This window comes from Vidua chalybeata, chromosome 17 (genome assembly GCF_026979565.1).
Source record: "Vidua chalybeata isolate OUT-0048 chromosome 17, bVidCha1 merged haplotype, whole genome shotgun sequence".
Lineage (NCBI taxonomy): Eukaryota > Metazoa > Chordata > Aves > Passeriformes > Viduidae > Vidua > Vidua chalybeata.
Window position 1 is genome coordinate 6,845,052 of NC_071546.1, and position 108,763 is coordinate 6,953,814.

The following is a 108,763-nucleotide window of genomic DNA, read 5'->3' on the forward strand; positions in this document are numbered from 1 at the left end:
CCCTGGGGGAGGCTCCGGGGCCAGCCCGGGGCGCGGACCCGGCGCTGCATTCTCAGAGTCTCCAGCAGAGGCTGGGCTGGGCCGGGCCGGGCTGGGCTGGGCTGGGCTGGGCTGGCGGGGAAGGAGGGGAGGCAGGCAGGGAGCGAGGGGGAGGAAGGCGGCTCTCGCCGCACATGCAGCCCCCGCCGCGCACCCGCCGCCCGCGCCCCGCCTCGCGCCCTGCCCGCCCGGTGCCCGCAGCCGGCTCCGCTCGCCGCCGCCGCCGCTCGGGGCTCCGCGCTGCTGCCGGGGCTGCGATCCGCTCCGTGCCGGGGCGCAGGGGCTCCGCTCCGCTCCGTGCCCGACTGCCCGGGCTGCGATCCGCTCCGTGCCCGGCTGCCGAGGCTGAGATCCGCTCCGTGCCCGGCTGCCGAGGCTGAGATCCGCTCCGTGCCCGACTGCCGGGGGTTCCGCTCCGCTCCGTGCCCGGCTGCGGCTGCAGGGGCTGCGCTCCGCTCCGTGCCCGGCTGCGGGGCTGCGCTCCGCTCCGCGCCGGCGGGTGCCGCGCAGGATGCCGCGGGAGGCCGAGCGCCCGGCGCGGGGGAGCCGCCGCGGCCGCCGCCCCAGGTAAGAGCGGGCGGGGGCTCGGGGGGCGGCGGGGCGGGCGCGGCGGGGGAGCCCAACTTCTCCGTCCCTCGCCGCGCCGCAAACTTTGCCGCCGCTCGGGGGGGCTGCGGCGGGCGCTCCCCGCGGGTGAGCGCGGGCTCGGCCCGGCCCCGGGGTCGCCGCCGCCTCGGGCCGGGCAGTCCCGCGCCCCGGCGTGCCCCGGGGTGCCCCGGTCTCCTTGGTGTCGCCGGGCGAAGCCAGAGGTTTGATGCCTCCGGCGCGGCCGCGGCAGCGGCGGGTCCGAGCACACCCTCCAGTTAAAACAGTCCGGTGCTTGAAGAGCTGCAGCTCCTTTTTTAACCGGTGGTATCTTAAAACGTCCTCTTCGGGCTCCTTCCTACCCAAGATCGATCTCCCCGTTTCTCTCGCTGAGACCGGAGCCTTCGCACTCATTCCGTGCCCATTCCGCACGGAATTTGCTCTGGGCGTGTGTGGATGTGTGGCTGCTGTGCCCGAGGAGCCCAGCGGGAGCCCTTTAGAGCCGGCCGGGTAACATCTCTCTTCACAGAGCCACATTTTTTTCTAACAACAAACTAAAAATAACTGTTCTAAAACTAGCACTTTCCTCATTTAAAATGTGGTTCCCAACTGGCTGTGCACAGGCCTTCTGGGAGCGAGATCTGCAGCCGCATCTGCTCCCCGGCGTGCCCTGTTCAGTGCTGCCACGCCAGGTGCCTCTCCCCGGGGAGCCCACCCTGTGGCATCTGGGCTCCTGCGGGCACTGCCGGTGGGTCTGGGTGTGGAGGGATGCAGTTGATGCCTCTTCATTTTTATTTGGTTTCTGACAGTTTTAACATCCTGCACAGTCTGGGGACATCTGCCCTGTCTTCTCATCTAACCTGGTTTTATGCATGAGCAGGACCAGTTACAGGGGTGATGGTGTAGACAGCGGCGAGGAGGGGCAGGCTCAGGAGTTCAGACATAACTTCATAAGGCAGTGCAGTGCACCTCAGGGAAGCCTCTGGACCTGAGAGGGCTGCAAAGGAAGGATGGGTGGCTCCGCCAGAGCTCTGATACTCCAGAGCTTGTTTGCATGGCCTGAGGAAATAAATGAGGGAATGTGCCTCTCTGTCCCTGCTCCTGGGTTGGTACTTATGCTATTAAAATGCCGTGTGTTGCAACACAGTCTTGCATACCACTGAGGAAATCTCAGCTCACGACTGTTTCTTTGGGACCTGCTTCTGTCTCTTCAGAGTACCCAATGCACAGAGCATGGCTGAAGCCTGCAGTCTCTGTACTCACAGATTGCATGCCCAGCTCAGAACCTGGGCTTTGCCAGGTTTTCCCTATGAGGGCTGATGGATGCTCTCCACTTCTTTCAAGAGCACTGGGTAATGAGTATTTGCAGCAAACAATTATCAGGGCTGGAGATCATTGTCCTGGTACATGAGTTTTTAAATGCTGAAAATAAATTGTTTCTCTGGCTTTAAGTCTGAAACGTTTTCTCTGTGCTGGTGCTGTGTTTGTTTGTGTTCGAGGCCAAAAGGTGGTTCTGCTGCTCATTGATGAATTCCCTGAAATGTTGACAGTACCCTGAGAGTAGCACAGGGTAAGAGCCCGCTGAAATCTAAATAAGGTGGCCCAGATTCTGTGCTGACTTTTGTCTCACATACGCCTCTGCTCCAGTGAGGTGAGGGTCAGATCAAGTGAGGTGTGGTCTCTGTATGAAATGCCGAATAATACAGTGCTGAAATTGGTGGGCTTATGAAAGAAAAAGTATATGCTGTTTCACAGGTAAAAAAGCCCAGTTTTGTTCCTTCTGAAAAAAAAAATGCCCTTTGCTTTTTGGTGCATTGACACTTTATAATATGATATAGTGATTTCATACCTATGACAGAGAAGTGGCTACTGGAACAAGGTCAGTTTTAAAACTCTTTTTCAAAAGAAGCTAGCAGGCGTCTGGGAAAAAAAAAGGAAAGAAAAGGTTGTCTTTGGGTTAAAAATAACAGTTAAAATCCTATTCTTCCTAGCTCCATCCCAAAAAATATTATATTTTCATGATTTAAATGCAATGTCATGTTTTAAAAATTCATAGTTCTTTCTTGTGTGTAAGGATTATGAGAAAAGGATCACAATTTACTGTTTGTTGTTTATATTATCTGTTCAGCTTTTGTTTTTTTTTTTTTTTTTGCATTAAAAATAATATTGAGTTAGCAAGGCTTTTTTTGTAGCAAATTTTACTTTTGTGCTCATAGTCACTATCCCATAGCAGTAAAATTTGGCTGGAAATATTGCAGAGAGAATGTTTGTTTATGTGAAGCCCCTTTTTCAACCCACGGACTTTATTTCATTAGAAGGATTAGATTATTTGTGAAAGCTTTGAAACAAAACTGGACTTCAGTTATTCCTTTAAAGTACAATTACTTATTTTTTCAAATAATTAGTTTTTATATTTTAAAAGCCCACATTTTGAAAGTAAAGGAAAACAGTTGGAAAAAGAAACAGTGTGGTGACACTTGGGTTCTTCTGACATCATGTCACTAAAGAGTATTCGTGCATAAGGATACAGCCATGTATGAATTTCTGTTATCTTTTAACCATGTGGTTATGCAACTGTGTTTGGGTTTACGAGCAGTGACACTTCTCTGCAGATAAGTCCATGCATATCCCGAGGCACAGGCCATTTTGAGTGATCTGCTTTCTTGAAAAATTACATGTAAAGATGAGGTGGGTGTGAATCCCAGCCAGATTGCTTGCCCGAGGCTGTAGGTGGACACGGTGTACAGCTCCTTGCTGTTCTCGGGATCTCTTTTGTCTCTAGCACCAGTTTATCCCATGGTGTTTCTTTGTGGAAGAGGTGCCCGGTGGGGAGGGATGTCACCGGCTCAGCCTCAGACTGTTTGTTGCTCTGGGAATGTCCTGCCCGTGCCCTCAGCACCCGTGTGCTCTTTGCTCTGCGGGGAGCAGGGTCCCCTGTGTCACCTTGCTCTCAGGTGTGTGGCTGCCCTGGGCTGTAGGCGAGGGCACAGGGCTCTGTCCTTTGGCTTGGCTACTGCAGCATTCACAGGGCTCATGCCTGCATGTCCCTGTGAGCTGTGTTACTTGTGAAGTCCCCGCTCTACCCCAGCAGAAAAGCCAAGTCTTCGTGGCTGGATTTCAACAGCAATTGCTGTAGACTTGGAGCATGGGGTTGGACTTGGACTCAGCTGTTCACCCAACATGAGCTGAGTGTCCACTGCCTGCTCAGCTCTGTGGGACATCTGTCTCTGCAGTTGTGTCCCGTTTGTGGGTTATTTTCTGCTCTGGAGAGCTGTGGAGGGCTCAGGCATGGGGCTCTCTGCTCCTGCTGGCAGCCACTGCAGAGACCCATCCTCCCAGTTAGTTCACAGTTTCTTTTTCATTTAGTCATCACTTTCTATTATTTGCAAAGTCCATAAAAGGAGTACAGCACATTACAGTAATTTTCAATTTTATCCTTTGCAACAACTCTGCTTTCAGAGACTAGGCCAGTCTTTACTTTAGCCTGACTCTGTATCTCTTGCATTTTTCTTTCTTTTTACTGTCCTTTGTGCTATGGCAGGAAGAAGGGAGTTCTGGTTTATCCTGTTGGGGAATGGTTGTTGGATGACATTTTTGTACTGGTTGTGCAGGATAATGTCTGGGTAGTAAAAGTGGATCTTTTTCCAGCAGTGTCTGCCTTTTGTTACCCCACAGGGCTGGCTGGGATGCCCGCAGAAGGTCTAGATCTAGCTCTGGGTCTTCTTGGTGATGCTCTTCCTCAGATCCTCTTGCAGTGTGGTTGGAATTCTTCTTGCAAATGGATGTCTCATCTCTTTGACAGCATTACAGCACCTTCTTCTGAGGGTCTGTGGGACACTGTGGGCCTGAGCAAGTGGTAGCTGGCAGCTGGGTGTGGGGCCCAGGGCAGCCCCAGAGCTCCCTCAGCTATTGAAGTTTCCTGGTGCATGTACAGCAAACGGGGGTACAGGACTCTGCTGGGAGGTGGGAGCTCAAGGAGGGACTGTTCACAGCATGTGGTTTGTCTGGGGGTGCCTGTGCCTCAGTGGCTGGGCATGGCTTTTGTCTTCAGATGGGTTTCCAAGTGCTGTCTCAGCTGCTTCCACACTGCTGACCCAGCCTCGGTGGTGGTGAGGACACACACCAGTGTCAGCTGGGCGTAGCTCTCCCCAGACCTCCTAGGAGGCATCTTTGCCTAAAAGGTGGGGGGCAGACCCTGCTAAGCTGAGGCCCCTGCATTTTTCTTCTTGAAAACAGGTGTAGTTGTGCCCTTGGGCATAGGAGAGGCAGCCAGCCCAAAGCTGGTCCATCTGTGCTCCAGCCCAGAGCTGGTCCATCTCCTCCAGCCCAAGGCCCAGGTTTGACTGGATCATTCATTGCTGCCACACCTACAAGCTGAAAATCAAGGTGCTTGTCAGAAAGTGCCTCCTTTCTGCTGGGTGCCCCATCTCAGGATAGCTCACTAAACACAAGGCAAGGTTGCAATACCCATTGCAGGAAGGGCAGCACTTCTGTGTTCCCAGTCCTGCCCTCCTGCTCTTGTCCGAGAAATCTGCACTTGCCTCCTCTCTGCCTGCTGTGCCCTGTTCTGCTGTCCTGCTTTTACTCACTGCCTTGCTCTGGCAGTGCCATCCATGAGCCTGGAGAAAATAAACCCAACAGAACTCATTCAGTTTTGACTCTACTCAGCTCTGCACTTCCTGATTTCGGATCTCTTGTGGGAGAGCCGTGCCTTAGCTCGCACTCCTCAGGGCTGAGGCCGTGGGCTATGTGCCTGTTAGCACTGCTGTCACAGTGTTGTGGGCAGGCTCTGCTCCCCAGACAAAGCCACCTTGCTTGTCTCACGCTGTCACTGCTGTCACGTGTGCTGAATTTGGCCCTGCCCGGCTCATGATGGAAGCTGTGGCTGTGGTGGAGGTGATGCTGGGCCTGGTGCTTCTCAGAAGCACCTAGAGATTTGTGGCTGCCCTGCAGGAACACTTAGTGAGGTGCCCAGTAGGAGCAGAGCTGGGAGCTCTGCCAGGGCGCTGGTGTGTCAGGGCCCGTCACTGCATGGACTGAAGTGGTCCTGTGCTTTGGTTATGGCAGTTCTGTGAGCTTTGCTGATTGGGAAATCCTTCAGGGAATATGAAAGCAGAATTGTTTGTCCAATACCCTTCTGCAGACACACCCTGCCCCCCTCTGTTGCTCCTCCCTGCTACAGAGAACCCCAAGGGGAAGGAGACAGGCCCACTCCTCTTTGACACCGCCGTGCTCACCATTCAGTGAGGGTTTTGTTAAGCTCTTCCCAATTGGCTGTAGCCAGTGGCATTAACAACTGCAGGTGACTTGAAGCTTGAGGCCCTCAACTCACCTGAAGCTGCTGATGGCCAGAAGCTTTCCACAGCCAATGATGGGATGTGAAGGTAGTCGCCATAGAAACATCTTGGACAATAAGTGGAGCCTTGAAAGCTCTGAATGCCTTTTGGCAGGAGCCCACGTGTGAATGTGGGTACAGGTAGTGGTGTTCACCCTGCATGCCAAGGCTGTGAGTGAGACATTTGGAAACAGCAGCTGTGGGAGCAAGCACAGGATCTGAGCACTGCTTTGGTAAGCTGGCACTTCCCTGAGGTTTGATGGCAAAGCAGAGTCAGAGCAGGAGGGTGTGATGTGGTCACAATAGTGGCCTGGCAGGAGGGAGTTCATTCCCACAGATGAGCTGTCCAGTTCTGTGCAGCAAACAGCCCCTCCTGGGTGCTGCAGCCACAGGCTTGGGGCAGCTTCATCCCCAGTGCTGTGCCCGGCAGCTCCTGGGAACTCAGCACAGCCTCTGCAGGTGACACCTCTCTGTCTCTGGACTCCTTCTTGAGCACTGCTGCCCTTCCCCGTGCTCTGGCGAGCTGTGTGCAGGCAGACACCAGACTAGGAAGGGCCCCAGGCCCACCTGAGAGGTGTTGGAGCTGGGTACCCTGGGCTGTGTCCCCTTTGTGCCCCTCTGCTGCCTTCAGGGCAGAGCCTGGGTGCCCCTGGCTGGCTGTTTGCTCACAGGTCACAGGCTGCCCAGGGAGCCTGTAGAGCAGATGGAGCCTCTGGCTCTGAGGCCCCACTGTTGTCCAGAGTCAGTGAAAACAGATAAAAGTTTGGCTGGTCCAGAGAAACCATACTGGTCTGGCCATCCCAGGAGGGAAGAGAGCTGGAAGCTGTGGGCCAGGCCCTTGTTCTGGCAGCCTCCTGCTCTGGAATGGATGTTCCTTTGAGCCAGATAGTAACTTCTGTGTGTGCCTGGGGATGCTGCACTCCCTTCTCCAGTCCTGCTTCCTTGCATCTCTGTCTGTCACACTGGGATTATCTCCCTCTGCTCCTACTGCAGCTTCTTCCCGGAATCCCAAATCCCCAAAATGCTGTTTCTCCAATAATCCTTGTCATTAAAAGTGGCTCCTAAGCTCCAAGCACCTCCTCCTGTCCTCATCACCCTCTCTGGAGAGAATCAGTTTGAGATGTGCACATACTAACAGTGAGCAAATCATCTTGTTAACCTGGGACAGGACACTGTTTTGTTCCCCCCCCTGCCACCACTACCAGACTGCAGAGTTACCCTTGGATAGCTCTGTATTTTCACTATTCACTTCTTTTAGCTGTGTGAAAATGTGCTTTCTTTGCTATTGTTATGCCCCAACTAGGCATGTGGCTGTTGCTGACGGTGTTGTGCCTGTGTGGGAGAGGGAATTGTTTCCCCTGCCACTGGAGTCTGGAAGGTCGAGGACAGACAGGTGAGGGATAGGGTTGTTTGGAGAGCTGGACTTCACCAGCTTTCTGAGCTTGGCTGCCTTCCCACTTATGAAATACAGCTAAACCTTTTAATGGCAGGTAGGAATAGCTGAGCATCAGCAGAGTCCTTAAGAAATTACATCCCTGCTTAAACTTTTAAAAGTCAGCTGAACACCCGTTTGCTACAGCCCTCCCGGGCTGTTTCCCAGTGGCATGGTATTTTTTCCCAAAATAACTCCTGCTGCAGCAATACTGTCCCGAGGCAGGGCACCCCTTCCCTGGACATCCTCAGCTGTGCCCGGGAGATGGGAATTCTCGCCGCGGCGGCTCTCGGATGCTGTGGCGGTGCGAGGTCAGCCGTGCCCCGGGCCGGGCTGCGGCTGCTCCCGGTGCTGGGGGAACGGGCACGGGCGGGGGGCTCCTCCTCGGGCCGGTGCCGGCAGAGGGAGCCATCCTTCCTCCTTTCCCGTGCACAGCCCGCCGTGCCAATTAACCAATTAATCTGAAAGGTGCTGCGGGAGGTGAGCTGAGAGCTGGGCTCCTCCGCTGGGCAGTGGCTCTGCTCGTCTCGCTGAGGCTGGGAAGTGACCGTGTCTTTCCCAAATCCCTCTTTTCTGCTTTGTTGCCCAGATTCATCTCTCAGGTGAGCCCTTGGGTGGGTTAGATCTGGCCCAGCTTCATGCAAGGCAGGGGCGGCCTCCGTGGCAGGTATGGCAGAGGCTGATGCCAGGGCCTCGGCCAGCTGGGTGTGTGAGCAGGGGACGAGCCCCAGGTGTGCAAAGGACTGGGGCTGCCACTGTGAGTCCCCATGGCATGAGTGGCCAGGGGCTGTGGCTGACCCTGCAGATGAAGACATGGCCTTGCCCAGGAGTTGGCAGTGGATTAGTGAAGGCAGACAAGGGCTTTTGAGCTGGAGCGCTGAAGTCCTGCCTAGAGGAGTGACTGTTGTGCTGACAGATGATGCTGCTCCTGTCCTTGGCACCGCAAAGTGATGGACGTAAGGAGTGAGTGCAGGCACTGAACCCTCCCCAGCTCGAGTAGTCACCACAGGTGAGCATTTATGGGTTTTTCTCTGAAAAAGCGGTTTACATTTTTGTGTAATGGGAGACTCGTGTCTGGCTGGGAGGATGCTGGAACCATCAGTTGAGGCTTTAATTGGTTTTGCACCTAGAGTGCTAATGTATTTCAGTGGATTAGATGGGAAGTGGGGTGGTGCTTGGCTGCTCCAGAACTGGAGATGTGAGCTCTCGTCACAGGACTGAGAGGCTCAAAGCGTTGTGCAAGGAGAATGGCAGTTTCTCACTCTGCCACGGCTGCTGCTTTCTGGTTAATGCATTTGGAAGGGTTCAGTCTGCTTTCCTCTGCTCTGGCTGTGAACGTGGCCTGCACTGGCGCAGCCAAGTGTTTTGGGCTGTTATGGGATAGCCATGGTAAGCTGCTAAGCCCCACACAGCCAATTACTCACTCCCTCATTCCCAAGTGGGTCATGGGAAGAGGAAAGGAAGAGTAAAAGCAAGAAAATGTGTGGGTTGAGATAAAAATGGTTTAATAAGGGAAAGTGGAAGAAGAGAGAAAGAAAACAAGGGATGCAAAGGCAAACACTCATTGCCTTCTGTGTGTGGACTGATGTCCAGGAGTTCCTGAGCTAAGGGTGGCACCCCCCCCAGGATCTCTCCTCTCCCTTTTTGTTGCTGAGCATGATGTTAGATGGGACAGGGTAGCTTTGTTGTTGATCTGGGTAATCCACTCCCAAACTCTTGTGCACCCCCAGTCTCTTTACTGGGGGACATGGTGAGAAGCAGAGAAGGCTTTAACACTATAAACACCATTTAGCAGTAGCTAAAATATCAGTGTGTTACCAGTTTTGTTTTGGTCACAGACCTAAAACTCAGCACCAAGCAAAGCTAATTAACTCCCTCCCAGCCATACCCAGTAGAGGACAGTTAAACACCTCTTAGTGCTCACACCGAGGGAGTGCTGGAAAGCAAGCCTTGGTAAGCAGGGCTGTGTGTCAGTGGTGAGCTGCTCACTCAGCTGGTGTAAATTATCCTCAGTCCTTCAGAGTGCTGGAGCTGGCAGGACAGGGTCTGACCTGGGACTGCTCAGGGCTGCTGCTCAGCATCTCCCTTCAGTTCCTGGCCACAGGCTCCAGTCACGTTTGGTGCTTCTAGGGAGGCATTTTCCAAACCTTAGGCTGTCCCAGAAGGAGAAAATCCTGCAGCTGAGCTTGTATTGCTTATAGTAAGCAGTGTCAGGGTTGTGAAAAGCTGCTGTGAAATAGAATTGAGAGGGAGGGACTGTGAAGCACCAGGCTGGAAGGCCTTTTCTTTAAACTGCAGCTGAGCTGGGCTTAGGCAGAGGTAGGACACAATGTCTGGTCCTGGTTTCCAGAAGGCAGCACATGCATTTCCCTGGTGAGCGATCAAAGGCTGGGACTGAGACTCATCTGTATCTTTTTTATATCTAGTCCATCGCTATGCTATCTGGTGCTTCCCAAGTATATATAGAAATAGCTTTTTTTTTTTCTTCTTTGTCCTCTTCTAGACAATGCCTGGAGTCTTTGATAACTTTTTATGTTTTATATGTTTTTGTGTGTGAGGTCTGTCTGTGCCTCTGTGTACCAAGATGTAGAAAGCTGTTTCATGAGTGAAATCTCTTGGTGTCCTCCACCATGGGGGCCCCAAAGAGTGCTCAGATGCAGTGCTTGTGTCTGGCTGGGTCCTGAACCTCTCAAAGGTTTGTAATCAGCCCTGCTCGGGGCAGCTGTGTCTTGTTTTTCTGTTTTGGAATCACAATGACTGCATGTCCAAGGTGTGAGTTTTGGCATCACACCACTGTGAGGTGTGAGGGGCAAGACATGCACAACTCAGAGGCCCAGGGGGCTAGAACGGCTTCTTGGCTGGACACTGCTTGGCTTTGGTTGCCCAAACTCTGCCCGAGGTTGCTGCCAGCCCAGCAGCCTGAGTTAGGTGGTGGGTTGGAGAGGAGGACACGAAGGAACACGTTTTGCTTGCGCTGCAGTCCAGGTTGACACAATCCAGTGTCCAACTGGAGCAGTGGGGGCCTGGAGGGCGGTGTGGCAGCACACAGGGGGTGATGTGCAGTTTGGGTTTCAGCACTTGTGCAAGTGACTGCATGGATTGGGTGTGGTGGGCTCTGGGCTGGGCACTTGGGGCTGTCTGAATGGGCTCTGAGGTGACTGCCATCAAGGGAGCTAGAAAGGCTGTGAAGGGAGAAGTGAGGCAGCCCAGAGGACAAAGGCAGTGCAAGCCAGGGTCTGCAGTGTAGTGACAGAGCAGGATGCAAAGGGTCAATGTGTGTGAGGGTGACAAAGCTGGAGAAAACCATCCAGGGAAGTGGCTGTGTCTGTACGTGTGTCCTGCCACTTCTCCCTCTCCCAGGCACAGAAGTTCCAGTTCCAAGCACGGAACTGCTTTGGGGAGAGGTGGGGTGCTCAGAGCCAGGGTCTGTCAGTGTCTCTGGTTGTGAGGATCTTTCTCTGTCAGAGTGGCTGCTGTACTGAATGGAGAGGGTTGGGTCAGGGGAGTCCTGCATGTGCCCTGGCTGCTCTCAGGGAGATCCCGTGCTGAAGCAGTGCCAGGCTGCCAGCCTGGGGTGGGGCAGGAGGACTGGGGGCTGCAAATGGCTGCACCTGCCTGTGTGAGTGTCTGTGCCCTCTCCTGCACGCCCACACTCCCACACGTTCCAGCACAATCCTGCTTGCTCACGTGTATGTATATCTCCTTCATTCTATTCTTTCCCATGCACTTTGTCCATTTGCTTTTCTGTCCTCCCTGTTGCTACTGTAATCTCTCTCTTTCTTTCTCCCTTTGTTGCCTGGGCTGCTTTGCTGCCTCTTACTTCACCATGTCCCTCTTTATTCCTTTTGATAATAATAACATTAGAACCTACATACAAGGCCCCAAGGTCCCAGCTCTGTGCAGATACATGAGGAAAGACCCTTCAAAGCCTGTGTGCTGGATTGAGAAGATTCTCTCAGTCTCACTATTTCCAGGAGTGTCAGAGGCAAAGGGCTGGACTGTGAAATAAGGCCTGTGCAAAACCTCACGCTGCGTCCTCTGTCCATCAGGAATGTCAGAAGTGAAGATGCCAGTCTTGTTTGATGGAGTTTTACACCAAAGCCCTGAACCCCTGTGCCTGATGGAGGAACTGAATGATTAATCCCGCTTTATCAGTTGTGCTGAGCAGAGTGGTTGTTCCCAGGGCTCCCAGTCTGTCCCTTCCTCTTTGTGCTGTTGGTTTGGTAGTGACATTAAAGTGAAGCTACTTGCAGATTCTGTTCCAGTCTGCTGTGTTCACGTGCTTCGAGCTTTCAGAAATGTTCTCCCTTTCAACTGCAATTTGCACATTTGGCCTCTGCTGAGAGGTGATGCTTCAATGGGATGCTGAAGTCTGGTGGTTGGAAAGCAGTGTTTCTAGTGATGCACTGAGCTTTGCATATGTGATACCCACTGTATTTCCCGTGCTTGAAGGCCCTGTGTGGCTGCTAGATGCTGGCTCACAGTCTGCAAATACAGCAACATTTAGCCTGTTGCTGTTGTCTGCAAGTTGGGGGAGGAATCAAATCCAACTTTGTGGAGGAGGAATCAAATCTTTTTTGTCACTCAACAAAGTGGTCAGAGTTTCTTGCGGAAGGAAGGCTGGTGCTGTATCTGGCTTGCAGAATCATACCCAGAGACCCACAGACTTGTCATAAGGATGTATCTCTGCTGTGCTAGTCCATCACAACTCAGACCATAGCTAGCAAAGGACTCTGAAATCAGGAGACACATTTAACAGTTTTTGTCCCACTTAAAGTCCTCCAAGGAATGTACTTCCTATGTGTCGTGGTCTCTTTCAGCCTTGTTCAGCCACGTTCCAGTTTTTTGATGCTTCCACTTCAGCTCTCTCATAGGTGAACCTTCTGTTATTTATGCCCGTGTCCCAAATCTCCTTGCTGAGAGCTGGATTTGGGAAAAGAGCAAGCAGTAAAATCAAAAGCCATCACCTGTTCCTGGGGTTTGCTGCTCTTTGCAGCCCTTTGAGTTTATGTACAGCAAATGTCTGTTGCAAACTTTGTCTCTGCAAACAGCAGCAGGCTGTTTTGGGATATTTGCTTCCCCTGTGATTTCTCTTTGAGCAGCATGACCTGTAGGCAGGTCATGACTCAAGAGCAGTAGAAGGAGATGGGGGTGGGCTGTGGCAGCAGGACCCTCTGTTTTTGTCTCTGCAGTAAAGAGGCTGTAACACCTGTGCCAGCCTTTTCCTGGGCACCGTGGAGCACTGTGGAGTGTTTTTGCCAGCGCTTACATTGGTCCCTTTGTTGGAGCTGGCTGTCAGCAGGGTCATTTCCTTCTTTCTTTGGGCAAAGTGCCTCAGAGAGCCTGAGCACACTTTCTGAGGAGAAACTTGGTCTCTCCACAGACCTGGGAGAAGATGTCATTTGTGGATGCAGCAGAGTTGGCAGCTCTGGGTCCTCCACATGAAGATTTTGGGAATTCCACCTGGGAGCACCTATGTGTCAGTGCTGGCAGCAGAGAGCAAGGCCAGGGGCTCCCAGAGCAGGTGGCCAAGATCCTTCTTGATGAGATGTCTAGTCCTGTCCCAGGCTCACCACCCTGGGAAAGGGAAGTGGGTGGTGTAAGCTGTTGCTGCCCTTAGGTCTGCCCCTTGTTGCTCTGCACCTTCCTGCAGTGTTCAGGAGAGTCCCTGATAGGTGAAGGTGGAGGAGGAGAATGATTTCTCCCTTGGAAGTCATGTTGGAGAAAAATGAACTGGATCTGGCCAGGTGAGATTTTTGAACAGTACCTAAGTTCTATTGGGGCTGCTCTGTGGTGGCTGCTTCTCCAAGGGTGTATATTGCTTTGAACTCATCCTGAAGCTGTTTGGAATGTGGAGAGTGGCATCATTCTGCTTACAGGGGGTTTGTGAGAGGTGTAATATTGCTGGCAGAGCAGAGAAAATTGGTGTCTGTCCAGTACAAGGCACTTTAGACAGGACAGAAATTGAATAGAACCTCGTCACCTGTTGTAGCATTTACTGGTGCGTGTTGGAAGATTTGCCCTTCCTCGAGGCAAGGAGGAAGGACCAGCCCTGGAAAAGGCAGTGGGACTGGTGTGTCTCTTTCTAAACTGTCCCATCACTCCTGCTCTGCAAACTCTTCTCCTCTTGCTAGTTAATATTAGTATTCCGTTTGTGGAACGGGCGATGCAATTAACACAAAGGTACAGTCATTCATTCTGGCTGGAGGACTCATGGGATCAGATGTACTGGGGATAGGAAGCGGAGGCTTTCTGCTGGGAAAGAATGTCACAGCACAGCGGACACAGAAATGAAAAGCTATTAATAATGATCCCGGAACTTCACTTCCATCAGCTGTTTATTTAAAGGTGCTCCATATTCAAAGCCTCCTGATTTATGTGGGCAATAACACTCACAGTCCTGGGATCACTTTTTTAAGCAAGGCTAATGGGGTGAAAACATCATACTGCGACAGTAGAGATCAAGCTGGGAAAATGATACTGGAGAGAAAAATAAACTATTGCCTAGATAATCCCTGAGCTACGCTGGGCTGGGAGCTGGTGTGAGCTCCCTGCTCTTCCAGCATTTATTAAGGCTTTTACTTCCTTTTTTTTTTTTCTTGGTCTTTGTGAACAGAATTTAGTGGCCATGAAAGGATATCAAAATTTGATTTCTACAAGACTGGATGCTAAAATGCTTCTTCATTTGCGTGCAAGTGACCTGGGACATGTGGTCTCTCTGTCCCTGTCTCCAGAGCCCCCATCCAGACTTGGTCCATTCCCAAAGGACTGGTTCCTCTGGAGAAAGGTGTCTGTGCCCTCTGCTGTGTGGGTTTTGCCTGCAAAGTGGTTGCACAGGAGTGCCTGGGGGGACACAACTGGGGAGTTCTGAGCTGTGGCACTTAGGGGACAAAGGGCTGCTCTGCTCTGGGGGTGTCTGGTTTCCATGTGGGTTCTCTTTGTGGGGCTGTTTGCCCTTGCAGGAAGGGCTTCTTGGTGGGGCCCAAGTTGGGCCATTGACATGTGAATTTTGCAGAAACTCACTGTAGCTACTTTGTTCTGCAGTTAAACCACGGCAGTGGGCTGGGCTCAAAGTGCAAGAAGGACTCGGGGCAGGAGAAGAGTGAGTGTGGTGCTGGTTTCTTCTGACTGCTCACTGAGCCCTTGGTGGACAGGAGCTGCTTTCAGCAGCTCCCTCTGCACATGGGGCAGTGTGCAGCCGTGCCAGAGGCTGGCCATCAGAGGGTAAGTGGCTCCTGGTGTCTGCAGGGCAGTGAGCAGGATGTTTTCCTGGGGAGGTGAAATAGCCCTGAGGCCACTGAGCTTCGGGTTGAGTTGCTCTGGGCAGGGAGTGACTCCTGGGACATGACTGTAAGCACTGTTCATTGTCAGGAGCTGGTAGTGGTGATGTGATTAGTAGAATGAAGCAAATGATTCCAGATAAATAATGCATCAATCATTAATGGTTGAATGCAAAATTTAGCCTGTTGCTGTTGTCTGCAAGTTGCTTACAAGGAGGTCAGTCCTTTATTGTGCAGGAAGCTGTTATCTGCAGCTCATGGGCAGACGCTGTGCTCTGAGTATTCCTGGCACATGTGCTCCAGTGTGTAGGTCCCTGGCCCAGCAAGAGGCTCTGGTCGCTCCTGTTTGTTCTTTGTGAGGGAGAGATGGGCTTTGCTTCCAGTGAGTGTCTACCAGGGTGACCATCCAGAGGCTCCTGTGGGGCTGCGATGCTCTGGGGCTTGTTCTCAAGAACGCTGCTCACTGCTGAGCTGTTTATGCTCAAGGTGCAGCCTCAGGGACCCAGGAAGGGACTAGGAGAGCTCTGATCATCTGGGCAGCCCCTCTCCTTGCTGTGCTCCTCGTGGAGACGTTGGCTTTCAAACAGACTTGGCCAAAATGCACTGTGTTGGAGACTCAGCTGCTAGGGATTTCTGCCAGCTGTGGTGGAATATTCTGCACAGTGCTGTGTCTTAGCAAAGCATGTTTGCCTCCTCTTTTGGGGATGAAGCTGTGCACCATTCTGCCTCAGGTTCCTAAATTCCTGTGGTACCCAGATTCCTTCTTTTCTTCCTGGTGCTTAGGATTTCCTGGGGAGCAGGAAGGTTTGGAGCATCTTCTTCCAAACCAGAAAAGCCTGTCTTTAGGCAGGACAGTGTTGGATTTTAGCAGGATGTTGCAGAAACAATTTTCTTACCCATTATACTATCTTCTTTCTAATTTTTATTTAATGAGCTCCTCTGAAAAAAAGAAAATCGTTGTAACAGTTTTCTTAAGTGTGAGAGATCATGCTGAAATTGGCATTAAGGAGACTAATTACACTCATTCTTCCACCTTCCTAACAGCTGTTTATTGCTGCAGGCTTGTCTTGAGGTGCTGAGGAAGCCACTTAGCTTGGACCAAAGGCACCCAAAGAGGTATCTGCAGTAGAAAGCTGGTATGGACTTCTAATCTGGGCTGTGCTCAACCAGATGATCTTGTTACACTGCAGAAAAGTACTGTGAAAACTGCAGGTGCAGCCCCCCAGGTCTTGTCATGGCTTTTTGCTGCTCTCCTGTCCTTCCTCACAGCCTTTCAGCTTCATTGTGGAGGATTCTGTGGGGGCCTGGTCTTAGTCTCAAAATGACAGTGTGCTGTCAGGGGAAGGGACTTCCTCAGGCTCGTGCGTTCTGTGAAGAGAGGTTGCAGATCTCCTGTCATGAAGACTGAGGGATTTCCAAGGACAAAATTGCTAAGAGGATTAAGATGTATAGGGAAGAAGAGTGAGCAGCAGCAAGAGACCTTCCTGAAAGTGATGTGTGCCTGCCATAGTATTTATTTCACCAGAGGACTGAGTCTGAACGTGACCTTGAACCTTGAGAAGCAAATTGAAGGAGGTTTCTTTGAACCTTTCAGACTCAGTATAATACCCACTTGTTATTCTGTGTAGGAATTTGAGAAGTCTTTCACAAGAGGTAGAAAGTTGCAGACAAAGCTATGAACACCTTCAGTTTTCCATTTAATCACACAATATTGAATGATAAATAATTCATGCATCTGCCAAACATTGGCTTAAAAGAACCCAATTCCCTCCACATTTGTCAAAGCGGGAGAATTCCATTTTGTGCTTCTTTATTTTACTTTGTCCTTTAATTCCTATCCAAATGGCCCGTTGTCTGGGCCATCAGCTTTGATTCCACCTGTCCTGTTCTGGGCTCATGCCTTTCCTTTCTTGTCACTTTTGCTGGTGTTCAGGGCCCCAAGAAGTGGCAGCAGGAGGCAAGGAGGGGGGTGATGGAGGTCCCTGTGTGTCCTAGGGCTGTGCCGCAGGTGCAGCTCTGGCAGGGGAGGCTGGTGAGGGTTCTCTGCCCCACTGCACAAGAGCACTCTCAGGAGCTGCTGGGGCATTAAAAATGTGGCTCTTCTAGGAATGCAACTTCTGACTTTATGCAGGGTGCTTGTAAGGGAACGACTTTCAGATACAGGTCTCTGTCCAGATCCTAAAATGAAAGGCTTGGTCTGAGCTCTAGAGCTCTCTCACCACAGCAAGAGGAGCTCTGTCCATCTCAGAAGTTGTGACAGAGGTGCTGTGATGGCTGCTTCCACCTCCTCTCAGAGACTGTTTTTAAAGAAAAATTAAAAGTATTGTATTCACGTAGACAAGGCATGAAAATTCCATATTTGGAAAAGAATTGCTGCAGAGCGAGACCGTTATGGCTGTGAAAACCTCTTCCCTAGGGCAAATGTTGAGATTTTCTTTGCAATTAAAATTTCTTTGAAACTTGGACTAGAGAAGATTTGGAGGAAAAAAACCCTTCCAAACTTTGAAAATACTTCTTTCCAAACAATGCTTGTGTGAGAGCTTTAACAAATACTGTTCCTCACAGTGTGTCTGATAGCAGAAAGTGACTGAACATGAGAAGTCAAAAGGTTGTGAATAGCTCCTGCTCTGGCAGTTGCCTCATTTTTCTATTATAATTTCTTAAGGCAGCATCAAAGGGGACAATAATTAAACTTAAAGCAACTTAAAAAGAAGGGAGAAAGAGGCATATTTATTCATAGAGAGCTGAACGTTGTGTAGGTACACATTCCTCTGCCAAAACAACTTTTCTTAACTGTGTGCAAGTTGATCTGAGAAGAAAGGCAGATGAAGGAGTTCCTTGCTGAGAGAATAGTTCCAACGAAGCAGAAAGAGGAAATCCAGAGATTTACTTCAAAAATAAGCATGACTAAACTTTTACTACGGATAATGGGTTTTCTGCCCTGTTGTTAAAGCTGAAGCTATGGTGACATCAGAGAGAGAACTTGATTTTTATCATTGTCTGCCTGTCTTCTGTGCTCTCTATCAAGGCTGAAGACTTGCTGAAAGGCAGATTGCTGCCAAATGTTGCCTTGCATGGTCTAGACCTGAATTTGGGATATGCTTATCCAGTAACTGGTTACATGACTCTTTCACTGTGTAAGTAAAGACAAAAGTAATTTAAATATCTTAATTCAAAAGCCTCTGCAGTTTTGAATCCTTTTGCCACTGATCTCCAGCATTTGTACACAGTGTGATGCTATGTGCTATCCAGGTTAATATCTCTTGCCATCTCTCGCTTGGTTGGCAAAATTTGGTGATATTCTGGAAAGGACACTGGGTTAGAGTCTGCCTTCTGCAGGATCCATTTCAACAGAGGGTGCAATGGGAGTTCCAGAACTTGCAATGGCAAAAACCTGTCTAGCTTCCAGATGCTCTCTGTGGCACCAGTATTCTGGTATTTTGTCCGGCTTTATCTGAACATTGAGACTGAAGTGGCACTGATGGGATCTGCTGTGGAATGGGAGCTTGCAGTGCAGTGGTTGTGACCATCACCTGTGTTGATGTGAGTGGGCATCCCACACCTTTTCTCTCAGCAGTGCTGCCATCCCTTACAGAATTAGTGATATGTGTTCGTGTTTTCCAGTCAAGGACACTGGTTTGTGAGGGCTGCAGCCAGGTTGTGTTGTTGGTCCCTGGTGTTCTGAAACTGCAGAGTATTCCCTGTGGGGCAGGAAGCTCGGTGCCCTGAGCATTCCATTGTCCAGCCCAAAGGAGTAATCCTGAGGTGCCTCTTGAATGCTGGAGAGGAGCTGTGGGGGGCTGTGGGGATATGGGTGGGTGCTTGGCCCAGGTGCTTGGTGTGGTACGGACATCTCTTGTCAAGAGACAGCGTGTGGGATGCTGGAAGCTTGATTGTGATACACCTGCCTGGCCTGGAGTTGACAGTATTTTATATCTGGCAAGATTGCCTCATCTCTCATCTCTATATTTCGAGGAGAAGTTTATAAAAGAGAAAAACGTCTCATCTTTGCCTCATCTTGTCTTACAATATCCAGTAGAGAAAGTGAGCTCCAGAGAGCCTGAGTTCATGTCTTAGCCCTAGGCTTGGAGATTATGAACCATCTTAAAGCTTTGCAGCAGCCTAGCCATGCTTGTATTACCTCCATACAACAGATCTGGGGAGTGTGCTCTAGCCAGCCTGTTCCTTTTCCCAGGAAGGGGAGCTTTAAGCGGATTTGAATCCTGTTTAACAGGAGGAGACGTGGTCACAGCCCGTGCTGCACTGTAGGCAGTGCTGGAAAAGAATTGCTGTTGGAGTAATTGCTGCTTTTTCCTGCCCCATCTCCCAGCAAGGGCTGTCTGAGGCTGGCCTGTTGTGCTGCCCACGCTCTCACATGTGAGGCAGGTGGGCTCCCTGTGGGGTGCAGACTGAGCTGGCACTAATTTGACCCGCAGAGCTGCTCTTGTGCCTGCTATGGCTTCAGCTGTTCCCTTGAGGTGACACAGCTGACACGTGTGGATGGTGCTGGAGCCAGTGCACACCCTCTGAGCTCTCAGGTAAAGGCACAGTGGGGTCAGAAGGAGCTGGGCAGAGAATGGAGGGGGCTGGTTGGTGCTGAGGTTGGCCCCACTCTTTAGAAAGGGTTTCCAGATAGGTTTGCATGTTCTGGGAACAAGCTGGTGTGAAACTTGTGCTCTTCTTGCTGCTCTAACAGTGGGGCACTTATGGCTGCTTGCTGGGAGTCAAGTAGGAGCTTTTGTCCATCTGACTTTCTATCCTGGGTTGTCTCCAAAGGTGCTGTAGTCCTTCCTGTTGGAAGCAGAGCTGCAAACCACTGACAAAGCTGTGACTGTGCTCTGTCTGCATCTCCAACCTGCCTCTTACATGTCCCCATGCTCTTCTCTGCAGCCTCCCTGTGAGGTAGCTGTGGTCAGTGCCCAAGCTGGCAGAACAGTGCTGGACCTGTGTGGCTTCCTCATGACAGGTGAGAGATACCTGCTCCAGACCTTGGGCACACCACAGCTCTTCTCATGCCCCCTTTGTCCCTGCATGATCTGCCCTTGGGAGAGCACATTGTAAGGAGCAGCTCTCTGGCAGCATGGGAGTCCACAAGCTCCCAGTTTTCAGCCATGGGGTTGGGATTCTGCGTGCAGGTGCTGGCAGCCACTGCTGTCCCCACCCTGAGGACTGTCCCTGCTGTGCTGCTGCTGTCTGCTCCTTCCTTGGCTTTGCTGGGTAGTGGGGCTGGAGCTGTGTAAGGGGTGCTCCTAGCTCGGGGTCTCAATGCTGGGCTGACCCCAAGATTGTAAAAGTCCTTGTTTCCCAGCCCATGCCGCCAAAGAAGAAGTGTGAAAATGTGTAGGATCGAGTTCTCAAGGTTGTTTGTTTTTCTTTATCTATAGCATTCTTTCTCTGACCTGCTGAGATCCGTCTAGTAAAGCAGCCATGGCAATCTGCCTGCCCTGTCGGGCAGCATCTACATTTTATATCAGAAATTACGTGTATTATATTTACAATAATGTGCCAATAGTTATCACCTATGTTATACAGTGTGTCTCTACATTTAAACCAATAGAAAAGTGTCACCATCACACCAAGACATGGAGGACAAGAAGAAGGCCAGGACACGCCCAAATTCCTCCACCTTGTATCCCTGAATCACATTCTAAAAACCCCAAAATTCTACTTTTCTACCCTGTGTCAATTCACCTATTACACTAATCAAACCCTTGTGGCTTGTAATTCCTCATATAGAGTTGGCAGCCTCTCCCACGGGCTAAAATCAAAGCCACAGGTGTTTTTGACTTCCTGCCAAGGTCTCCCAGCCCCCTGCCAGGGTCTCAAGACAGCCAGGGCAGCCAGAGGGATGTCCTGGACTCCGACACTCCTAGTTTGAACTCATTCTGCAGGCAGCTAATCCAGCAGCAAGAGGACCATGGGTGTCAGGACTGAGGTATTGCCTCTGTCCAGCAGCCCTCCTACTGCAGCCTTCATTTCCTTGTGTCCTCTGGGGTGTGGAAGGGCTGTGGTAAAGCAGAATAAAGCCCAAGCTTTAAGGAGCTCCTCTCATGTGCTTGGTATTCATGCTGTGGCTCTGCATTCTAGAGGGTGGCACAAGCAGTGCCTTGCTCCTGCCTTCCTCCTCAGCAGCCTCTGTAGCATCCTCATGGCTGCTCTGAACAGCTGGAGCAGTCCTGATGCTTGTGCTGGTGGTTGGTGCCACTCTGCTGGGAGGAGTGGGGAGCCAAAGAGGACATCCCAGTTCATGTTTGGTGAGGCTGCAGACTGGGGGTGAGGAGGGAAGGCTCTCTTTCCCTGCCTTTGCATCTTCTGGTACCTGGTGGGCAGTTCTGCGTTTTTTACCAATTATTAGGGCTTGTCAGAGGAGTAGTACTGGTGTGCCAACCCTTCCAGTAGAGCTGTGTGCATGGGAGCACTGCGTGAGGTCCCAGGGATGCTCCCTGGCCTCTGGGTGGGACAGTCCTCCCTGGGCTCCTGGGCAGTAATGCAGGACTGTGGTGTACTGGGCACTGCTATCCTGGTGTGCTATTGCCTGCCCATGTCTTCCCCCTCCCCCTGCCTACTTTCTCCTGCATCAGCCTGCATTTATAAAATGAAATAAATATTGACATGGACGGGATGCTATTCAATTTGTCCTGATCACTGGGCTGCGGTGAGTTCTGACAGAGCACAGTGTAAAACATAAGCTCAGGATGTAATTTCTACTGTCAACATGATGTACAGTATAGCTGTGCCAAATGCACACCAACAAACTGCACGAGCTCCTGTGGGGAGGGGAGGGGGGACTGGTGCTGATAATTGGAAGCAGGATGGCAGAGCAGCAGGAGAGGGGACATCCCCCTGGGCCTGGGGCAGTGTGAGGGTCTGGTGCTTCACACTGCATGGAAACCTGCTTGGTGTGGTGAGTGCTGCCATGCACGCTGCCATGTGGGAGCACGTGTGCTGCTGTGGGCTGGGCTGGCTGCAGCAGCAGCTCCCACTGGTTATTTACAGCCCCACTGCTCTCGTGTGGCAGAGAGAAGGGGCACTTCCAGCTGTTGGTGAAAGGTTTTCAATAACATAGGGAAATAAATATTGTGCTAGTCCTAGTTCCTCTGGATGGGACCTTCTGGGGTGTCTTGACTCCTGCTGCTGCCAGGGCATGAGTAGGACTTGGGGCTCTTGGCTTTGCAGCCTCTGCAAGAGGTCTGTGATGTGACAGCTGGAAAGAAGGTTCTGCACACTGAGGAGAAACATGACCCTGAAGCTGTCACAGAAGAGACACAGGCTGAAGATTTGTCACTGGAGAAGAAGGATCTGGTTTGCAGCAATGAGCCTGGCTACATGTGTATGTCTGGGCCCGCATTTTGTGGTGCAGGAGACTGGAAGTTGCCACAGGTTTCTGTAGTTGGGCTTTGATGTCTGGCACCTGGATGAGGCAACTCAATCCTGCATTGCTGCCCAGAGGAAGAGCATGCAGACAGCTCAGCTGAGAATAGCTGAACTTTGGACATGTGACACTATCACCGGCAAACCACATTGGCTCAGATGAGAAATCTGTTAAATATAAAAAACAGCACAATAGCTGAGACTATACATAAGGTTGTGTTTCCCACAGCAACGCAGCCCAGCCCCAGGGGTGCTCAGCAGGACTCTCCTTTCCATGGCAGAATCTGCTCTGGGGAGTGCTCAGATGCAACAGGGCTGAACAAGTTGCCTTGGGAACTGTGGGCCAGCTTGTCTGCCAGCCAGGGAGCAGCTCTGCTCAAGTGGAGCTCGCCCACTGCAGCATCTTCTGCCCTCACTTCCTCTTTCCTGCCTTGCCTTAGTGTGTGCATTTAAGCTGTTCTTGTTACTGGTTTATTGATACTGTTTGGGACTGTGCTGCTTCCATTGGTGTGCTGTAACTCTGGTCAGGCTGACAGAGTGGCCCAGTGTCCATTTCTGAACAAGGAGCAGTTCCATTTGTGTGTGCACTGGGCTGTCTGCAGTGTGTGCCTGGGGTAGCTGTGTCGTGCAGGAAATCAGATGCCGCTGAGGTGTGAAATGATGTGATGAGGGGAGTGAAGGTGGCTCCTACTGCTGTGACAGAGCCAGTTGCTGGTGCTTTCTGCCAGCTGTGTGCCCTCAGTGCTGGGTTCTGGAGGCCGTGAGAATGTGCTGCCTTCGTGTGCCAGCTCGGTTGGAGACCCTGGATGCTGATGTTAGTTGTGGTGCCAGGATTTGCTCCATTGGACTGGCTTCCTTGCAGCCTCCCCGTGTGTTCAGAAGGCCTTCAGTGTTGCAGAACTGCACCCTGGCACTGGCATTGCTGCCTTGTCAGGCTTCTGGCAGGGCTTTATAAATCAGTGTGGATAGATTTGCTCCTGGATGGCAAGGACAAATGCTGGGTGGGCAGAATGGGAGATTTCAGCAGGTGGTGGCTGCTTCTCCCCAAGGCTCTGGCGGACACAGTTGTCCTGAGACCACTTGCAGATGGATTATTTTTTAAATTCTCTTTCTGGCAGTTGAGTTTACCAGCTACAACTCATTTGTACTCAGATTTTGGATGCAACCTGAGGTGTTGCCTGCAAAAGTGCTGCAGAGTGACAGGCAGAGGTGCTGGGTAGGGTGTTCTTCCCACACTTACTGTTTACCCTTGCTGCTGACCTGAAACTCTTGCTCTGGCACAGCTTATGCTGCTCAGTTTATTGACATGTCTCACTATCTGGGTAACCTACTCCAAAATAACCAGAGATCTCCTAGGTGTGAGAATTTGGAGAGGTGCTGTTTGTGACAGTGATGCGCTATGTCTTGTTGTATTTATCTTCTGTATACCCAGGTAAATGTGACAAAGCACACTTGCACTGGTGCTGTTTTTGTGAGTGTCTTGCTCTGGAGCCTGCTGTGGGTCAGGCAGCCTCGGCTCCGTTGCTCCAGGGCAGGGACCCCAATCTCTGCATTTGATCTGTGAAGTTTCTTTACCTTCTGCGTGGGAAGAGATGGCTCAGTCCCCCACCTACAGGTAGTCTTGCTCCCCTAAGAGTGCAGTGTTAAATACTCTGGCGTTTGATAGGGATCCTCGCCAGCTGCCCTTTGGGAGCAGGGACAGGAAGCACTTCTGCGTGGGGAGGCCTGCCTGCAAGACAGTCATGGCATTGCCAACAACCTCACCTGGCTGCTGTGGAAATACCTTTATAATAAATGGGCTGGCAAGGAGGAGGAGTGGGGAGCAATGTTACTGCTTCTGTACCATGATTGCTAACTTAAAAATACACTGGAGGCCCTGTCTTCCTTGGAGCATGAAGTGCACAGGGCTGGCCCATGTGACAGCTGATGTGCATGTGTGAGTGGAATATAGCGTGTGTACATGGGGAGGAAATGTGTGTGCACACTAGTGAGACACAAATAGACAAAAGAAGCCAGTGTGTATGAGTGATCTTAGCTGTGCATGGGGATGGGATGTGTGTGAGACCTTTTGGTGAACAGATTTGTGCACATTGTGTGACACACAACTTGTGAGCCATGAACAGGCAGTGTAGAATGATGCATCGTGGTTCTCAGGGAAGTGTTTGTCCAGACAAGTGAATGCAGACAGCAAAGAGTGCAGCAGACATTCCCTGTTTGGGAGGCAGTCCCATTGGTGGAGTCACATTGGGGAATGGCAAGTGAGGGAAAGGGCTGGATAAATATGTGGGAGCTGTCCCTCCTCTGAACTGTTCAGATTCATGCAGGGGTCTGTGCAAAGCACAGTCCAGTTCCCTTTCTATGGGGAGTAGATGGACATCTAGTCCAGGATCATTTGCATTTCCATTCACCCTTTTTCTGCCTTCTATTAAGAGTAACAGCTGACAGATGAATTCTGCAGACTGGTGCATGTTTCATGAGTAGATCAGGCTGTGGCTGGTATTGCAGAGCTCTGGTGGAACCTCAGGGCGTTGGTGCAGGGAGAGATGGATGCTGCATCCCCATCTCCTGATGAGGCTTCTTCTCTCCATGTGCTCACTGGATGCAATGTACCCTTGGCTAAAGGTCTCATGTCTCAGCCCTTAGTGCCTTGAGGATGGCTTGAAGCTTACCCCAGAGCCCTTTTTCAAACCGTTACCTTTAAAGTCAGCCAGGTGGCAAATTCTTGAACAGATGCTTTTCTCTTGCCTGTGGCTGCAGAGGTGAGATGACAGAAAGGTTCTGCAGGAAGGGCTTCAGGAGTGTCTGCACAGGCTGTACCAGGGGCTGGTACCCCTCAGTGTGAGCCTTGTCTGCCTGTGCAGGACTGCTGTGGTCTGGTCCTGCACAGGCACCAGCAGCTGTGCTGTGCCAGGAGTGCTGCTACACATCTCCTAACAGTGTGGGTGGGCACCAGTGACTCCCTCCAGGCACAGACCTCACTCCTCACAACAGCCAGGACCATGTGGTGAGGGGATGCCCTTGTCAGCAGGGTCCTTGGTCTCTGAGTCCCTGCTGGAGCAGATGTCTGCAGTGCTGAGAGCTCTGCAGCCCTCCCTGTTGTGTTCCTGCTCTGGCAGGACCTGTGGGATTTGGCCCTGCTGTGGAGCACCTGGGGCAGGGCAGGGCAGGAGATGCTGAGCAAGGCTGCAGGAGCAGCATGGGGGGACATTGGGCTGTGTTTTCATACCAGCTCTGACACCTTGGCTTTTTCCAGGCTCTTGGAGATGCTGCTGACTGCCCTGCACCTCCCTGCATGAACCAGCAGAGAATGGAAGTGACCGGAATCATCTGGGCAAAGGACCCTTCAGCAGGCACTGGGATGGTGATCCCCTGGAGACAGGAGTTACAAATGGCCTTGTGAACCTCACGGACACCTGCACCGCCACACCCCTTGCACAGTAGTGCCAGGCTGCCACAGGGCAGGCAGACGTTGGCCACAGCAGCTCATCCTGTTAACTCCTCTGTGAAAACCTTTGTGGAAGAGCTTTCCTTCTCCTCCTGTGAATGCCAGCAGTGGGTGTCCGTGCCCCGTGTGCCCGCCGGCGGGGTGGGCAGCAGGCTGTGTGTCACCCCCTTCCCCAGCGAGACCGGCAGCAGCTGAGCACAGAGCCCTGCAGCTCTGTCCCGGGGGACAGATGCCAGCTGCCAGACTCTGCTCTGGAGACCCAGGAGCAGCCTGCGAGGCACCAGCACTGACTGCTCCCGTGGCAGCAGCGGGCAGTCCGGGACACCTCTTGTCACAGGTGTGACTCACACAGGACAGGAGTGCTCCAGCTGCAGGGCACAGCATGCAGCAGGGACGGGGATGCTCTGCGTTGACCGGGCAGCCTCACGCTGCTAGTGTGGACTTTCCTCCTACTTTTCCCTAAAGGATGCTGGCTGCACATCCAGAAGCTCCTGCTCATGCAGCCTCCTAGAGTGCCATGGCGAAGGGTCTGCAGGGCTTCTCGTGGACCATGCTGCTGCTGTTCTGCGCCATCCAGGAGCTGGGGTCCTGGGCCATGCACACGGCGGTGGAGGGCCCTGGCCTAGGGGAGCCCGGGGATCCTGCACTGCTGGCCAGCGGGCGAGTGAAGCGCGGCTGGGTCTGGAATCAGTTCTTTGTGGTGGAGGAGTACACGGGCACGGAGCCGCTGTATGTGGGGAAGGTAAGCTGACCTGACATCTCCATGGGGCAGGGTGGACATGCTGGCAGTGCTGAGCAGAGAGAGGGCTCATGTGAAGGTTGTTCACGGGAGCCTGGCTAGAGAAATACTCTGTGGACTGCAATGGCAGGAGCCTGGTCCCTGCTGGGGGTGGTGAGGTCAGTGTGCTCCCAGGGACGATAACAGGACACACCAAGATTTACATCTGCGTTCTTACAGTCGTATACTGGCTTCTTGTGGTGTCTGGGGGTGGGTGCAAGAAGCCCTGTCTCTGTGGGAGCTGCTGGCAGGTGACAGTGCCTTGCTGAGCAGGACTGGGTCTGCAGGTGGGAGCTCACCACACTTCCCTGGTGTGTGACCTCCTGGGTAGGCTGGACATGGACCTCTGCTCCCTCCACTCCTGGTGTCCTGAGGCTGAAGGAGCATTTCACCTTGGGGTTGCTGGGCTTTATCCTTTTCTGGGAGCTTTGGAGAAACAGCTGCCCCACGTGTCAGGCAGACGTGGTGTTTGTATTTGGGTGAAGGCAGTGCTAGCTGTTGGGACCAGTCAGAGGAACACGCTACAATCCAGCTAGAGCTGGAGGCATGGGCTCACCCCGAAGGAAAGTGCCCAAGAGCTTGTACAGTAGGGCTGCCTGATGGCCTCAGCCGTCTGGGCATGAGTCTGGAGGAGCTTGAAAATGGGTTTCTTGGCTGGGGGCCAGCAGGGATTTCAGTGGTGATTTGTGTCCGTTTCAGCAGACACTCAAAGCCGCGCTCCTCCGCCGCCCTCGGAGCAGGCACAGCTAATTCATGGCTCCCCTGGGAGCAGCGGAGGCACCGGGCCCTGTCACAGGCCTGGCAATGCCTCGGCTCCAACTGAACCGAAACCTACAACTCACCCGTTTTACAGCCCCTTTCCACATCAGCCACCGCATCGCCCGCCCGGCTCACAGCAGCAGCACTGACATCACTGCCTGTGGTCCCCAGGGCTGAAAGCCAGCAGGGCCAGGCTTTTCCTGGTGCTGGGAGAGGATGGAGTGCTCGCCTGGGACACTCTTCGTCCCCAGCAGTGTGCCAGCCCTCTTAGCAGAGTCTGTGGGTCCAGAGCCTTCCTGCACTGGGGGACCCTGCAGAGTAGTGGGGCTTGCCCTCTGTGGATGCCTCTCACACACCTACACGTGCTTTCTGCAGGGCCAATACCATTTCCATAAAATCTGGGTTCTCTAGCTAATCCTTCTTCTGAACTGTAATTTCCCCTGAGGCTGCTGTCAGTTTGATGTGGATTTCTTTGGGTTTTTTAAATAGAATTATGGGGTCAGCACTAGTTACAAACTTCTGCATGTGGACAGATCTATTTTAGATAGAGGAGAGGATTAAAGGGAAAAAAGCAGATTTAATTAAGTTGCTAATATTTAAAGAAAATTGATGAACTCGGGCTTTATGAGTTGGAGCAAACAGAGTGCGCCTTTATTACGGGCTAGTTTTTATTTGATTTTCTTTCTTTTCTAGCCCCAGAGTCATTTTTTATTTGTGTATCTGTGCTTTCTGTTTAATTGCTTTTAATAAGGAATGTGCACCTCTGTTCATATTTAATTTTGATTTAATTATTAGTATGTAATTAATGGCTTCGTAAGAATTCTGGTTGTAGTCTTTTAGGACAAGGAAACAATTTTTCTGTTTGACAAATGGGACAGATCAGCCCATTGTCCGCCCGCTGGATGTCCCAGTTCTGCAGACACTGCTGTCCTTGCTTGGGGCTGAGCTGCAGGCAGGGCTGGGTGGTCCCTCTGCTCGTGGGGCCCAGCGTGTGCCAGAGCTGTGAGACTTCAGTCTCCTGCCGTGCCCAGGGGTGGAGGGAGCCCTGAGGCTGTGCCAAGCCTGCCTGCTGTAACAGGGAGGAGAGAACATCCCTGGGATGTGGTCGGGTCTGTGGCATCTCCCCTCGCGTTTCTGTAGTCTGCGATCTGGCCCTCCCCCATTAGTTGTTGTTTAGCCAAGCAGCACAGATTTAGCTCTTTTAATCTTCCCCTGTAAATCAATCTCTGCAGCCCCTTGAGCCCAGGCTCCATTTTTCTTCCTAGCATTCCGGTTTGCAGGGATGCTGGTGTCTGCTCCGAGCAGTCAGTGATGAGCAAATATGTGAAGAGGACGTGCTGAGAGCTCAATGTGGTGCTGGATGCTTTATCTCTAGCCTAATTATTAATCATGAGCCCAGTGTTCAGCAGAAAATGCAGGTTTCTGCTGCCTGCGCTGTACAGACCTGGTGCTCCTTCTTCGTTCTGAAAAGCTCACGGAGTAGCAGTGAGAACTGGGAGAGGATGATAAAGTGAAGAGAGCAGCAAGCTCTCCACCAGCCAGCAGGGAGGGTTGGGACTGGATGGCCAGGATGGGATGACCATCCCCACAGACCAGGGCAGGATGCTCCAGGTGGCCAGGGGGGGTGACCACCCCATAGGCACGTTTGCAGCCAAAGCCATCACGGTGGTCCCACACTCTGCTGGGCTCACAGCCCTATTAGTGAGCTGAGTGAAGGTCTCCTTCCAGGCAAGCCTTGAGAGATGTGTCACCATGGGCAGTAATTTGTGAATGTTGTGCAAAATGCATTGAACTGCCTAACATGTGGGTCCCTCACTTGTGAAATAAATACATAAACTGTATCTAACAAGACAAATATAATGAAGGCATCGTAAAAAAAGAGGCAGCTCTGGTATAAATTCTTGCTGGTAGAGCTGTATGTCTGAAAGGTGGATTATAGAACTGCAGTTTGGAAGATTGAATGGCCCATAAACATTTTCATATTTCATTAGCCGATTAATGGACGGCTTTTTTCTTTTTGTGGAGGGGGGACATGACTTTGCTGATTCTAAGCAAAAATTGTAGGAAACAAATGAAAGCAGCTGATGAAACCTTTCCGGGGGCCTGTCCCATTATGGATTGTCCCAATTAATGCCCATGCTGCTCTCTGTCAAGATGCATTCTGCCTGTCCAGTTACTGTTAATAGATTTCTCATAAGTGGCTGGATTGTAAAAACCTCATAACTCAGTTTAATGCCACCAATAAAATTATCTCTGGACGTCTGGCCTGGATTCCAGTCAGCTCTTGGTCCATGGGAAACTGCTGTTTACCCTTTCTTTTCCTAATTCTAAACATTGTCTTAATTAAAAACATGAAACAGCAGAGATTGCCTGCAAAGGCATCTTCCTCAGGGTCTGTTTTTAGTCCTGAACATGAGCTAATTTGTCACAATCAAGATGTTGTCAAAATCTTTTGCAGATTTTGTCCGGGTGGGGCTCTGGGCATGATGATAGGACGTTGTGACCCCTGTTACCCTGCAACATAAACCCAGCACAGGGGTGCAGCAAGTGTGTGAGCTCTTCAGCAGGGAGACTTTGTCAGCTCCAGCTGCCCAGATCATGGAAGGTAGCTGTGGCTGAGGCAAAGCAGGTGGATGAGGATGGACTTTGGGCAATTGGTTGCATAGAAGGGGAGGGATGCTGATGGTGAGGTACCTGTGCAGCTTGGGAGAGGTGATCCCATGCTGCCAGAGTCCTGGGTCCTTGCCCATAGGGAAGCCTCTTTCTTTGGAGTGCAGTTGAGTTGTCCTTTGCTTTTCCATCATCTCGTAACCCCTTATTAAAGGGATTTTTCCCTTGGTTTGTAGTGGGGGTAGGCACTGGCAGAATCTGTAATCTGCAGAGCTGTAACGACAGGCCTGAAGTTCCAATTTATTGGGCCTTCCTTTATGCACTGGAGTTGTCTGGTGATGCTCTCTGTCACCGTCCAGTCCAACAAGCGCAGAGTGAGCAGAGGGGCATCACACAGGGGCCATGGGCATCTTGTGCAGGTGGCTAGGGTTGGGTACAAGCACAGCCCCAGCCTGCTCCCACCCTCTCCCTCTTTCCCTGGCAGATCCACTCGGACTCGGATGAGGGAGACGGCTCCATCAAGTACACCATCTCCGGGGAGGGCGCAGGGACCATCTTCCTCATCGACGAGATCACAGGTGACATCCACGCCACTGAGCGCCTGGACCGGGAGCAGAAAACCTTCTACACGCTGCGGGCGCAGGCCCGGGACCGGCAGACGGACCAGCTGCTGGAGCCCGAGTCAGAGTTCATCATCAAGGTGCAGGACATCAACGACAGCGAGCCGCGCTTCCTGGAGGGGCCCTACATCGGCAGCGTGGCGGAGCTGTCCCCTGTCGGTAGGTCTGCTGCGGGGGCAGTGCGGGCTGGGAAAGCTGCACCTCTCTCTTGTCAAACCTTAAGCCTGCTGTACCCCACAAAAACCACTTGCAAATCCCAGGGATTCCAGAGCTAGGGAGCCAAAAGGGAGAAATAAATAAGGTGGCTTAAGAAAAACAAGTGGATAAATCCTCTGAGCTGATTGCCAGCCTTTGGCTGAGCGCTCAGTCTCAGCCCTAAGCTGTGCTCCGGGGATGGGTCGTGGTGGTGGCAGCTGCCTGCTGTGCATTGACTGTGGCTTTGCACAGCCCCCTCCCTCCTAAATGCTGGGTGGTTGGACTAAACCCTCACAAATCAAGGGGCTCATGTCTGCCTGTGGTTCAGATTGGTCTGGGTGGTGCTTCTCCCCCAGCTCAGGCAGTCCTCTGTGTGCTGCTTTGCTGCTCCTCTGAGCCCAGACATCATCCCCTTGTGTGCCCCCATGCAGAACTGCCAGTCCCTTCTCAGCTGGATCTGCTCTTCTCTGAGGGGCCAGGCATTTTTGGCTGAGACTGGGGAATTCATGTCCCTGTGACAAAAGTGTGGCTTCCCTGTGTTCACCTTAACTGCCCATCCCCTTGGCACCAGGCCCCTCTTAAGTGTGTTGGTGATCAGCCTCACTGAAGCTCTGAGGGCCGGGCTGGGATGATGAGGCTGGGATGGCAGAGCAGGACAGTCGGCTTTGTGCTCACCCAAGCTTCAGGAGGGGTGCAGGGAGGTGATGTGTGAGCTGCAGCACTGTTGCCCTCACTTCTGCTGGGCTCCCATGCTGGTGAGCACAGCTGGAGCCCAGGAGGATGGCTGGTGCTGCACTGCCTGAAGCCACACCGTCCCCTGTGCACGCTGGGCTCTCTGCTACCCCTGTAGCAGGCTCTGTGTGTCAGCATGTGCTGCAAGCAGGAACTGTAAATCATGTTCCCAAAGGCTGTGTCCAAGTAGCAGACAGCTTGTGAAAGGCTGATGTTGAAGATCAGGCGGGACCCCAACACTGTCAGCAGGAGAGGAGTGAGCACAGGGGGCAGTAACAGTGCCAGCACTGCAGAGAGCCCCCAGGGCAGGGGCAGCAGCTGAGCTGCACCAGGGGCGTGAGAGGCCAGCTCAGGGCAGCCACCAGGTCCTGCTGTGCTGCTGCAGGAAGGTCTGGCTGCAGAGGCATCTTGGCAGCAGAGTGCAGGGAATGGTGCTCAGGTCTGCACTGCCTCAGGACAGAGCTCCAGCTCTCCATGGTTCGTGTGCAGCATATTGCAAGGCTGGTGCGTGGCCTCCAGCAGGTACAGATGTACAGGAATTGCCTGCACCAGAGGAGCTGCTGCTGCCTAGATTCTCTTCATGTATGGAGAACAAGTTCTGAGGCATCCCAAGCTCTTCTTCTGCTTCCAGTTAGCTGTGCAAATCCTTCCCTCAGTCAGAGAGTGACCCCTTGAACTATAGCTGGGTGCTCCTGGAGAAATGAAAGACAGCATGTGGGCACCAAAGCAAGAGGCATCCTGTTCCCAAAGGGAAGAAAGAAATTAAATTAATCTGATTTGCTTGAACAACATTTTAAAAAGCAAGGAATTCTCAACTCTGGGTATTAGACAAGGATCCCAGTTCTTTGAAAATCACTAACAATTATGGAGCTGCCTGATCAGACTGATGTGAACAAGACATATCAAAGGAGACAGTTTCTATGCGAAATTGGAGATCAGAGGGAGAAAGAAACACGGTTTCACAACATGAAAGAAGGCGATTCCTGCAAATTAAAATACTCGGAAGTTAAAAGTGAAGAGGAGTGCTGTGAACGGCGTGGGCTGCATTTCCCAGCTGTGTGCTTGGAGAGGGGAGCTGGAGCCAAGAGCCTGTTCTGCTTTCCAGGCTACCTGCCTGCCACAGCCTCGGAGCCTTCTGCAGTCTCGCCATCCTGGGGAGTGTACGGGCTCCTCCAGAGCAGCCTTGCCCTGGAGATGGCCCAGGGAAGGCTTGACACATCATCTTCCCGTGCTGCTGCTGCCTGGGCCTCAGCAGTGTGAGTGCAGAGCTGGCTTACCCTGCTTTGCCCAGGAACAGGCAGCACAAAGGACAAGATGGACACATCCTGTGAAAGCATAAACAGGCAAGGCTGGCAAGGAGCTTTCTGCTCAACCCTCTGAGGTTCAGCAGCTGGGAGATAGATACGGCTGGTCGTGGACCTGGTGTGAGAAGTTCAGCTCCAGATGCTGTAGGAAGGGCTGAGGGTGCAGGATATGGGAAGCTGCTGGGCCAGGGAGGTGAAGTTCAGGATATTCTTGTGGGAAGAGACCTGCCAGGCCCTTTTTGTGTGGGAGTGCTCTTTTTGTGACATCAAGGCTGGGTGCAGCTGTGCTCATGGCTTTGTTGTGGTTGGTATTGATAGTGACATTTGCTGTCTCTGAGCTGGACAGAGCATCTCCCCTAGAGCTGTGGGGTATTGTCATGAGGCTGAATGGGGAGTGTGCCTTGCTGCCTTCCTGAGTGGGTAGAGGTGATCCCAGCTTGGTGTTGGCCAAGCAGGAGAACGAAGGCTGGAGAACTTAGGTTGGCTATTAGTGTATCAAGATCAAAGCCTGGGGACCTGCTGGTGGCCATGCCTGCTCTCAGCACCACTTGGATTCAGCTGTGCTCTGCTGGGGAAGGGGCTGGGGCCACTCCAAGGACAGGGCTGCTCTCCAGCTTGGAGCTATAGTGAGCTGCTAATTCCCTGTCTCTGCTGCTCTGAAGCCTTTGCTCTGCATCCCAGCCTGAAAAGTTAAGGGTGATCCCTTCTTCCTTCTCTCATGGTCTTGGCTTCCCAGACCTCACTGGGGTTTGTGCTTGGGTGGTTTTTGTTCTCACTCAAGGCAGCTCTCAGCTGCACTCTCCATTCCCTGCCAAAAGCAGAGTCCCAGCTCCCAGAGGTGGGTGCCTTCCTGGGGCATGAAGAGGAATAAACCAAATACAGTCAGATCCGCTCTGTGACAGCAGGAGCAGATCAAAGGACATTATTTGCATAATGAAGGAGTACTAATTGGGAGGGAAAGTCATTTGATTTCCTAGTGTCTAAGAGGGAATAACAAATGAGAGAAGTGCAGAAACTCTCAGAGTAACTGGGAGTGCTTTGCAGCACAGCTGCCCCTTGCTCTGCGCTGGGGCCAGGGCAGTGTGTTTGTACGTGCTGCCTGAGACTCTGAGACTGAGGGTGGACTGAAGGCCTCTTTGTTCCAGGATCTTGCCTTGGCAGTGGCCAAAGTGCATTCTTAGGAAGGAGGAACAGCACACACAGGACATGTGATGCTCCTTTTAATATTCTCCCAGCCAGCATCTGTTTTCAGCTTGGAAATTTCTTTGGCTGTGGGTGGTTTCTGGGGGTTTAGTCAGCTTTGGTATCTGTCTTCCATGAACTCATCCAGACTCACTGTAAACCTCTGCAAAGGGAAAAGGAAAGGGATTGCTGTTATCTGATGGATCAAAAGTGGCAGATGCAGGATGGTCAGGAGGATAGGGGATTTGTAAAGGGCAGAGGTGGTACCTGGAGCTTGCCCCAGCCTATGAGCCAGGCTGGAGAAGTCATTGTTTTCTACACAGGGATATCCTACACTTGGAAGAAGCACATCCAAAGGGGAAGCTGACCCAATAGCTTTATCTGGCCTGCCTTGCACAGCAGAACCAGCTGCAAAACCAGCAATTGGCTTTTCTGGAGAAAACTGATCTGGCCTGGGGCATCAGGAGCAGTAGTGCAGCTGCTGTGGGAGGTTTGCAGCCTGGCAGGGAGGGCAGATGGGTCTGTAGAGGGATGGAGAGGTCCCTGCTCAGCCCCCAGGGGAGCTGGGCTGGAGGCCATGCCCTGGAGTCATCCAGGCTGAGGAAGGCAGGGGCTTTTGGGGAGTATTTTCACTGACTCCCCTGTGCCCACAGCACGCATACCAAGGAGCAGTGTGTGTGCAGGATGGGGGCTGAGCTGCAAATCCTGTTTACAGCTTCACTGCTGTCCTGTCACCTCAGGGAGAGGCTGCTGGTCAAGAGCTCGCAGGCTGCTCTGTGCTGGCACCCCAGGCTCAGCCTCTGTGGATACCCCTGGGTGGATCTCTCCAAAATATCAGAGTTGAGCAGAATCCAGCACCAAAGGGAGAGACCTGCAGCTGCAGAAGAATGTAGGATGAGACCCAGCCAACTGCCTTAGAACTGCAGGAGCTTCACCTTGTTACAGGAGGTGCTAAAATTAGCTGTATTTTGGGTTCCTTTCCTGACCTCCCTGGGGTCTGCTTAACAGCTGTCTGCTGCACTGAGGCGTGAGCCCAAATCCAGCACACGGTGCCTCCTGTTAGACAACTCTGTTGGTTGCACAGGGTGGGTGTTGCAGCCCAGAGCTCACCTGTGGGGTCCTTGGGGAGCAGGCACAGCGTGGAGTGAGGAGCATGCCAGGAAAGGCATGGAAATTATTCCATCAGAGCATCACTCCTCCCTTGGTGCATTTCACTCTCATTTCTCTGTGTACCACCATGTCCAGATTAGAGGCGATTTGGCTCTACAGACAGAAACTTGGGGTCAAGCCCTGACTCCAGCACAAAGCTGGCTGAATGCAGAAGTGATTATTGTGAAGAGAAATTGTTTAATCTCTGTGCTGGGAGCAGAGAAAAACACTTTGTTTATCATGCAGTCAGAACACTTGCAGGCAATCGGATTTTCCCCCACTTGCTAGAAAGTACTAAAGTCACTTGTGTGTATCTGGAAGCTGCTGGGACAGCAAGTGGCTGGGAGCTGGGGCTTGCCCTGTCTGTCTTTGGTGAGGTGAGTCCCCCCACTTCTGCACTGTGCTCTAGGTCACGGGACAGGCTCCAAACACTGCCCTGCCCAAGTGAGGACCTCATCCAGGCTGCCTTTGGCAGCCCCTCAGGGAACCTGAGCCTCTCCATGGGATGCTTTGGTTTGCTCCCCATGGCACCACGTTTACCTGCTCCATGCCAGGGGCTGGGGTGCTTTGTGCAGTGCCTTTCTCTGGCCAGACACCCCAAAAGAAGTTTCACAGGAGCACATTGGAGCAATTGCACCCTGCCAGGTTACTGCCTTGGGGCTTGTCCTGCAGGGTGAGAGGGCTGTGCAGTGAATCTCCTCTGGGCCTGGCTTTCTACCAAGTCAGGATGTTCACAAGATTGCAAGAAACTCACTTCTGCTCCAGTAATTTTTAAGCTACTCTAGTTCATTTTTTCCCTGATGTCCTGCCTGAATGTGTCTGGGGTGCATCAGCCACTGCAGGTGTTTGGGGCCAGACAAAAGCTGTAAATTGCATTGTTTATAAAATCCCACCTGCCTCCTGCCCCATGGCACCCAGGCACCTGGGGTGAGAGTGCTGCACACTGGCATCAGGCCAGGGAATGTGGCTTTGAATGACACAGCACTCCTTGCAGGGTCCCTGATGTTCTGCAGGGCTGAAGTGCCCGAGTGCTGTCCTGGAGCTGGCCAGATCCACACAGACAGGGCTCTCAGCATGGTCAGAAAGTATCCCTGGTCTCTGCCTGAGATGAAGGTGCTACCTGAGTCCCAGAGCTCGTCTGGAGAGCATCTGGAGGCTCCTGGTTTCACTGCAGAAGAGTATTGCTGCCATGAGGAGGGACAGTCAAGTTTAGCAAGTGCTGCTCATTTGCTTCTTTGCCTGCCCAGAGCCTGGCTGTACTTCTGTCCCTGGGGAAGTGACAGGTCCCAGCCACTTGCTTGTGCATTCAGTGCAGGGCCCCTCTGCTCGTGGGTGTGTTTGGAGTTTGCCTGTCAACATTTCTTTCAGCTGAACGTGTTTGGAGTGAGTGGCATAGCAAGTGGTCTGGAGCTCTCAGCCTTCATGCAGGGTCGCTGGGACTGGCCCCAGAGCTCTGGGTCCTGTGGGAAGGCAGATGCCAGGACAGGCCTGCATTGCTATTCCAAAGGTGCCCTGCAGAGCCCCATCCATCCCCTCCAGGGCACTGGGCAGAGCTGCTGTGCCCTGCCAGCCCTGGGGACACTCAGCGTGGCAGGGCTGAGTGGGGCTGAGCTCTGCCCTCACGGGAAGGGACCCTGCAGAGACACAGCTCCTGCATCCCACAGCTCCTGGGGCATGGCGGGCACCTCTGGGTGTGGGCAGCCCCTCCCTGCCCCGCTGACCCTGCTCACAGCAGAGGAGGGATGCTGCTGGCAGAGCTCAGGGCTGGCTGCTGGCCCTGGCAGGTCTCCAGGATGGCTCAGGGTGTGGAATGGGGACAGCCCCAGCAGGGCCCATGGGGACAGAGGATGGCTGGGAGCCACAGTCAGCTAGGCTGAGGGAAGTATTGCTCTGGAAGTGAGGGTCTTGCTCCCCCTTCCTTCTGGAGGAAATCAGGGTTTGTTTGATCTGCTGTGCCAGATCTCACCTTTGCAGAGGGAGAATAAGAGATCGATTCTGACCTGTTAATTTTTATGTAAAATTGTTGGTTTCCTCTGATCTGTGGAGTGAGTTTGTCGGGGGAGGAACCAAGGTCTTATCTCATTTTACACATCTAATTATCTCTGTGGATTTGGGCTCAGGCTTCTTGGTTATGGGAGGCGGGTGATACAGTACATGATGGATGTTTAGATTTTATTTAGTGTATCTTTTATGGCTAAGGCATGTGCCAGAAAACTAAATAAAAGCTGTACATTCTGTACTTGCTGTGGGCAGTGCTGTGCTTGGAGAGCAGGGACTAATATTGGAGCAGGGAAAGCTTGTCTCTTCAGGAAGGAGGGGACCAGGTTAAGCTGAAATTGAGTACCATTGCTCTTCACATGGAAAGAGAGAAGGGTGGGAAAGGGATAAGTGGAGGTTAGGGGAGGATGCTGGAAAGTTAAACTAGTAAATTCCTGATGCCCTTTAGGTGACCTTGAGCGGGCACCTTTGCAGACAAGAAGTCAAGGCACAAAGTGGGGTCAGTGTTCCCTACTTGGCTGATGTTGCTCTTTTGTTAATGAGATGCTGTGAGGGCAGGTGTGGAAGGGCAGAGCCTTCATCACCTCTGGCATTGCTGGCTGCAGCCCAAGGGCACTGTGGCCCATCTCTGCCTCTGAGTGAAGGTATCTTGCTGCTTGGTTTCCCTTGCCCTAGAGCAGAAAACTCTGGTCCCAAACATGGGGCTCACCCCTGGGACCTGGAGATGGATCTCCTGCCCTGTTGCTCCAGTTCTTGGGAGTGCCCAGCAGCTGTGGGCCAGGAAGCCTGAGAGCAGCAGCCTACCTCACCTGTGCAAGCACAAACCGTGCTCTGGGTGGGCACAGATCCTGCTTCCTCTTCAGACTCTGCAGTTTGGCAGCATCCAGGTAAATACTGGAACACAGGGAGTACAGCTGTGTCTGATAGGGATGGATTAGGAGGTGAGTTATGTAATTGAATGAATGCATCGTGGGGGAAGCAGCATGAGATGCAGAGTCTGGTGCAAATGTTTAGTGGCCAGCCTGCCTCTCATGATCCCTGGTTTGGGATGACTGCACGAACAGGGCTGGAACGGGAGGCTGTGGTGTGCTCCTTGGGGCACCTGCTCTGTCTGCAAATGTGCAGTCCTGACACAGGGTGTACAGGACAAAGGCAGGGAAATAAACTGATGGGCTTGGGTTCCTGTAGGTGAGTTTTGAATCTCCTAACCCTCGGCAGGAACAAGTGGTTCTTGGAGCGTGGGATGTTTGTGCAAAGTCAGCAGGCCCTGCCTGTGCTGCAGGTGCAGGAGTGGGTGCTGCTGTGGACACTGGGCTCTCAGCTGATCGCTGCCAGGCTCTGCAGAGGGAACCCTCTCTTGTTCCCAGGGGCAGGTACTGCTTTCTGTGATTCTCAGACTTTGGCACCTCCAGCATCCCTAGCAGGCTTCTCTACTGCAGCTGGGAGAAAGATGCTTGGCGACCCTGGTGTCATTTCCCTTCTCTGGTCCCTTTTTTTTTTTTTGCTTTCTGATCAGAAACTTCCAAAGGGAACATGCCAGGCTGCCCGAGGGAATGTGCAGTGCTGGTGTGGGAGTGATCTGCCTTGGCTCATACCTGCTTGAAGGAGTTGTGTTATGGCAGGCAGAGGAGGAGGAAATGCAGCAATAGTATTTCTTAAACAGTTGTTTGCGAGGCAGAGAGCCAGTGTTGCCGTGGTGTAAAATCTGGACGTGCCTGGCAGGGATGCACCATAACTTCACTGGAGACAGCAAAGCATAAATAAGTTGACTCAAACTAGCTTGTTGCTGAAGACCGATGAGGGGGATTCTCCTGTTATCAGCAGAGCTGCAGCTCTGAGAAGGCTGCCAGGGAGAATGAAAAGCAACCATGGTAACTGCTCGTTTCCCTCAGTGAACACCCTTTCCAGGAGATCAGAGTGAACTGGACTGGGGGGAGCATGTGCATCCCAGCTGCTCACAGCAGCACTGCTGTCTGTGCTGCCTCATCTCCTGCCTGAGTCCAGGCAGGGCTGGTGCAGGAAATCCCTGGTTTGCCTGCAGGCTCTGGGCTTGTGGTCTCCTGACAAAGGAGGAGGAAGGCACCAGGGACTGAATTCCTCATCCTCCTCTGGATGGTTTCAGCTCCATATCTGCCTCCTGTGACATAAGAACAGAGGCTGCTTCTGACTGACTGGTGCCAGTGTTTGACCTCTGGACAGGGATGCACTGAGTCTGGTGCTGGAGATGAAACAGGGTAGCCTGTCCTCACAGTGCTTTGGTCACACCACCTCCTTTCTCAAGGTGTCTGTAGGTAGGGGTAGGCTTCCCTTCCTTTCTCCCTTCTGTTATCTCTAGATCTCAGCCCCTTTGCTCCTGCCCCCACCCTCATGTCCTGGGTCCTGCTTTTGTTAAATTGAACATGATGTCAAATTAAAGCCATCACAGGGACAGTTGGAGTGAAGTACCCAGTTTAATGAGGCAGCCTTGAAAATCAATAACTTAATTGCAGACATTTGATGGACTTTTATCCAATTTATAGTCCTCCTGCCCTGCTACGTGTAGAGCATGAGGACCTGGTGCTGTCTGGCTCTGGGCAAGGGAAAGCCTTTCCTCTCCTCGGGCTGCTGTCCCTGTGCAGGTCTGCCTGCTGCAGTGGTGCTGCAGTGTGGATCAGCTGGCTGCTCCCTCTGTGGTCTGGAGGTGACCATGTCACTGTGCTGACAGGAAGGGCAGGTGTGAGTATGACATCCCCAGCTCCTTCCCAGATGGTCCAGTAGAAGGCTACTGGGAGAAAAGCTCCCAGCTGTTCAGACCAATGATCTCCTGGAGAGCAGGTCCTGCTCCAGGATGGCCCAGGATCCTGTCCCTGCTGCCACTCTGCAGCACACCAGAGGCATTTGCAGCAGTGTCTGGAGTCCTGGCTTTCAGGCATTTGGCAGGGAGGTGATGCTGCATTTGCACCCAGCTGTTCTCTTTTCCCTCATCATTTGCAAGCAATCAGTTTTGGGCCCTGCTCTGAGGTCTGTGCTGCTCTTCTAAACTCCTGCCTTTGTTTTCCTCCTTGTCCCTGCTGCAGGCACCTCTGTGATGCAGGTGATGGCCTCTGATGCTGACGACCCCACCTATGGGAGCAGTGCCCGGGTAGTCTACAGTGTGCTGGAGGGGGAGCAGCACTTCACTGTGGACAGCAAAACAGGTGAGCAGTGCCCATCTGGGCTGGGCCAGGAGACCCCACAGTGGCTGTGGGTCCTGGGCATGACTGTGAGCCAGCAGATCTGTGCTGGCCACTGGTGCTGGATACTCCTGGCAGGGGTGGTGGAGAGGAAGCTCAGCAGCCCTGCTCAGGCTGCTGCCCAGCTCCACGCCCTACCTGCAGCAGGCAGGATCTGCAGCTGCCTGCCCAGAGTGCCTGGTCTGCACCTGCACTGGCCAGAGATCCTCTCTGCCTGGAGCAGGAATGCCCCCGCAGGCGCATAAAACTTCTGTGTAAAAGGTTTAAATACTACCAAAGGGGCCTTACCAAAGGCTGCATCATTATCACCAGGGCTTTGATTAAAGGTAACACTTTAAATTAAGGATAGGTTTATAAATGTTCTATTAATATTTAATGAAAGAACAGTAGAAGCTGCTCCATTCCTTAATAACTTATAATAGAGCCTGTTGTAAAATGCCTCTGTAATAAATCCCTGGCAGATGATGCTCTGACATACTGGTTAGAGTAGACCATAACCAGGAGATGTTGGGGTATATATTCTCCTTGCCTCCCAGGAGTTTGACTCTCATTACCCTTAATGGGAGCCTCACAAGCTTGCTAAGAAGGGAAGACACTCAAATGCTAATAAGGGATATTTAAGGCACAAAGCATGCAGTAAAGTGCCCATAGTTTAATGAAAAATTGTCAAAGGATGAGCAGACCAAGGAGCTGCAGCTTGTGCTGAAAACTGGACAGCAAAGTCCTCCCCACCCTATTGCTGAACCACAGTGGCATGAGCTGAGATCACCCCCTGGGCTGAAGTACCAAGTCTCTGTCAAGCTGATAGATATTTTCTAAGGCTGGAATTTGTTCGGAGATGCTGGTGTAAGGAGAGTGTAAAGGAGGTCTGTGTGCCTGAGCCTCTGTACCTGCAAGAAACCCTCCACCTCTGACAGTGCACGTGGGGAAGCTGGGCCCAGCCCTGGCTCTGCCACCAGCCTGGCTGCTGCTGGAGGAATGCTCAGGTTTGGGAGTTTGGGAGCTCCTACACACACCTGACAGCAGCACTGTGGCATGTGCTGGGAAATGCCTCTGTCTGGGCTGGGGCTGGTGCAGTGGGGAGAGGGCACAAGCAGCAGGTTGGGGCTGTACCCACCCACAGCTCAGGAGCTGTTGCACCTGGGCTCTCTTCTCTCCCAGATTTGCTTTGTTTTATATTGTGTGTGTAGGAACAATAGGCTAAACACTGAAAATTCAGGTGCACGTGAGATCCTGTTAATCTGAGACAGCTTTGTGTGAGTGGAAGTCTGGCTGCCGGAATGGAGAGGGACCACTGGGAGCAAACTGCACAAGCCAGGACGTGCAGAGGCTCAGCTTCCTGCCACATTAATGCTCCGTATTAAGGCATAAACTAAAATGTGCCCTGTGAGACTGTGGTGAGAATTAATGTCACTCTGGGAATCCAAGCTTCTTGATTCCTTGACTTTTTGTGTCTTAATTCTCAAGCTGGCTGTTTCATACACTGGGGGGTTGATTTACTGTTTTACTTGCTTTTGTTTCACAAAGGCAAAATTGCTGACAGTCTGCAGAAGACTCCAGCCCCTCTTGAGCACATCTGTTTGCAGGATAGCTGGCTGCTAACACAGGTGTTGGGGCTGACTCTGGGGGGTCTCTGAGCTGCAAATGGTCTGTGGCAGCTGCCTCACCAGCACTGCAGGAGCTGCAGGGCTGCAGCTCTGCCCATCAGCCACTCAAGTTGTGGCTGCAGCCTGTCCTGTGCCCCTCTGTCAGCGCTGGTCCATGTGGGTGCAGCTGTGCTGCAGGGGCACAAGGTGTCATCATAGCCACCCAAGCACACCCCAACCTGCTGCACTCTTATTCTGTTAGAATAAGACTTTATGCTGCACAAGAGAATCCAAGTCTGATTGCCTGAGGTGGCCCAGCTTCTGCCCTGAGCATAAGATTTAATTATCCATAGCAGCAGCGTCGCTCTCAGAGCCACCATTGTTATTAATGGCCATAAAAAGAACCATAAAAACTTGGCATGTTACATTTCTTATAATATATGATAATGAAGAACGATTTGATTTCCATTTTTGGTTTTGACCTCCTTCTCTGCCGTTTCTTGTAGGTCCATGCATGCATGTGCTGCCTTGCACACCACCTCAGCCCCTGACTCCTTCCAGCACAGGTTCTTTCTTCCCGCTTTGTCTTGTGCTCTTTTCACACCCTCCTTCATAGCACAGGTGTGGCATGTACAAAAGTGGTTTCCGTGCTTGAGTACAGAACATGGACCACGTGTAGCTGACTTTGTCTCCTGTTCTTGGATGTTTCCAGCTGTAGTGTTCATCTGGGATTTTGTATTCAATGGACCTTTCACAGGCAAACCCAAACTGTCTGGCTGCTGTGCTGTGCCAAGTCCTGCCACTCAGTAAGCCCTGAATGCCTGTAGCATCTCAGAGGGAGACAAGCATTTTTGGAGGGAGACAAGCATCTAAATGGCTCCACTGGAATAGTGGGAGCAGCAGGATGGCATTTATGCTGTAGGAAGATTCCAGAATTGAATGATGGCGAAGAGAAAGCTTGTGCTTGTGCTGATGCACATGAGCTTTTCTTTCTTTCATATACAGCAGCCACTCTCATGCTTTGAGATTAGTTTCACAGACTGAAACTTATGTTGTGTACACCAAATCAGGTACAAGAACTTCACCTGTGTGTGCTGGAGGTCAAGGCTGGTTTTTCTTCTGTGAGTGGGGAGCTTTATATGCATAAGCTTTTGAGGCAAGGTTTTCTTGCCAAGTGTAAGAATAATCCCCGTGGCTTGTTGCAAGAGCCTGCAGGCATTAAGCTTTGTAAGCTTTGTGCTGCCTTCTTCGCTCAGACAGGGTACAGGCAATCTTTGCTCCTTGCAGCAGGTGAGCAGCAGTGCCCGTGCTGTGGCTGCCCTGATCTGCTGAGGAGGCTGTGCTCTCACAGCAACCAGCACACAGCTCTGCCCTGCTGCTTCCAGTTGAAAACAGCCTCTTCTGCTGCTGTGCTGGGTGTTGGCTCTGGGTGAGAGCACTAATCTGACAGCAGAATCCCCCTCGCTGCTGCTGGGCCACGAGCCCAGCTCTCCCAAAGTTACACAAGGTGGGAGGTTGAGTGGCAGCTCCTGTTCCAGCTCCAGGAATCTCATCCTCACCAAGATCTTTCAAGCTTGTGCATTTCCAGTACAGAGATGAGCACCTGAGTGTGAGCACTCTCAGCACATTTATGTGAGAGGAGAAGTCTCTGCATTTAAATCCACGGACTGTGTTTTCATGCTGCTTTATATCACCCTGCATTGTCTGTACCACTGCAGATTATTCACCTTTATAGGGGAAAATCTCTCTTTTGGCAGGCAGCTGTGCCTGCCTGCTCGTGTCTGTTCCCGTGTCCTTTGCAGTGCCCTTTCTTATCCCTGGGCAGGGTGGCTGGAGACTCAACTGCTGCCTGTGATCCCTTGCACACAGCCTTCCTTGGGAGGGAACCTGAAACTGCTCAACACTCCACAACCTGATGCCTCTGTTTCCAGCAGTTTTGTTCGTCCCTTTGTAGGGATATTGAGTGCTATAGAGCAAACACAGCATGTAACACCATAGGTTTCATTATGTTTGTTTCCTTAAAAGCCAGCTTGTCAGTTTTGGGGCTGTGCATGGGAGCCTGGCTTTTTACCGTAAGGACGAGGTTGTTCTTCAAATCTGTCACTCTGCTGAATGCAGGGAAAAGGCAGAACTCAGAAGGTATTTGAAATGCAGTCTGGCATTTGTGATCACTTAAACCAGCTCCTGAGTTCTAGAGTCTGTGTCCTGATTTAAAGACTGAGCCATAAGGGCTTGGAGTTTTTTATGCCAGGGAGAATGGAGATACTGGCCTGCTGGGATGGAGCTGATGGTTATTTGTGTGCAGTCCTTAGTTGTTTCATCCCTACCTGCCAGCCTTGCTGTGTTTGGAGACAGACCTGCCCTGGTCCTGGGGCAGTAAGGCTGGACTGGGAGAGGAGCTGTGTTTGGGAGCCTGCTGCACATTGAGCTGGGCTGATGAGCTGTTGATCTGTGTGATGTGGTGGTGGGAGGCAGAACAAGTTTCTCTGCTGCTCTAGCCAGTTTGTTAAAAATGCTTCTTGGTGCCTGGAAACACAGATGTACCAGTACGTGTGTGTTCCTCTGTGCCCAGAGGTTGTGCAGGTCTGTGCCCCATCCCTGTCCCTTATCCACCAGAGCTGTGCACAGGCACAAGGGAGTCTAAGTGTAAGGCACAAGAGTCTGCAAAGAAGCCACATCTATTTAAGGGGATTCCTCTTGTCAGCAAGATTGAACATTAACAGCCCTTTTCTGAGACTGGTGCAGGAATTTCAGCTGATTTGGGACCAAATTGTATGTTTGGTCATCTTGAGGAAATTCGAGTGTATTACTAATGTGCTGAGGGAATTAATGTTAAGTGATGAGGGACTTAGCTGCTAAAAGAAGAGACAAAGGAAGGGTGAGTGTGCTGGCTTTGCACTGGCATGGGCAAGGCTGATTGCAGCCTGGAACAAGCTCTTGTTAAGTGCTTCATGAACCTTCTGACCCTCTGTGCCTCATACTTCACTCAGAGCACCTTTACCTTCTGCCTCTCAAATTGTGCTGAGCTGAAGGACAGGATGGGGGCCTGAAGGGTGACTGAAGTGCTGGTTCTTGGAGCCAAGACCTCTTCTGCAAGGGCTGACCTCCTCCAGGATGTGTGCTTCCAGCAGGACTCATGTCTTGGCAGATATATTGGTATTTCTGTGTCCCTGCAGGCAGGTGAGGGCACAGGTGAGGAATCTGCAGTCAGTTTGGCAGGTGCCTTGCCATTCCTGGCCTGAAGCAGAGATGGGTTTGATCTAACTGACCAGACTGCTGGCAGAAATTAATCTGTTTTATCCAGCTAAATAGGAGAGGGATGGAGGAGACAGACCCAGATTCTTCTCAGGCATGCACAGTAAAAAGACCCAAATGGCAGGAAGATAAGGCTTGTCACCATGATGGTGGCACTTCCATCCCTGGAGATACTAAAAACTTGAATCTTTATGGCCCAGGGTAATCTCATCTGCATTTGAAGACTGCCTGCTTTGAGCTGTAGATGGATCAGGAACCTCCTTAGGATTGGTCCCTGTTTGTTAGTCCATGACTTTCTGGCTTATTGCTCCTCCTGCCCTCAGCTGGAAGGTGCCTTGTCCAGGCAGTCTCTGAGGATGTGGACATCTGACCTAGAAGTACCTGAGAGCAGAGCAAAGCCCATAATGATGGGATTCCTGGAAGGCAGTTACCTGCTGAGTGCTTTGTCCTGCTTTGTTTTTATCACCCAAAGAGAGTCTGCTGTTGGAGCAGATTCAGTGGTATTTATGTGATGCTCTAAGTGTCCCCTTGCCTGGTAATTATACTGATTAATCTGGATCATGCTGGAAAGCCACATGTGCCTTGTACCAGAGGGTATGCCACCATGTGTCCACATTATTCAGCTATAACAGATACTGACAAGAATGGGGGAGACAAGTCTGAGCTCGAGGTTGTTCTTGCTTTGTTAGCAGTGTCTGGGAAAGACAAAGTTTGTCAGTTTTTCCAGCTGGAAAGAAGGTGAATCTTGGGAGATGGTAGCAATGTCTTTTCTGTGCTCTCTGTACAGCCTTGAGGAAGAACTGTCTCTATCCCTTGCAGCTTCTTTGCAGAGTCCCTGGGAGTCAGGTTTTGGGAGCAGAGACTATCTTGGCTCTGGAAGATGGGACCATGTGGCTTTGCTGCTGGTGGGTGCCCTTAGTGCCACGTGAGAGCCTGATTTGCCACGGCCATTAGCGAATGGTGAGTGGTACCTCGGCCTAGAAGACAAAGCCAGCCTGACTCTTGGGCTGGTGGCCTGGTGTGGCCCGTGCAATTTGGGAATAGCATCCCAGTGACAATCCTGATGGGCTCCTGGAGGTCTGGCAGTTTGTCTGCAGCAGATTCCCACCTTTCCAGGATGGACTGGACACACAACACCATGAGAGGGAGTTTCTGATCAGTCTCCACCCTGCCACAGGCAGAGATTTTGTCTGTCTTGTGCTGCTGGAAGAACAGGAGCTGGCTGGGGACATTTGCCCTACTCTGCATGTGCCAAACAGCCTGGACTTGCTCCCCGTTGGGACAAGTGACCTTGGAGGTGTTCTGGGAAGTGCCTGAGCACTTTCCTCCCATCTTGCATGGCGTATTATGAGCTATATCATTACAAGCAGCTCAGTTAAGTCATTACAGCCTTGGTGAATGCATGAGCTTTTTCCCTCTCATCCCAATTCATCACTATTGTGCTGACATGAATCATTTTCATTATAAAATGCTTCAGACCCCGTTAATTAACAGAATTGCTTAAATTTCAATGCGATAGTGCTTGCCCAGAAATAACGGTTTTGTATTCACAGTGGGGTGGCAGGAGAGGCCCGTCAGCACGAGCAGCTGGGGCTGGCCCCTGAGCCCTGGCTGTTTGTGCTGCCCAGGTGGGAGGGTGCCATCCTTGCTGGCATGGGTGCCCACAGGCACGTCCTTGCCTCCCCTTCCTGCGTCTGCTCTGCCTCTCTGTGCGAGGTGGAGTGGGACTCCTTGCTCAGTGGCTTCCTCTGAGCAGAGCCAGGATGAATGAGGGGGTCAGAGCAGACCCTGGGCCCCATCACAGGATAATCACCTGCTCCCTTATCCGTGGGGCTGAAGGCAGGAGAGTCCAGGTGATTACAGAACCTGAAGTGACAGAGGGACGAGGGAGGCTGGGTGATAATTGTGCCTGTCCATGAGAGCTGGAGAATGGCAATGACCTGAAATGCTGGTTATGTCTTTATAATAAATCCTAACAATGCTAATCATTAGAATAATTGCTCGTTTCAGAAAGGAAGGAGTGATAAATATCTCCTGAACAGTTTTGCCAGCTCCTGCTGCACCTGTAATGTCATGCAAAGGGCGAGGGGGAGGAATTTCATCCTCCCAGCTCAGTGGCATTTCTGGCTGCCTTTGGGCCACAGCACCAGTGACTCCATGGTGTGAGCCCTTGTCTAGAGGTCACACCAGGCACTTGAATGGGGAAACTGGAAACCTGCTGGCTGTGGAGTAAAGATCCCTGGTAGCCTTGGGGTCTATCCCTGTAGCCATATCTTGGCTCTTTGCAGCCTGCTGGAACTCAGCTCCCCCTCTGCTGTGCTCTTGGTGACTTGGACCTTTGATGCTCTAGCACTGCTCAATGTGCTGCACATCAGCAAATGGATTGCAAGGTGCTCAGACCACTGGATGATTCTCTACTGTTTGCTCAGCAAGAGAGGAGCTCCCTGTTCCCTCTGGGTCAGAGCCCTCACCGGGACCCATTCCAGCAGCCTCCTCCCGTTTGTCCCTAGCACCAGGCAGGATTACTGGTGAAACAAAGCAGAGATGAATTTGCAGTTCACAGTAGGAGGAGGCAAAGCTGATAGTTAAACAGAAAACCCTGGAAGAGAGAGGATTTAGAAAAACATAAACCAGTGTCTAAATCTGTGGGAATGTTAAAAAACTGAGCTGGAGGGGATTTTAAGCTGATTCCTGTCTGTTATGGGCTGCTGCTGGTACAGTGGGACTGGAATGTGGTGCTAATGACCTTGTATCCATCTAGGCATTCCTTCCTTCCTGACCCTGGTGCCAGGTCTGGCCAGAGTCCTTTCTTTCTTTTTTTCATCCTCAATTTTTTTTCCATTTAAATGAAATAGTCATGGGTGATTGGTAATTTCTGCCATGCACAGAGTTTTCAGACTTTTACTGCTCTTTGTTTTACATTCCTTTATATTTTAGTCTTGGTCTTTTCCCCAGTCCCAGATGAATACTGGAGACCTATAAACACTGTTTTTAAAAGAGTTACTTTTGAAAGAAGTACTACCATACTATTTTGTTAAACTCCAGTGCATTCTCTGGCACAGAGCATGTGTTTTGTCATCTCTGGTCTCCTTAACTTAGAAGGACACTTGAAAATAAGGGGTTTTGTGCAGACAGACTTTGAGAAATGTGCTGCCTGCCCATCCCCCCCCATTCTCCAAATCACACAAGTCCCCCCCAGAGGTGCCCAGGCCACGGCACCTTGTAGATGGAGCCTGGGCAGGAGCACCCCTATTCTGTAAGGGGTGCTGCAGCAGCCTGGCTCCTGCTCAGCAGATAAGGATAAGTGGGCTGCTGCAGATCTGTGCCAGAGGGATTTTGTGACTCAGCCTGGGTTTTTACAGAGCAGACCTTGAGGCTGGCCCCAGCACAGCCCCTGCATTTGGATGGGGGTGAGGATGAGTCCTCTCTTCCTGTGACTCCTGTCCCCACCAACCCTATGATCTGCACAGATCTTTAACCTGCCTCCAGGTCACCCTGGAGAAAAGCACAAACCTCCTCTGTGCCAGGGTTTAACCCGGTGGGAGCTGCAGGTAGCCCACAGGAGAAGCAGCAGCTGGGACTCTTTCACGCTTCATCAGGAGACTTGCTGGGAGCCGGCTGGGCCTGTGGCCATTCCTGGGCTTCAGGAGGAATTTTGGGATGTTTCTGGCTGGCTGACAACCTCCTGGGCTTGTTCTTCTCCCCAGTGCCCTTCTCTCCCCTTAGTTGGCTTTTGCTCACGTGACCTCTTGCAAAGGGGTTCAGCAGACACTGTTTGTGGCCAGCAGTGTGTTCCTGAGGCAGAGGTGGCTGGCAGCACCAGGGCTGTGGCTGGGGAGAGTGTCCCCAGCAGTCAAGAGAGGTGACAGTCCCTTCTTCTGTGCACTGGTGAGATCCAAGTGTCACACCTGACACCAGGTATGATCCTGTGGGCATACCAGAGTGAGTCCAGGGATGGGCTCAGTATGAAGGTTGGTGAAATACTGGAGCATCTGCCCCGTGTGAAGAGGGAGATCCAGCAGATCCTGCTTAGGTCTGGATCTTGTCCAAAGTAATCTCCAGTGACCCCTTCCAGCCTCAGCCTGTCTGTGGCTCTGTGACTGCCTGTGCTCTGTGCTCAGCTGTGCTGCTTTTTCCAGGTGTGATCCGGACCGCTGTGGCAGACCTGGACCGTGAGACACAGGACCGCTATGAGGTGGTGATCCGTGCAACAGACATGGCAGGACAGCTGGGTGGCCTGTCTGGGTCTACCACAGTCACCATCGTGGTCACTGATGTCAATGACAACCCACCACGCTTCCCTCAGAGTAAGTCCTGCTGGCCGTGGGGGTGGGCACTGCAGCATGTCCTGGGTCCTGTGGGTGGTGGGATGGAACCTGCAGGCTGAGCCAGCCTGGCCATTCCAACTGCTGATGGGGTGACAATACCAAAGGTTCCTGACAATACACAGCTCCTGGCCTGGGTCTGAATGTGTCCCTGCCTGGCAGCACAGTGGGTGCCACATCCCTGCTCCAGTGCAGGTCCTGGAAGCTTGGCTTCCATCCTGGAAGAATGGCTTGCGTGGTAGGAGAGCAGGGCCAGCCCTTTCCTGAGCCCTTCCAAGCAGCTGGAAGCCAGCAAGGTCCACCATGCTGCTGTCCCCTGGGAGCTGGGGCCAGAACTTGGCTGCTGGCCTGGCCCCTCCTGGCTGCTGTGTGAGAGCTTGTCACACCCTTGCCCCCGTGCAAGGACAGTGACACTGCTCAGGGGCAGCAGCCTTGTCACAGCACAGCTATTTTCCAACTTGCTGCTAATGGCCTGTGGCTGGTGCTGGTGTCTGACCTGGGACCCTCCCCAGACAAGGTGCAGGGTGATCCTGCTGTGAGGAGTGGGCTGTGAGGGCTCTGCAGTGCACTCCGACTGTGGCCCAGCAGCTCAAGGCTGGCAGGCCAGGGAAGGGGCTGCAGCTGGAGGAGGCTCAGCTCTTGGGCTGCATCTCCTAGAAATCAGAAATTGCAAAGGAATCTTTGCAAGGAATCAGAGAGCACTGATTGCAGGGCAGTGTCCATGCAGAGAAATCAGCCCTTACTTCACACAGCACCTGGAATGTCAGTGCTTCCCAATTACCTTCCCTCAGCCCTTGTTTTTGGCTGGTGTATTTACTTCTCCTGTTGGGGCATTCTGGACTGTAGACACGTTGGGGTTTGAGCAACCCTCACAGCCCAAAGGTGCCCCAGGGAAGTGTGTGAAGGGTGGGGGCAGTTCAAAGGCAGAAGCAGTGACCTTGGTACCCATTTCTCCTCCAGAGATGTATCAGTTCAGCATCGTCGAAACGGCCCCCGTGGGCACTGCCATCGGGAGGGTGAAGGCAGAGGACTCTGACGTCGGGGAGAACACGGACATGACGTATCAAGTGAAGGATGAGGAAGGGGTGGAGATGTTCAAAGTCACCACGGACAGCAATACCCAAGAGGCTGTCATCACAGTACAGAAGGTGAGAAGTGTTGATTGAGTAGGGAGGGCACAGGTCCCTAGGAGGACCCTTTTCTTTGGGGACTGCTGCTGTTGAATCTGAGTTGAAGAAAATCCTGAGTGCTGCTCTAGCAGTAGCAGTTGCATTTTTGTGCCTGCTGATGCAGGGAGAGACCTGTTTCTGCTCTGCCTGCGTGGCAAAACACAGGGCTGTGTCTGGGAGGAAAGGGTGAAAAGGAGCAGCAGAAAGTGCCTGCTGACCCCCAGGGTGGCTTGAGGGTGGCAGTGAAGCAGTGAGCTGTGCAGAGGAGACACCATGCATAGGACTACAGAGAGGAATGCTTACAGCTGTTATTGATAGCACCTGTTAGAGGAGAAAAATGCCCACCTAATTCCTGTACCTGACCAGCAGCACTTTAACTGTATCTGCTTTTGGTGGCAAAAACAATCAAGCAAATACTTGGTGCAGGCAGGGAAGAATGATTGTTCTTCAAGGCCACTGTATGCAGCTTGCCTCGCCTGTAGAAATAAGAGCAGGGTGATTAATGATGAAAACTCACTCATGTGCAGCACACACTGTGCTGTCTTCCCAGTGAATCCTGGCTGCTCACAGCCTGGGCACCCTGTTGGGGGCCCTGAGTGGAGTGGGCTGGAGGCTTCTGCTTCCTCCTGCCCCCTTGGTGTGGGTGCTGCTGGCAGGAGGGCAAAGCAGAAGCCCCCAGGCTGCTAGAGAGGTACTGCTTGGGAGCAGGTGGCTTTAGTGGCTCTAGTGCTGCCCCAATGTCTCTGGTGAAGGAAGGGGCAGCAAAGGGACTCCTTGGGCTGGCTGTGGCTTACCCTCTTCCCTTGTCCCAGCCTCTTGACTACGAGTCAAAAAAAGTGCACACTGTCGTGGTGGAGGCCCTCAACAAGTTCGTGGACCCGCGGTTCGTGGACCTGGGCACCTTCCGGGACCAGACCATCGTGCGGGTCTCAGTGCTGGACGTCGATGAGCCCCCCGAGTTCCGGCCCCCCTCCAACCTGATGGAGGTCCAGGAGGATGCACATGTTGGGTCTGTCGTGGGAGTGGTCACTGCCCTGGACCCGGACACAGCGAACCACCCTGTCCGGTAAAGCTCCGTCCAAACCTCACATCAGCCCCCTTCCAGCAGTGGGCATGGGGTCACCTGCAAGGGACACGTGGCCTGGGAGGGCTTGTGGCCATGGCTGGGGCAGAGGAGGTGGGAGAGTGCAGGTAGAAGTGGCAAGTGCTGCAGGTAGAAGTGGCAAGTGCTGCATGTGTGGCCCAGTGTGTGCGTGCCTCGTGGGACAGGCAGCTGGCAGGTGAGTGGCAGCCTGTGCACAAGCAGGCACAGCGGTCTCTCAGGCAGCAGATACGTCACTGACAGGTGACGGCTTTGTGAGCTCAAGGGAGTGTCAGGGAAGGTGGCTGGGTGATACCTGTGTGTCCTTGCTGCTGGCAACAAGGTATCTGCAGTGGTACCTGACACCAGGAGTGGCAGGAGGACAGTGGTGAAGGGTGATAAATGAGGTGAGGCTTGGGAGGTACAGAGCCACAGCTTGGCTGTGTGTGCGTGCATGTGTGCGTAGGATCAAAGATCAGAGGAGTTTATATTTGGGCAGGGGATATAATCCAGGCAGCAGCTTATCTGCACAGGACATTTCCCATTTCCATTTAATTTGTGGCTAAAGAGATTGTTACCTTGTTAAATTGTTATTACCTAAGGCACAAAGCAGCCTTCTGGGCCTGCCAACTGGCCTGAGTCACAAGCAGTTGGGTTGGAAATCTGGTGTTCAGAAAACATCCTCAACGTGTAAAAAATTTCCTTGAAATGTGTGTTCTGGTGCCAGGTGCCGGCGGGGCTGCAGGCGCCCGTGGAGCCGCTGACTTCCAGGGAGCAGCACTGGCTGTGGCTGAGAGCTCTGCAGGGAGTCAGCCCTGCAGCAGCAGACTGGGAAGGACAGGGGTGGGGATGTGGGGTGGAGGGGGACAGGCCAGAGAGGGCTCAGTTACAGCACTTGGTTGCATTCAGTGATGTCCCCAGTGCCTGTTTGGGGCACTGAGCTCAGTGCTGTGCAGCCATGGGTTTCTGTTTCATGGTGCGGTGAGGAGGATCTCCTGATCCTCATGCAAACAAGGACTATGATGATTAGAAAGCTCAGAAATGCATTTACACATGGAAAGCTGCCATCTACAGATGCCTGGCAGCTAGCAGAGGCTACTGTGTCACAAAGCTGGATGCTCAAAGTTGACTTGGGGGGGAATGTGAATGAAATCAGCCTTGGTGTGCCAGGAACTGTGTATGTGAGTGCTGCACCACTTGCACTAGTGGGTGCTGAGTGCTGAATGTGTTCTCAACATACCTCTGCTCACCTCATCCTGTGACTCTCCAGCCCCTCTCCAGTCAAGCTATGTGTCTGATTTCTTTCTTTGTTGCCCCTGAGCACGTGTCTGTCAGCACACATCCTTAGGAGAGTGGTGTGTCCACATATCTGTGTGTGTGCACATGTGCATGTGCTTTTTCACTCGACTGTTTCTAGCAGTGCTGCAGAACATAGATTTTATTTTCTGATCTGTAATTGTAGAAAAGGGACCTTGGGGACAGAACTATTCTTATTCTTGTTTTTTCTTGTTCTTTGTGCTGCTTCCCTGTGGAGCTTGCTGCATTGTTTGCAGACAGACCAAAAGAAAGCAGTAGAGGGAGGCTCTTAATGCTGTAGAGAAGAGACTTGGACAGAGAGAAGCAGATTCACGTACTGGGCAGGAATGAGATGGTGAGAGCCCAAACTTCACTTTGGGAGTCTCTCCTACAGTGAGCTCAGTGCTGGCAAGGCAATGCCTCGTGCTCAGACACAAGGACCCAGCCAACAGGACTCCCAGGCATCTGCTGCAGCTTGGGAATTGCCATGTGTTTTCCCTTGTCAGGGTTGATGCATTCAAATACGTGTCCTGCCTGCAGCTATCCCCAGGCAGGTGGCTCATCCTGTGTCCCCCATGCTGCCCTGTGGGACTTGGTCCATCCCTTCACTCCCTAGTGCTGGCAGTCCCTGCTGTCATGAGCAGTGGCAGTGCAGCAGGGTGAGCCTTCACAGGCATTTAACATGCCAAGTGGAGCTGCAGGTTGATATTGGTCGTGCTGATGCAGCACCAGTGCAAGAGGAAGGTACAGTTGGATCTCTCCTGCTTCCCTGTCCTCTGGCTAGCCAGGTAATTTAATAAAATACTTTGCTGCGTAGGCAGCTGTTAACAGCTTCAAAGCAGTGCACAGACATTAATGCCAGCACCCTGCAGCACCAGGATGTGACACTAACCCGTCAGCAGGAGAGGCAGTAAGTCACCTCTTGTTTCAAGTGTGCTGCTCGGAAGTACAGTCACAAGAAGCCAGCACTTTTACTTCACCTCTGATACATTAGAGAGCACCTGGTCCTGACGGCATGACCAGCATTTGATCCTCGTCGCCTTGAAGTTGGTATGAACCCTTTGAAGTTGCTGCAGTTCTGTGGATCCCTTTATCTGCCAGCGGTGGGAGCAGAGGCACGGCTGTGCTCCTGCAGGGGCTGCTCTCCCGGACTCGGGTCTGTGTGTTGGTTCTGCCTGTGAATAGGGGACAGTCACCACTTCTGTCATGTCGAGATGCACTCTCCCCTTGAGGCAGGAAAGAACAAGGATTGCCAGAGACAGCAGAGCAGAAATCAGCTCTGTCAGGGTTTCCAGGTCCTGCTGACACCAGGCTGCCAGTAACGAGGTTTAGGAGGTATTTTTAGCCAAATGGGAAGGGAGGTGCCCTTGGCTTTTTGTTTTCAGCCCCAGGCCAGCACGAACAAGGCTGTGCGACTCCTGCTGCACTGCCCAAAGCAACTGCTAGAGGCACATTCCAGCCTGATGTTCATGTTCCCCTGCCCTCCTGGTGATCCACGTGTCCCACAGGATGCAGCGACTTCGTTTGACAACAAATCCCTTCCCACAAGCTGGACTGGGTCGCAGTGACCTGTTACAAAGATGTGAGGATTGAAGGGGTGTCCCTGAGGCACCTCCTCACTGCCTCACTCCAGCTGCACATTGCCTGCAGAGCCCCTGCTTGCCCTGGGAGTGAGGAGGCACCTGGAGATCACCCCATCTCTCAGAGCAGGACACCCTCCCAGTGACACCATGAGCAGGGAGCTGGGCCAAGCAGCTCTATGAACCCTCCGTGGGGCACAAAACCTTCTGTGGTACCAGTGAGGGAACTGCCCTCCTAAAGGTCTGGTTCTTTTTATTTTATGCCATCCTTGGTTTTTTGCCTGTCAAAGGTTGGAACTGTTTCTTTTCAGAAAAAAAATTAGTTTTCAGTTGGCTTTTTTGGCTTTAGCTGTGTGTTTTCTGGGCATAGTGCAGTTTTTCTCAGCTGAGCCATTGTATGAAGTAATACAGTGATAGACTGTCTGTGTGTGTGAGGCTGTTTGTATGGGAGCCTTTTGTTTCTCTCTCTGCAGTGGGAGCCTGTGCTCTGATTGTGTGCATTCCAGGCTTTATCAGCACTGGGAAGATGTTGCTTGGGATTTAAGGTTCTCAGAGATATTCTTGTTTGGCATTCACAAAATCTGGAGACACGTGTTGGACATGGGCATTTTATAGACTCCAACAGCACAGCAAGAACTACAACCTGCTTCAATACAAAAGGGAGAGGAGGAAAAAACAAACACAACAAAAAGCTTTTCACACAGTGTTTGAAAAGCTCCCTATTAACAAAACACATGGCATAAAATGTGCTTCTTGTTGTGTTCAGGGGAGAAGTGAAACAAACTGCTTGAGAAACGCATTCATGGGAAGGATGAGCACCGAGAAAGCTGTCGAAATTAAACAGTCACTTGTTACATCCAAACCAACAGACAGTGCCAGCAGGAAGAGAGGGAAATGGAGTACAAGGTCTGCATCCCAATCAGAGCTGGGCATTGCAGCTCCAGATACAGAGCAGCAGCCAGCTGCAGGAGAGACGAGCATAGGTCCTGTCTCTGAGTACCTGGAGGAGGAGGGATTAAATGCTGCCTCCTCCCAGGTGAGAAGCACTGTTCGACTTCGGTGGGATGGGTGAATATGAAGCTGGAGTAGAGGTGGAGAGGCTGGTGGTGAAGATTGTATTGCACAGAGTGATGTGAGTGAGCACAGCAAAGCACAGCTCACTCCAGCATGGGATGAGATGGAAGCTGTTGGAAGGTGAGGTCTGTTGTGAGATCTGCAGCTCTGAGCAGGTTATGGCTGTGGCTTTCAGGGGCGGATGGACATCCCTGTGCCATCATCCCAGACCCCAGCTCCCACAGCAGCAGAGCACTCCAGAGCATCCATGGCCTTTGGCACCTGCAGAGAGCTGTAGACTCACCTGGATTGGCCACCTGCACAGCCACAGTGAGTGGCAGCAGAGTCAGTCCTGCCATGGCAGTTTGCTGAGCTCTGTCTCCTTCCCTGGGGCAGTACTGAGAAGGTGGCATTTCTCTGTAGCAGTGGTGGCAAAGGGATCAGAGTTGTGGTTTGGTTTGTGCTTGGCAATGGGGTACAGGCAGCATGTCCTTAACAGACCATTCACAAGGGACAGAAGACAACCTCAGCAGCAAAGCTATGAGAAACGTAAGAACAGGTTCCCAGTGGCATTACCCTGAACACTCCCTGCCATCCTCCTGCCCTCTGGCCTGGCAGGCAGCCCTGTCAGATGTGTCCAGGCTTGTGGGTGTCTCCCATCACTAACTGGGTTTTTCTGTGTAGATTTTTTTTTTTGCAGATGTCTCTGTTTATGCAGCAATGAAAGAAGTGTGATCAAAACAGGCATGTGCTTATCTGAGAGGCAGGGAAGCCATGGGCAGGGTGAAGTACCATCTTGAACTTAACAGCATGAAAAAGTGGAGTGGAAGGCAGGACATGTTCAGGGTCAGGGGATGTGGGAGAACAATGGAAGCTGTTATGTAGAATTAGTTATGCTATTGGAAAGGTATTAGGTGTTGTCATCCCAATTTCTTCTCCTCTTTCCAGCAGAACATAGGACTGATTTGTACAATTCAGAGTGGCCATACCTCTCCTTTTCCTTTGCAGTGAGTGAACAGAGTGGATGAGAGGCTGCAGTACATGCCAAGACAGTGTCACTGTCCCTTTTGGAGTTGGCCGTGTGCCTGTAAAAGCTCTGCTGCCAGCTGGGAGTTGGGGCAGAAAATGCAGGCAGTCCCTGGTAGCTGGTTTTGAGATACATGAGCTTGTACCTGGCTTTGTGTGAGATGTCCATCACCTCTAGATGCAGGGGGGTAGAAGGAATTCAGCTACATAAGTACTAGATGGTGGCTGGATGCAAATGAATTTAGATAGTGAATTTTGAATGTTTTTATTTGGCTACAAGCAAGTGCTGTTGTATTTACTCTCTCATCTCCCCATCTGTCTGAAAGGGAGAGAGCTAGGAAATGTAATCTGGTACTGTATAATATGTTAAACTGTAGGAATGCCTTTTTGTGTGCCTCCATCAGAGCTGGAGCTGTGTGGATGGACAGGGGCTCTGCCAGAGGCACTCCCATCTGCAGCTGGTCCCATCTCAGGGCATGGGGCAGAACAGCACAGGGACATCTCTGGTCATGAAGAAGGTGAGCTGGTGTTCCTTGGCTGTGAGCCATGTGGGTGCTGGACCCACAGCTGGAAAACTGCTCTGCAGCACATGGAGCACTTCCCCTGTCCTGAACCTGGTGCTAGCCTGGAGCCTGTCCTGCTCTGCTCCTGTCCAATGTGGCCTCTCAGTCCTACTTTGCCAGCTTTCCAGTTTGCTTTGTCCCTACATTTATCTTCCTTCTGTGGTTGGACATGTGACTGAAGGCTTTAATTTATTCACAGCCCTGCTTTTGGTAATTTATCCTTTGTACTCTTTGCTGTCTTGTATTATTTAATTCTGTGAAGCACTCTGGGATTCAGTGTGTGTGAAAGATGCTGTACACAATAACATTATGCTGTATTGTTTGTGATTTGCAGGCCTTCTGGATTTCTAATTCTGATTGCAGTGGTGGTTTGTGTTATTTGTGCTATGGCTGTGCTCAACGGCCTCAGCTGGATCAGACCTCCCTTCCAGCCCTTTCCTTCAGGAGCTCACATCTCGTTGTGCCCTGATTTACTGCTGGCTTGTTCCATTCCATGTGTAATGGTTGGAAATGCAGGACATACCACTGGGACATGCATGGATTTGTGGTGTCCTGGTGAAGGCTCAGTGCCAAACCTGGTGTCTGACTCCTTGTGAGCTGGGGGGCTGCCCTTGGGGAGAAGTGGGAATTGTGCTGTCTGGAGGTGGCCCAGGGAGTACTTGGGTTCCACCCTCAGGAGGGGCTGTTTGAGGCAGCACTGAAGCAGCAGAATGAGCAGAGTGAGAGCTGCCTGAGATGGGTCTCTGCTGAGCAGCTGGACACAGCCAGAGCTGGAGGAGCTCATCAGCCTGTTCCTTGTGGGACAGGAAGCTCGAAATAGGGCAAATCTTGGGGCTACTGGCATGATGTGCTGTGTTGATGGGGGAATGCTGCCCACTGCTCTGCTGCCAGGATCGCTGCACCAGTTGCACATGGTCAGTTCAGACACTGTGCTTTGTGCCACTGTAACTGCAGATGTGGCTTACAGCCTACTGTGTCCTGCCCTCTGGGTGTCTCACGTGGGAGGATGCAGTGGCAGGAGCAGCAGAGAGGGTGGCAGGTGAGATGGGCTCGTCGAGCAGGGGTGCCCACCTGCAGTTTGGTTCATGCTTTTCCTGGACCTACAGCGCTGAAGCTTCCCAGAGTCACAGGTGAAGTTACAGCCCACAATTTTTGTATTGCGCTGTCTATCCAAAGCATAAGGTTCCCATCAGAACAGGTTTTTCCCCTTGTCTAAAGTCTGTGCACAGTTCCATTTTATGCACCAAAAGCCACACTTTCATTTTATTTGAAGGCTCTGGGCTTGCAGCCCGGTAGAAATGTGGTCTTCCTGTACCACGCTGCAACACAGGACAAGGAGAGCAGTGACACAGGGCCTGTGGTGTTAGATTCCAGTGCTCCTGGGGCTGGTGGTGAGGGTGGGCTTGGCACCTCCAGCTGCTCATGGTTTCCCCTTTGCCTGGTCACAGGTATGCCATCGACCGCAGCACGGACGCCGAGAGGATCTTCGACATCGATGCCAAAACAGGTGCTATTGTGACAGGGAAGGTCCTGGACAGGGAGACAGCAGGGTGGCACAACATCACTGTCCTGGCCATGGAAGCAGGTGAGACAGAGGAATGCTGTGTGGAGCAGAGTCTGTGGGGCAGGAGGAATATGGGTGCTGTCATTGCAGGGGTGGCCAAGACACAAGTGTTAATCAACACTGAAGTAAAAATGAAAAATAAATGCAGCAGCACTGAGTCTGACATCTCCCTAGACAACCTAAAAATACTCTTCCTGAGTTGAGCATTAATAAGGGAGCATGGTCGAATAGTATATTTGATGAACACTAATCAAATTCGTGTTATCTCTGCGCCATCTCTGCCAGTCATCCCTGCACAGCTTGCTGCCTGCACTCACACCTGCTGAGCAGCACCGGGGGCTCCCGGGGGGCTGCGCTCACATCCCTGCCTCCCCCCGGATCAGTCCTGGGCTGTGGTGGATGTCCCCTCAGCTGGAGCCCTGTGGCACTTGTTTCTGCCAGAGCTCTCAGTGTTTGGGGTTCACAGACTGTACCTGCACCTGGGTGTGTAGCTCTGGATGCCTCCTGTGTGCTGGGGGTGGTGCAGGTTTGGCACAGAAGGGATGGATGGGAGGTCCTGGGGCTGCAGCAGTGGGAAGGGGCTGTGGGAGCAGAATGTCCCAGCTACCATGCTGGGAAACAGAAAGGCATTGCCATATTCTCCAAAGTTTTCCATATTTTGGATGTGCAAGTCACCAGGGTAGCCTGGGCCCTGCTGTGCTCTGCCTCTGCCCTGCAGTGGGTACCAGGGAGCTGCTGTGGCTGCAGAGCACCTGCTTATCCCTGCTGACATGGTGCCAAGGCTTGTCTGTGGGCAGGAGCCTTCTCCAGGCTTCGCTCTGAGTGTTTCTTTGCTCCTTCTTGAGTGTTGAAGCTGCTGTTCATGTTCAAGGAGCCAGGTCAAGGCCTGACTTGGATCCCAGAGGTCAGATCCTGCCACCCACTCTGGCCAGGCAAGGGCACAGGCCCTGTAGCTCTGGGAGAGGAAGGGTCAGTGGCCCTGGCCAGACCCCCGCTGCCCAGAAGGGATATCTGTGGCTCCATGGTGCATCCCAGTCCCTCTCTGTGCCAATGCTCTGTGCTGGATGATGGGAGTGACCCCTGCACTCTCTGGCTGTGGCACTGTTGTGAGCCCTGCCTGGTCACATCCCAGGGAGGGCAGTCCATTGCCCAGCTGTGACCTGTACTGGGGGCTCCATGGGGAGGCTCTGCCGGGAGCAGGGGACGGCAGCATTGCAGCACAACTCAGCATCCAGAGGAAACGTGAGGTGACAAGAATCAGAAGGACAATATTTACACACTGTGGCTAGGATTTCAGAACAAGTCAGTAAATGCTGCAGCTCCCCTCTGGCAGGGAAGCCTGTCAGGCTGGATCGCTTCAAAAGCCAGGGAGACTCTTCAGCGCTCTGACTTCTCCCATGGTGAGCTCTGACTCATCCGTTTTAGCTGCCCAGACATTCTTCCCAGTGACATTATCCTTAACGTTTTGTAATCATGAAATATTAATGACTGATATTGAATTTAAAGTACAATTTATGTCTGAATCCTCTGGCGGAAAGGGCAGTTGTAAAGGTGCAGCCTTCTGAGTGATGGAGGGCTTTGGGAGCGGGGCCATGCAGCAGCTGTGTCTGGCACAGTGGGATCAGGCGTGGCAGTGGGGAATGCAGGGCAGCTGGGAGCCTCCACGCTGGCAGCTGCACATCCAGCAGTGCAGTTCCTGGCACACGGGCATCTGGGGCCAGGGGTGCTGGCAGGGCTCTGGTGCTCACCATGGGCATGTGGGGTGCAGCTGGATGCCACAGGGCCGGACGTCACCAACTCCATCAGAGGCAAGTTGTCATATATTCTCTTTCTCAGTGAGATGTAAACTTGGCAGGAGGAATGGAATATACCCAGTGGGAGTCCTGCTGCCCAGGATTGTGCCTGGTGCCTCAGCTCCTTGGGGCTGGTGGGAAACTGTACCCACTGTATTCCCATGGTGCCAGGACCCACTTGATTCCCGTGGCACCAAGTCACATGGATTGGAGTGCGTTGCAAAAAGATATTGCATCCCTGTGGCCTCCTTGAGCTGGTTTGCTGTTGGGGCAGGGTTTGACCACTGCAGACTGAAGGACAGCCAGCCCCACTGGCTGTGCCACTGGCCAGCCCCACTGGCAGCACTTGCTCCCACAGGCAGCCTGTGGGGCTCGAGCAGCTCCATACAGGAGCTGTGCCCCCACCCTGGGCAGCCCTGTCTGGTGCCCACTGCTGCTGCAGCAGAGACCGCGTCCAGGTTATTTCCCACCTGCAGGTATCAGAGTGTGTTTGCCCCTGAAAGCAGTAAGAAAAGCTGCAGAAGGTGCCCAGCTGTGCCCATGAGCTGTCTGGGCTTCCCACTGCTGCCGTGAGGAGCAAGGGCAGCTCTGCCCCCGCAGCCAGGCACCCCCAGCAGGAGCTGCCCGGGCCGGCCAGGGACCAGCAGAGTGTTTGGCCTCGCAGCGTGGCAGCCAGCAGGAAGCATGGGGGCTGTTCAGCTAATCTGGCCTGGGACCAGGCCAAGCGTTTCCACAGATAAATCTTCATCTCCCTCGCAAGCTGTTTACCTTCCTTGGGCTAATATTAGTGATTCTCTTCCTGTTTTCCTCTTTGCTCATGTAAAATGATGAGGCCTTGACTGCTGTGTCCACTGCTGGTAATTGAGATGATAAATCTTCCTGCTGGAGACTGGCTTTAATCAGAGCATTGTGTTTGGAAGCAGTTTAATGACTCTCATGCTGCTGAGTTTGGGCAGGACTCAGGAGAGGTGAGAGCCATTTATGTTACTTGGCTTAACTGCTGCTTCCACTTTGCTTCTCCCCAGCTGGGGGCCACGTTTTCAGCTCCAGCCTCTGATATAGCCACCTGTCAGACAAGTCATACCCCTGGCATGCCCCTGCTCTGTCCTTGGTATCAGCACTCTGGTTTGCAGGCAGGAGCTGCACAACAGCTACAAACCCACCCTGTGCCCCAGAGCCATGGCATCAGGGCTAGAGAGCAGAGTGGCACATCCCAGTCTTCTGTTCTGCATTTTCTTCTCCCAATTTGCTGAGATAGCGAGGAATAAATTCCACTCCTGCCTCTTCTGACTTCCTTACTAATGTAAAAATTTTGAATTCAGTATTGTACCAATTTGGTGTCGACACAGAAGAGCAGATTGGATGCTGTGCCCAGCAGTGTCCCTGAGCTGCTCCAGGTGCTGCAGCTGCGTGTGGCAGCCCACGGGTCCCCTGGGCTCTCTTCAGACCCAGAGAAGCTGCTAAGCACTTTTGGGTGTGTGTGGGGAGGAAGGCAAATGACATTTGCTGAATTTGGAGCTCCACAGGAGATGTTTGGGTATAAAAATGCAAAGTGTTTTATTGTGAGATTGTGTGAGGGTCTGGAGGAGTAAGGGCTGGATCCTGACACAGCAGAAACCACAAGTCCCCTCCTTTCCTGCCACAGCAGGGGTGACCAAGCACTGTCAATCCCTTCCCATCCCTGGGAGCTGCTGCAGAGCTACAGCATTGCTGAGCAGTTGCCCAGAGCTGCTCGGTGTCAGTCCTGTGAGCACTCAGCTGTCTGCAGCTCAGGGAGAGGCCAAGTTGGTGTTTTGCATCTGAATATTTAAGAGGAGAATATTGTCCTGTTGAGATTACTTACTTACATGATTAATTAAATAAGGAAACGCTCTGGGATGTGGATGAAGATTCCCCTGAAGGATTTGACTCTTGGCCTGAGGGTTGCCGTGCAGCAGGACTGTGACCATCTCATGCTCCAGAATCCTGGTGCTGCCTGTCCCATCCCTGCCAGTCCTGTCCCAGTGCTGCCTGTTCTGCTATGTGGCACCTGGGCAGGGGTGTCTGGCTGGCACGCCCTGAGCCACGCTGGTGGCTGTGTTGAGGTAGGCACAGATGCAGCAGCATGGAAGCATTGGGCAGAGCTCTGTCCCCCACACAGAGCAGCTCCAGTGGCTCTAAAATAATTCCTCCCATGCTGGCAAAGGCAGCTGCCAGTCACCAGCCTGGAGCTCCCATACTGCACGGCTGTGCTTCCAGCATCTCCCTCTTGTTCTGTGTATTTTCCATGTCTCTTTCCTCAGTCTTTTCAGATTAATGGCATTCCAAGTCCTGAAGGAAATGCAGAAAAACGGCATGTTTAATTTTAATTTAGGAAAGCGTTTAGGTAGCAGCCTAGTTTTCTCACTGCTGTCAATCAGGTTTTCTCAAGGCTGACATCAATTAGTTTAAAAATATTGAATGTAATTTTGCCTGACACAACATATTGCAGCCACTGCAAAATATAATTTATTTTAGAAGAAGAAATAATTAAACTAATTTGCATGTCAGTCAGCTGAGCTGGAATACCGAGGAGAGACGCTGCAATGGAAGATGGTTATTTTCCCTTCCGGGTGCCCTCAGCCAGCACGTGCTGCCCTCGCCTCAGTCACGGGCCAGGTGCTGCTCACAGAGCCCTGCGAGGGCAGGTACCCACACCACGGCCTCATCCACCCTCTCTGCTTCCCTTTCTGCTGCTGGGACCTGCCTGCTGAGCCTTTGCTCCTGTGCTGGAGCATTTTGGGTGCGTGCACACAGGTAGAAAAAGCACAGGGCAGAGCTTCTGACCTCGCAGATGTGAATCCTGTGTTAGCTGAGTGCTTTGTGCCTTTCATCACAGATGTGCTCCAGCAATCTCAATCACACTTCTGGCCATCATAATATCAGTTTATGCCACTGTTACAAAAAACATATTTGAGATATTTTGAAGATAACTTCTTTCAAATACATTCAGCCATTTTTCATTTTTTCCACCCGTAAATCCAGGTACTGGCTCAAAGGATGAGGGAAGTTGATAAAGCATTGAGAAACCTTCAAATATACATTGTACAGCCAAAATAAAAAGAAGCTGATGTGTGCCTCACTGGAAAGGTAGACAAGAGTGCAGCAGTTGCCTTTCTAACCTTGATGTTCCTGGACACGTCAAATTTTGACCCTGTCACTGAGCCAGGAGTGAGCATGAGCCTCAGGCTTCAGCAGTTTTGGAAGGGCAGAAGGAGAGTTTTTGTATGACAGGGTGCATTTAGAAAGGTCACTGTCTCAGAGCTGTGCCCAGGGAAGCGGGACGTGAGCCCTGGCTCAGGAGGGGTCAGCTCTGTGCTGAGGCAGGGATGTGACCCCGCTCCTGACAGCCACGGCTGGAGCTGGGGACGAGCACGGCCCTGTGCTTCTGCCTGGCTCTGAACACGCTGATCACATCCCTCCTCAGGGGCTGGGGGAGGTGGTCTCGAAGAGGAGCTGCTTTGCTCAGGATCACCTGGATGTCCAGAGCTGGCACGCACGATCCCAGCAGGTTCTGGAGAGGGTTTGGCAGTGCTGGCTCCCACACTGTGGGGCACTAAGGGAAGAGCTCTTCCTCTGGGTTACAGTTAGGAAAGGAAAGAGCTGGGGTCCTGGATTCTTCCTCCTTTCAGGCTCTACTTCCTCTCCTCTCTTTCTGCTTTTCCTCATCTTTCTCTCAGCAATCCCAGCCTGCTCCAGAGCTGAGCAGCGGGGACGGTTATCCATCTTCCTTGTGGGTTGAAGAGGGGGTGATGAAACGCTGTCATCCTCCTTCTTGCAGGAACTGAACCCTTTTTCTCCCTGCTCATTTGTGGGCATCAAGCACACACCCCGCCGCCTCCCCGGGCTCCCTTCTCACCCCGCTGCCTCCCCCTTTCTCTCTTCCTGCAAGCAATTTCACTGCACCAATATGCCTTTTAAAATAACACATAGTTCTAGGCTTTTAGTCACGACTTCAGCCTCCCTCCCCCAAAAACAACTATCTAATCACCAGAGCAGCTGGTCTGGGTGAGAAGGAGTGATAACGTGAGAACCGGGTGAAAGCAGCTCTGGGGAGGGGGCTTAGATTCCTGGCTAATTATGGAGCAGCGCTAAATCTCCTCTCCCCTGGGTCCTCCCCCACCTGATCTGTTGGGGCCAGTATTAATGTTATAGACAAACAGGCAGCAGAACTCCTGCCTGAGCGTGGAGAAAAGCATTAGTTCTGTCACAGGTGCAGCCTCTGGGTAAAACAAAGGAGATGGAGTAAGAGGGAGTTCTCATTTCTGGAGATATATGAGGTGCTTCAGCAAACATCAGGCCCTCCAGAGTGATTTATAATCCTGTGGCATGGTCTCAGTGTCCCTCGGCAGTGTGTGTGCAGCTCCGTGACGCTGCAGTGAGTGGAGGCGTAAACGCTGCCCCATCCCACGTGCAGAGTGAACCCCAAGGGAGGGGGATCCCCAGGACCACTGCCTGTGTGAGGCTGGGCTGGTGAGTGCCAGGGTGAGAGGCCTGCCCTCAGTCTTATTGCGTGACCCCCTCATGCCAGCTGGTGGATGGGGCTGTGTTTAAGTTTAGGCTGCAATGGCAACAAAAACCCAGTGTCAGCATAAGAAGCCTGAGTCCCTGGGCAAGAGCCTCATGCCTCAGTGGGGCACATGTGACCCTGGGTCACCTGGGCACAGCAGAGGTGGATGGACAGATCTCACCATCAACCTGTGCCCTTAGCTGATGCAGCTGTTTCACATCTCAGCTCCATTTGCTCGGCTCTCAGATGTTGCTGCCAGTCTCAAGCACCTATGGATCAGGAGCCAGGTCAGAGGGGGATCTCACATCCAAGTTTTCTGTCCCATCTTGGTGCTGTTTTGCTGCAGCACAGATCCTGACCCTTATGGCTGGGACTAGCTTTGGGCTGCTCTAGTTTTTCGGGGGTAGATCGGGTGTTGTTTCAGGAATCCTTGGCACACAGCCCAGTGGGCTTCTTTTGCAGGGTACAGTGAGGCTGCAGTGAGGCTGAAGCATGCTCTACAGGTTCTGCTGTTCTGTAGACAGTCTGTGCCACAGGCAGGCAGAGGTGCAGTGCTGGCAGCAGCCACAACGGCCTCTGGACAGATGGGGATGAGGAGGTTTGCTCCCTGATAGCAGCAGTTGGCCCTTTGTCCTGAAGCTCTGCTTCTCTTTCTGTTTCAGATAACCACTCCCAGGTGTCGAGGGCCTCTCTCCGTATCCGAATCCTGGACGTCAATGACAATCCACCTGAGCTGGCCACCCCCTATGAAGCCGCTGTGTGTGAGGATGCCAAGCCAGGCCAGGTAGTGAGAGTCCCCCAGCCCTGGTCTTGGGCTGCAGGCAGCACTCTGGACTAGTGCCAGCTTGCCCATCTGTCCCCTTCTGCCTGAGGGTTTTCCTGTGCAGCCCCTGTCACAGTGGGAGTCGCTCTGCTGGTCCCACTGAGCCCGTCTGCAGGGCTGAAGGCTCGTCCCACTCTGGCTGCAGCCGGCGATGCTGCTGGCTGGACCCTGCATGTGGGACCCTGGGAGAGGCTGTGGGAGCAGCTCTGGTGCTCACCTCTCCTTCTCCCCACAGCTGATCCAGACAATCAGCGTTGTGGACCGGGATGAGCCTCAGAGCGGCCACCGTTTCTACTTCACATTGGCACCTGAAGCCACCAACAACCACCATTTCTCTTTGCTGGATATCCAGGGTAAGTCCTGCTGTACCCTTGGCCCAGCATCCTTCAGGCTGAGCAGCACCTCTGGCCGTGGACAGGGACGTGGGTTACGGTCTCTCTGTGCCAGCTCTGGGTGCTTTGGGCATGTTGCAGAGCTTCTTGTCAACCTGAAATGGTGGGACTGATCAGCTAACAGCTTGGATTTCTTCAAGGAGGCTCTGCCAGCTTTATTACTCGCTGCAAGCAGCTACAAAGCTCCTCTCATGCTGTCTGGTTAAGCCTTTGGTATTTTCAGGGCTCTCAGTCCTTTTCTTGATGGGAAATCTCCAACCTACCTCTAGGCAAGGAGATGATCTGGATTTATAGATGAAAACACTCCCATTTTGAGCGTTATGATTTATTCCTCTCCAAGGTAAATCCTGGAGCATGGGTCATCTTGGGGCTGCTGTGTGGTTAGCCCTGTGCCCCTGACAAATGGGAACAGCTCCAGAGCCCTGGGAGGCAGTGGGGCCATGCTGTAGCCAGCCCACAGCCACGGTGGTTTCTCTGGGACACAGCCTGCAGAGCCTGTGAGGTTGTGGCTCTGGGGTGCAGTTCCTCTGTTTCCTGGGGCTCGTCCTCTCCTGTGGGACAGGCAGCCAGGCAGAGCCTGTCTGTCCCTCTGGGCAGAGGGGGTTCTCTGCATCCCTGAGCTCAGCAGCTCATCCTGGCTGACTCGATGCTGCTGTGAGTGATGGGGTGCCATGCACGTTCTGCTGGTTGAGCCTGGCAGCTGTTGGATTTTGCAGGCTGTCAGGTCAGGCTGCATTTGTGTAGACAGTAACAATATAGAAAAACAGTTATCAGGATGCTTCCTATTTTTGGTTGATGTTTAAGGGGGAATTTAGGTGCTGATTGTAGCAATAGGTACAGCAGGGTCCCCTGTAGATACTAGGACCTTCTCCAGCCACATGTGCATGTGCTTGTCACAGGGCCCAGCAAACCACATTGAAATTCTTCTTTGGTTTTGGTTGGGTTTTCTTTTAAAACCATTCTCTTTCTCTGCTTTTGCAGCTTTATCTGTCAAAAGCCCGGTTTAGTTTGTTCTGAGCTTATCATAGGAGCCTTCTGCTGACGTAAGATCCTGCTTGCTCAGTTTGGTTCAGCATTATTAGGGATAGTCAAAATGGAAAAGCTTCAGATGTGATGGTAGCACAGCTGGATATTGCTTTGTGTCCTGAGTAGCACAGCTGTCCCTGACCTGAGTCCCTCCCCCTCTGCTCAAGGGCAGCTGTTCAGAAGACCTTTGCTTCTTATGTAAACAGGCTTTAATCCTCAGCAAGATTTTTCCCCACACCCAACGATTAACTTCCCTCACTTTCTTTGAAAAGCCTTATGAAAATGTGCTTGAACACGCTGAGCTACGCCCGGGTGTCCATCCCTGCCCAGACCCTCATGAGGCTCCGAGCTCTGGGCCAGGGTGTCTGCCACGGCCAGGTTGCCATCCCAGAGCCACCACTGCTGTTTTGCTCGTCTGGCAGGGCACGTGGCGGGGGGTGTATGGGGCTTAGCAGGGGCTGCTTGGCTCCCTGGCTCTGTGTGGGGGTCCACCAGCAGTGGCCCAAGAGCTGGCTTTGCAGTAGATGCAGGACACGTGTGCCACCATCTCCTCCAGAGCTGCTGCTCTCTTGAGTGGGATGAGGCTCTTGTGGCACGGGGTAACTCTTTGTGCTAAACGATTCCTGGAGCTTTTTGTGTGGTGTAACACTGCATAAAATGAGTAAAAGCTGGCATCACCTCCCGCTCTTGGGAAAAGAAATGTTGTTGCTGCAGGGTTATTCCCAGAGTGTTTGGAGACCCTCCCAATTGCTGAGCAGTGCTGTCTTCCACGGCAAGCGGAGGTGGCTGCCTGTGGCAGATGGAGGCACCCCTCATTTCTAACAGGGTGCCTTGGTGCCATCTCCCTCCCTTTGATTTCTGCCCCCTTCTCCAGTCCATCAACTGCCCTGGGTACACTCACCTTTGCCCCTGCTCTTGTAGGTCTCCTTGCTGCATCCTCCCTTGCATCCCCATTGCTTCCCTCTCCTGCATTCACCCCTCTTGCACTTGTCTCTACTCCCCCGTGCAAATATCAGTGGTGACAAACTGCTACCACCAGCCCATCTGTTTCTTTGTACAAATTTGTAGCCAGTTTTGAAACGTGATTTATAAATATTGCTTTTGCAGCCAAGGAGTGACACTGATGGATGTCAGCACAGATGGATTCTCTAAGCTCTTGCTTAAATCCTCTCTTTTGCTTTGCACCTACTTCGCTTGGCTCCTTTGTGGCACCAGAAAGCCACCTCAGGGAGTGACTTGTTCTCAGCAGGGTGAGGACCAGCACCCACTCGGGAGCGCTGCTGGTGCAGTGGGGCAGGGCAGGAGCACCTGGCATGGTGGGGCTGCTTGGGGGGAGCCTGGGGGCTTTGAGCTGCCAGCACTGTTGGGGCTCCCTCCAGGGGTCCTGGGTGTGGCACACAGAGCTGTGCTGGCTCCAGGATGGAGATGCAAAAACCAAGGGTGTCCCTGAGGCGACCACATAGCTGAGTTACAGGTGGTTGGCAAGAGCTGGGCTTTTGGAAACAGCACCATTGCCTGTTGGTTCATCATCTCTTTCTGTGGTTTTGCTCTGTCTGAGGGAGCGCTCGCACACTTTGTGATTCATCAGACAAGGAATAAATGTCACCTGTGGTAACAACAGCGAGCATCCAGGAAGAAGATGTCCATCATATGGAGTGACTAAAGGAAGAGATGGAATTAGATGAGCTGACCATGTTAAGATCCAACTGGCGCCATTCCAAAGGCATTCACCATCCTCTGTTTCCTAACTCACCTTTTGCTGGGTCTTTCTGGCCTGAGGAAATTGATTACAGCAGGATCAAAGGCAATTAAAGCCTGAAATCATGTTCTCCAAGAACTGCTAATTGTGTTGGAAGGGATGGTAGAAAGCATCCCTGCCCAGCAACCTGGAAGGAGTGTTAGGTAGTATGGAGTGACACATGGAGTTACTGACTCCAGGGCTCAAGGGCTCGGCAAGCAGATGTCTGAACTCTCTGCAGGTCTCATTAAGAGCGTGTAATGGGTGATAGAAGATCTGAAAATCCTAACAATCAAAAGCAAAATGTTAGGATTTGAGGATTGCCTGAGGATAGAGGAAGCCTCCTGGAGCCCCGCAGGGATGCCCCTCTCAGCACAAGCAGCTCAGATGCTCGTTTGACTGGGGCAGGGCTGGGGTGTGTGTGTAAAGGAGCATCAAACCTCCTCGGGGCTGAGCAAACAGAGAAGGAGCAGCAGTGATGCTGTGGCCTGGTACCCAGAGAACTCAAGATAAGGAAGAGGCAGAAGGGAAAAACAGGATGTTTCTTCTACCAGCTGCACCACCTGGGGCTGGAGGAGGTCTGCTCCCTTGGGGCAGCTCTGGCAGCAGTGTGCCTGCAGGCCCAGCCGGGTGCTGGTGCTCCTCCCCAGAGCTGGTGTTTCCAGGCTCTGGTGCAGCAGAGCAGCTGCTGGAGAAGGGGAAGGCAGATGCTCACAGGGCCCTGGGAGTGTGGGAGAGGGAAGGGACATCAAAATCCCTCCTGCTCTGCTAGCACTGTTTGAGATTGAGTTATGAGAAGGATTTATTAGTTCTACCTTCAAGGCTGCCAAGAGCCTCTTTGGAGAGGGAGTCTGGGAGACTTAATTATTTTATTATTCCTAGTGACATTAGGCTACCACCAGAGTATATTGCCTTCCCAAACTTTCCTCTTAGGGCAGTATTGACGAGTCCCTGTGTGTTCAGCTCATGTCAGTTCCTGCCCTGTCCAGTGTCCTGCTCCTCAGGTGGACAGAGGGGCCATCTCCTGCCCCATCAGGCAAAGGTGATGTGATGTAACACAGGATAATGTCACTGCATGATCTGAGAGAGGGTGGCAGTGGAAACCTATGAAGAAAATGTCAATTTGTGCAGCAAGAAAGCAGTGACAGTAAAAGGTTTGGTTGGGGCATCAGAGGACACTCAGCAGCAGAAGGTGCAGCTTTTTGGGGACTGGGCAGGAAACCAAGTGTGGAGACCCAGACTCGTCTGTTCAGGAAAGCTGTGGATTAATGTCTGCTCACATTCCAGTGCTGTTCCTGAGAAGCACTGCTCCTCAGCTCATCACCCCAGAAATGGATTTGGCAGGAAGCTACTGCGGAGGAAGAGACACGAGGGCTGCGGGGCCAGGGCTGCCTGGGCTGTGCCAATGCAAACAAATCTGCACCAAGACACATCCCAAAGCAGCTGCTGTGGGTCAGCTACATGTAAAGAAACAACTGCACCAAGAGAAATGACAACTGTTTTGTACAAGGTTGCTTTGGATGCATTTTCCAGGATATACGTTCCAAGATCTGGGCAAAATTTTCCCAGATCTGTGATCAAAAGAACTACAATCGTATGTCAGAGCACTTTTTTTGGGCTATCTCAGAGGGGAACTCAGAAGTTTATGAGTAACAGGGGTGCAAACACCCAACAGAGAAGAGTTCTTGGTGGTGGGGGGCAGGGGCTGGTGGGCAGGTGGTGGAGCCATTTCAGTGCCAGAGGCAGGTGGTCCCTGCCAGGCTGGGCTCTGGCTGTCGAGCCTTGGTGAGCAGTTTCATCAGTGTACGTGAGACATTTCTGTGCATCTCCCTCCTGGGATGAAGGGCGCCTGCCACCCCGTTCAGGAGATAAAATATAGTTTCATGATGTTTAAAGTAGTGTTTGTAGTTGTGATTTTTTGTTGCTCCCTTGCATCAAATTTTGGGTCACAGCCCCTTCCTGAGGCAAGGTTTCTCTGAGCAGACCTGTCTGTCATGCTGCTGTTAAATTTAAGTACCACATTCTTTATTTTGACTTGGTGGGTGGCAATATTTCTTTCTCAGTGGTGCCAGGCTGCCTAAACTGTCTGGGCTGAGCTGAGGTTGGTGCCTGCCCCTCTGCCACTTGCATGTGTAGTTCCCCTTGGTTTCTAGAGACTGTTTCTAAAAATACAGCATGCCTTGTCGCGGGTCCCTAACAGGAGCTGGAGCTGGCTGTAAACAGAAGGGAGTTGCCAGCCTCCTGCTGCAGTTCCAGAGAGGTTTGGTGCTACCCCTGTGTTTACACAGTGTTGAAGAGCAGCTGAGGGAGTTCCCAAGCACTGTGTTCCATCAGCCCTGTGTGATGGTTGGGCTGAGCTGCAGTGGAGGTGCAGGGCTCTGTGCTCAGGGATCCTCTGAGCCAGGATCTGACCCCATCTCCAGGCTGGTGACCTGGCTGGTGTGACATTGACAGCAAAGGTGACCTTCCTGGGCTGTGGCCAGAGCCTTTCTGTCTTACAGCACTTTCGTCTGTCCTTTTTATCCTTTGGTTTTATCTCCACTTGATCCAGGTGTCTGAGGCTTACTTTTACCTGGGCTAGCTAGGAGTTAGTCCTGGTCTCTTGCTGAGCAAGTGCCATTAATGTTATTTATATCCCCCTGCTACACTGCAGCAAGGAGGGGGGACCAGCACCAAATGAGATCTCATTACCTTTGTGCAAACTATTAGCATAACAATATTTTTTTTTCCATAGCTCATCCTTGGTATGCCACCACACTTGGTTTTCAGCCTCCTTGCACCCAGGGGCCAGTGCTCCCCTGTTCCTTCTGACACCTCTGCCCAGTTGCCATGGTGCTGCTGCCACATGCTGCTCCAGGAGTCTCAGCCACAGTGGCAGGTGTCCCACAGGACAGGAATCTGTGCTCTGCGGTGCCCTGGCTGCCACACAGAATCTTTGGGATCTGCTTCCTGGCTGACCAGCAGATTTTCCATCCTGGCTCACCTCCTGTCCCCACCATGCCCTGTGTGCTCTCATGCAGCACCCAATCCATACAGCAATTTCCGTGATGGCAGCAGCCCAAGGACCAGAGTTACAGTACATGTCTTTTCCAATGGAAGAGCTAATTCATAGAGAAAGGGGATGGTCTGGCATAAATCAGGTCTGATGAGCAGAGTCTGTAGACAGCAGCACCTTGCTGTGAGTAGGCCAATCCATGGTTTATTAGATAAAGGCTGCAGACAGTCGGCAGTGGCTTGTGACACCTGCCTCCAATTGTCACCTGCTGTTCAGCCTTACCTGCCCACGCTGCTGCTGGCTGGCAGCCTACAGCACCCCTGAGCAGGGAGTCAGTCCCAGTGTCAGTCCCTGTCCCTGCCCTCCATCCCTGCTCCTGGTTGGCAGCAGCTGCTCCTTGGGTTCGTTGCTGGCACCAGGGCCCTGGAGGGTCCCGTGAAGTGGCTGTGTTAATGGGATCTTAACGAGTTGTGCTGTGCCAGCTGAGCCCCTGAAGCAGCAGGGTGTAAGCAGATGGGGAGGAGGATGCCTGACTTGGCTGGGAGGCTTGGAAGAAGCTCTGCCTATTCCTTCAGGAGTTACAGAGGATTACAGGGGTATCTGGCCCTCCGGCTGAGGCAGGACCATTCACTCATGGCTTTTGGCTTTGGAAGAAGCAGTGTCTGCTCTGGCAGTCTCAGTGCCACCTGCAGACCCTATCTGTTCTAGAGTACATGTCAGCAATTGATTTTTATCCTGACTCTGTGCCACTCTCAGAGGGTCTTTTGGAAGTTTTTCCCCTCTCTGTGCCGCCTGCGTTGTTTGTCAGCACGGTTCAGACACTCATGTGCTGCTGCTCCTGTGCCAGGCTCACTCCCAGGTGTAGTGACAAAGGAGGTGCCAGGCTGGCCCTGAGGTGCTGCTGGCAAAGGGGAAAGTGCTGGAGTGGAGCTGCCCATGTTCAGGCCCAGGCTGCAGGGGTCTGCAGTGAGCTGGGTCCATGTGATGGAGGAGGGGAAGGCCCGAGGCTCTCTCAGGACAGTTGCTGGAGGTGGTACAGGAGTAGCTGCTGTTCATCCAGAGCATGGAGGAGGTCCTGGCAGGTGCTGCAGGCTGTGATGTGGAGGTGACTTTACTGTGGTTTTGCTTGCTCCCTGCAGACAACACGGCAGCGGTGCACACACAGAGAGTGGGCTTCAATCGCCAGGAGCAGGATGTGTACCTGCTCCCCATCCTGGTGGTGGACAGCGGCCCCCCAGCCCTGAGCAGCACAGGGACTCTGACCATCCGTGTCTGTGGCTGTGACAGCAGCGGGGCCATCCAGTCCTGCAACAGCACAGCCTACGTCGTGTCAGCCACGCTGAGCCCCGGCGCCCTCATCGCGCTGCTGGTCTGTGTCCTCATTCTGGTTGGTGAGTGCCTGCCTGTCCCCTGAGTCCTCCCTGTCCTGTCCCAGCTCCTCTCCATCAGCATCACGTGAATGTGTGCAGGCAGGCGCTGTGGGCACAGAGCTGTGGGCACAGAGCAGGCTTCTCTGCATCTGTCTCCTCCCTGGTAGCTGCAGCACGCGGGGCACGAACCTCAGCCCCTGCTGGGGGGGACCATGTTTGCCACAGCTCATGAGCGCTGGGCTCCACAAGGCAGCCAGAGCAGAGTTCCCTGTGCCAGGCAGGTGTGATGCTGCCCAGCAGAGCCTGGAGAGCTGCTGGCTCACTCCCTGCCTGGACAGGCAGGAGCCAGGAGCTGCTTGCCAGCTGCCATGCTATGCCCACGGCAGGCATCTCACAGCAGATGGGGCTGTGTGATCCCAGCGTGTGGGCAGGGCTGGTGGGTGTGGGGCACACAGGCGTGCTCTTACCTGACAAGGTCAGTGTTAGAGCGTGTGTGAGTGTGTGGGCAGGATGCAGAGCTGGGCTGTGGTCAAACCAGAGTGCTGCCTAGGTCAGGAGCTGTACCCTGGGAATGCTGCTGCCCGCCACTGGCACACTGGCACAAGCTTTGCTGGGCATGGGGAGCGTGTGCTTGTGTGCATGTGGGAAGGGGCTCTGAACGAGGGATGTTGCAGTTCTCTCAGGTTTAGCACAGGACAGAGGATGGATGCAGCTGCTGAAAGCCCTCTCGGGCCCCAGAGCTGGTTCCTGGCTGGCTCCAAGGGCTGTCCCGACACCTGTGGGAGGCAGCACATCGTTTGGTGAGGTCTCCTTGGCATGGCTCCACTCCCTGTCTCCTGCTGCATCTCCATTCAGAAAACCCTTACCCACAGGGTGCACTTTACACTGGTTTCATTTTCCAACGCAGTGCAAACAAATTTCTGCCTAATTGCCCAGACAAATAAAGTGCACATTGGTGCTTTAAAGGTGATGGGCTGAATGGATGATGACCCAGGACACAGCAGCTGCGGCTCGCTGCTCAGGCTCTGTGCCATCTGCTCCACATTCACCCACCCAGTATTTGGCTGCTGCTGTGAATCATGCACCCCCTTTTCCTGCTCATCATCTGCACAACCCATCCGTTCGTCTGTCCAGCTGTGTGTTTATCCATCGCTCCCTCCTGTCTCGGTGGTCGTGCTGCATGGCAAAGGAAGCTCCTGGTCTGCCCTGGAGCCTGAGCAAACCTCTCTCCAAGCCAGTACACAGCAGGGCTGCTGCTTGATGAGCCTGGCTGATGGGAACCGTCTGGCCTCCGGGCAGGGCTCCCCGTGCCGGGGGTGCTGTGCCTCCAGCTGCCACGGAGCAGGGGTCGTCCTCGCCCTGCAGGAGCACAGCATCCCCGAGACTCTGCGCCCGTCTGACTGTCTCTTCCTTTCCCAGTGCTGGTCCTTCTGATCCTCACGCTGAAGCGGCACCACAAAAGCCACCTGACCTCTGAGGATGACGAGGACATGAGGGACAATGTCATCAAATACAACGATGAAGGAGGTGGTGAGCAGGACACAGAGGCCTATGACATGTCAGCCCTGCGCAGCCTCTACGACTTCAGTGAGATCAAAGCTGGCGATGGAGGTGGGGGGCCAGGAGAGGGGGGCCCAGGCAGAAACCCAGCCTCCGAGCTCCATGCCCTCCCACAGTGGGTGCAGAGCCCAGACCTGGACTTCTCTGTGTTCAGAGACTACATCTGCAGGAAGGTGGAGCAGGCGGATGAGGACCTCTCTGTGCCGCCCTATGACTCATTCCAGACCTATGCCTTCGAGGGCTCGGACTCTCCAGTGCCCTCCCTGAGCTCCATCAACACCTGGTCCAGCGGCTCGGAGCAGGACTTCTCCTACCTGGGGGGCTGGGGGCCACGTTTCCGGCAGCTGGCAGCGCTGTACGCGGGGCGCAGGGGCGACGAGGACGGCGAGGAGTCCTAGCTGCCCCTCCAGCCCCGCGGGCTCCGGCCACCTCCTGGGCCGGGGCTCCGGGCCGTGAGGTGCCGCACGGGGATCGTGTGCTCCCGGGCCGGACTCCACGGCTGCCGGCGAGAGGCGGCACCGCGACTGCTCCTCTGCAGCTGCCTTCGGCTCGGGTGGGCTCCGCACCCGCGTGGGGAGGCTGGGGAGCCCAGAGGAGCCACCGGGGTGTCCTCATCTCAAAGCCAGTCTCCATTAAAGCACCACGCATTGACTTAAGAAGGAGAAAATCTAATTCAAGAGGGTTTGGAGAGGGTTTCTCCCCCACAAATTATCATTTAAATAGATCTGTTCGGTGATCCCCATCCAGGAGAGGAAGAGCAAACCGGGAGCCTTTTGTTGTCTAAATTGTTTTTGTCACTTGAGTCAGAGCATTTAAAGAGCTTTGATTTCTTTAAGAGCTTTCCTTGCTGAGGGAAACAAGCTTTTAACTTCTGTTCAGATTTTCCCCTGCTAAGTTTACTTGCTTTTTGAAGTCTTCCTTCTCTCTGCTCCCTGTGGGGCTCTCAGTAGCCCCCGGCTGCGGGCACGGTGTTGGAGGGAGGGTGCCACGCTGGGATCACATCCTGCAGAACGGCTGCTCACCTCAAACCAGGTTTCCCTTCCGTGCTGCAATCACTTCACCCCTGTCTTGTGATCACAGAGGTGCTGGTGATGTGAAGGGGTTCCCCAACATTCCCTGCACAGCAGACATTGTCTGTGAAGTCCTGGTGTGCCCCACAGCCCCAGTGGCAGGCAGGGATGTCCCACCTGTCACTGAGGCACGATGCTGTGGCCTGGGCCACAGAGCAGCTGCAGTGCTGGGGAGTGCCAACGGAGGGGCCCAGAGCAGCACCCCTAAGTGGACTCTGCCAGCCCCTCACACAGGACCTGGCGTCTGCAGGCTCCCAGCCAGGCACTGGCTGTCACCAAATGGTGTGAGCTGCACAGGGCAGCAGGCAGGACTTCAGTGCTCCCTGGCCCACAGCGGCTGGGGGAGAGCTGCATTCCATGCAGGACTTTGCTGCAGGGTGCAGGAGAACCCCCGGCCCCTGGCTGGGAAGAATAATTCCTGCTTGCACCCAGCTGACAGCAGAGCATCACCATTAGCAACAGAACAGCCATCCCCAGGAGATGTGTGTGAGGCCAGAACCTGCTGGCACAGCTCTGGGGCTGAGCTGACTGCGGGTTGGGCAGCACATCTGTGACACCTCAGGATACCCAGGGTGTCCCCACCCCAGCACAGTATCCTTCAGCAAACCAGCATGAGCTCCCAGCAGGACTGCTTTTGCATGTAATTCCTGGGTTTGGGAGGCAGGTGAGGAAGATGCCAGTGGGATGTGCCAGTGCTTCTTAGGCTGCAAATGATGCTGGAGGAAAGCACTGGGTGCCCACTGCCTTCCCAGCCTGCCAACTACCACAAGGAAAATGGAACAGCCTGTAGAGTGATGTCCTTGCACAGCACCTCAGGCCGTCCTGGCTGGTGCAGCTCCTTATCTGTTCATGTTGGGAAAAAAATCAATTATATCATTGATAGGTAACTGATATGGTCTCCCAAGGCCTGACACATCCTGGGCTTGTCATTGGGTTTGTCCTTTTAGTTTAAGTACAGACACTGTTTTCTCTCTTTGGAGAAGGTTTAACTGTAAATGTACATGCGTGTCCATTTTTTTTCTGTGTGTTGCTTCCCGGCTGCTGGCGTTGGTCCTTTGGCTGCAGCACGAGACCCGGCAGCAGAGAGGGACAGGACCTGGCTTTGCCACTGTGCCTGCCCTCAGCTGCTCCTGCCCACTGCCACCATGGCCCCTGTGCAGAGCCCCAGCGTGGCTCATACTGGGACCAGGAGCCCCTCAGGGCCTCTCTGGTCCCTCCGAGGAGGCGATGGTGCTGTGGCTGGCACCTGTGCCCAGCGTGCTGCTGGTTCACTGTGATGATGCTGGGGAGGCAGCAGCAGGGCCCTCGAGTGCCAGCTCTGGCCACGCCGTCTCAAGCACACGACACCCCGCACCTCCAAGCAGGAGAACGGAGAAATCCCTCTCTTTCCTCAGGAATGTGTTCGTGTTTTCCCTCTGGGCTGCAGAGCTGTGCCCGAGCCCCTCCGGCACTGGCCCTTCCTCTAGCCAAGTGTTGTGCAATAGCAGGGCTCTGTCCTAGGAGATGGGGTCTGACAGGGTACGTGTTTAGCAACCCTCGCGGCGGGTTCTCCCCATCCCTGAGCAGCCCGTGCTCCCCGGCGCGCATGCACTCACGCTTGCGTTTTAGTTTCCATCCCACTGTAAATACGGGCGGAGCGCGGTGCCCGCACCCCCTGCCCGCCCCGCAGGAGGAGCTGGCAGCTGCCACCATGTCTGATGGAGTCACTTCGGTTTTGTTTCTCTACCCAGATGAAATCAGAAGGTTGATTTCCTCACCCTTGTTATTTTTTTCAAGGTCTTTCTGGGACCTGGAAATAAATTATTTCCTTGTCGTCTAGCCTGAGTCTTACGTGCTTTTTGTCTTTTTTCTTTTCCTTATATTGCCCTGTCATTGTGGTCCCTTTGGTGCCTTCCACAAGGGGCTGGGTGGCTGATGGGCTGTGGCAGAGCCAACCCCTGCAGCATGTTCCCACTGGCAGGATGCTGCATCTCTGGCTTCTTCCCATTTTTCATTGAAATGCTCATCAGAAAAAGCTTCTTCAAGAGAAGGGTCATTTTTTCTCTCTGAACTTGAAAAAAATGAAAATGAACAATGAAAAAAAAAATGCCCTTGGTTTTCTCCATCCTTTCAGGAGAAAGTTGGGTTGTGTTTTGAGCAGCCCAAACCATTGTATGATTCTGTAATTCTTGATGGATTCAGTACAGCTGAGCATTGTCAACAGCTTTGGTACCTGACCTGTTCCCATTTTGGTGATGCTGTGTGTTACTGCAGTGTTCAGTTACTGGCAGCAGCTAAAAAACCCTCCTTCAAACTCAGTTTTAATACTGAAATGATGCAAATAAATGACATTCTGTCCTGACCCCAGCTAAATCAATTGCTGGTGGTTTCCTTGATGGCCAGGGGCTGGGGAAAGATCAAGGTGCTCATGGCAAAGAAGCGTGACCCTCCCTGGGCCTGGGAAGCCTCACTGAGGTGGCTGCAGATGCTCCAGCACCCGTCAGTGTGACAGTGGCACACCCTGGAGGGATGGAGCAGGCACGGAGAGAGGGGACATGGCCGAGCTCAGTGGTGGCCTCAGTGTAGGTCAGCAGAGAGAACAGGCAAACTTTAAACTGCTCCATAACGGAACAGTCATTTAAACAGCATCTTGCAGTCCTGGCTCCAAAACAGGATTATTGTTCCCCCAGGTCTTTGAGTGTTTCCTTATCCTTCACCATCCCCTTGCCTCCACTCTATCCTGCTCCCTTGATTATTCACTAAATGTTATGGAAGAAGCATCTGGTGACCTTTGATGACAGCAGTTACTGGGAGGCTGTGACAGAAGGGGGAAGTCTTGAGGCTGGCGGGTTTTCCAGAGGCACAAGGTGTGCTGTCAGACCTCAACGTCCACACAGTTTTCCTTCTCACACTTACAGTGCGTCCCTCTACAGCTGCCAGCCTTGAGGAAGCCCTTCTGCCAGCATCACCATTAATTGCACCATTAATTGCCCCCTCACAGCAAGTCGGTCAGTGCTTTGGTCACAGCCACCTGCTCTGGCAGGTCTGGACACTTGGCCTGTTGCTGTTTGCAAAGAGCTGAGTGTTTGTACCCGAGTTTCCAGCCCAGCTCCTTGGCAACAAGAACTCTCATCCAGCTGCAGCTCTCCAAGTCCTGCTGTCCCACTTCAGGCACCCAAACACTTTGATATTCTAGAGGCCCGGGTCTGGAGTGTTCTGGGAACTCCACATGGAGGAGGAGGAGGAGGAGGAGGTGTCTGCAGTCACTGTGCTCATTGCAGTGGAGGTGACAAGTGCCTGGCATTGAGTGTGAGCCTGCGCTGTGCAGGAGGATTTGCTTCTTGTATATTGTGGGGAAATGGAGAGAGCTCAAAGCAACAAATTGCCAGTCAGAACCAGACCCTTCACTACAAAAGAGGAGGATTATTGAGAGATTTGATTGCAGAAGCATCTGTGAAGATGCTTGAATAGCTCCATGCCTCCTCAACACAGCCCCTTCTGAGGAAATTTTTCTATAGCAGCTTCTCTCTCTCCAGCAGTTGCACAACAACCTCGTTTCAGAGCAGGGTAAGGGCAGGTCCCTCTCCTCCTCCTTCTGCAGGAGGGGAAGCCAGTCCTGCTCTGCAGATGATGCTTCTCACCACATGGGACATGACCTGTGGCTGTCTGCTGGCAGTGTTGGCCAAGGACAGTGGCACTTGCCACTGTCACATTCTGAACGGGTCCTACAGGGCTAGTGCTGCTGTGTACCATCAACCACAGGCTGCTGCAGCCCCTTTTCCTTCCCCAGCACAGGGAGCCTGCATCAGTCACCTCCATGCCTCCACTGAGCCATGGCAAGCTCCAGAAGGCAAAGTGTCCAGGTCTCCTCTAGAGAGGTATTTGCAAAAGATGGATGTGATCTGCTGGGATCATTAAAAGGAAGTGAAAAAAGGGCAGTGATACCTTCATCCCCAGGAGGAAAATCCATCTCTGGTAACTGAATGTAGCAAGGCTGTGTCAACCTCTACCTCCCGTTCCCACTGGCAATATCTTGCTGTGGAAGGTGATCCCTTCTCTTTCCTCTGAGGAAGCTGCTTTATCACCAGAAAGCTGACTCTTTAACCACCTCCACCAGGCTAATATCCCTGCCCTCTACGTCCTTTCATTTACCCAGCCCTTGAGCTGCTTTCAGGGTTGGTGTCAGACTCCCCCTGCTCAGCAAAATCTCTGTTTTACATCTCTGCCCTGTGCTTGGTGCAGGCAGCAGCTCTGTCTTGTCAGGGCTCTCTTGCTGTCACAGAACTCTGGTTTGTGCTCTCAACTGAGAGCTCTGGCTGTGGCTCTGCTGCCTCCCAGCCCATCCCAGGAGTGTTCCCAGTATCTGGAGATGACCTGGCTTTGTGCTTGGCAGCAGCCATTCTTGCTTCCCTCTCACTGGTGGGAACAGAGCTGTGTTTCCAGGCAGCTGTCACAGCTCTGTCACCACAGCCAGAGAAGTTGGAGAGAAACAAAATTGTTGAATTTCACTTGACCCTGGAATTGTGCTTCTGGGCAGTCAGTGGGGCTGAAACCACCCCTCACTGTCTGGAGCAGCCAGGGCGGTGTGGTGGAGAGCTGGTGTTCCTGCTGCCAGCGGGACTGTGCCCTCTTGGGATGCTGGTGCCATGCTGAGCAGCCAGGCTGGCCATCATCTGTCACTCACACATCCCAGCCTGGGCTTTCTCCAGCCTCACAATTCCTTTCCAGATGAGTGTGGATTTAATGACTGTTCTTCAAATTTTTAGGGAAGTACCTTGGGCTTTGCAAAGCTGAATCCAGCATGAGTGGGCAGAGTCTGAAGCAGTTGGGATACACAGCAAAGCACAACCGGGGCTCCCCACGCAAGAATCACACATCCCTGGCTTTCCCATGGCCCTTGCCATCCCACCTGCCCTCACCAACACTGGAACCCAGTTGTGAGGGGTCAAAACTGGCATTTAACAGCATGAGATTGGGCAGCAAGAAATGGTGAAAGCAGGAGCAGGAGCCCAGTGCCTTGGTGTTTGCCTCCCCTAGGCTGTGCAGCGAGTCTCACCATCCACCCAGCTGTGCTGCTGCTGCGTGTGCCCATCGTGGCTGGGAGGCCAAGTGGTGATTCTTAGACATCCCTCATCTGCAGTCAGTGGCAGCAAGTGTTTGTGGCTCAGGGTTGTTAACTGCCCTGTCCAGCTACACTGCAGGTTTATGGACATCCATTTTTCATCTCTCCTTCGCTGCTGTGGAGGAGCTGCTCAGGTGAGCATGAATTGGTCCAGCTGTTCACTGGGGAAACAGCCACCAGCCATTTCTAAGCACAACACATCCCCTTAGCTTGTGTTTTAACCGTGGTAATTCGTGGAGTTTTAATCCCTCTTCTGCTGGGGGAAGCACGCGTTGCCATCCACCCCGGCAGAGCCAGCCCACGGCAGCCTCCACCGCGGTCAGGAGTCACTCACCTTTAGCCAGGAGCCAGGCAGCTGTTGAAATCCCTTCACACTGCACGCAAATTAGGCATTGAAAACACTCATTACAGGCAACATGACACGCCTTCATTATTCCAGAATAATTGTCTGAAAAGCTCAGCTCGCAGCACAAGCTTCACTTGGTGCAGGAATGTGATAAAAAGAAAACAGGAAGTGCAATCAATGCTTGTAATCCTTTTAAATAAAAAGGTACTTGCTAGTAGCTGCCAACATCTTTAAAAAGCTGTGATTTCCCCGGAGAGAGCCCTTATCAGCTATGACTGCGTGTCATTCTGGCAGTCTGTCAATCCATCAGACTTCAGTGCCACTGACATTAAGAAGCCAGGCGTTAAGATTATCACATTTACCCGTAATGTAGCACAGATTGTGTTGACATTTGGGAAGTATTCCACCACAGGAGCTATTTGACTTCAATTCTTTCTTCCTGAAGAAAAAAATGCTTTGAAATACTCGAGGGCAGGAGCCTGCTCTGCCTGCAGCATGCCGGCATGGGAAGCAGGAGGAGAGTGAGGGTGCACAGGCGATGACCCAGGATGTATCCCAGGAATGTTGCCCTCCTGTTCTTTGGCTGCACCTGGCATGGAGCAGGCAGGTATTTGGGTTGGCTGAGGAGGGTTCCCGTGTCCTGCCCTGAGGCAGCTGTGGTTCAGTCTTCATGGGGACCCAGAGAGCAGCACCATCTGCTTGCACCCCTTCTTCCTCCTCCTGGCACTCCTCCTCCTGAGAAGGTCTCAGCTCTGTCCACAGTGGAGAGGGGGATATTCCCAGCTAGGCCATGGAAACAATGGTAAATGACCTAAAATGAACTGATTAATCTCTTTAAATAATTGTGAAGCCGTTCTCCAGAAAAAGTTAATCTACTCTAAATGGCTTTGGTGTTTTTCTTGGGCTCCAATCAATACGTGGTCGCTTGCTTTTCATGTGTAATTCACAGTAATTGCAAAAGAGCGTTTTCTGAAGAAAATGACACTCTGCAAGCAGAAAAGCAAAAAGACACAATGGCCAATTGTCTTTAAATCCCAGCACAAGGCATGCTGTCAGACATACTGGTGAGCTGGAGGTGCTTCAGCATCACAGCTCTGTGTCCTGGGTTCTTCTCTGGGAAGCTGCTGGAGGTGCTGGAGCGTGTTGTGTCCAGATGGCTTGATTTGGATTCTCATCTGCTTTCAGGTCTGGCTGCCAGGGCCCTGGCCTGTGGACCCCTAGCCCACCAGCTGCACTGAAAAGTTGGCTGCAAGATTACAAGGTTAGGCAGAGACACATCCCTTTCATGTCACTGCAGACATCGCTGGGATCAGCCGTGCTCCTTGCCAGGCTGTCCCATCCAGCCAGGACTGCACACAGCCAGCACTGCCCATGCACAGCAGCACCCAGCCATCACCCAGGGCCTCTGGGGCCTGGGATGAGTCCTGTGTGCAGAGCTGGTGCAGTCCAGTGCAGATCACACCCCCAGGTCTGTCCTGTCTCTTTCATCTCCTGCTCAAGTTTGTGCCAGCCAGGCTTGCTTCATCCGCACCAGCCTCGAGCCATGGCTGCCTGATGGTAGGACAGGCATCCCCTTCCAAAAGAGTCCGTTGCCTTTCCATCATACGCTGTAAAACCAGAGCATAATTTTCCAGGATGTCATTCTAATTCTACTGAGAAAGCTTATTACTTGTGATTTACCCATAAAAAAGGCCCGGTGACTTATGCTGGTGTGTCTGTGGGTTTGCCCATCAATCCATCACGGCGGCGGCAGGCTCTCCGCAGGGCAGGGGGAGCAGATCCAGGGCTGAGGTGAGCATGCCACTGTGATTGACACGCTGCTTTTACCGGCCGTAAAGCCTGTGACATATTCCTTTTGGCTCGCTGCGGATCCGCACTGCTGAGCTCCAGCACAAATGTCATTAAAACATGTTCTACCCATGGTACCTATAAATAATTGAGGCAGCAGGTCTGCACTGAGCTCTGTGCTGCAGCTTTCTGCTCCTCCAGCGAGGCGGCCTGGGGAGATGACCTCTCCTTCTCCCACTCACCATTTTAGACATGAAGGGGCACCTGACACTTGTCCCCACACTGATTTCTCTGCTGTGTTGGCAGGCCGTGCTCCCAGGGCTGGGGGTCTGGACTGCTCCCTGCAGAGGGGTGAGTGCAGACCATCGGGCTCCAGACCTTTGTCTTTCCTGCCTCCTGCCTGGGGCACTGCCACTTGTGGATGTGTGAGGAGAGCCTGGCACGTGGGTAGAGGAGCCCAGTGATCCCAGTGACTCAGGAGCAGTTCCTGGCTGTCAGTGCCCACCACTTCCCAATCTGTTGAAGTTTCCAGAGCTGCCCAGGGCAGCACCTGCAAGTCTCCCTGTGCCAGCACATGGCCAGCACACTTAATGCTATCTGAAATAGTTTAGTGTACTCAGATGCATTTCCAATACTGTCACTAAATGTGTGGGAAATTCACAACCCATAAGAGTGCTTGTTGTGGCCTTGGAAGCACAATCTATCCTCAAACACAGCTTTCCTCACTCACCTGGCCATGACTAGTGGCAGCATCCTGTCCCTTGTGAGTCCCACCATGGTGTACTACCTGCCACCCATTCTGTTCACCAGTCAGACCACTCCAGCCCTTCTGCAAGTCCTGGCACAAAGGGCAAGTGCAATCGTTGACTGGGGCTCCTGCAGGCCATCAGGCATGAGCTGTGGGCTGGCAGATGAGCTTGCAGGGAAGGCTTACCTGTGTGGGATACTCATGTGGGACACCCATGTGGGACATCTATGGGGGACATCAGCAGGTTGCTCTGTCCCTGTGAAGCAAGCTCACACCTTCAGCCTCAGCCCCCTACACTCCCATCACATGGTTCTGGCTCCCTTCATGCCCACTAACAGATTTTTTCTTTCCTTCCTTCTCATGACAGCCACCAGCTCCCCCGTACCAGTGGGAGTCATTAGCAGGCATCACACTGGGAATGTGCAGTGTAAATATGGAGTGCTGATATCCCACTTTGCCATGCTGGGAGCAGCAATCCCAGACTGACGCTGTTCCCCTGGCAGCTCCCACCCATCAGTCTGACCCTGGCTGTTCTTTAGATCCACAGGCTCCTCCTGGCTCCATGAGGGCACAGTGCAAGAGAGCTGTGTCGTGGCCACACACGAAGGCATACAGGGAGGGGCTCATCCATTGCCCAGCACAGACACACGTGGAGCCACAGCAAGGTGGAAGCACCTCCTGCCCCAGGGACACATCCTGGGCAGCAGGGCTGAGCTGCCCCCGCACACACATGTGTAGGGCGCTGGGCACGTGCAGAGGCAGGTGCTGGCTGCGTGTGGAGGTGTGCAGCCATGCAGAAGCACGAGTGTGGTGAGGCAGACGCTGTGCAGCACAGCCTGTGCGTGCCCTGACAGATCGTGAAGGTGTATTAAACAGCAGCTGTCGGGCTCTTCCTGAGCACAGCGGTAACACAGTTGGGACCATTGTGATGTCTTCTTAATTTAAACTCGTGTTGTCTTCCAGCCACGTGCTAATGAGGGCTAATGGGAAGATCAGCTTGCTGTTTGCCAGCGTTGCTGTGTGCATTGCCATGGCCCTGTCACTCCTGCAGCCTGGCTGTCCTCACTGGCTGGTGTTTTTCCCTGCCTTGCTGCTCTGATGGGAAGAGGGACTCGGGGTCTGCTCCCCCTGGGGCTCATGTGGCAAGTCAAAAACCACTCCACCAAGCCAATTTCTCTGACCATAGAGAAACAGGACTCATGTGGGGAGCAGACCTTCCTGGTGCTGTCCATGGGCAGCCCCCAGGATCTCCAGGGCTCCCATGTGTCACAGCATCAACAGTCCCAAAAGCTCAGTTAGCTCCTGTGGCTGGGGCACCCACAGTGCTGCCACATCCCCTCGTGTCTGCAGCCCCAGGACAGCCACACACACCCTTGTGACCCTCCTTTTAGAGAAGGGGCAGCCAGCTACTCATGGAGTCTGTGTCAGCCCTCGTGCTGCCCTGCTGTGCCACGGGGTCTGCACAGGGTACAGCAGTCACTGGTACCTAGAGGAGTCAAGGTTTGGCCACAGCTCAGTAACTTTTTGTCACCTGCACGCCCATCCTGGCTCGCATGGCTGTGCTGCTGGTGCTTGGGGACAGAGCAGCTCTGCATGGCACATCTCTGCTCCACAGGCCTGGGGCCCATTGTCCCTCTCCCTGTGCCTGTCCCTGCTCTTCCTGCTCCACAGCCACAGGTGCCAGCTGCACAGCAGGACACTGTCCCAGGGCTGCTGGGTGCCAGCACCGACCCTCCAGAGCGGGAGCGGAGCACAGGGAGCTCCATGGTGGCAGCATCCCTGGAGCTGCTTCTCCCAGCACTAACCCGCACATTTATCAGGATTAATGAAGCATGCAACAAACGGATCGGGAGGCAAAAAAAGCAGCAGAGACAGAGCCAGTGGCTGGCAGCAGGCAGGAGGGAGATGAGGGGGTGTGTGGGTCAGTGAAGCTGGCCGGGGCTGCACAGGAGCAGCACACCTCCCTGGGTACATGCTCCCAGCTTCCCACATGGACACGTTAGCTCATCATCGTGCACACAGGCATGAAGAAAAGAGAGACAGTCTTACCAGAGATCAGCCATCAATATTTGAAAAAAGCCATTGAATACTAACACATCCACTTACGCCATATTTGCATATTTGCTTAATAAAAAATTATGGCCATTCAAAGCTCAATCATTAATTACCCAGCATATTTTTGTTTAACTCCCTCCCTTTTTTATTACAGACTAAGCTGTTTTCCTGCTTATTCAGCAAAAATTCCCTACTCTTCCACCAGGACGAGACATGCAATAAATATGTACTTATTAAGTGTGCATTACAACTGCATGAGCTGGGAGAAGTAATAACAGGCCCAACATAAAGCTGAAGTATTTATGCATGTACCTAGGGCCACTTTAGCTATTTATTTTCACAAATAAATTAAATTAGATAGTTTGATAGCTCTCAGTGTGACTATGGTGGGAACTTACATAGGCCCCAGCCTGTCAGGTGAGGATGGGTTTTAAGGCACAAACCCATGATGAGGACAAGCTGCAGACTTCCTGCCAAGCCAGGTGTGCTGGGCAGGAATCCCTGCCAGGAGGGTCAATGCCCAGCCAATGTCCTCTGCCTTCCAGCTGGGAATCCCATGGGGACACCAGGCAGCCAGGATGAACACCAGGCAGTGAGGATGGACACCAGGCAGCCAGGATGAGGCTGCCCACTGCTGGGACCACAAGTGACTCTGTGGGAAAAACACAGTGGTACAGTGTCCTTGGAGAAAAACTGCGGGGATGTGAAGAGGGATGAATTTTCTCAGGAAAATTGACTTTTCAAACCCTTCTCACTTGAAAGAATCCCAGCGTCTTTGTGAGTGTTTAACGCCCACTCTCCATCGATGCCTTTGACAAGAGATGTGACACCTGCCCGGGACAGGAGAGGGGATGGGGAGGGCAGTGCCACCCTCCTCCGCGCCCCCCAGCCCTCACCACCCTGCGGGAGGCCCCGCAATTAGTGAGCGACCTGATTAGCGCTGATTGCACACACGCCGCCCGCAGCGGCGAGAGCTCGCGGTGCTGCCTGCGGTGCTGCCTGCAGTTCTGCCAGCTCGGCCCCACAGCGACCCCGCACCAGTCCCAGCCCAGGGCACAGCGGAGGGCACCAAGCCCGGGGGCTCTGAGCCTGCAGGGAACACTGAGGCCGCCTGCCTGGTCACATGGGGCTGGGACCACCTGCAGCACCCCCTGCTCCCCAGGGAGTGGCTTCTCCTTGTGCTTGTCCCCTTGGTGTCTGACATCCCCCCTGTGCCTGTCATGCAGGTTCCTGATGTCTCCAAGTTATTAAAGATGGGATTTTTAAATAGCACAGAGGATGTACAAGTTTTGCGGTGTCAGCACGGGGGAGTGACAGGAGCTGCTGGGAGCCAGCCCAACCCCGGCAGTGACAGTGTCCTTTAATTACAATTGATGACCTGGCATCTCCCTTCCCCTGTGCTCATCAGCTCATTGCCTCGCAGCGGGACAATGGGACCCCAGGCCCTACCCAGCTGCTCCCTGAACCCAGGCACAGCCTGCTCTGCTCTTCCAACTGCCCACATTTTATAAAGAATAAAGGAAACTTTGGCAAGATGCCTCCCCAGGAGGCACAGGCATCTCTCTGAAGTGCCCAGTGCCTGCCCATCCGTGTGTACGAGGCTCCGTGGTCCTGGGCATCCTGTGGCCTCCAGCAGCTGCTTCCAATGAGGGCTTGCAGAGAGACCAGCAGCTGCCAAGCACACGGTGGTGTTTGCTGGCAGAGGAGTGAGAGGAAAACTGCCTCTGCCTGGGGCATGACTGGGGTGGAAGCACGTGAGCTGAGAGCCAGGCTGACCGTGGATGTGCCAGCTTGCCAAGAGAAGTGTGAGAACTGCCTCTCGCTGGTGGAACAGGAGGGAGCACAGCTCAGCAATTACAGCACAATTAGCTCAAACAGCAGGTTGATTGTAAATTGCAGCTCTGTGCCAGCTACAAGTACGGAGTGAATGGCTGGCGGGAGCTCTCCTGCAGCTCGGCTGTCTCTGCTCGGGTCTGAGCCAAGCAGGACGTGTAGGGCCATGGCCCACAGCATCCCCCGTGAGGTCTCCTGGCACTTGGCCCCACAGCCTCCCCCTTGAGCTGCTGCAGACACAGGAGAGCTGGTGAGGAGCCCTGTTGTGGCCTTGCTTGTACAGCTCCTCTGTGGAGAACTGCCAGGAGCAGCTCTGCAGAGAGGACCTGTTGGACCTTCTTGGGGTCACAGGGTATAAGAGCCATGCTGCCTTCCCAGAGCATCCTTTGCTCCAGAAGAGCTCCTGAGCCTCTCCTGCTCCATGCTGGAGCCTGGACTGCACTGGTTCAGAGCCCAAATAAGCAGTGCCACCCATGGGTCCCCTAAGCAGGTGTCCAGGGTGCAGCAGCCTTGCTGGAAAGTGGGTAGTTGTAATATGCCTCCTGCATCCTCCGTGTGGAGCAGCCTTGGGGAGGCCACTTCTCAGAGGGGGACCCCCAGACCTGTCCCTGTGGGGCAGGGAGGCGTGGCTGAGCATGGGCTCACCTTGCAGGACAACTGGCTACAGCCAAGCAGTGAGTGTGGTTGTTGTGCTGCCAAGGGGATGTGAGGCAGTGAACATGTGCACTTCTCTTGGGCATGACTGCCTCAAAGCAGCCTGTTCCCTGCACCATGCCATCATCCCATGCTGTCCTGCCTGATGTACACAGGACAGGCACTGTCAAGGACTAGGAGGGGGCCCTGGAACGGGCTGTCAGTCATGCCCAAGCAGTCATCCCCCCTAACCCTTGTGCAGAGTATGAGGCAGCCTGGCTGCTCTGGCTGGCCGTGGAGATGTGGCAGGACTCCTGTGCAGCCCTAGGGAGGGACAGGCTTCTGGGGGCCCACAGTGGAGCCCCACTTGCTCAGCTGTGCTGAGGGAACTGTGGGAATCTTTAAAATTAGAGGGTTTTGAATAAGTTGTAACAGGTAGGCTTTAGAGACAGTAGAACTGTGATTAGAGTTAAGTAGTAGCTATAAGATTTGTCAGTAGAAAAATTATATAAGTAGAAAGTAAAGACAAATAGAACAATGGTTAGTATATTAACACTTAGTTAGAATAACTCTCTAAGTTACAGAAGAGTATATCTAGTGAGATATTAGGCAGTTCTAAGCTTAATAATGGAGCTCTGTGCATTGAATCTTAAGGCTTACAAGCAGGTATTGTAATACCTGAAATAAGTGAGCATTGTTTTAACCAAAGGTACGTTTGCTTATAGTGGTTGGACAGAACTACTGTCAATATGCTTTTGCTTTGTGTGGTTAGTCAAAAAGTTTTTAAAGTAAGTTGTAACATCAAGTTCTTAGTCTGCTGCCTGGGACGTGAGCTGCTGGCATCTTCCCATTGTCATAACCATGTAATGAGACTGATGCTGGAAAATAAACAGCTCGAGACGCGTTCCTCACAGTCCCGTCCTGCTCGTGATTTGTACACAGTCCCCCGGCCAGTGATAGCAGCCTGTGGTACAGGTGCAGGAGGATTCAGTGCTGTCCATGGGGCTTGCAGCAATCCCTGTCCCCCGGGACAACACCCCTCTGAGGGACGCAGGGGATGCTCACAGCCAGCTTTGGGGATGGCCGTGCCCTCAGCAGGGTGTCCCGTTGGCTCTGCCCCCCACATTGTGCTGGCGGTGGGGTCGGTGCCCGTGGAGCCGTGCGCTTGGTGGAGGCAGCAGACGGACACGGAGTCTGTGCCAGGGAGGGCAGGAGGGGCCCTGTAGCCCGGCTGTCCCTGTGCGTGGGCTGCCGAGGGGCCTGGGGCAGGCGGGGGACAGCGCCTGTCAGCCTGCTGAGGCTGATGCCTTCCATCTCTGAGTTACTGGCTCGTGTCAGGGCAGAGCTGGAAATGTCAGGGACTGCTGCAGGGTGACCGTGCAGAGTGGCAGATGGTCAATGATGGATTTGTCACTTCAGATTCAGGCGGTTTTTAAATATTCAGCAGAATCCGAGGTGACAGCTCATGGCAGCAGGCAGAATTTCTGTACGTCTCGATAAGACCTCCTGGCCCCCTGGGAGGGGGGGCACAGCAGGACAAACCCCGGCACCTCGCGGCAGTGGCTGGGGACAGCGCAGCCTGGGACCGTGGTGAGCGTGGCCAGGGCTCCCTGTGCTCCCCGTGGCTGGTGACTCAGTGGAGGTGCAGGAAGGAGGCTGCTGCTGAGCTTGTTCTGCTCCAGCTGCTCCCTGAGAGATGGAGCATGCAGGTAGTGCCTGTGCTGCCTGTAGCCACCCTGCTTTGTCAGCACCGGTGCATTGGGGTGTCTCAGGAGCACTGGGGGCTCCCACCAGCTCCACACCAGAGTTGGCACTCCTCAGCCCTCTGGTGATGGCCGTGGCAGCCACATTCTGAGAGGCCCAGCAAGTGGCAGTGGGAAGGAGGCTCCTGAGCCAGGAAGAACAGGGGTCTGGGCAGGCCAGCGGCACAAGGGGTGTGGGCAGAGCCAGTGGCAGGCTCGGCTGAGCATGCAAAGTAGCTGGGTCAGCAGGGAAGAGAAATGGAGCTCGGTACAGCCCACAGAGCTGCCCTCCAGAGTCATGCCTTGGGCAGGGAGCAGGGTGCCTGCTGGGCTGCAGACAGGTGCTCTGCAGATTCCCAGTGGCAGCAGTACTAGGGCAGGGCCAGTGCTGCAGTGCTGTGCAGCAGGTCAGGACAGACTGTTGAGAATGATGCTTCCACAAGTGCTGCCATCAGCCCGGCTCCCACTGATGGTTATGAGGAGCAGTCACTTCTCCTTGCTGGTGCTTCTTCCTGCGGCACAAGTCGTTCAAGAACTGCCTTGTACCTGCTCAGGGCCCCTGTGGTATGTGGGATGGACATGGCCCTGCGAAGCCAGCACAGGAACTGTCTGTCTCCTGTTGCAAGAGGAGAGCCAGGATGGAGTGTGGGTCCTGGCTGATCCAAGGGACATGGAACTTCCCCTCCGTGGGGGTATGTGTGGCTATGGCCACTGGCGTTAGGAAGGCAGCAAGGTCATTGCAGTAATGAACACACCCGCCCTTGAGGGCAGGGCACACAGTATTGACTCTGCATTCCCTGTGCCTGCTGCCTCGAAGAGAGCTCTGCTCACGCCAGCTGGATTGGCTGGTCTGTCCCTGTGCTACAGCTCATCAGGTGCAGCCTTGGCTGCAGGGCACTGCCAACCACACATTTGCACATTTGCATCAAACTTTGCTAACGGTGCAGGTCTTCCTGTACATCCACCGTGTGTGCAGAGGTGCCTGGCTGGGGGACATAAGCAGATGGATGGCATGCTCCCCCTGGTCCTCCTGTGCTGCAGGCAGGTCTGGGTGACCTCTCTGCCTCCCCCCAGCCCAGGGAGTGATGCCCTTGCAGTACAGATTTGCAGTCCAGGCTGCCCATGCAACCCACAGGGTGGGCAGCACTGAGAGAGCTCTGTCTATCAGGGCTGTCTCCCCATGCCCCTGCAAGGCAAAGCACCTTGGCTTGGGACTGACCAGGTGAAACTGCAGCCCCTTCCTGCCACGGTCCAACCTGCCAGGAGCCTGATAGGCTGTCAATGATTAATGCTGAAGTCAAACCCTTCCACCAGCTCCAGCCTTAGAGTGCTCTGCAACAGCGCTGCAGCCCCCACCAGGGAACCCCAAGAGAGTTCACAGACCACCTTGAATGTTGTGGCTCTGCAGCACTGCCCTGCTCCACAGAGCTGACTCCTCTTCATTACTGTGTCTGCTGTCAACAGCCTGTTCCTCTCTCCTGCCCGGGCTTCGTGATCGCAGCAGCTTCCAGCAGGGCCAGTTCTCTACAGGCCAGCCCACTGCCAAATTCTCCTTCCTCCATTAGGTGCATCTCTGATCAGCAAGCAGAAGGCAACTTGCTGGTCAGACTCTCCTGGAGGAGCTGAGCTTGGCTCTGGCTCCAGCCCGCGCTTAGAGCAATTTAATATCAGCAGCAGGAGGGGATGGGGAATTAATTTTGGTTGCTGCCACCCCTTCGGGCCACACCTACGTGTGCTGGGTAGTGCAATGTGCTGGCTCCCCCCTTCCTCTGCTGGAACAGCTGCTTGAATTTCCTTGTCCTGCCTTCATCCTTCCTTGCATTAACTGTTTCTCAGCCACAAAACACTGAAGGGCTGCAGCTGGCTCTGCCCAACAGGCTTGGCCCTTCTGCTGATGGAAAAGCACAAAGCTCTCAAGGAAAGCACAGGCCATAAATCAAGGGCAGCAGCAGCATCAGGCAGCCCTTGGCTCTGAAGGGACCTTGCAGGGCTCATGAGCACAGCTCAGGCGCTGGTGGCCACCAGCCCCCCCAGATGACTGCAGTGGGACTCTTGGGTGGGTGCAGAGTCCAGGCTTTGCAGGGCAGCCCCACACAACAGTGGGGTGTCAGGTCACATAGCACAACACACTGTGTCCCCACCCCTGGGAGACAGCACAGGATGTCCCAGCTCAAGTCTGGGCGTGCTGGGTCTGGGGGGCACTGCCTGAGGAGGTGGGGCTGAGCATTCACCCTGCAGAGATGCAGGCAGCTCCAGCTGACTCTGAAGAGGTTAAATCTTTCTAATCGCTCAGTAAGACCTTCTCTAAGAATTTATCTACTTTCTGCCTTCCAAGAACATATGGATAAAATCCCCCTGAGCGGGACTTACATTTATAGCATCTATTACTGAGATCAAGGTTAATCCAGAGTAATCTAATGGGGTGAAAAGGACTTTGTATAAATCTGTTTTAATCTATGGGACATGATAGCCTGACAAGGCCATCAGAACACTCCTGCACCACTACTGGGGCAGTGAGAGGTGCCAGAGTTGCACAGGGGATGCAAGAGGGAGAGCTGGCTCATCCAGCACCCACCAGTCCAAGTGCAGCGGGGTCAGGAGACTGGCAGGGCTGGAACGTGGCTCACCAGGCCCACAGCCAGGCCAGCTGCCCTGGTGTGCAGCTGCTGCTGGTGCCTCCAGAGAGATTGAGTGACCCTGTCCCAGTAGGAATGTTGTGCCATGGGACAGGGGAGGCTGTAAGTGCTCTAAATTAAGAGCCATCCCTGTTAGGTGTAATTGATCCATTCTTAAAAAGAGGGGGTTCAACACGGAGACACAGAAGGTGAACATCCTGTGTGCTTGCCCATGCTGGGGACTGCTGGCTCCACCAGGGCTGGTGCTTACAGCACGTGCACAGGGCATTGCAGGTGGGCAGAGAGGAAGGATTGCCCCTGCCAGGATGTCACGCTGTGGTCGCTTCCTCACCCCACATCTCCCACAGCCGGGTGAGTGCACCCCTCTAAGCTGTCTAGTGCCAAGCATTGCTCCCTCTGCTCTCTCTGCTCCCTCTGCTCCCCATCCTGCCACCGCCGGGCTCACTCCAGCCCGAGCCTGGCAGCTGTGCCTGCTGCCTGGGGATGTGCTGAGCCCCAGCCAGGCCTGGTGCTGAGGGCAGCCCGTGCCTGCTCTCTGCCCAGGCAGCAAGCCACAGGAGCGAGTCCCACGGACACAGGAGGCCAAATAAGAGAGTTCTCCAGAGCATGGCGTGTCGTTTTACATCTGCTCAGATGGAGACTGAGTTATCCAGGTCCCTGAGTCCCAGACCCGCCAGAAGACAGTATCTCAGCTAAACGATGCAAAAATGATTTAATGGAGGGAACTAATCAAGGAATCCAAGAGAGACTGCTCACCAAGGGCTGATGCAAGATTCAATTAAACTGCAGCCTTTGTGGGTTCACCATTTTAATTTTCCACAAATTAGCTTAAAAAAGGTATGGAAATGAAGATATTAGATTTTTTTTAAGTCAAAAGGAAAAATCCTTTGAGGATTATATTAGCTATTTCGCTTTAACAAACATAATTTCTATACTCATTTTCTTGTTTTAATCTCAGCTGTTGAGATACTCTATCCATTCCACTCCAGTGTCAGTGTGGAAGGCTGTTAACCCTTCCCAGAGCAGGTCCCACAGCCCAGCTGCTGCAGTGCCCCATTCCCAAGCCAGCCACGGTGCTGGGGCAAGGGCAGCACACTGGCATGGGAATCCTCCTTGGTCAGCTGGGATCCAAGCTGGGGCAGCAGCACCAAAAGAAGCAAATCCAGCCCTAGAGCAGTGATGGAGATGCCTCCCCAGTTCGAGGGCTCTGCTGTGTCCCTGCCTGTGCCAGGCTGGTGGGACAGAGGCTGGCTGTTAGTGATTCCAGTGCAGACAGGGCTGTGGATCTGCCTGGGGCTGCAGCAATGCTAAGCTCCAGACACCCCACATTTTCTGTAACTTCACCTGCTTTTGCCCTCAGGCAGCTGGAGATAAACACGGAGTAACAGTGTTGTGTGTCGGCTGTGATTTGTCTTCTGCAGGAGCATGTCTTGCACTAAGGATCTCCTGTGAGTAATAACAGCTGCTCTTACGGCCCTGCCTCCGCTGGCACCTGCTGGCCTGGCATGGCTGGCCTTTTCCTGTCCTGGGTGGTGCAGCTCCAGGGCTTGGCTGGAGGCTGCTCTCCAGCAGGAACGGTGCCTTGAACGTGTCAGGGCTAGTGACTGGTTCACTGGGCTTTGCCTGGCCACACAGCCTGCTCCCCACCCCAAGGAACACTGTTCTCTCCCTGGGCTCCTGCTCATCAGTGGAAAACAAGTCCCCATCGCAGCATCACTTACTGGTGTGGGGGCTTTGCCAGGACCGCAGTGGGTCTGGCTGGGCCACCCTGGCCAGGGCTGGCGTGGCCAGGCCATGGTACCAGGCGTGTACCACGGTGCTGAGGAGCATCATCCACAGAGCCCCTGCTCCCAGGGTGGGGTCAGCTCCTCCTTGCCCTCTCCTCCCATCACTATCTGCGCCTCTGGCCCTGTCCATCAGGTGCCACATCCACCATCCTACCCTGCTTCCACCTTCCTGTCCTGCACTGTCCCCTCCTGGACCCCCCCTTGCCTTCATCTGGCTCCTGGGTGACCTTCAGCTTTCAGCTCCTGGAAGCACCTCCCTGTCCCCTTCCTCTGTGCCTCGAGTGGAACAGAGCTTCATTTGTCACTGTCTCTTTTAAAAGGTCCAATCTCTTCTGTGGGGTCACCTGGCTGCTCTGCCAGCAGCTCCTCGTGCTGGCACAGCTCTGCTGCAGCCGCCGCAGCTGCCAGTCCAGGATGCGTCATCCCTGTCCCCTTGTCCTTGGGGTCCTGAGTGGTCCCCTCTGTGCCCGTGGGTAAAGTACCCCCAGTCAGAGCCCAACCCACAGGTGGCTGCAGCACACAGCTGAGCCTCAGGGCATCCCATCCTGTCCTCATGGAGAGGGACAGCAGAGCCAGGCACATGGGGCCTCCCCTGCACCACCCTCCCAGAGCAGTGGATTGTGCAGGGCTGGCTTGGCCCCTGGCACAGGTCTGGCAGTGGAGGCTTGGCCGGGACCCTCCCCACCCTGCACACACTTAGCCCTGAGTGGAGCTCAATGCAGAATTAATTTGTCATATTGACACTGATCGTTTATTAGGGAGCAGAGTGGAGCCCATTCATTTGAACAGAAAACATTTCATCTTATCTCCTGCCTTTTCATGCCTCAGCTCTCACTCTTTAACCTTGGACAACGAGACATTCATAATTTCCTCACTGGCTCTATGGCTCCTCTAGATAAGAAACTTATTTTTTAATCTTTCTTTCTATTGAATTTTAAACATGTTCCATTACAAAACCTGATGCACATAACAACACGTTTCATCCAGAATTAATGTGGCCATGCTGTGCTGCAGCCCTGCCCTGAGCTGGGCTCCTGGCCCTGCCATTCCCTGGGACCCAAGAGCCAGGGAGCAGCTGTTTTTCCAAATGACTGTAGGGGCTCTGGCAGTGGTGCAGGGGCAGGCAGGGCCCAGCCAAGCCTCCGCTCTGGGGACAGTGTGACACCGGGGTGCTGCCTGCAGAAGGGTGCACAGGTCTGCAGGGCTGGATCTGCCCACCCCAGGGACTGCAGGCAGTGGGACTGCAGAAGAATGGGTGCTACAAGAGGAACATGCTGTCACCACCCGATGGTTTTCAGCAATTCCCATTTGCTCTAACATGGTCTGAGCTTGGGCAAGCATTTCTTGTTTGGGGATGGTCACTGGAGAGCTGACATGTGACTGGGAGCCCTTGCAGCCCCACACCTGAGCCCCACTGCAGCCCCACAAAACAGCGCAGGGTCTGCCCCAACCGAGGGCCGTGAGCAGCTGCAGAGACATTTGTCTCATTTCCAGTTCACAAAGCTACTGCCCTGACAACAAATAGCCCCACCAGGGCCCCTACAAGGAGAGGCCATGATTGCTTTCCATGTGCAGAAGAGTCACAGAGATAAGGCTTTCACCTCCAAGGCTCTGCTGAAAAATTAGGGATGGGAGGTGGGAGGGAGCAAATTGAGATAAATGAGCATGCTGCATGGCATCCTGCCTGCAGGATGCTGAAATAAAAAATCAGTAAATAAAAAATCACCAGTCTTTATCTGGTCAGAGCCTGAATGGGCTGTGTGATAACTATAACGGATGAGCCTGCCATGAGGGCCTCTGAAAGGGACCTGCTGGCCCTCGTGCCACGTGGGAAGGCACCTGCTGGTGCTGGGGACACAGCAGTGGCACGCACAAAGGGCCAGGGCAGCAGCTCTGCCGTGACACACTGGGCGCTGTCCCTCTGAGAGCACCATGCTGGCTGCTGCACCAATCCCAGGTGGCTCTGGGAAGGGCTTGGCTCCTTCCTCAGTGTGAAATGCACTTTTCCAAGTCGTCCTTCACAGTGAGAAAAAGGCAGATCAGATGCCGAATTAGCCTGCGAGAGCCGTGTTCCCGTCTCTCTTATCTAACTCACTGTAACAAGCTCTTTGCATTTATTCTACCAAATGTGCTGCAGAATTGCGTTACAGCTCATGGCTGCGAGCCATCTGTGGAGAGAAATCCAGTTATACCTTGTATAATAAGTTCCTGACAATCTTACAGAGGACTCCGGGTCATAAAAGTCTCCCAGTTTTATCGCCAGTAACAGACACAGAGAGAAATTAAGTTGTCTTATCAAATTTAGATAATATATATCCCTCTGGAGTGGAAGGTTTCTGATGGATCTTTTACAGTATTAGAACATTTAGAGGGGTGAGCGGAAATGCACAGTGGGGGTGGGAGAGCAGTGGGGTGCAAAACACCCAGGGGCACCCAGGAGCAGGAGTCCCGTAGCCATTGGGCAGAGACTGGCCCTGGGGAGCCCTTGGAAAGCAAAAGGGAGGAGAAGGCTGTTTGCAGGCAGGAGCTGTGCTGAGAGAGAGGGGCTCTCTCCTGCCTGGCTCACTTTGAGCGCTCTCATGCAGCTATTAATGAAAGCAATAACCTCCAGCATCCTGATACGCACGCTCCTTCCCGCTGCCTCCTGCGCCAGTCACTGCGGGCAGCAGGAGCCACAGGGTGTCTGCTGAGTTCCTGGGTGCTGGGATCTGCTGAAATCAGGAGCCAAGCCCTGAAGGGAGGCTGCACATGGGATGTCCCTGTCACATATCCTCTGTGGCCAGTGCAGGCATGAGGATCCCTGGTTCTGGAAGGGTCCTGCTCTGGCAGCCTGCACAGCGTTGGTCCTGTCTGGGCTCTCCTTGCAGCAGTTGGCAGGGAAAGGAGTGCTGCTCCATTCAGGCAGTAATTTCAAGCTCTCTGGAGAAGGTTCCCTGCTGATCCCATTACCCAGGGCTTGGCCTGTCCCTGCCCCTGGCTCCGGTGTCAAGGCTCCTGCAGCCAGGGGGCTGGAACAGGGATGGTCGCCATCTGGACTGACCTGTGGCCCCTAGCCAACCTCTCCCTCCTGGGGGACCAGCTGCCCAGAGGGATGGTGCTGGTGGCGTGGGAGAGCTGGGATCCTTGGCACACCTGCTCTGTGTTCAATATTTAGTTTCTGCAGAGGCAGAGTGCAGTAGCCATGGCAATGCAGCGGGCAGGCCCAGCATCACCAGTGTGCCGTTTATTATGAGCTGAGCAGTCTCAGGCACTGGGGATGCAGACACATGCCTCCCCCGAGAGCCCTGTGCTAATAAAAAAATGAATCCTCACTTACTGATCTCTGTATTTTTAAAGATTGGTTACTCTATCTTTTCCTTTTTCATTCATTTTTAAAAAATCTATCTTGCCGTTCAGGGCAGAATTATCTGTTTAGCACCGTTGTTACTTTAATCACAATTAGCTTTCCCACTCCATTAATAAGACTCTCAATAGTGCTACATCATGGGAATGTGCCTTCACAGCCATCCTGGCACTCTGCCCAGTCTGATGCCCAGGGTTTTTTCTCCCTGCAGCACTGGCAGCCAGTGCTCTCAGTGCCATGCTGTGCACTCATCTTCATCGCCTCCGTGTTTCGTGGGGGGCTGAGCCCCGTGGCCGAGCAGGCTCTGGGGCAGGAGGCGCTGGCAGCACTTCCCTGGAAGGCTGAGCTGGAGCTGTTCCCACTCCTGGCAGCAGGAGCAGAGAGGCTGGGGATTAGGATTTAACCTCAAGAGTGGGTCAAGAGACTACCTCGCCTCCCCACATCTTTTCTTCAGAGCATTTGGTGAACAATGTATGCAGAAGGCTTTTTATTTTTGTGTAGAAACGTGTGTCTAATGAATTAGCCACGGATTGGAGCCTAACATGGGTAATTTACACTGAACATTCACTTGCTTAGAATCATGCATCAATTTTGTACCACATTAAAACCCACGTCCTGCCCTGGGAGTGCGTGGCTGGTGCTACACCGCGAGAGTCCCTCCCAGCACATCTCTTGGTGCAGTGTGACCACACTGCTGCCCTCTGCAGAGAGTGCCACAGGCTGTGGTCACACTGGCCTGGCCACTTCGTGGGCAATGGGATTTGCCCAGGAGTCATTGGCATCACATGGGCAAACACGAGGACAGACACAGGTTCCCTGTCCTGCAGCCTCTGGGCACAGGGTGTCCCTGTCCCAAGGCACTGCGGTCAGCCAGAAGCCCTGCTGTGTGCTCGGTCTCCCCCAAAAGCACAAACAGCTTTTCTGCTGGGAGTCGTGTCCCCTCGGCTTACGGTGTGACATGAGCCTAAACTGCCTGCCTGGGACAGGCACCAAACCAGGAGAGGATGCTGCCACCAAAAAGCACCATGGCCACAACCTGTGGGCACCTGTAACACCAGCAGGGTGTGGGTGGGGTGGTGCGTGGCCATGGCCAGGGCACACAGGCAGCTCACCCCTTGCTCGGGAGTACTGTGCCCCCCTCCTCCCACTGGCCTCCCCACCACTGCAGGGACTCCCCCCCGGGGGAGGCATTACACGAGGGAATTGCTGGCACAGGCGTAATTGCTGAGATAACTGCTGATTGTGGAGTTTGCAAACAAAAAATAGAGTGGCCGGGGTCAGTCATAATTGGTAAATATTTGTCTATCTAATCAAAAGGCCTTTTAATTAACAATTTTCTTCTTGCAACTGGTTTAATTTTTTTTAAGAACTTCTGCGGGAAGTCAATTAGACCCAACAGATGGTGAAGAACATCCCAGCATCAGCACATCCTGCCATCTGCCACCTCTGGAAATGGCAGCCCCACCAAAGCCTCATGCCCCATGGCAACCACACCTGGGACAGGGCAGTCCTGACACTTTGCCCCCCATGGACGACAGGTAGGTGGGGTTCTCTCAATTGGAGTCATGCACAGCCAGTGCTGGTGCACATTCTGGGGCAAGAGGAGGGGCTGGAACAGCCTAAAGCACGCACCAGGGGCCTCTGGGTCTGCAACTCTGCCCCAGGCATTTTGCCTCTTTTTTCTCTCCCTGGGCAGCTTTTGAGCCCTGACCCAAGCAAGCAGCAGGCAAAAAGGCAGCTCTGCCATGCTACAGGCTGGCTCCTGGTAGCATCAGCGGCTGGCACTGTTCAAGGTGGGCACAGATTGCCCTGTTGATAGGCTCTGCCCCAAAGCTGGAGACCACAGCACAGTGCCCCTGCCTGCTGCTGCCCATGGGGCTGCCTGGCCCCTGGTCCCTGGTCCCTAGGTGGACTGTCCCTGCCAGGGTGGGGCAAACCTGCCAAGCCCTTGGCAGAAAAATACCTGCAGGGACACAGGGCACTGCCACATGGGGACACAGGGCACATGCTGTGCAGGGACACAGGACACACTCACATCCACCCTGCCCTCCCCACTGTCCTCCCTTCCACCTCGGCAGGAAGGGCTCCTCTCTGCAGGTGAGCTGGCAGCACTCACACCTGCAGCTCTCCACAATCAGGAGATTGCTGTGCACAAGAGGCAGCTGACGCATCTCTTCCTCAATCAGCTGCTCTTCACGCCCAGCTCCGTGCCACTCGCTGTGCCACTCTCTGTGCCACTCGCTGCTGATTGCCCTTTGTCTCCCGCAAGGCCACGCTCGGTGGCAGCGCAGACAGCAGGGCCAGGGCGCTCCCGTGGCACTCCCGTGGTGTGGTTTTGCCCTCCACTCCCCATGAGCCCACAGTTCCCAGCAGAGGAAGGTGCTGGGGCTCTCCCAGCTCCAGGGGCTTGAGGGGAGCCCCAGGGATGAGCTCTCTGCAGGGTGCTGGCTTTGGCCCCACGTGGATGCAGGACCCTGCTGCTCCTGCCCTCAGGAGCTGTCCAGCGAGCCTGCAGCCAGCTGGGTCTCCAGGTCTGTCTGGTGATCAACCATGGGGCAAGCTGATGGTCCTGCAGCTGCCAGGGCAGGGCAGGGAGAGATGTGGGCGAGCAAAAGGCTGGTCTGGGAGCCGGGCAGAGCGCCTGTGCCTCAGGGCTGGGCACGGGGCAGGAGTGGGTACAGCTGCCCCAGCATCGCTGCCCGGCCACGCCACTGGAACATCTCCAAAGCACCAGGGAGCAAAGCACCTAAATCTTTCCTGCCAGGCCCTCCGGAGATGTCCCCCTTTATTCACAACTGCTTTTTAATTGCCTTTTGTCAATTACAGCGAGATGGATCGGGTTCCTCGGGGAGGCAGCAATTAGCGCGGGGATGAATGCCGAGGCAACCAAGCTCCCTCTGCACGCAGCAGTGGTGATTTGTAAACCTGTCACCCAGACACTGAGCTCCGCTGCCAGCCGCAGCGGCCGCACGGCAGCGGGAGCACCATCGCAGCTGCCCCCGGAGCGACAGGAGCGGGGCATCCGCCCCAGCTCTCCCTGCAAAGCGCCCCAGCCGTGTCCCCTCGGTCCGGCTCTGGGGAGCGGTGTCCGGCCCGTATCCAGGCAGGGTGTGCCCCGCCAATGGATCTTGGGGCACATGCAGAGCAGGTGAGGACTTGAACATGGTGCCAAGGCCAATGGGAGCTGCTCTGGACAGGCTGGGTGGCAGGAGCCCCTCTGGATGGGGCACCACCCCTGCCAGAAAGAATTAACACCTACAGTTTCCAGCTGGCTGTGGCCAGCCTCCTAATTAGGTGTGGTGACAATGGCAATTAGTCATCCATGTTCCCCACTGCGGTGCCTGGGACGTGCAAGGAGCTCAGACCAGATTTCCATGCTGGGGCTCCAGGTGTCCTCTCCATGGCTCAGCCCGCACAGATACACTGCCTGCTGCTGCACAGCCACCACAGCTAACTGTCCTTGAGCTCAGGATGCGCTCCTTCATCCCAAATGCATCCCTCCAGATAACCTGGCTGGTGATGGGACAACCCAGGCAGGGCTTGTCTTGGCTATATCCAGAGGCTCAGACTGTCAGGGGCTTGTTCTCCCTCAATACACATCCCTTCTTGGCACTCACTGATGTCTCTCACCATCCTGGTCCCAGTTCTGCAGGGCTTTGGGGACCAAGGAATTTTGGCCATCAGCCCCTTCTGGGGCTGCAGCAGCCACCGCCTGCTCTTCCCAAATTCACCCAACCCTCCCTCTCTGCTTCATGGCCTTTGTCTAATTCCCTACACCCCTTTCCTATTTTTCTTCTCAACAGAAGCAGCAGGTTCGTGCATCCAGAGACTCCACAGCCCTTTCTTGTAGCTGTAGATTAAATTTCCCAGCTCAGTGTCTGCGGGCCTCTGGCTGAGTCACTCTGCACAGGTGTCCTCCTGTCCCCAGGAGCAGCAGGCAGTCCTGGTGGTGCCGGAGCCTGGGGAGAGGGTGCATGCAGGGACACAGGGTGGTCCCTGCCCGCTGAGCTAAACTAAGCACGGCCTCCTGGGCCATGGCTGTGGGCAGAGAAAAGGGGTAAATCTTGTGTGGGCCCAGCAGCCAAACTCTGCCAAGCGTTCCTCAGCTCCTGCTTCCCTCAGTCACTCTGTCCTTGACCCTGGGGAGGGTGCAGCATGTGGAGGGAGCCCGGCTGCTCTAATTAAACCATGTTTGCAAACTCCCATGGCAAGCATTACTAATTATAATTAAGGAGAGTAGATCTGCTCTTCCTGCCTCTTGGACACGTGAAGCACCCTGCATGCCGACCAGGCTCAGGGGCACTGAGGGCTGGCACGTGGCACTGCTCAGCCTCCCCTGGGCTGGGCACATCCCTGGAACAGCGCCCATGGGACAACAACACCGTTGGAGCCCTTGGGCCGGAGTGCCAGGCCAGGGGCAGAGGGCCACAGTGCAGCTGGCAGCACCCCTGCACCCAGGCATGGCGTGACTGCACCCCTCTCCCTCAGCATGCACACTTCATGCTTGAACCACTGGCCTAACGATTTCAGGTTTTTCCCCATTTTCCTGTATTATTATTTGTCGTTGTTGCTGTTGCAGTTCAGTGACCATGAATTATTGAGCGTCTGCTTGCTCAGTAACTCTTTACTTCCACCTCGGCACACTGCTGCCGTGCCGCCTGTGTGGGACGGCCGCCAGCTCCTGCCCCCGGCCCCTCCTGCTGCCGTGGGACCCCTCACCACGCTCGGCACATGGCAGGGCCCCACACGCTGCCAGGGCTGCGGGCAAGGGGCCACACAGGCTCTGGGTCCAGCAAAGGCCTTTTCTCTCACTCCACTGCAGCAGTGCAAGGGCTTTTGGCCATGGGACCCCTGGCTGGGACATGGGATGCACTGGGATGTACTGGCATGCACTGGGAGGGTTTGCAGTGAGTGCTCTTGGGGCAGCACTCACAGGCATGAGGGGATTTGCCCAGCACCCATCCCTGCTGTCAAGAACGTGTCCATGGGTAGGGACATGTTGGTGATCATTGTGCTGCCTTGGTGGTGATGGCAGGACAAGGGTTGGAGCCACGGTTGAGCCATGGTGTTTGCAGGAGTGAGAAGGCTTCTGGTGGGTGACAGTGCCTGTCCAGGCCACCAAGGCACAGGGAGGGCTCAGGCAGAGCCTGCTGATGCTCCAGAGCTGCTCTGGGCAATGGTACCAGCATTGGAGATGGGCAAGGGAGGCTCATGTCAGAGCTCAACCCAATCCTGGGATGGGAGGACTGGGCTTTCCCAGGATGGCAGAACATGTCCCTCTCCTGTGACATACTCAGGATGCATTTGCCAGGGACAGAGGGGAATGGCAAGGTCTAACAGGCCTTGGAAGTGGCCATGTGGTGGGTGTGAGGACACAGGTATGGTCTGTGCCAGTGGAAGCCAGTCCTGGCAGTGCTGGGGCAGCCAGGGTGGCTGTGGTAGGAGCTGCTGCCCTTGCAGAGGCATCACTTTCCCTGAGCCGCTTTTGGGGCAGAGTTGAGAAATCTCTGCTGGTATTGTGGGATTTCACAGACATGAAGGATAAAGTCTCTGAACTCCCACAGCTGCATTTTCTGAGCAGCGCAACACTCCGATACCTCTGAACTGCTATTAAGCACCTGGTGCTGGTCTGTCTTTGCAACTGTGTCCCCTAAATAAATCCCTTCCCCACGCTGAGCCATGCTAATGGCCTATTGCAAATGGCCAGCCAGTTCACTGTAAGCTGAAGTCATTATTTTTTCCACTCATCGCTGGAATAAAATCTCTCTCCAGCATCCATCTTGTAGGATAAGACTGAAACTTGGAAGCTGCAAGTCCCTGTGCAGGGCACATGCCCCTTGCCCTGAAGCATCGGATGGTGGCCACTCAGGCCCCTGCAGGGCTCCTCACAGGAAGCACGGAGGGTTTGCCATTATTGAGCTGGATGAGGCACCTCTCTGGTGGGACAGGGTGGCACCAGGGTTAGGGAGCAGCGTGGCAGCAGCTTCTCCATGGAGTGGGCTGGCAGCACCCACAGGAACCCTCTGCCCCTTCAGACTGTCCTGGACCCATCAGCGCCTCTGGCCTCCTGTTGTGAGCCTGGGCAATCACTGCCTGGTTCTGGGCTGCTGGGGAGCTGGCCCTTGGCACATGTGTGTGCCTGGCACTGCCTCCCACCGCGTCCCACCCCGGCTGCTCCCTGGCACCCGCTCCTGTCTCTCTCTGCTGCCATCTCACATGTAAGTGGCTCCCTGAGAGACTTGCTCCATTTTTTTCCTTTAACCTTGAAATGCAATTTCCTCCCGAAAATATCCTTTTTCCTGTAAACAACATCTCTTTAGTGAGATTACAGCAGAAATCCCTGAGCTCCCAGGTCCCGGGCGCTTTATCACCTGGTGAGCCCCATCCGTCACGGCCACGCGTGGGCTCTCCGCACCCCGCCCTTGCCAATGGGTGATGGTCTTTTCATCATTTTTACAGATTTATTTTACAATAATTTAATTTCATCCTCAGCCCTGGGAAGACGAATTGGCCCCTGATGTGACTGGGAATTCAGAGGCAGTCTCATAAATTTGCCGCCTCTACACAAAGCTCTGTTTGGAGTTCCTGATGCAGCTGTGAGCGAGAGTCCTTAAACAACAGGCTGCAAATTGCGTGTGTGGCAGGGACATGTGGTGCCACTGATACTCCCGGAGCCTCAGCCTGACTTGCTGGCTCTGGGTGGCCACAGGGCACATAGGACATAGGGCACAGGGCTGGGAAAGGGGCAGACAGGGCTTTGCAGGCTGCCCCAGCATGGCCCATGTGGCACTAGGTGCTGTCAGTGCTGCACTGCCAGGATGCCATCTGCCCACATGGGCACTGCTGCACAGGTGCCCTGGAGAGGTGAGTGCCCAGGACCCATCTCTGCCAGCAAGTGCCTCACTTCCTGACTCACTGGAGCTGGTGCTGTGCCGGGCACAGGCATCAGGGTGGTGCCACCAGCTCTGCCACCAAGCTCTGCACATTCCTGCACATCTGTGCTTGACACATCTGGGACTTGCTGTGCTTTTGCTGCGAGAGGCTTGCCAATGTAATTAAACTCGAGTGACTCCCCTGCCCCCAGGCACAGCCCCTCATTTCCCTTTGATTTATTATGTCTTCTTAATTTATTTAAATGAGCCTCGGTGTTTGCACAGGCTCGGAGGGGGCTGGCTGGAGCTCTAATTGCCGAGCGAAGGGAAGGCGGCTGGAGAGCTCCCGGGGATCTCTGCAGGGGTGTGTGCTGTGGGTTAGGGGGCTGTGGCCAGACCTCCAGCAGAGCCCCAGGCATGGGAAGTGCCTTTAGAGCAAAGCTTCTTGCACATTTGGTGGTGGTTTGGCCCCTGGTGCTGGGCTGTGCCAATGCCTGGGGATCTGCCTCAGTGGGGCTCTGTAGGAAAGGCTTTTGGAGCTGGCATAGGGGCATCTCCCTGGGGCATTGCAGGACAGTGTCTCCACTGGCTCTGAGTTGGCAAAGGCAGGGGATTGAGAAGCCCAGCAGAGAATGGCTGCTCAGCCACACACCTGAAGTGTGCAGGGGCTGGGATGCTGCCAGATCTCACTGTAGCTCCTGGCCAGGTGGGAGAAGTGCATGGGACCACAGGGGAGCCCATGGCACAGCTCCAAGAGGTCAGTCTGTGCTTGGGGCCAACAGAAGTTTCTCTCACTCCCTCCATCCATTCCTCCTGCCTCCTCATGGCCCTACCCCCCCAGCTCAGACTGAGCAGACAGCCTGAGCCTCCTGCCTGCCCATGCCCTGTGCCTGCCCCGTGCCTGCCCCATGCCTGTGTGGCCTCACGCCCGGCTGTGCCCCACGCCGCCAGCCCTGCTTGTGTTTGCACAGCTGATTCCCCTGCTCAACGTACTGCCTTGCACTTGTCCCTGTTGAATTTCATCCTATTTTTTCCAGTCCATTTCTCCAATTTGTCAAGATCATTTTGAATTCTAATCCTGTCCTCCAAGATACTTGTAGTCCCTCCCAGCTTCATGTCATCTGCAAATTTAATAAGCACTTTCTCTATGCCATCATCCAGGTCCTTAATGAAAACATTGAGCAAACCAGAACCAGGGCAAGCCCTTTGCCATCCGAGCAGCCCAACACATGCTGTGCTCACCATGCTCTGCCCAAATGTGATAGGAAAGGGTACCAGAGCTTTGCCATGCTGGCTGTGCCTCACTGCACCCCCAGCTCACTTGGGACCTCTCTGCTTTGCTGCCCTGGAGTAGTGCTGGCACCATGGTGTGCTGCCAGTATCAGGGGCGCTGCTGATGGGATGAGGCTGGGAGGGGACAGGGCACATCTCCAGGACGGCTCCAACTTGAGCTGCCACTGACTGGCACAGTGCAAAGGCCTGGGAGCAGCTCCCGTGTGCTCCCATGTGATCCCAGTGGTTAGTGTGGGCACAGGGGCAGCAGAGCAGCCCCTGATGGGGCCATCCTCCCCCCCCCACAGCTGCCCACCCCCTCCTCCACCAGGTGAGGCTCTGCCCAGCCACATTATCTCCCCATTCTGAGGCTGCTCCTTTTGGGCTGGGACTGCTCCTGGGGCTGTATGGCAGGCATCTGGAATCAGCCCCAACCTGGAGCCATCTCGTGTGCCACCTCTGGCTACAGTCATCTCTTTTCTTTAATTGATTGTAGAAAGCAATTTACAAAATACAAACTTCTGCTTGTGCCAAGCCCTGCGTGTCCAGGCAAAGCCTAATTTCACAGTAAAATTTCAAGTGCAATGAATGGCTTTTCCCAGCACCAGTCCATGTCCAAGCCAAGAGCTTTGCAGTCTGCATAAGCTGTGCTGAGCAGCCCAGAAATGGCTTTGCACTGCCCTGCGGAGCATGCAGCTCCCTGGGCTGGCTGTCACAATAGCCAGGGCAGCTCTGCCAGCACTCACTTTTGGGCTGGTGCCGCCTGGGTTAGCATGGCTGTGTGGGACCACCATGGCTGCAGCCCAGTCTGCAAAGAGCCACAAGCCCCAGCTCTCCGTGCAGGCAGCTGGATGATTCAGGGATCCTGCGTGGTCCTGTGGCCATTAGGAAAGGTGTCCCAGCAGGGCTGGCCAGAGCTGCAGTGATGGGGGCTCAGCTGAGAGACGGTGCTCCTGGGCTCTGGCTCTTTTCATGTCAAAGTCATAATTTCATGGTCAGGGTCTAAGGAAGTTTGTACACACAGATGCATTAATTCTGCATTTAGTGATACAGGAATAATTGGTGTCACATCAATTAGATCGGTTCTTGGATACTGCAGTGATAAGTGCTGTGCAAAGGCCTCTGGGCTGCAGGATGTGAGGAATTCCAGCAGTGAGCGAGCCTGGTGGGGCTGGCAGCAGCAGGCAGAGCGGGGCCAGCAGGGACATTGGGTGCTGAGAGAGTGCTGGAGTTTCCAGCACCTTTGGCCTTTGCAAGAGAACAGTAAGGCCTGGGGCTCTCACAGTGGTCAGTGCCTGGGGCTGCTGTGCTGGGGGCTGCTGCACAGCCTGGGGGTGCAGGCCTGTGCTTGGAGAGGGGCTGGCAACTTGGCAAACCTCTGAGTCTAATGTCCCAGTCCCATCAAGGTGATCCTTTGTGTCAAGGCACTTGCTGGCGCCTGGTTCAGCATCATCAGCTGTATCCCTGTGGCATGGCTTTGCACACATGGTGGGTTTGCCATGAGCATGCTGCTGTCCACCCCACCAGCTAATGGGACGAGGCTCAGGTGGGTCTGGGGCAGCGTGGAGACCCCCTGTGCTCACACTCCCACAGTACAGCGCTGTCAGTCCCATCCCTGCTGCGAACTGTAGGCGGAGGTAATTTGCAGATGACAAATATCCCTGACAGTAAATATTTTTCCCACCCTCATCCTTCTACAAGCAGATAAGGTGGCAGCACTGTAGCAATACGGTTGCTGGAGGGAGACAAACTCTTTGGCAGACTTAAAAGTCTATTGTGTCCCCACAATTATTTATAGATAAAGAGAAGAAAGCCAATAAGCAGAGAATGGAGCTGCACAACTGCATTTGTTATGATGATGATGATGTTATCTCTCCCTCACACCCACACACGCACATCTCAGTGCATGGAAACTCACTGCTGGCAACAATCAGGACAAGGCAGGACAGACTGGAGGCTTAACCCTCTTGTCACTGACTTGTGCCCAGCCTGTCTTCCCCACCAGCTGAACCCACCACACAACTCCTGTGGCTTCTCTGGAATAGCACCTGCAGTGCCCCTCTGAGGGGGTCTCTCTGTTTCTGGCTGCAGGATGTGGAGACCAGGTGGTCTTTGTCCCCGTAAAGCAGCCCCTTGTGGGTGCCTTGTGGTGAGGGGGATCCAGGGCTGCCTGCAGGGAATATGGGACTGGCTGGGTCCTCACCAGCCCATGCAGCAGGACCCCAGAATGTGGGTGCTCCCCACTGATGGCAAGATGCAGGGGGACTCTGTCAGCTTTCCCAGCTCTGCATGGCCAGGACCTCCTCTCCCATCCCACACCACTACTGAGAACAGAAATGTGGGTGTTTGGAGAGATCTGGGATTAAAAGCTGTGGCAGGCAAGAGTGATGGAGGTCACTGCCAATAAGTGCATTTCTGCAACCAGTGGAGCAGAGACACCCTGAGTGAGAAACATTGACTGCAGCGTGGGAAGAGGGTGGGAAGCACCGTGTTCTCCCTTTTCAGTGAGCACTGCAGGAGCCAGTAGAGGAGACCAGGGGCCTGGCAGGGCTGGACCCACAGAAAGGAAGAACAAGGAAGGTGAGGGATCAAGACCTGGAGTGCCACTGAGCCAGGCACTGGGGTCTCTGGGTGACCTGTCACATATGTGACACTGGGCCCTTGGCCAGCCCATGTCTCCCCATGTTCCAGGGCGCTGCATGGCTTGGCATGGTTTGGCTCCTGCTGGGGCAGAAGTCCTGCACCTCCCCAGAGCACGCCCAGCCACTGCTCCTCCCCAGGGCTGCGG

At 53.6% G+C, this 108,763-nt stretch overlaps 1 protein-coding gene across 4 annotated transcripts; it reads left to right on the forward strand.

The window, feature by feature from the left end:
* Nucleotides 1-240: 240 nt before the first annotated feature.
* CDH22 (cadherin 22) lies at nucleotides 241-77,637 on the forward strand. 4 transcript variants are annotated; one of them, XM_053958525.1, is made up of 12 exons: nucleotides 241-606; nucleotides 25,296-26,229; nucleotides 30,119-30,413; nucleotides 39,871-39,990; nucleotides 49,007-49,174; nucleotides 50,153-50,340; nucleotides 51,174-51,427; nucleotides 58,409-58,545; nucleotides 65,508-65,629; nucleotides 65,904-66,021; nucleotides 72,959-73,210; nucleotides 74,609-77,637. In XM_053958525.1, exons 2-12 carry the CDS (start codon nucleotides 26,005-26,007, stop codon nucleotides 75,145-75,147), a joined length of 2,418 nt encoding a protein of 805 aa, XP_053814500.1. In that variant the 5' UTR covers nucleotides 241-606; nucleotides 25,296-26,004; the 3' UTR covers nucleotides 75,148-77,637. The 4 variants fall into 4 exon arrangements, with proteins under 4 accessions (XP_053814500.1, XP_053814502.1, XP_053814501.1 ...); XM_053958526.1 differs by lacking the exon at nucleotides 241-606 and adding an exon at nucleotides 8,318-8,400; XM_053958527.1 differs by lacking the exon at nucleotides 72,959-73,210.
* Nucleotides 77,638-108,763: the final 31,126 nt, after the last annotated feature.

Coding starts and splice junctions, on each gene's coding strand:
- CDH22 (XM_053958525.1), top strand. CDS start 26,005: ATGGCGAAGGGTCTGCAGGGCTTCTCGTGGACCATGCTGCTGCTGTTC. Junction 30,414..39,870: donor GGCGGAGCTGTCCCCTGTCG/GTAGGTCTGCTG, acceptor TCCCTGCTGCAG/GCACCTCTGTGATGCAGGTG. Junction 58,546..65,507: donor TGTCCTGGCCATGGAAGCAG/GTGAGACAGAGG, acceptor TTTCTGTTTCAG/ATAACCACTCCCAGGTGTCG.